The sequence below is a fragment of the Lacerta agilis genome, chromosome 1 (assembly GCF_009819535.1).
Source record: "Lacerta agilis isolate rLacAgi1 chromosome 1, rLacAgi1.pri, whole genome shotgun sequence".
Classification (NCBI taxonomy): Eukaryota; Metazoa; Chordata; class Lepidosauria; order Squamata; family Lacertidae; genus Lacerta; species Lacerta agilis.
Window position 1 is genome coordinate 114,863,636 of NC_046312.1, and position 144,179 is coordinate 115,007,814.

At 43.0% G+C, this 144,179-nt stretch overlaps 3 protein-coding genes and 1 non-coding gene across 10 annotated transcripts; 2 read left to right on the forward strand and 2 right to left on the reverse strand.

Moving 5' to 3' along the window:
* Positions 1–3,650: 3,650 nt before the first annotated feature.
* HAT1 (histone acetyltransferase 1) lies at positions 3,651–29,562 on the reverse strand. 2 transcript variants are annotated; one of them, XM_033168138.1, is made up of 11 exons: positions 29,480–29,562; positions 22,032–22,103; positions 21,114–21,189; positions 19,989–20,109; positions 12,889–13,068; positions 12,520–12,641; positions 11,912–12,016; positions 11,269–11,375; positions 7,945–8,096; positions 6,246–6,362; positions 3,651–4,040 (listed from the first exon to the last, which is right to left on the reverse strand). In XM_033168138.1, exons 1-11 carry the CDS (start codon positions 29,484–29,486, stop codon positions 3,873–3,875), a joined length of 1,227 nt encoding a protein of 408 aa, XP_033024029.1. In that variant the 5' UTR covers positions 29,487–29,562; the 3' UTR covers positions 3,651–3,872. The 2 variants fall into 2 exon arrangements, with proteins under 2 accessions (XP_033024029.1, XP_033024022.1); XM_033168131.1 differs by lacking the exon at positions 29,480–29,562 and adding an exon at positions 29,177–29,381.
* On the forward strand, positions 28,495–28,565 carry TRNAG-GCC. The gene has a single exon. It is a non-coding gene; the product is annotated as a tRNA-Gly (tRNA).
* Positions 29,563–39,215: 9,653 nt separating the features above from the next.
* SLC25A12 (solute carrier family 25 member 12) lies at positions 39,216–97,816 on the forward strand. 2 transcript variants are annotated; one of them, XM_033168149.1, is made up of 19 exons: positions 39,216–39,287; positions 41,601–41,654; positions 52,959–53,101; positions 57,178–57,293; positions 62,558–62,697; positions 64,931–65,077; positions 65,393–65,531; positions 67,142–67,235; positions 69,131–69,215; positions 73,948–74,032; positions 75,929–76,087; positions 79,787–79,839; positions 80,630–80,710; positions 91,599–91,739; positions 94,046–94,184; positions 95,530–95,688; positions 95,836–95,926; positions 97,224–97,400; positions 97,460–97,816. In XM_033168149.1, exons 1-19 carry the CDS (start codon positions 39,276–39,278, stop codon positions 97,485–97,487), a joined length of 2,043 nt encoding a protein of 680 aa, XP_033024040.1. In that variant the 5' UTR covers positions 39,216–39,275; the 3' UTR covers positions 97,488–97,816. The 2 variants fall into 2 exon arrangements, with proteins under 2 accessions (XP_033024040.1, XP_033024047.1); XM_033168156.1 differs by having other exon boundaries at positions 97,224–97,816.
* A 1,881-nt stretch (positions 97,817–99,697) lies between these two features.
* On the reverse strand, positions 99,698–136,344 carry DYNC1I2 (dynein cytoplasmic 1 intermediate chain 2). 5 transcript variants are annotated; one of them, XM_033168181.1, is made up of 17 exons: positions 136,256–136,344; positions 132,782–132,899; positions 129,706–129,820; positions 124,850–124,940; positions 121,289–121,348; positions 119,230–119,345; positions 109,653–109,742; positions 109,248–109,410; positions 109,057–109,156; positions 108,516–108,641; positions 107,755–107,901; positions 106,684–106,797; positions 105,989–106,122; positions 104,230–104,374; positions 103,220–103,360; positions 101,713–101,838; positions 99,698–100,475 (listed from the first exon to the last, which is right to left on the reverse strand). In XM_033168181.1, the coding sequence occupies exons 2-17, from the start codon at positions 132,887–132,889 to the stop codon at positions 100,362–100,364; spliced, it is 1,890 nt and encodes a 629-aa protein (XP_033024072.1). In that variant the 5' UTR covers positions 132,890–132,899; positions 136,256–136,344; the 3' UTR covers positions 99,698–100,361. The 5 variants fall into 5 exon arrangements, with proteins under 5 accessions (XP_033024072.1, XP_033024064.1, XP_033024057.1 ...); XM_033168173.1 differs by having other exon boundaries at positions 124,850–124,994; positions 132,782–132,898; positions 136,256–136,335; XM_033168166.1 differs by having other exon boundaries at positions 124,850–124,994; positions 136,226–136,330.
* Between the last annotated feature and the right edge of the window lie 7,835 nt (positions 136,345–144,179).

A 144,179-nucleotide genomic window follows, 5' to 3' on the forward strand; every position in this document is an offset into this window, starting at 1 on the left:
CCCTTCCCCCTGTTTTCTTCCTAACCTAACACTGTATGTAGCACTAATGTCTCACAACGAATGAAACTGATCTGTAGAAAACTTGAAAAAAGAGACAACGCGTGTATTTTTGTAAATCTTCAGTAAAAACATGTTTTTGGTGGGTTTTTTTAAAAAAAGAACATATGCATGCTTGGTCAGAGAACAAATCCCACCGAGTTCAAGAGAACTCCCAGGATGCAGAACCGGGAGAGCACCAGCGAATTTTCCACTGCAAACTGAAAAATTTCCAGAAAAAAATCACACCCATTTCACTGCTTGGGACCAGAATGTCTGGATGTCTGCTTTTCTCCATATGGGCCTTCTCTCACACTTCTTTGGGTGCACCTACTGTGAGGTGCAAAAAGATCAAACTTCTCCATCCTTAAAGAAATCAGCCCCGAGTGCTCAATGGAAGGACAGATTGTGAAGTTGAGGCTCCAGTACTTTGGCCACCTCATGAGAAGACTCCCTAGAAAAGACCCTGATGTTGGGAAAGATGGAGGGCACAAGGAGAAGGGGACGGCAGAGGATGAGATGGTTGGACAGTGTTCTCGAAGCAACTAGCATGAGTTTGGCCAAACTGCGGGAGGCAGTGAAAGATAGGCGTGCCTGGCGTGCTCTGGTCCATGGGGTCATGAAGAGTCGGACACAACTGAACAACAACTCCTCTGAGGTGCTTACAGGGGGGAAATTCAGCACTGGCCAGTTTGGGGTGGGTAGTTTCTGGTGGAGTGTAAGGCTAACGATTGTGATGCTCTCCCTCCACTTTCAGAAGTGGTGTGTGTCTGAATACAAGTGGTGTTTTGCTCAGGTCCTGCTTATGGGCTCCCCATAGGCAACTGATTGACCACTGCAAGAAGAGGATGTAGGAGTAGATGGGCCACTGGCCTGATCCATCAGCGTTCTTATAGTAGATCAAGCAGAGATGGAGAACCTGTGGGCTTTGAGATATTGTGGGATTCCAGCATGACCAGTGATCAGCGATTATGAGAACCACAATCCAGGAACACCCAGAGGACTACAGATAACCCACCCCACTTTGGTTACTGGAGTAATGTATGACATGAACCATGGTCTGCTCTTCCAGAGAATGTAACACAGATGTTATAACTATGGGAAAATGATTAATATGCCTTACGGAACTGTAAATATTTCAGGAGACCAATTATTCTTTCTCCCCCCTTTTAAGTAGCCCACACAAGACTGACTTTAGCTGACCCCTGTGAGGTGTTCCTCCATCATATACCATTGCCCAGTCCTATATAATCTAATCCTGAGCATTTATTATTATCCCTTTTCTTTGCATTCAGACGTCATGTGGCCTTCCTGTGTGTTTAATCTAACCTGCATTGCAACAGAACACTCTTGAACCATTTTGTCTATGTTGATTTTCCACAACTCAAGATGAGTTCCAATCTATTTAAAAAGGGGGGGGAATAACTTCATACTGAATGTAAACAAACTGTGGAAAAGAGTACACGAACTGAAAGTGGAGACACTGTATGTATTTTTCTTTGTTACACAAGAAAATCTTTAATAAAAACGATGGCTAAGCAATGATTTGTAGTATTACACTGAATAATTGCGGGAGAAAGGGGTGGGCTTGTTTTGCTCGTTTTCTCCCATATCCACCAATATTGCAGTTTAAAATAAATAGGAAGGGGTGGGTTTTCAAATACTTGCAATTTTGTTTTGTGTTAACCCCTTAATACATACCTGAAAGCAAGCAGTGAATTGCCCCTACCAAAGCGTTTACCGCAACCAGAATTATGCAATGTACACAACCATGCAGCAACATCTTCAATCATCAAATCGTAGAGTTGGAAGGGATCTCAGGGGTCATCTAGTCCAACCCTCTGCAGTGCAGGAACCTCATGTTCTACTATCAATGCAAACTTAGGTGGTCTCACATGAATTGACAACAGACAGAAGCCACATCTTCTTTGGGACCGTTCAAGACCTTTTCCTGCCACACCACATCACGTCCTGCTTTTGAAATTCCCCAGAGTGCAAAATGAGGTCTGCCATGCGGCATTTGGGTGAGTGGGTGGGTGGGTCTGTTAGAGAAACAGGCAACCAGGACTGCCTTGAGAATGCAGAGCTAGTTATATGGTACTCTGGATCCAAGCCAGTATCAATGCCAATTCTACGAACCATTTGTCTCATGTCATCACCATACGCATGAATAGCAATCTCAGTTTTGAGTGCTGCTGCTTATGTTGCCAAAACAGCACCGCCCATGCCAAGAGGGAGGATGTATCAGCAGACTTGGGAGAGCCCCAGGATTTGCAGATGGTTGCACGGGTCTTTAGGGGAGGCGGGAAAACAAAGGAGGGGGGGGAACTCAAAACAGCCCAATTTAAGACGGAGCATTCCACTCAGCTTCCACTCAGAGACGGAATCTGCACTGAATAGCACAAGGATTTAGAGAAAGTGGATCTACTCTAGTAAATCTTGGGAAAGAGGAAATACAGTGGTACCTCGGGTTAAGAACTTAATTCGTTCTGGAGGTCCGTTCTTAACCTGAAACTGTTCTTAACCTGAGGTACCATTTTAGCTAATGGGGCCTCCCACTGCTGCCGCACCGCCGCCGTGCGATTTCTGTTCTCATCCTGAAGCAAAGTTCTTAACCCGAGGTACTATTTCTGGGTTAGCAGTGTCTGTAACCTGAAGCGTCTGTAACCCGGGGTACCACTGTATGAAGAACACACACATTGCACCGAAAATGGAGTTGCAGCCCTGCTTATTAAGTCTACACCACTCACTCGTGACTCTCTTAGGATGTGAACTTGACTCTGTTTTGGAGACTTATTCGTAGGTAAAGAGGACACAGTCCAATCTGTGGCCTTGGAAGTGCCAGTACTACCGTCTGTCTTAAATGCAGCTCCTTGGGACTAAGGAAAAGAAGGTAGAATCAATGAAATCAATGAAAGGTCACACTTTTTTGCAGAGAAGCCCTTTAGTGGTGTTTTCGTCAAGGAGAAGTCAGCAAGGCAAAGTGTTGTAGCATAATTTCCATCTAGGCCCGAGCATTCCTGCTCCTCATAGAGGGCAGGAGAACTTAAATCTTGTGAGCAAGAGAAGAGGACAGCAAAACAAGCCATCATCTTTAAAGGTGTGCCAAACATACAGAATTTACTGTTTTAGTGATTTCTCATGGTTTTCATTGATCTTATATAAGCCTCTCTGGGAGACTTGTTGGCTGAAAGGCAGGATAAAAATCTTTTAAGTAAATGATAATTCATGGTGTATTGATAGCTGGAGTTGTTGCATTCTTAGTACTATAAAATGACATTTGTAAGTGAAAGATAAAGTCACTACCAGAATAAAGTTCAGAACTCTGCTTTGCAATGCTTGCTTATATATAGCAGATACAATGCTAGAGCTCAAAACAGATTTGGGATGTGTCAGACTTCCCGTCTAATTTGGGTTAGGAGTAAAACTTATTTTCATCATTTTGTATCCACAAAAATATATATTCAAGTTATGCTTTATTTTAACCAATTATCTTTATATTCTTTTTCAGTGTGCATTATGTTTATGCAATTGTACTTTGAGATGTTACTGCTTCACCTTAATTAGTAAGCTTAACATTTCAAGTACTATAGAAAATTCAGACCACACTGCTGTTAGTGCATCTCAATCTACTTTATTTCAGCAAAGTGCCCCAAAATCTAAGTACAGCTTTTTAAAATCTACAACACAAAAATAGAAAATATTCAAAACGCACAGAAAACCAGTCATCTTGGAAGTGATTAGGATGTCACAAGAAATTTTGCAGTGAAGCAGTGAACATGATGTATTTCACAACACAAATGTACGGAAATCTGCACGCTTCTTGTAGAGAATCCTCAGGCCTGAGCAAGCCGTTCTAGGACCCTTCGATAATCTGAAACAAGCTGCTGGAAGGTTTCTTCTAACTGTTTGTGTTGCAAATTTATGTCTATTTGGTTCAACTGGTTCGTCAACTCTTCTGGTCTCAAACATCTTCTCATCTTAGCAATCTCTCTCTGCTTTTTCTACAAAAGAACCACGCAAAAAGAAATTTACACACATGAGCAGCAATTGCTACACGCTGCTCCTTATAAGGCTAAATTGCTATTTAAAAGTAACTGGAAAAAACATTCTGGGTTAAACAAGGTCTCAGGAACAGATCCTTCAGAAAACCCTGTTGTGCTCTTTGAAATTAAGACTTGCCCAGAAATTCCAAATGACTGGTCAACTCCTTCCATTTTTATGTTTTTAACTGTACATTGACTATATAGGGCAGGGATGGCCAAACTTGCCCCCCCCCATATGTTTTGGGACTACAATTCCCATCATCCCTGACCACTGGTCCTGTTAGCTAGGGATGATGGGAGTTGTAGTCCCAAAAGAAGTTTGGCCATCACTGGTATAGGGTAAAAACCCCTGCTTTTCATCTGCAAAAGGCACAATCCAAAAACAGGCAGATATGAACACATCCAATTCCTTTGCTTTCAATGGGATTTAATCATGGCTATAGTTTGGTTCAGCTCCTACAAAAGATGTAACACAACTTTTCTGTGTTGAACCAGTGATGCATGAAATCTTAAGAGATCACAGATCAAAATGCTTAAAGAGCCGATTGGTGGCACAGGATGCTAACGGATTCCCCCCCCCTTTTGTCTTTCCCTATCAGTCTCCTTGAATGTTACATTTCATCGGGTGCTCTTTTCTAGTTGAATTATTTGATCATTTTAAACCACCATGCTGTGTCTTTTTTTAAAACGTTGAAGGTACTCTTTACTTACAGAGGCCCTACGTTGTATCCCTGTAATATAAAGGAACATTTGACAACGTGGAATCTCTCTCAAAATATCAGGAGTATAAAACTAGGGCCACACTTAGATGATATATAGAAAACTGACCAAGTGGTTGATGTGAGGCTTTTTAACACAACCTTGTAAATAAGCCTACAAAAGTTACTAGCCTGTTTACCACCTCTGGCAGCCATTTTAGTTTATGTGCGGGGGGGCACAAAGCACTCAACCTCTCCTTCACCACCCCACCCACCCACCTGCATGAAATTACTTGTCTCCATGGCTACAAGGCTATATTAACCCTTTCCCTTCCTGCTCTTTTTCCACACAAAAATCCACACCTCAAGCTGTTTTCTCATTCATGAAAGATGAAATAGTTCCATATCCTCCCACAAGGGGAGAAGAGGGTGGTCTGGAAGGATCTACTTTCATTCATCCACAAACTGGAAAGCTCTTTCAGATTTTTGGTTTAAAAGTGACAGTTTATATTATGTGGTTATTACTAATGGGTTAGTAACTGTTACATGAGATTTTTGGGAACAGAAGGTTGGAACTGATTTTTACCTGCATGGAAATAATAATAATAATTTATACCCTGATTTGTTCAGGAGCCAAGCTGTTTGACAACCAAGGTACCACTGTATTTAAATGTATTTGGTATATGCTACTGTTACCATTTTATGCCTAAATCCAGCACCGAGGGCCTTCTGGCGGTTCCCTCACCGCGAGAAGCAAAGCTACAGGGAACCAGACAGAGGGCCTTTTCGGTAGTGGCGCCCGCCCTGTGGATCGCCCTCCCATCAGGAGTTAGAGAGATAAACAACTACCTGTCATTTAGAAAATACCTGAAGGCAGCCCTGTTTAGGGAAGTTTTTAATTTGTGACTCTGTATTGTATTTTGGTATTTGTTGGAGGCCGCCCAGAGTGGCTGGGGAGACCCGGCCAGATGGGCGGGGTATAAATAATAAATTATTATTATTATTATTATTATTATTATTATTATTATTATTATTATGTTGCGAGAAGCAAGAGATCAGAAATCAGACTCATAGGGATGAATTTTTCTAACAAGCCCCACCAGTGCAAGAGTTTCCACTTGTGTACCCACCTATCCTCCTCAGTTTTCCTCCAGAAGGTTGGAAGGACCCTTAAATTTAGGGGGTGTGCAGGGGGAGAAGAGGGGGGGAGAACATCCCATTGTGCAAGCAGAAATCCTTGCACTGACAAAACAATTGCCTTAGCACTGTGTTTATTGAGACTACGTAAAGTACTCTGCGTCTTCGTATCTGTAGTAATATTGTTTGGCTGTCACTTTAACAAAAGTACTGAGACAAAGCTTTAAAGAGGTGCATTAAAGGAAAAAGATAATTATGCACGAAAGTTTTGGCATAAACAGTTTACAATGAAAACAACTTTAAAATATCCATGCAAGTTAAAAGCCACCTTGTAAGGGCCCATCAGTCTTCTTTTTACATCCAATCTGTAGCTTCTGGATTGTTCTGCGTTACCCATGTCTGTTGCATGCAGCCGGAGAATTTCATACACCCGTCTTGTATGTTGCTTAAAAACAAGGGGAATGGCATATGAATCAAGACCAAGAACTGTCACATTCCAAGGTTTAGAGAAACCATTTCAAGGTTGTGTAGCCTATCCTCTGTCTTTAAACCCCGACACATGTAACTTCTAATCACTCCTCTGAGTAATATGCTTTAGAACTGTACTTTAAAAACACTTATCCATTGTCTCACCTGGATACCTTCAAATGTTGTAGCTTTGAATCTTACTTCCGCTCTATGATATATGAGTGTTTGCTTCTGGGCTGGGGAGCAGAAGGCTCAGCTGGTCAAATGTCAAGTTCGATGGAGGTTGAGCAAAGAGGGTGCCTTCAATTCAATCCTGACACCCTACTCCTTTCCATTCGTTTATAAACAACCATTTATATAAACTTTGCTGACTTGCAGAAAAGCTATATATTCATCCTTGGTTTCTTCTTTATAAGGATCCAGTTCTTGTAAATGTTTCTCACTGGTCTGAAATTCTAATGACCTCTCAGTTCACACTTTGCTATCAACATCCTTTTGTGCTCAACCAAAAAAAACAAATAGTATCAAACATGTGGGAAATGCTTGCTTCATTCTTTGGCACATACCGCTATTGTATCTTGCTGTTATTTGTCCATAATATTACCCCAATCCTGTTTTGTAACTCCCACTGCTTTTACCAGATTTTTTTTATAAAAATAATCACGTTTAATAATACTTTTTCCTTTCAAGGCAAAAACTGAGATGTTCCAAAGGCAATCCATGAACACACCAAGGTTTTTATCTAACTAAGTCATTGCACACATGGAACGACTTCTGGAAGGGCAATGGAACTCTCCCTCTATGTGCCCCATGTACTACCCTCAAATAGTTCTAAGACTTTTATCCCTAGAAAATTGTCCTAAATTTCCCCAATATAGTACTGAACTTTACCACCAGTAGTGCCTTGTTGCAATGGCTCAAATACATCCAATGCTAGTTCTACTCAGTACAGAACCATTGGAATTAATGGACCTAAGTCACTCCTAGGAGTAGGGCACACATTGGATACAACTCACTGGCTGTACAAAACTTCATTTAGTCAACAGAAGCCAGAGCTCAATGACAGACTGAAGTTTGCTCCTGGCAGCCAAAATATGATGATGTGACTTATGCAAGCTACGCGGTATCTTCTAGAAACGGTGGATGGGATTCATAAACCAACCTAAGTCTACTGGTTCTTTGGGAACTCAGGCACTAAAAGGAGATTTGTTTCACTTACAATTGTTCTGAACATTAAGGCACTAGACATAGGATTGAACATTGAGTACAATGCTGCCCTTTCATTAAGGAGTCCACCAATGAAGAGGTGGGGAGCAGTTTTCAACAACTTTCTCCTCTTGTAGCCTCCCTCCCACCTGCTCTTCTACAGCAGATTTTTTTTGGGGGGGCACAGTGGACTGCCAGGGACGGGAGAATCAGGAAAAATGCCCTCTCCCATCAATGCAGACTCTATTAGGCCAAGAACCCGCCTTCGAACAGAAGGACTCATATTGTTTGTGGAAAGACAATACCCACAGGGATGATCATCACACCAACACAATATTTTAAGCATCACGTACCTTATTCACTTTCAGCTTTTGTTGAGCTTCTGTTACCATATCTTGACTGAAGCCTTGCTTGAGCTTCTCTGGAGAAAAGCAAGGTAAATCCTGACACAGTTTGACTAATACAAAATCTCGTAGTTTCACATAATTTTCAGACGGATCTTCAGCTAAAAGAACAAAGGAGAAGTGTTTTGTAATTTGCTTTTCCCGTCCATAAATCTCTGTCATTTTGGCATGGTAATACCACAAATTTTATGTTCTGTTTTTTAGTATAACTAAAATCCTTTGATTATTAGGGGCTGCCCCACATTTTCTTCAAAAAATTGCTTTGCACACATAACTACTGTAAAGTTACCAATTTTTTCAAAAGTAGGGGGTCCATGGTTTGGCTTTTGTAAAATAGGGGGTCCTCAGTAATTCGGTAATTGGGAGCCACTGGGCTAGGGAATTAGGAGAGGGAGCACTGAATGCCCCTGGCTCTAAACAATGTTTAAGATCTTTGCAAATTTATGTGAACTAGGATTACCAAATCAGCAAGTTTCTGTTATATGAAATCATTAAAAGGTCTAATTCACCAAGTAACAAATTCATGAAAAGCACACCAGCGGGCTAACTATTTCAATCTCACATTAAAGCAACTACTATTTTGTAAATCTGACTACCTTGTAAATCCACTCAGCTTGCTGCCCCCTTCATATAGCCGCCGTATAACTCTGAATGCCATCTCACTTTCATAATTTCCTGTCCCGCTCCTGACTGTCCAACCCAATTTCCCCTTAACAGCAGCAATGCTAAATGGATGAAAAAAGATAAATTCATCTCTCCATACCTTTCAAGCTCCCTGTCGAAAAGAGCATGCACCCTAGCAAATTATTCCACAGGGCAATTTAAAGTCTGCTTCAGAGCAGTTTTACTGGAGAAAAAATGCACACCATGTTCCATGCATTGATGCAGAAGCCTGCTATCTGCCATCGTATGGCCTACTTTCATTTCTATGCACTGTCAAGGGTGTGAAGCTGTAAATACATGTCTGGTTCAAAGATTCAGATAGAATATTCCATTTACGGACGTGCACAATTAAAATAACACTTTGTCCTTCGTCACCAATCGGTACTTTATAATGCTTTTATAGATGATGGGATGTATGTGGAATTTCCGTGGGGCTTTAATTATAAACAAAACTGAAATTCAAGATTTAGAGGTATATCTAGCATACAGGTACATGGCAAAACAAACTGCATTACTCGGCTCTACGCATGAATGGGGATTTTCTACTCCTGTCAAGAATCCGACTGCAAGGAGTTTTTGAAATTTGGAGGATTCTCAAAATCAGTTTGTGGCAAAACATAGGAAAGTTGCTGTTAAAAGAAAATAGTTCTATTCCCACGGAACATAAAAAGGATTTTTCAGTACATAAAGGTTCTCTAGGCCGTGGCCAAAGGGTTAATTTAGTATTAACTTAGTAGTGAGGTTTAAAAACAAACAAACATACACACACTGGTAGCATAGTACAGTGGTACCTCGGTTTTCGAACGTAATCCGTTCTGGAAGACCATTCGACTTCTGAAAAGTTCAAAAACCGAGGGGCAAAGGGCGGCCTGCAAATTCAATAGAGAATTTTTTTTAAAAAAAACTCAGCAGAAGCCGTTCGACTTCCGAGGTGCATTTGAAAACGGAAGCATTTACTTCTGGGTTTTCGCCATTCGAAAACTGAAATGTTCTGACTTCCGAGACGTTCGAAAACCGAGGTACCACTGTGCTGGAGTCTTCCTTTCTCCACTAGCTCAGGCTGTGTTTACACGAAATATGTTTCTGATGGTGTAATAAGAAAATTAGCTAGCGGATACATTCAAGAAAATGACCGAAACACTGCTGAATTGAACTATACCTCATATGGCTGTGACTCAGACAACTGCATAACTAGTTCCAGAAGCCCCACAGGCTTTCAAAGCACCAGCATTCAAAAGCAGTTTGTGATAGGGCATGTGGGTGATATACAAGGTCATGTTTATGTTTTAAAAGGCAAAATTCCTACTGTGCGATTAAAGTAGCTGGCTCATCCCCCACCCCCACTCCCAGTATATTCAAATCTGAGCAAAAATGGACTGATAAATATAATTCCTGAGAAGTTCAACAAAGGGTTAAGTCCAAGGTATCCTAACCAAGCAGAACAGGGCTTCTTCTTTTTTTTGCCTCCCCCTTCCTATCAGTCCACTGATAGTTGAAGGAGCTGCCAAAGAAACATGGAATACGACATAGAAGCTGCAGCAATAGAGGAGAATCAGGAAAAAAACCAACCACCACCCCATGGGGTGGGGGGAATCTTACTGCAAGCAGAAGTCACCTATCCAAGCCAATGAATTTTCTTTGCAGTGATATTCTTAACAGCCCACAATGAACTCCCGTAGGATTAACATCCAGAAGCTACCCCCTTTTCTTTAGTTAGTTATTGAGTCACTTTCCTTAACAGATCTCCAGGCAACGTAGAGCAAAAGATAAATAAAATATATCAACAGTTAACAACTTTTTGTGTGTGTAATTAAAATACAAATATACACATTGCTGTTTGGGGTGAAATGTTACCATATCAAACTGGAAAGATCTGGATACAAAGAAGTGTTTTGTCTAAACCCCAACAACGAGGAAGACAAATGTAGTTGCAGGAGAGATCATTTCAAAAATAAGAGGCCCCACTACAGAGAAGGGCCTTCTGTGCATTCCTAGTTGCATCAAGAAACAGAACCCTGCGCCATGTATTGTGGCATCTTGCAAAGTAGACTAGTCCATGGAAGCTTATGCTGTGATACGTCCAAGATGCCACAGGGCGGTTTCTCTTCCGCATTGCCTCAAAAGTTCATTCCAATATCCTTTTCTTTAATTTTCTCATTCTCCAAGTTCACGTCCGTACATTTTCTCTCTGGGGTCATAAGAATGGAGTGTGCAGTTGTAGTGATTAGTAAACCAGTGTCTCTCGCTGATTTAGTGTTTTGCCTGAAGGAAGAAAGCTCTGCAAGGAGTTCCAGAAACCTAAATCTCTTGTCAAGTCAGCTGCGTACTTTGCAATAAAAATGGCTAATTAACTGGTAATCCTTTCATGCTAGGGAATGGATTTCCATGGTGCACTGTTCCCAGGAAGGAAAGGATTTGAAGAATTACATTATACACAGTTCTTTCTGTAAGGAAGGGTAGCATTAACCTTGACCTCTGCTTAAGATAATCTTTGAAAGATCATTTAATTTTGACAGATGAATTCAGAAAGTTATGGCACCGACTGTCAGGGAAGCAGTGTTGAGCATTTCATATAAATTAATTCTTATCTCCAACGAAAGACTCACGTACCTGTTATATCAAGCACTGCAGGGGATGACATATAGTACCTATGAACTGTTTCTAAAAGCTGAGCCCCGTGACCTTCTCCTTGGAATGGAGGCAGTATCAGCATTTGGCTACACATAGAACAAGAAAAAAAAAACTTAGCAAAAAAATAAGAACTACAGTCATACCTTGGTTTTTGAACAGAATGCGTTCAAACCGTTTGGAAACCAAGGCGCGGCTTCCAATTGGCTGCAGGAAACCGCAAAAGCCGCGCTGGACTTTCAGCTTCCAAAAATCATTCAAAAACCAGAACACTCACTTCTGGGTTTTAGTCGTTCGGGAGCCAAGGCGTTTGAGATCCATTGTATACTCAACCCCCAGAAAATTTATTTACAGATTTATTCACAGCAAATTGCAATCTCTCTATACATAAGGCTTTACATACAAAAACCTTATAGACTCCGAACATAATTGCATTAAGAGTTTGAGATTCCACCCCATTTCAGATGAAGACAATGAAATAAATAAATGCAAAGCCAGACGAGAGTTTTAAAATTTCTTTTAAAAAAAGCCCACAAAATTAACACAATTATAAACAAGTATTGGGAACTTCAACAGTACTCTCTTCTGAAATAAAAGGCAAGGCACGTGCTATGCTGCCAATTACCTTACACGTGGCCGGGTTTTGTCTGGGTACACATAGTAATTATAGACTGTCATATAGCCTACGGTCGCAAAGAGCGTAGCTCCATCCTTATTATACTTCTCAAATCTGCAGATAAAACAGAAAGCCAAGCAGGTCAATTACAGTCGCGCTCCCATGCAGTGTCCATTTTCTTTTCCATTCTCTGACTGAATTTCCAGTGTCAGCAAGCTACTCTGTGAGGGCCCAATGGGTACACCTGCTATGTTCTGAATGTACAATTCACTTAATTGGTGTGCAGCAACTTGGATAAATCAGACCTCTTTACAGCACTTCAGCGCACTTGCCTATTATAAAGATGAATAGGTGGCAAGTAAAAGAAAACACAGGCAAAGCTCATTTTACTGTTTAAGCCCTACATTCAGGGCTCCAACGGACAACAGTATTTAATTTGGCTCTATTCTCAAGGTCTCGCAAAGCATAATGGACACAAACTCCAGCCTGATAAACAATAGTTTTCTCTTTCCTGGGAAAAATATCATTATACTGTCCCCAATAATTGGCCAGCCACAATTAAAATGCAGCCTTTGTGGAGGTAATAAGGTCCACTGTTGCTTTAGAACTGTACTTACACTAGAAAGTAGTTCCATCTTTCATCATCCACGTCAATAAAGCTAGCTGTTTCAATAAACCACATCAAGAAGGTCTGAAGCCTTTCATGATACTCTCGAAAGCCTGGGCATGTCATGTCAGCCTAGGGAAAAAGCCAGAAGAAGTCAGGTGAAACTCTTCACCAAAGGGAAGAGAGCACATCACAGAGCCTTATAAAGTGCCTCTGTGGGAAACTGTTTTATTAGCACACTGAAAGTGATCTTGGAGAACTAGCAACGTTTTACATATCACAAGCAATTATTTGAGGGTCACTTAAAAGTTGCCACGAAAGCTCTATCTGAAGGCTCTATTCTCCCCACCACCACCACCACCAAACACACACTTTTTACCTTGTATATTTGATACTTTACGTCCTCGCCAGCTTCTTCATTATGCACGGAATATGTATGTAACAATGTCCCAAATGGCTTGAAATTAACCTCTTTTTCCAGCAGAGATACAAAGTCATCTGTACTTGTGCTAAAGCCTGGTGGAACAATTTCTCTAATTTTACTTTCCACATCATCTGCCTGAAAACAAGAGGTGGGGAGATAGCGAGAGAGAGAGAGAGAGAGAGAGAGAGAGAGAGAGAGAGAGAGAGAGAGATGCACTGAGAATAAGGAATTGACTTTTTCTAGAATTCACATAGGGTGGTGTGCCCTGTGATTGTTGAAGTGCTATTTAAAGCACCCAATGTGGTTTTCTAAAATTTTGCACAGATCTTTGTCCCAGACACAACAAAATGGTACACATGGGACCTTGCCACTAGGTGCCCCCTTGTGGCCCTGTTTACAAAGCTCAGAGCATTCATACGCACCCCCTAGTCCATTATCACATTGTTCAAATCTACTCTTTCAAGGGATCCACCAGTAATATGTTATAATGATACTGCAGCATTCCCGGTTTAAGCTGTGCTCAGGGAAACTGCCTGTCCCCCTTACTGGAGGCAAAAAACCGGCCTGATCCCTCATACCGTTATTGATGCTCACAAGGGTGGACACAGATACACAATAGCTGATGTTGTGGCCTGCTCTTCAGTCGCCTTCCTTTTGAGGTAAGGCAGGGAAGGAGGTTAAAACATACAAGGTCAAGCAGAATGTTATCAGCACTGGAACAAGAAGTGTGCATGTTAAGTTAACTTAATTGCTGAGTCGGGAAGACAACATTCCTGATGAGTCATTGTGCTTTGGGTAATATACTAATGGTAAGATACTTCAGTTTAATAGCAGGTTAAACGGAAGCATCTTACTTCAGAAAACAGCTTTTCCACGAACACAAGATTCAGATTCTTCCTTTCTTTTTTTAAAAAAATGGAGCACTGGCATTTCATTACAGTAATAAAGAAGCCAGTAACCCTTTACCATAAGAGTCTAAGAAAAGGGAAATTCTAAGACAGTGTTATCTGAACCACTCCTCCACCCCAATAATGCTCAGTGCCACTAGCTCATTAAACTTGAGATAAGCTAAAAGGAAGAAAAAAACGGTGGAGAATCTAGTTTAGATTCTTGACTCTCAAGAGTTGCCCTAAACAACTTCCTTCCTTCTTGCTTGCTGCTAAATCCTGACTAGGCACCTCAGTGCACTTATTAAATGCAGTCAATGCAACTTTGGTCTGCTGATATGCTAGTTGGGCAGGCCCACGGTATCTGCTTCTTGTAGACGTCTACCATTCAATATGGAATTCTTAAGTGAACAGTCTTTGATCGCTCTTTCGGAGTAACACGTGTGCAATACAATCCCACACCCTCAAGGCTAAGCAAAAGCAACCCAAACAAATTAGGGTATTTAAGGAACTAACTGGCAGCAACAGGACAAACTCTTTTCCAGCCTGAATTCTGGTTTACACATACAAGGAAAAAACCCAAACACTCAAGTGTCAAGAAAATCCAGACTTGGGAGCATGGTGGCAAGCCAAAATTATTTATGCGCTAGAGACTCACTCAAGAAAAAAAAAAGAAAGAACTTCTTTTGCCCAAAGAATTTTTTTAATGCAATTTAACCAAAAGGGTGGGGAGGTTTTACAAGCAAAACTGAATTAAGATTAGCCTTGTTAAACAGCCAAATTGAATGTTACAGACTATCAGCTGAGCAGACATCATAATCCCTTTCAGGCCCCCAAAAGACCACTTGATTGAATACATTTACTACTTCTCCTTAACCATGAATATTTGATGAAGTTTCACAATAACGTATTGCCGCTTCTCACCAGGCAATAAAACTTAATGAATTGGTCTCAACTTAACAAAAAACCCTCAATACAACCCCTAAAAGCCTGACATTACATTCAACAAAATGAGCTTACATTCTATTCAAACCCGGCTCCCAACAATGAGTCCAGGTTTTTACTTAATGGAGTTTGCCGTGAGTTCAGCTGTAATGTTTGTATTGTATCTATTTCCATAAGGGCTGACACAAGAACACTTTGTGTTAACTTACTAAGCAGCTCTTTCACACCGTTTACATGCATGATAAGTATTAATTCTAAACCAAGACCCTTGCTACTTAGCATTCAAAACAGGGAAATTAAGACGCTTAGGACAAAATACACTACAAAAGGCTAATACAACACACTACTAATTCCTGTTCTTTCAACTGGAGTTCCCCCTAAGTAGAGGCAATGCACCTGCAAATGAATAATACTTTACTATCAGCTATATCTGGGGGATGTAGAATATGGGCAGAGTTCGCTCTACACACACTCCATTATTAATGCTTTGGTGCCACCAACTTTCATATTTAATCAGCCTTATATTCCTAAAGAGCCATTATGTGTGTCATGTACGGTAGCTCTACGGCACTTGATTTTGTCTTGTGCTACTGATTAGACACCTTCAAATGAAAATTAAGAGCATTTTCCCAAATTAAATTTATGTAGTAAAAGTGCAGCAAGAGCGTGCCTGCAGCTAAATTGGGAATACCAAATGAGTTTCTAAAGAGTACTTAAAAAAAAAACTATTCAGGAGTGCTAGAATGGCAAATTTTAAAATGTACGTTTTAACAGGGAAGAGGTGGTTGAAAGTCATAGCTAATTCCCTTTCCCCCATATAGAACCCCTTTGTTACTATTTCTCAATATTTTACTAATATAACACACTACAGTACATACTATGCTATGTATCATATCACGCACCTAATGTAAAGAAACAGCTCTGGGATCGACTTTACCTATTCTGAAGTCCTGCTAAGGACTTCTTATTGTGTTCCACTCCCTACTGCATGGGTGAGGTACCTGTGGCATTCAGGATGTTATTTTATTTATTGGTTCAATTGACTCCACCCTTCCTCAGTTCCTTTGATCCCAGACAGATTACCACCTAACATTAATGCTGCTCATATCATCCCAATCAGCATGACCAACTGTAGGTGATGATGGAGTTACCAGTTCGGCAAAACCTTGATGGCCACAGGTTCCCTATTCCTGATCTACTGAAAGGCAGTTTGTTCCATTCAGAGGTGTTAAATCTTTTGCGACAGTTAGAAGCAAGAGTACGCAAAGAGAAAGCTGGCAGGGAGATGGATATCTGAGTATTCAAGAGAAAAGAGGGTTCCCGTTCTTCCTGGCACATTCTGGTATGTTATTCTCCCACAAAACATCTCAGCCTTCCTTTTAGACAATAACCAGTGGTGGTGAAGTGCCAATTATGATAAAGGTTCAAGTTTACCAAGAAGTTATAGCCTCTGATTTACAAGGCCTTCCTTCAAATGACCACAGAAGTGGAGCATAAGCACTCTGCACATATATATATATATATATATATATATATATATATATATATATGAGAAATTATTCCCAAGTTGAGCTGTATCCACAGCAGAGGTTCTGAAGAGGCACTTCCTTTACTCAAATTTGGCCCTGCTTCTTGGAAAGGCATTTGGAGGAGGGGGGAGTGTGAATATACAGCAAGAAAGAGGGGGCCAAGAAGACTAAAATAGAGAGTGAGAGAGAAAAAACATGTAGGTAAGGGGAGAAAGAAAATAGAAGGAAGAAGTGTATACAAAAAAGGCTGCATTAAAAACAACAAAAATGTGTTGAAGAACAATTAAAGATGGTAAAGTGGTGGGGGGGGGGGAGAAAGATGATAGTCCACACCGCATTTCTTTACATTTGGCCTGTCCCTCCAATATGTGTAAGTTTCGGATTTCTAAAATTGCGGACTGGCTAGATTTAAAAACAAGAAATGCAGCACTAAATACACATGCAGCTATACGGCCTGCTCCTATTGGAAAGGAAGAGCAGTGGTCAGGATTAGGGTTATTCAGCAACGCATATGGCCTTGGTTGGTAAACAACTGTGTGGCATTATAACTTCTATCTAAGAAAATCTTAAATCGGAGATGTGCTGTATTACTGAACCTGCTGATATTAACAAATTCAGGCCGTAACCACAAGTGTGGAACATGGGGTCTTCCAGATGTTCTTGGGACTCCCAATTTCCACCACTCCAGATCACTGGACCACATCTGGAGGATCGCAGGTTCTCCATCGCTGCTAAAGACACTAATTTGGTAGGAAGTCCTAATGAACTCAATGGGATTTATGCTTGGAATAGGGATCGTTAAGAAAAACAACCAGTTTGAGTATACCCCGGAAAAGAAGCTGTAAGGGAAAAAAGCATAAGCCTCAAAAATATCTAGGGCTGGCATTTTTTTTATGCAGCAAACACTTTACTAATCTCTTGCTGAACGGTTCTTTGATTTTGAAACAGGATGGAAGTCTGACGAGGGAAGTATGCTGCTAAACCTGGTGAATACCCTTGTTTGTGTTTATTAATGTGGTGTGCAAGGCAGCTAGCTCCTAACACCTGCCCCTTAATGTGGCTTTGCTGCCCCTTCTCCCAATACACGTCCTCAATACTTGTGCCTTAATATCCCACACAATTGTGTTTGATTCAGTGAGGCCAAATGCAGAAGATGGGGAGGGCTAATCTGTATCAGATACATCATAGAATGTAAGAACGCCCCTTTCCCCATGACATTCCACTTGACATGTGCAAGTATTCATTCTGCCGAACAAGAAGCCTTACATTCAGGCAGACACTTGAGATGCTTTAGGGATCTAAAACTTACTTTAGAATTAGGACATTTAGCGTATCTAGAATGGTAAATGCGGGACATGGCTGCACAGAAGGAATTTCACTAAATAATTTAAACACAAGTAAAAATATACCAAATTTTGCAGATGCACTCATACAACTTCTATGCCTATGCCCCATGAAAACAGCCAGCTTCTCGATGGAGACCAGGGTGGCAGATGTTACTTCTCTTTGTGCAGTTTTGTGAAGAACTACACAATGCTTCAGATGTATATACTGAAGAGGTGCCTTTGCAAAGCAATTCCAGAAAGTATACATTAGGGATGAATGAATTAGTCGCTTTCTAATCAGTGTCAGTTTCACTTTTTTTTTTTACCTGTTAATGGTCACATTAATTACAGTAGTAACTTTTCCCAAAAAAATAAATAAATTTCAAAATGCATGTTAATGCTCACTTTGAATTTGCTAGATTTCACGCTTCTCCAAATATTGCCATGAAGTTCTCATCAGTTTAAATGTATTTAAACGGATGAGAACTTCACTGCAACATTTGGAGAAGCGTGAAATCTAGCAAATTCAAACTGAGCATTAGTCCACGATGTGTTGAGCAGGTCACCTTACGTAGGAATTCACAACAGTGATCTTATTTGAGCACCCCTGCTATACATTTAGTTAAGAACAGCTTTGAGTAACCAATCACAGAAATGCTAGTCCAGAAATCCAATCTCTGAAAAAGAGTTTTTTTAAAAAAAAACAGCAATGGAGGATCAAAAAGTCTGAGTTAAAAGTCAAGCTGAAAGCTAGTTGAGAGATGGTGTAGCGCAAGGGTTGCCAAACTTTTTTGAGCCTGTGGGCACACTTACAAACCAGAGAAGTTGCTGTGAGCACCACACACTGCAGTCCAGGCTATTGGTTACAACAGAATGCTTGCTTCAAACCTTATTTCAGTGGGGGGAGGAGGGAGGGAGGTGACTCGGTGGGTAGTAAGAAAGTATAATGTTAGTGACTGGTGATGGTCAGCATCAGACTGAGTTGTGAACGAGGAAGTCTCTGGTCTGAGCCTTGCCTCCGCTGACAACTTACTAGGCCTTCTGTGTGCTGCTTTCCAACAGACCCAGACCCTCCCTCCAGCCTGCAATATGAGGGATAATGATACCGACTTGACTTAGAGTTGTTACAACCATTTCATTCATAAATAATGAGATTCTGTATGAAGGGATATAATGATACTGGTGCCGCAGTTAATTAGTCACAACAACTTCTGTGATTTTCAGGTACCGGTACATTTCTCTTTCATTTTGAGGTACAATTCTCTGAAACAACTATCTGCTATAGGTAGAATCAATGGGTGACCAACTCCTTTGTGGCAATTTATGAATTGCGGCCTCTGGTGAGCTTGTCTTTAAAATATAAAAATAAAAGCTCTGCAGCATATATGCAAATTAAGACTCCTTCAGTTTTGAAATGAGTAAACAAATGCTTCTGTACTGCACAAGGCTTATGCTTTTTAACAGTTGTTGCTCCTAATCAATGCACCACTCACACTGAGAAATTTCTGTACAGATCACATCTTAAGGAGAAACAAACCTGTTTTATGCAGTGCTATTGTTTTCCCTCAGTGTGTACCAAACTGGATTTTCAACGCTATTCTTAAAAGCAGCAAAAATATACCCGAACTGGAAATTCATTCCAAATGTTTTAATATATGTTTTAAGGAATAGGGTGTTCATTCCAAGTACTTTAAAGATGTTTAGTCACTTGGGTGCTGCTATATCGCTCTTCCTGAAATTTCTTTAGGCTTTACACCAGGCATAGGCAAACTCAGCCCTCCAGATGTTTTGGAACTACAACTCCCATCATCCCTAGCTAACAGGACCAGTGGTCAGGGATGATGGGAGTTGTAGTCCCAAAACACCTGGAGGGCCGAGTTTGCCTATGCTTGCTTTACACAAAACACAGAAGTGACATACTGTTCCAATCTACCACCTGGAGTGCTTATGAACACAAGGAGACAGACAGAGTAGATGAATTTTTTAAGATGAGCTTTAAGCAATACAGCAAAAGCTTTGGCCAAGAAGCAGATCTTAAGAGCAGCAATTTGAAGGAAGAGCAGTTTTCCTTTTGGATAAGAAAACTACTGTTGGTTCTCTGAGAAAGGATTGCCATTTAACAAAGTTGTATACTGCTTTGAGTGTTGTTGAAATGGAAAAAATACAGTAGAATTATGTAAAAAAGGGGGGATCTGAATGATCAAAACTACCATCTGTATAATTTCCACTGATTTAAGTGATAAGTGCAATGGTGCAGGATTTTGGGAACAAGCATGAGGTCGTAAAAAGCTTGAGAAGAGTAAAATGAAGGGTTCAGCTAGAATGGCAAACTTATCTATCTAAGGTGACATCTGAACGTTTGACTTTACCTCCACACAGTCAAAGTTCTCATTAACTTTGGATGTATAATCAATGCGAAACAGTGTTGACAAGTTACCAGCAATGTAGTACAAAAGAATCTTCAGTCCCTTGTAACCAAAGGCAACCTCACTGCAGGAGAAAGAAAAAGTAGGTTATAGCTGAAAGCTAATCAACTCCACCAAGAAAATTAACTTCTCCTATACAGATATATGTCATTACTGTTAAAAATTATGAAGGATTTACCACACTTTTAAAAACAAAACCTTCAGTGTTGCCTTTACAATTTCCTTCAATTCAACCAAACATAACATTACTGTCTTGTCATTTCTCTAATTGCGTCTCATGAAACAAATTAGCCGAATTTACAAGTATGTCAGTGATAGGTACAGCAGGTATTTCACCTTACACATGTATGGCTACATTTATATACTTTGTAGAATAGGCAGAGTTTGTGTTATTTTTATCAGTGTCAGCTAGGGTTGGGCGATATATTGATATATCGTCCAAAACTAGTTTGAAGTCCATATTATGTTATCAGTTTCATGATTTTTGACCTGGCAATATATCATGAATCATGATGTTTCTGAGTATGTGCTATGCAGAAATCATTATGCGGTAAAAAAAAAACCACGAAGCCAGCCAATGCCTCTACATAGCTCCATCCTTATTTCAGACATCGTGATATATCAGTATATCGCAATGTTTAGCTGGTGATATATCATGATGTTGCAAGCGGGTAGGCCTTGCAACCTTGCAACCACAGAAAATTATACGGTAGGGCCATACAAGAATGCACACTAAAATAGCTGCACTAGTACAAATAGGTAATATTAATTTCAACTTCTTAACTTATTTCTGACACTTTCTTGCATCACTTAAAGGTAAAGGGACCCCTGACCGTTAGGTCCAGTTGTGGACAACTCTGGGGTTGCGGCGCTCATCTCGCTTTACTGGCCGAGGGAGCCAGCGTACAGCTTCTGGGTCATGTGGCCAGCATGACTAAGCTGCTTCTGGCGAACCAGAGCAGTGCACGGAAATGCCGTTTACCTTCCCGCCGGAGTGGTACCTATTTATCTACTTGCACTTTAATGTGCTTTCAAACTGCTAGGTTGGCAGGAGCTTGCATCACTTACTCATCCCCAAAAACTTGGTGGCTGAACTCTGGATGAAATGTTGTATTGTCATCTTCCAAATCCTCCTGAAAACGGACTGATGAGAAAAAACACTGATTATAAGCTTTGCCAACATTATTTACTTAATTCACAGAAGTCCAAACCAGTTAATACTTCTTTGCCATCTTCTGCTTCAAAGGTCTGCCAGAGTTAGGCTTTCTTCAGTTATAATATCCCATAGTTTTACTTTCTAATCATTAAATATAAATATTATCCCATTACAAAAAACTATCCTATGTTAATTTAGCTGGTTTCCAGAATTCCCTAGAGAAGGTGAATGCATGTTTCCTTAACACTTATTTCTTGATTTGTGAATTCCTAGATGTGGGAGACTGGTGTTAGCAAATAGTTGTCGTCTCCCCCCCAATGTAAACAATTTGACCGTAACCTGCAGGTTGCAATTTGGTGACAATTACGTTGTTGGTTTATGCTGTCCTCCACTCTGCAAGCAGCACACACTTAACATTTAACAGATGAGGAGCAGGAAAAGTACTTGCCCCAAGACCAACAAATTCGAAGTTGAACAGATATTTAAAGCTGGGTCTAACACACTATTTGGACCACACCAGCCTATCCCTTTCATGAGTTCAGTGCTGACAGAGGCAACGATAATTTCAATCAGACAACTTTCAGGCACATTCAGTACACAGCTAGTTGTGAGGATGCAAAGTGTGTGCTGCGAACTGCCATCAATGTTGTTTCTGTTCACTCCTTTCTGCAATAGTAATTAGTGATGCACCCATACACAGGAACAGAAGAGAGTGAACAAACTAAGTTCTCTGGTGCTCTGCTAACTCTTAACACTCCGAAGGGAGGCTCAAAGCAGCACCTAAAACATTGCCAAGTTTAAGTATCAAAGCTATAATTTCAAAACCTTACCTAATTTTAGGTGGATTGCTTCATTTGTATTACACTTATACTCGGCCAATTTCTTTTCCATAGCAGAAAGCCCTAGGAAAACACATTTCAATAAGCTCTCACCGCAGTTCAAACCATTTTCAAATAACGTTATAATTTTGGCTTATCCAACATAAAACTGTAAAGAAATAAACGGGAATTACCAGTAGGTAGTGTTTTTAAGCATGAGTTGTTGTGTTAATACAAAACAAGGAAACCTGTATGCCCGAGTTGCTATATAAGCACAGAGGCCCACAAGATCCTGCCGTAGGTTCTCAGTACTTTTAGAATTCAGGCAAATAGTTACTGGTACTTGCCTGACGCAAGTAAAAATTATTCCCAGGTGATCAAGCAAAGGTGCTTTACACATTGGCTCTCAATGTAAGCATGTGTGGGGCATGTGGGCTGGTGTCATAGAATTGTAGAGCTGAAAGGGACGAGAGCCATTTAGTTCATCCCCTGCAATCAAGGAATCTCACTGTCCAAAGTGGAGCTCGAACCCAAAACCCTGAGATTAAGAGTCTCGTGCTCTACTGACTGAGCTAGGCTAAAGCATACTGCCCTTCGCCAGAGGGCAATGCCACACTTGCCATGCCATGCAGAACCGTGGAATGCTGCTTATTTGCAAGAAAAAAATTGACCTCTTTCGTCCTGTGCCTCAGGCAGCAAGATTTCATTCACATCTCCTAGCCCTGCCATGACAGCCATTAACAGTCAAGATCATTCATGGCTGAGATTTATTTTGGTTTAGCCAAAACAGTTGCATATCTCCTGCACAACCCTGCAGTGTTATTTTCCTCGCACACAGGAAGAGGGCATTTTCAGTGGCAAATAAAACACTACTGCTAAATGGGGTTTCAAAATAAATAAATAAATCTAGCTGTCTGGGTTTTGTTTTTTTTCAACAGTTTTGCTAAAATTATTTCATTAATGCCACAGAAAAAAATAAGAGGAATTATAAATATGGTTTAAGTCAAAACTTGGCTGAGGAACCCATAATAAAAATGTTTGTTACTTTTAGCACTACTACAGTGTTAAGTAAGGAGCCAATAATAATGGAACCACATACAGCCTCTAACAGTGCATTACAACAGAGAGAGAAATCATAAAGTGGTCCTCCAAGACCCTCAGGAATTGTGAAGTGGTCTCGGGGGGGGGGGGATGCTTTGTCATTGGTTAAAGGAGAGTGTTCCTACCATTTTTGTTGTACAAAGGAGCCAGGTGGACTGTGAAGGCACCGGTACATAAGATACCACTACGTGATGAAGTTTCAGAAAGGGAATTATAAAATTAGCCATGATACCAATTCCAAGTGAAATAATTTTTTATTATTGTTTATTATTGTCCATGAAAACATTTGCTACATATAAAAATATGATCAGTAACCACACCGCAGAGCTCGGAAGTTTGAAGTTCAGTCCATTGATCTGTTAACCTCTGTGTGCTGCCTAGGGTTACATTTTCAGTTCATGGTAAACACCATGGGCCGGATCACTCCCACGGAGTTCCTCCGTGGGCTGGGCTGGCACAGCGCAACACTGGAAATCATGTCTGCGCATGTTTGCGGCGCCAGAAATTGCTTCTGTGCATGCCCAGATGCCGAAAACCGCACCTGTGCAGAAGCGATCTTCAGTGTCTGGGCATGCGCAGAAACGATTTCCAGCACCGTGGACATGCACTGACGCAATTTCTCGCATCTGGGCATGCACAGATGCCATTTCCAAAGCCGCGGAAGAGAGTCCCTGCACCGTGGTGGTTTAGCGCAGTGCGGGGGGCCGGATCACTCCCACGGAGTTCCTCCGTGGGCTGGGCTGGCACAGCGCAACACTGGAAATCATGTCTGCGCATGTTTGCGGCGCCAGAAATTGCTTCTGTGCATGCCCAGATGCCGAAAACCGCACCTGTGCAGAAGCGATCTTCAGTGTCTGGGCATGCGCAGAAACGATTTCCAGCACCGTGGACATGCACTGACGCAATTTCTCGCATCTGGGCATGCACAGATGCCATTTCCAAAGCCGCGGAAGAGAGTCCCTGCACCGTGGTGGTTTAGCGCAGTGCGGGGGGACTCGCCAAGCGGGCGGCTCGTTTCAGGGGCGGCTTGTGGGCCGGTTAAACGGCCTCCGTGGGCCACAGGTTGGGGACCCCTGGTAAACACCATTTTGTTGTTTTTACACTTGCACTGACATGTTGCACATCCTTTCTTCTATCCTCAAAAAAAACTTCTCTGTAGGATACAGAGATGCATCAACTGTAGTCAGCACACATTTCAGTTCTCCATTTTCAAGTGTCCATCCCAAGTCTTCAAAACTTGGAATGACAGAAATCTGTATATGCTGAATTACTATGCTCTGACAGCAAACTCTTTTCAGTTATTTCAGTAATGTTCCTCTAACTTCTTGTTGCTTGGTATTGTGGAGGAAGTTTAATACACTTGGGAGTCAGCTTCTTATCTCCACTCAAAATTTTGAGCAATACTTATCATTCTGCTCAGCTGACCAGCAGGTTCACTGTTGCCACTGTTGTCATTACTCTCCAAGATTTCTTCTGTTCCAAGCAAAATTCATAAATGCGGCAGCTAGACTGGTGGCTGGGAGTGGCCGCCGAGACTATATAACACCGGTCCTGAAAGACGTACACTGGCTCCCAGTACGTTTCCAAGCACAATTCAAACTGTTGGTGCTGATCTTTAAAGCCCTAAACGGCCTTGCCCCTTGAACCAGGCCGAGGGCCTACTGGTAGCGGCACCCACCCTGTGGAACGCCCTCCCATCAGATGTCAAGGAAATAAAGAATATCTGACTTTTAGAAGTCATCTGAAGGCAGCCCTGTATCAGGAAATTGTTAATGTCTGATGTTTTACATTTTTTATATGGGTGGGATATTATTATTATTATTATTATTATTATTATTATTATTATTATTATTATTACAATTACATAAACAGGCTATTAGTTACAATATTAAAGCAGTGACATAATCAATACCAAGCATTTTGAAGACCAGAATGAACCCTGACATCATTATGAATCATTCAGTATAGGGTATACTAGAGGAAGACACCAAGCATCTGTAAGTCTGTGTACAAGCATTCTAGAAAGATCAGAAGTTTAAGGTAGTCATCTAGAGCAGGCATGCCCAACCTGCGGCACTCCAGATGTTCTGGCCTACAACTCTCATGAGCCCTAGCTAACAGGACCAGTGGTCAGGGATGATGAGAATTGTAATCCAAAACATCTGGAGGGCTGAAGGCTGGGGATCCCTGATCTAGAGTTTTGGCTGTGGATAACTCTCTTAGCTTGAACAGTAAGTTATGAATTTGTATCAAAATCCTCTCTTCCATTTGCCACATATATTACTGTGTCTCCAAGTAGCAACCATATTTTTTTTTAAAGAAGGTTGAATTATCACTTATGTTACTGGCAGGGATAGCCAAAGATGAGCATTCTTCTAGCAATACTGTACATGCCATTCCCATACGTTATTTAGCTTGGAGCTTTCCAAACTGTGTGTCGTGACACTTTTGTGTGTTGACTGCACTGTGTAGGTGTATTGCATAAACACTCCCCATGCTCCTCCTGGAGCTGGAAAGCGGTTAGTATTAACATCTGGATACTTCTTTTAACTAACTGATTTTTCCCTTGTGTTTGTAGTCAGAGTAGGAAGTATCATATCACACCACATGTCCATACCAATTAAACTTTTGAATTATATATCAATGCACATTCTCTTCAAACTTGATTCTCTGGGATGCTGCCTTTTGCACCTTTGCAAGTCCTTGCTCAATTACATGTCTCACACAATCATGTGTCAACTCGACAAAATCTGCAGATCTTTGCATTGCAGGTATCTCCTCAAAGAACTGACAAGATCAATTGCTATTTACATGCACAGCAATGTAAAAAGAGGTTGACTGAGGCCTTATCAGTATGACCAGTGAAGCCAAGGCTAGAAAGTGAACAGGGATCTGGGATGCATGTCAAATGACCCAGACAAACGCTAGAATAAATGAACGTTCTTAATATCTGCCTTTTCCCAACACTCTCTCCTCCCTCCTAGCAACCATTGCCTAGCATCGGTTACCATGACACCCTCTCTAATGTTCCATCTTCCTGACCACTGTGACCTGTGGACTATATGCCACATGAACCTCTTTCTCAAGTCCTCCTTTCCCAAATTCCACCTCCGTGGACAAAAAAATTGCAGCCAACCTATGGCCTGTAGACCAGCACTTCTTTAATTTTCTGTGTCCTCCTACCTGGCATGCTCCCCAAGAACATAAAAGATAGGCAACAGTCCCATCTCTTCCCAACTCATTTTACCAAAAATGGCATTCACACTCTCATTTAACTTAGGACACAGCAATTTATTACATTACACAAATTCAACATGAAGATAAAACACCCTCAACTTCCAAGCTTTGAATTTTAAGAATCTGTAAAGTGGTGGCATGTAAAAATTGTCATACTTATGAACAGATGTTAAAAAAATAAACTTCACAATAAACCTTGTGAAGATGGTTAGGGGAAAAAATAAACTCGTTAAGTTTGATAAGATTGTACACAATAAACAAAAAAATGAATTTTTTTCGACCATTCTGCAAGATGGCAGCCAAGCTAATAAGAATATTTTTATGGCAACCTAGATTTTAAAATTTAGCATATTACTGTTTCAGAAAAACACTCACATGCTCTTAACCCCCACCCTTCAAAAAATATATGCCTGCATCCTTAATTTTAAGGAAGTGGTCTAGTTTACTGTGTGGAGACACCTTCAAATGATTAACACACTAAGGGCGGGTTAAGTGCTTTCAAAATCTGGATACACCAGCAGATCAAAAGTTACACTGTTTAGCGCAATAGCAGCCAAACATTTCAACAAATGTACCATGTCCAACATGTCAGAGCACCATTCCAATACAACTGCAATTACATATTGCAGTACACACATTTCTTCCCAACCTCCACCCATATGCCTTGATGTGGTTTTGACAGTAGCCTAAGAGAAGCCAGAACAGTACAAGAATCTATTATGCCATAGCCAAGCCTGGGGGACAAACTAAGTCCAGGACCTTCATGACTGCATGCATGCCCCAGGTTGGTTAGCTATGTTTTAGAGCAAGATTGGGAAATTCCTCATTCCCTCGGGAATAGTCTGTTGGAAGCTGCTGCTGGCAGTCCACAAAGTCAAAGACAAACATAGGCAGTGTCAGAACCAAAGTGTTCTGGATTAACTAATTCAGAAGAAATAGTGCCTTGCTTCAATTTTCACGATACCTCAGATTAGAATTCCCAATCCTAATTTACATAGAAGCAAGCCCCAATGGGTTTAATGGGGTTATTCATAAGTACACGCAGAAATAGCTTTTAGTACATCAGATCAGTACAACTACTGTTCTGAAAAGCAAGTACTGTAAAAGGAATTCCTTTATAACTTTCAGTGTGTCACATAAGGAAAAACAAACCAATTTATTCTCAGGCAGCTAGGGTGGGGGACTTATTTTAGCTATGCAACCCGGAAGTGTTTATTTAAAAACCAACAACAAAAACACTGCCCCCTCCAATTGTTCTGAAACTATAGATGGGGGAAAGACTTCAAAAATAAGGAGGAAATGAACAGGAAGGAAGGAACTCAGGTGGGATGGAAGGGGCAGCTTCAGAAGGTGATGGAGGGCACCTAAACTGAAGGTTGCCCACCTGCACTGCAATTTAGAGTATCTCACTGTAAAATATATACTTAATTTATAAGCAGACTAATCTTTTACATGTCTATTCAAAAGCAAGTCCCATCAACTTCAATATGACTCACTTCCAAGTAAACTAGGCAGCCAAACATGATACATGTTTACTTAAAAGTAAATCCTGCTGGGGGGAACGCAACCAACCGGTCCACCTGGGCAAGGATTGCAGCTTGCCAGATGGAACAACCTTCCCTCTCCTCCCCTATGCGCTGTTGGGGGGGGGCTCTCCAGATTCACCCCAAGCCAATTTTGGAGGGGGGGCTGGGGGGAAAGCTCCATTGGGCAAGCAGTAGTCTTGTGTGGGGCTTCCGCTGGGCTTCACCTAATTCACAGGTAAGGTGAATCCCACTCACTGTGTTCAGCTGGGTTTACTATGGCCAAACTGCGGGAGGCAGTGGAGAATAGGGGTGCCTGGCGTGCTCTGGTCCATGGGGTCACAAAGAGTCGGACACGACTGAACGACTGAACAACAATGCAAAGGATGTCCATCTCAGTAATTTCAGATGATCATGGCAACTTGCCCCAGAAATATTATATTCTGTGGGTGATACACAGTGTTAGTCATACTTATACTAGATAAGTGGACTTAACTAACCTAAGTCCACCAATTTAACTGACCTAATCAGAGTATGATTTAGTTGCATATTAACCTATGCACTTAACGCAATAATATTTTTGAGCTAGTGACAGATAAAACGGCACACCAAGGACATTGGTGGTTCAGTGGTAGAATTCTTGCCTGCCATGCAGGAGGCCCAGGTTCGATTCCTGGCCAATGCAACTTGCCTTTAATGCCTACCTCTGGGATAGCTCAGTCAGTAAAGCATGAGACTTAATCTTAGGGTCATGGGTTCAAGTCCATGGTGGTCAAAAGATTCCTGCATTGCAGGGGGTTGAACTTGTGGTCCTTTTCCAACTCTACAATTCTATGATTCTACCCTAAGGCTCCAAATATCAAGCAGTACATAGAAAGCCTCTGTCTTTAAATCAGCATGGGTACAACCACCTTGCCGATTCAGAAAGGGAAAAAAGACAGATGTGCCCAAAGTTAGAATAAAACTGCTAGCAGCACAAGAAAGCGCTTGGGCAGCTGCAGCACTTCAGAACAGAAGCAATCTCACAGCAATGCATGGGGCTGCGCATCTCCGCCCTTCAAGCATTTTATTTTTTTCCCAAGGGGAAGGAAGTGGCACTCAATTCTGGCACAGCGGCAGGGGACCCGTTTTAGGAACGGGTCAGACCCACCTGTCGAAACACAAGCGAACCGCAGTGCCCATGCTTCGTCCTTTACTTTCCTGACAGGTCGTCAGTGCCTGACAGGGTGGGAATGGGGGGCTGCTCTGCCCCCCACCCCACGTCGCAACCCATGGCAGTTCCCCCCACCCACCTACCCCGAGGTCCTATAAGTTGCCCGCCCACCAATGGCAACGGGTCCCGAGTGAACTTCGAGGCGGCCGCGAATTTCAGGGCCGGGTTCGGAGGCAGCCCAAAGGCGGAGGCGCTTTTCCCACTCAGAGAGGGAGAAACCAGCCCACCCGGGTAACCGGCAGCCGTTTTCCCGCGCAGCAGAGACCGCAGCATCCCGGGGCTACTTGGACGGGACGGATGTCACTTCCAGCTCATGCCTTGCCTCAGGGAGGCCTAACCCAAGCAGCCGGCCAGCCTCTCTTTCTCTCCCGCCATGACCCGCTTACCCGCCATTTTCGAAGCGGCGGCGGCAGCGGCAGCGGCGGCCTCGGGTGCCAAGCGAAGCCCTCCAAGCCAGCCCAACTGAGCGAATCAAGCCGCGCGCCCACACGCCGGAAACGGCGTCGCGAAGGAGGGACGCACACGCACGCACTTCCGTTCTCTCTAGGCTCCAGGCTGGAGAGGAGAGACGCTGGGCCAAACGTTAGGAGCGTCAGCGCATGCGCGGAGTTATGGGAAGCGCCCTTCCTCCACGGTCGGGCTCTGACCTTCGCGCAGAACTCCATTCCCAATGGCTTATTTGCATAGCTCCGCCCAGTTCCCTTCCAAGGCTCCGCCCTCTCGGGCTGTACGCCGGGCTCGCGGGGCTATGCAAGAGAGAGAGAGAGAGAGAGAGAGAGAGGTCTTCTAAAATGCGGTGGGCTTTGGAAATACAGTAGTTGCTCTTCTTCACGCCCGTAGGGATGGGAGAAATTCGTTTTAGTTCGCATTTAAACCGATTTTATCAAATGTATTTGCAAACCATTGTTCAGCAGCAACAAAATGCTGAATGAATGAACAAGAATGAATCCGTTGGCATCCGTCTGTCATAGGAGACAATGGACCAGAACCTGCAAGGGAAGCTGTTTTTTATTCTTAATACAGTATTGCTCTTCTGTGCGAATGAATGTCTGTGCAAAAGAGCGGTTCTAATTGTAAAAAAATAGAAATACTTATACCGTAAATGTGCCTTCAGCAGCTGGTTGTGAGTAAAGGCAGATTGCAGCCTTTCCTTTGGGATGATGGAAACAAAATGGAAATAGGGGGCACAGAGGGAGACAGTACCCTGCAAAACATCACCACAGGCAGGGGTTTTCTTCAGCCGGAACTCGCAGAAACTCAGTTCCCTCACCTCTCAGCTTATCCCAATCAAACAGTTCTCCTCATAGGAGCAGTGTGAGTGGGGGCTCGGCGCACCACATACCGTAGGAGACCCCAGGCATAGTAATAGGGGCAGTGTGGTGTAGTGGTTAAGAGCGATAGACTCATAATCTGGTGAACTGGGTTTGCTTCCCCGCTCCTCCACATGCAGCTGCTGGGTGACCTTGGGCTAGTCACACTTCTCTGAAGTCTCTCAGCCCCACTCACCTCACAGAGTGTTTGTTGTGGGGGAGAAAAGGAAAGGAGAATGTTAGCCGCTTTGAGACTCCTTCGGGTATTGATAAAGCGGGATATCAAATCCAAACTCTCTTTCTTCTTCTTCTTCTTCTTCTTCTTCTTCTTCTTCTTCATTTCCACACTGTGGCTCCAGTCCAAATCATCTTTCAGGAGGGCTATTCCCAGGACGCAGTCCTGGCCAGGACACCTGAGGCAGCTACTTCACACTACTTCATAGGTGGGCTGGCCTTGCTTTCTTATATCCAGTTCTGTTGCTATGAGGGATAACCAAAGATCACCTCTGTCCATTATGTTAAGGCAAGTCACCCTTGCATCCACCTTAATACCTCCTTTTGCAATAATACTTGCACGAAGAAACAGCACCCCGCACACTAACACTGCTGTAGCCACACACCTTGCCCGTGACAAACGAGATTCGGACAGCTTGGTGCACATAGCGACAGAGTGCAGAAGTGGAAGGGAGAAGGAAGCAGAAGTGACGTTGCTGCAGTGTGTGTGTGGCTCTCTATCCACTGAGAGGCACGGTAATTTCTCTGTTCACTCTACTTCTCTGTTTTCTATTTTCTTCACTTCTCTGTTTTCTTCACTTTTCACTTCCCTCTGTGGCCCCCTAGTCTTGTGTGACATGGACCCCCATTTATGCAATTTTCACATGTGGCCTTGGAATATACTGGGGGGCCATATGGCCCCCGGGTGGGAAACACTAGCCTACTATAAAGCACTTTGTATATTATGTTGCCAGAAAGGTGCTGTCCAACATACAAGGAGGCTGGAGGTTTGCAGAATTATAAAAGTCTCAACCTACTGCAAACCCCCAGGTCACAAACTGTAAGAGAAAGAGGTCACAAATGGACAGGGATTATCCATCAATAGGGATTTGCGGTTCCCTATAGCAATAATTTTGTTGTTGTTCAGTCGTTCAGTCGTGTCCGACTCTTCGTGACCCCATGGACCAGAGCACGCCAGGCAATAATACCCCTCCATATATAAAAACAGCACACTATACCAAAGCAAATCAGATTCAGGAGATCGCATATTTTACTGCTTGTCTAGTTTGCCTATTTTGGCTCTTTAAAGAGTTAATCACATGTCTGGAAGCAGTTTGATAAAGCTGAAGTTAGTGTTTAATGTGTATGCTAAACAGTCAAAGCTATTTTAAACATCAGTTCCATTCAGAACTACCAATCTAGTGTAATAACACACTTGATACTACAGGATAATATCCCAATCACAGGTAACAGAATTAAATAACAAGTAACAAATGAGGAAAATAATGAATGCTGAATATTTCAGTAACAAAACTGTTAACATGGAAGGCATAGCTTTTCAAAGCGAAAAATGAGCTGGGGACGATAACTCTGTAAATCAAGAAACACAGTTTCCAAGTGGGTTGGGTTTTTTTTTGTAACTAATGTTTTTATTATTTAAATTTTGTTAGTGTATAAAATCTCCCCTAAAGGTGACTAAAATCTAGAATGTGATGTTAATTGTGCATACAGGACAATGCTAAACACCATCACGCTTGCTATCCAGTCGGCAACAAAAGCAACAAAAATAAAATAAAAACCATGGGGCATTTGCCTTGCCCCAGATGCCACACAAAACCCAAGACCCAGCCACACCCAGACTGTCTGAAGAGTCCAAGACTAGACCTGTGGGGTGGGACAAGTTTCATAGGCATGCAAGTAGTCACAGGCTTAAACTCTGGATGTCATAGGTGCCAACTCCTAGGGGCTGTGGGAGCTTCGGCACCCACAATAACATATTTGAGGGGGCTGGACCCACACAAAATTGATGGGCATTCCCATTCAAATGGTGAGTGTGCACTGCATCATGTGATTGATTATGTGGGGCGGGCTTAACTGTGCTCCCACAACATTTTATGCAAGTTGGCACCCCGGCTGGATGTGGCAGCCCACTAAAAAAAGGCTGTGCCTACATCAGGGGTACCTCCAGATGGTGTTTGATTAGTTTAGCCTCAATCAGCATAGCTAGTGCAGAGGGGCGATGGGAGTTGTGGTACACAACATCTGGAGTAGCCTACATCATGTTGGTTATCCCTCCCTGACCTACAACATGAGGCCACTCACTTGGCCCTCACATTACCCATGTTGTTGTGTTTTGCATCGCCTAGTCCTCTGCCATCCTATCTACACACGCAACCCCACCATCGTTAACTTGACTGCCTGGCGTCTGCTTTTCATACCCTCCTCTATGCCTGACTTGCTGGTTCATCACAGCAACAGGTGACTGCTACTTCAGTTCTGCATAGCCAGGCTGTGATCCTGCATTGCAAAAGGAACTATGAGTGTTCAACCAGAAATAGCAGCAGTGGGCCTTATTTTCTACTCAATCTATATCATAGCCCACCCATCCTCCCAAAGGAGGTCTGGGCGGGATTCGGGTGAGATCTTTCTACACAGAGCATTCATGTACCTTTGTTTCCCTTGTGTGGAGACACCGCTACCATTTGCTGAGGGAGAGAGGAAGGAAGGTCTAGTTAGCCAATACACTTTGTATTGTTTATTGCAACATGGCGGAGACATGGGGGGGGGGGGTTATTGGTTTGTTTTTGTTCTTATGTATTTCGTTTTTTGTTTTTTTTTATCTTGTCTTTTAATATTGTGAACCACCCTGAGATGTACAAATGAAGGGCGGTATACAAATTATTAACAATAACAATAACAACAATAATAATGCACAGCCGTCTTACTTAAAAGATAAGATTCTCCCTTCTTTCATATTCCTGTCTGGGGTGCATTCCCCACATAGGGACCGACTCCTAGGAGCCAGTGTCCCTTCAGCCCCCCCAATAAAATATTTGAGGAGGCTGGGTGCCCCCAAACTTCATGGGCAATGCCATTCATGCATGTGCCACATCTTGTGGTTGATTATGCGGGATGGGACTCACCTGCCCCACCCAATATTTTATTCAAGTTGGCACCCCTGATTCCCCAGCTGGAAGAATTAAAGTTCAGGATCCTGTTGGGCCCTCTGTGAGTGGAGTATTGAGGCAGATTCTAAAGTAGAGAAATACCAGCAATCGGCTCTTCCAATATTTTTTTTTCAGAGGCCACACACTTTGTGCAATGTGCCCTTTAACCTTAGTTCCCCCTTGCACTGCTCTAAGTGTGCACAATGTAAGACCAAATACAATGGTACCTTGGTTCTCAAACGCCTTGGTACTCAAACGCCTTGGTTCCCATTATAGGTAGGAAGCTGTGTTGGTCCGTGTTGGTTCCCAAATGCTGAAAACCCGGAAGTTAGTGTTCCGGTTTTCGAACGTTTTTCGGAAACTGAATGTCCGATGCGGCTGTCGGCTATTGTTTCCGGGGCACCTGCACCAATCAGAAGTTGCGCATTGTTTTGCAAACATTTTGGAAGTGAATCAGACTTCCGGAATGGATTAAGTTTGGCGTTTTTGTTTTTGCTCTTTTTTGGCGTTTTTGTTTTTGAGGCTTTTTCGGTTAATTTGCTTTTGTGACTGTGTGGAACCCAGTTCAGCTACTGATTGATTGATTGTGGGCCTGTGGAAATGGATAAAAGCCCCCCCCCCCATCCAAAGAATGACTATAATCAGTGCAGGTAAGGAAAAAAATTAATTTTAATTTTTATCATCTACAATACTGTCTTCTTTATTTTATAATACAGCATATTGATTATTGCTTTCATTTTATGGATCAATGGTCTCGTTAAATTGTAAAATTCGTGTTAAATTGCTGTTTTAGGGGTTGCTTTTAAAGGTCTGGAATGGATAAATCCATTTTGCATTACTTTCTATGGGAAAGCGCACCTTGGTTTTGGAATGGACTTCTGGAACGGATTAAGTTTGAGAACCAAGGTACCACTGTATTTAGCCACATATCCAGCCATTGACCTGCTTCTGTGGGTGTGCTGCAACTGGATGGAGAGTTAGCTGGAATCCTACAGCATGTTGTAGCTGTGTGGGTAATGCAGGAGGGGATGCCAGTGTTTTCTCCCAGCACCATCACTCTACTGCAAAGAATTCCTCCTATATCTATGGGTTGGTATTATATTTCTCTCAAATTTCCTAATTTATCGGCTCAACTTTGAGCGAGGTCATCCTTACATACAGCCAGCAAATAAAAATAACATTGAAAGCATGTCTTTGATTAAAGCCAAAGGAATCTCTTCCCCACCCCCCACCCTGTTAGGTCACCAGAGACTGAAGACCTGGAAGTCACAAAGGATGGCTGCTCTTGTTTTTTACAGTTCAGAAGTTTCCATTCATCACCTACTTACCCTACCCAGTGATCTAGCAAAATTAATGAGCTGTGATAACAAAGGAGCTTTTCTACTGCAGAGAACTTGAGCTTTTGCCAGACACACACAAAAGACTTAGTAACCGGAGCATTTGTAATTGAAGAAACCAAGGTGTTTGTAGGAAATATTAGACTATGATTCACAAACTGCTTAAGCCATTTGGGTGGCTGGGATCCCAAACATATGACCAAAGAAGCTGCCTTACGACTCATACTATTGGTCCATTATCTAGCCCAGGCATAGGCAAACTCCGGCCGTCCAGATGCTTGGGACTACAATTCCCATCATCCCTGACCACTGGTCTGGTTAACTAGGGATGATGGAAATTGCAGTCACAAACATCTGGAGGCCCAGAGTTTGCCTATGCCTGATCTAGCCATATACTCTGTCTGTTCATGGCTCTGCAAGGTAGTGCAGACCGCCTTAGGGGGTGTTGGGCTCTCCTTCACTGGAGGTATTTGTTATCTGTTATAACATAACATATAATGTTACCTGTTATCTGTTAGAAATGCTGTGGAGAAGGGCCATTGCTCAATGGTACAGCATCTGCATTGCATTTTCAAGGTCCCATTTTCAAATCCCAGCATCTTCAACTACAACTGGGAGAGCTTTCAGTGTAGACAATATTGAACTGGATGGATTATTGGTCTGACTCCACATATAAGGCACCTTCCTATGCTCCAAGTTGCACCCTAAGTTGCAGATCCTGCACTGAGCAGGAGGTTAGACATGATGACCCAAAATATCCCAACTATAGGGGGCAGGCTACTACCCACAGTCCTTTGACCTGCATGCAACACATGTTCTGCCACTGAGCTCTGGCCCCTCTTAGCTTGGACAAGAAGCTTGGAAAAAATTCAATTGAAATGAATGAGTTTTGCAGTGAGCTCAATGCCATTTTCTTCCAGTAAGTGCTATTAGGGCAGGCTGCCATCCAATATACACTTTGTTGAGTGGAAGCCCCATTAAATGAAGTGGACCATAATTCTAAGTTCCCATGGTAAGCTTTCCAGAGGCATTAGGTTTTCAATTGTTGGGAACCAAAAACTGAACTAGATAAGCCAGTGTTGATCTGATCCATCAAGGCTATTAAGTTTATTCATCTTAAGCAGGGGTCAGCAAACTTTTTCAGCAGGGGGCCGTTCCACTGTCCTTCAGACCTTGTGAGGGGCTGGACTATATTTTTTTTTGGGGGGGGGAAATGAATGAATTCCTATGCCCCACAAATAACCCGGAGATGCATTTTAAATATAAGGACACATTCTACTCTTTACACTGATTCCCGGATTTTGAAGGTGATTGGGCCGAATCCGGACTCCGGGCCTTAGTTTGCCTACCCGTGATCTTCTTAAGCACGAACAAACATGCATATGGTGGCTCTGCACTGTGCCAGGAAATAGCAGTGGCATTGTAGAGATTGCAGTAAATGAAAGTGGCTTGTAGCTCTCGTGCCAAGGGATCAGACTTTGCTTTCAGCTGTGTAATACTGCTGATTTTCCATGGAGATAATTGGGCTAGCCACTGCAGGTGAGGACTGATGATGTCCCTCCTGTTAGAAATTAGCAAACTTGTTACAAATCTTAGAACATGTACATATTACTGCTTACACTGCACCTAGTGCAAGACCACTGTTAGGTTTTGAAGTTGCATTCGCACAACATCAGCCACAATCCATAATGATCCTGTAGTTTCTTGACAAGTACTTATATCTGATGCGTTTTTAATCAAACCAGCTTCAATCTGCCTAGAAAACTGGATAGGGAATAAATGTTAAAAGTGAACATTTGAAAAAGCCATTGTACATGAACAGAGGATAGCTTTATTAATCCCAAGGGGGTTTGCTGGAGGGGGCACACACACACAACAGTCATGTGTGTCAGGTGAACACAACCCTGTCCCCTGAAGAAAGGTGTTATTAGATGTGGACACTGTGCAAATGCTGGCGGGACGACGACAACGACCTTGTTGTGTTTTAAGCCAACATTGTGAACTTTGATTAGGGGCCAGGCAGAAAATGCTCATCCATCCTCATTCTATGTGAATACCCTGGATCTGGACTTTGAGCTAGATTTGTCCCGTTGGATCTTTTGGTATCAAATGGAGGAATAAAGACTCAGAGGCAGGCTGGAGTTATTCTTCGTTGAAGCAATTCAGATTAAGCTTTAAATTGTGGCCTTCCAATACTCTCACTTTTCAGCACAGTTTAAGATCATTTAAACAGTGATCCAATGAATCCAATGAACCCTGTGCCATCCTCAACAGATTATCTGCCCCACTCACCTCCCAGCCCCACATAAGCCTTTTTGGGCTTTTTCTTCACTGTCCCAGAAGAATTGCTCTCCTCAGACCATTTCATAGTCAAGAAAGGCCAAGGGGACAGAGGGTTAAAAGAGGACGTGTCCACCTGATACAATGTTTTGACCAATGTCCCTGATCTTGGTCATCAGTATTTATACACTACAGTAATAGCTAGGATTAATAATATCTCCAAAAACAAACAAGAACAAGAAGGGATGATAGCTGTACAATTTCTCAATGTGTTTCACCTATATCCTGTGTCCATATCTGGTTGGAGAATGGGGAATTATTACTTATTTCTGAGTTAAATTATTATTATTTATTGAATTTATATACTACCCTATATACGGAGGTCTCAATGAACAAGCAATACCCCATTGGCTCAAAGGCCGTGTGTGTGTGTGTGTGTGTGTGTGTATGCATACGTATCCAGCTTTGGGCTCATTTGACAAAGGGCAATATATAAGTTCAAATAAATAATAAATCCTCCCTCCCTCCTTCCTTGGATGTTGGATGGCCATCTGTCATGGATGCTTTAGCTGAGATTCTTGCATTGCAGGGGGCTGGACTAGATGACACTTGGGATCCATTTCAACTCTGCAATTCTATTACTGTGTAAAGAGATTTTGTGAGGTGGGACCTATTTCCCAAGGGAAAATGTAGTGGCAGCTTGGAAGGGTGAGGAAAATGCACCACCCCACTTTTCGGTCCAGACTAAAAACATCCAGCCACACCTGTAGCCAAACTGATGGCACAGCCTGCACATATTTGCCCCTGGCTCCTCTGTGGGCTTTTGGACTTGTGCTTGTTGGCATTATTGAGCGTTAAACACACATACGCAGGAGAAGTCCCAAGTCTTTATCCAGCCCCTCACCCGGGTCTCCCAGCGGCCACCCTATACTATAACATTTGGAATGAGTTTATACAAAACGTAGTAGCCTAAGCTATTAGCATTTACATAAGCACTAGGACAATAACACTATACCAATTTATACAAGAACATATGGGAATATCATATATTGATTTTGGGGGGTATATTTTTGTTGATATATGTATCGTTATTGATTGATTGAGTTTATATACTGCCCTATGCCCTGAGGTCTCAGGGTGGTTCACAGAAAAGATCACAACATATACAATCAGAACAAAAACAACAACCCAATAACACACACACCCCGAAAAGAGCCACATTTAAAAGGGTATACTGTAGGATGTTGTTTTTCTCTCACTTTTCCTTCTCCCCCCATCACTTAATTTTTTAAACTGAAACCACCTTAGTAAAAGACAAATATTAAAAACAGGATGGGAACAGGGAATAAAAAAACGAATAAAATATTTTTGGGAGTGAGTGTTTTTTTGGGGGGGGGTGGGGCAGCCCAGGTATAAGCCCCGTCCCGTCCCGCATAATCAATCACCTAATGCGCTGCAGTGCACACTATTTGAATGGCAACGCCCATCAACTTGGGGGGGGGCTGGTCCACTCAAATATCAATCTATCTATCTAATCTATCTTATCTATCTATCTATGGGGGTGGGGGTGGGGGTGGCAGAAGACTCCTCGGCCCCTAGGAATGGGCTCCTATGGATGGGAAGTCCCGAGAGAAAACAGCGCTTGCGGTTCCTCGCCTCCTGCCTCCGACAGGGACCGGCAGCACGGAGGTTCCTCCTCCCCACGGCAGCCACTACTGCTAAGGCTTCCCTTGGCGGGCCGGTGGGGAAGAGACAGAAAAGCAAAGGGGGGGGAAATAACAATTTCGGGTCTCTCTCCCACCCCGCCGCTGCCCAACTCCCTCCGCCTTTGCTCTTCTATGGCGCGGCTGCGCTCGTCAGAATGCGGAGCTTATCCTGCCGCGCCGGCGCGCCTTCCAGAACCGCGCAGGCCGCGGCCCTGGCAACAGGGTCACGGCGGGACAAGCTTCCGAGCTCGGCCGGGGATCCTCATTAACATAGGCCCCGGCTGAGGCCGCCGTCCCCAGGGCGGGGTGTCTCTCCCGGAGACTCCTCCTCCTCCTCCTCCTCTCCTCCTCCTCCTTTTCCACCACCATCCACTTCCCCGAGCTCAGCATGGCGGTCAAGGTGACTCTCCTCCTCTCGGCTTGCTGCAAATAAGCGCGGCAGCGGCAGCCGGTTTGCGCGGGCGGCTGTGCGAGGGAGAGGGGGTTGCGGCGCGCGCGGGTGGATGGATGTAGTGGGGGGCCCGTCCCCCTCCCGCCTCGAGGCCACGGTGGCGGCAAGGGCGGGGAAGGGGGTCCCCCCCAAATGTTGGCAAGGGCGGGGTGAGGGCGGCTGAAAGGCGCCCCTAGCGACAAGGGAGGCTACCCCAGGAGAGCATATAGATAGATAGATCAAGGGTGGATCTATCTATCTATCTAATTGCCAAGGGTGTCTTAAAAATCCCGATTAACAGCCGGTTTCCCATCGCCCTATCTTCCCCCTCAGTTTGCACGTCTGAAATGGGCTTCTGAGTAACTAGGCGCAGTGGGATGTTTGTTACCTCAGACTGGTCAAAAAGTGGGTGGGGTGGGGGTGCTTGGCAGGGTAGGTAGCCATGAGGGGAAAGATGGGTGTGGGTGTGTGTCACATAGTTCCCATGATTGTCTGGTCCATGGTCCTACGAAGCGTCTCCCCCATCAACAGCCCAGTTCTCCCCATCTAGACTAAGCCATGTATGATTTTAGGCGAGATCCCTGCATTGCAAGGGGTTGGACTAGAGGACCCTTAGGGGCCCCCTTTCCAACTCTGCAGTTCTGTGATTCAGTGACCCGGTGCTCTGCGGTCAAGCCCATTAGCGAAGCTGATTAAAGCAGGGCAAGTTAGGGATGCTTTTGTGCCCCCATCCCTTTAAAAAAAAAACCCCAATGATTTGCCCCCTAAATCCATTCACTCAGTTCGAATGATTCTGGGCTTGTTTTCCCTCTTTGGGAGCTCAGCATGGAGTTCACACTAAGGAGTGCTAAATTAGGCTGTAATCCAAATTGGGCCTAAGGCTTCAATGGGCCTTACCGCCAAGTAAGTGGGGTCAGGATTGCAGCCTATGCTGTTCCCATAATATTCTTCAATGGTCTGTGTGTAGACTTCTATTTGGTCTGCATCCAGCGCACTCGCCACAGCGCTCGTTTGGGAAGTAATGTACACACAATGGTAGCTGCAATCCATATCTTTCCGGTTGTTTCTTATGAAATACTGCATTTTGATGCATTCTCTCTGCACCCCCCCCCCCGGCTGCCAAACCAGTTTTGCTCTGAATTGAGAAAAAGAATAACCAGGCTGCATTTTGAGCTGGGAATATGTACACAGCCGTGGGCTATTAGTGTATGGATAAAGGAGGCCTTGAATCATCCATCCAGTGTTGGTGCGGTGCTTATTTTGGAATGATTAACTGCAGAGTGTGCAGATGAACTCTGAGGTATGTGTTAAAAAAAAAAAATAAGGCTTTGCTCTCGCTAAGCAACTTAGGCCTGAGGATAGCGGATGCCTTGTAAGGCCTGTGATATCATTGAAGGCAGGGAAGGAAGGAAGCCTTTTCCCTTCATCCATGTAAAATAGAGCTTGTTAGGTCACACTTCCTGGGACACGAGGCTGCATAGGCAAGTACTGTAAATGCTTTGCATTCCATCTTCCTGTAGGTGTGGGAGGCAAGGTGGAGCCCTCTCCTTGTCTAGCACTTACCCAGTTTCTTAGAAAGGCCTGTCTCTTTGCAGTATAGCCATACAGCAGTTAAACAGTGTTAAAAGGAAGAGGGTGACATGAGGAAAGGGACCATTAATCGGGATAAATAAGGTCATTGGTGTGTTTCCACCCAAGGTTTGCTGGAGGTCAGTCTGGGGATCAGAGGTCCTTTGTAGGTTTTAAGAGTGTTGTAATTCATCTCCAGGAACACACCACATGCAAAGCAATACATGATATTCTATTGCACATGCTAAATTGCAATGGCTACCGGATCTTGTTCCGGGGTTGGGAGAGGTTGGTTTATTTGCAGAGGGCTACTTGCGCTTCCTGGCATGCACAATATGTCTCCACTCTTGTTGTGTCTTAGTGTGACTTCTTGGTGGGAGAGCACAACTGTTTTCTGATTGGAACACTTCTGTTTCATCTTCTTAGCCTCATTATCTCTTGTTTTAGTTTTCTTCTTGAGTTGGTAGGCTCTGTTTCTCTTTCCCTGGCAGTTCTTCCCAAGTTTGACAGCTGTCATGAGACTTGCAATTGTTTTACTGTTCAGCAACATAAACATGTGTCTGAATGTCTGGCACTTGCTCTATCATTTAGATAAGAGATTTGATATTTATTACTCTTTATCTGCATGGATTGCAGTTCAGGTTTCCCTCTTTGGTAGATGAGTAACCCAACAAGCGGAGCATTAACCTTCCCCCTTCCTTCTTGGTTTTGTAGGTTCAAACAACCCGGAGAGCAGATCCTAATGAGCTTCGCAACATATTTTTGAAGGTAAGTGACTCCTTTGGTGTTGTCAGTGTCCTATATTTTTAGCTTTAGTCATTTCCCGTACTTTCTTGGTATGCTGAAAAATGGTGCATTCATTTCTGCAAAGGGCTCTCTCATTCTTTGCTATGCTCAGCTTGATCCTGGAAGTGACACGTCAGTGGCATTGGGATTAGGACCGCTTGAGAGCAGCTAATGAGGCCATGAGCCTGACTTTCCTGTTCACACGCTAGGCAGACAGAGTGACCACAGGGTGTTTCTGGAGATCTGGTTGGGGAGGGGAATCATTGGTCCTCAGCTTAATTTATTGGCCAAATTTCAGAAACGCTCCTCAGGTGATCAGTTCAGTTCTCTGGGAAGAGTGTTCTGTCTCCCCCAGCAGCCTGTTTAGGAGAGGGGAGGGGAGAAAGAATGGGGACCCCCACCCACTTTTGGCTCTGGCGCTGCCCAGCACCAGCCCAGAGAGATTACCCCCCCCCCAGAGGGAATGCGGCCTTGAACAGAAAAAAGCAACACCCTCCCACCCCCAGATCTAAGAGGCTTCAGAGGAAGATAGGCATTCTCCCTACTTGAGATTTACACAGTTTAAATGGCTCTGGGGTCTATATTTTTATTAACTCCGGTGGGTTGCACAGCTGCATAGGAAAGCATTTTTAAGACAGCGTGTCCTTTTACATGCAATATTTCCCATTTTATCTCTGCACCCCATAGCATATTCTTAAGGGCACTGCCAAATATGTAGATATGTATTTCATCGCTGTTCTGTATTGGTGTAAAGTAAATAACATGTAGTGACTTAAATGGAGAGATCTCTTGTGGAACTTGGGTTGTTCCTGCTTTCAGAACTGGGGTGCGGGGAAGAGAAGGAGGCAGCTTTTGATGATTTTTTATCCTTGAGCCCCCTGTACCCCTTCAAAATCTGCTCCAGAGTGTGTGGGGGAGGGGTCCAGAAGATGGTAGGCAGTGGTGGTGGGCTGCGGTGGGAAGGACGACCAGCCAAAATCGCCTCCCCCCCTTCTGTCTGCTAAAGTGAAAACTCTTCTACAGTACTTCCATTTTCAGATGAGCAAATCTGCATTTGAGGCAGTAGGTGTCAAAACAAGAATATAAGGCTGTGTATGCACCTTTGTAGAGGTTTGGAGCTTTTAGAGTTAACAAGCTCAACCAGATTGTCCCACCCACAGGAGGAAGAGCGTCACCGGATGCTCTGTGTACTGTTGTACTTTGTAATGTGATACTTTCTGTTTCTGTTGTTCCGGAGAACGGAGAGAAGGGAGAAGCCACCAACATGGCTTGCGACTCTCCCGGAATGTAATGATTTATGCCTTGTAAAATAAAGCTTCTAGATTAGAAAGAAGCCGGACTCTGTTGTCTGTAATATGCTGGCATGCACACAACCCCGCTGCGTGAGAGAAGATAAGAGAAGATAACTCTGCTGAATAGCACAGGAGACGGCAGCAAGGAGAACGTACAGGAGAGGTACGTGCGCTGAAGGAAGTGTGCCGGGCTCCAAGGTGTACTAAGGTTGGTTTGAAGTGTTTCCAACAATCAAAAACACTTCAGGTTATGGATCCAAGCTTTTCCCCATTCTGGATTGATTCTGGAGCAGTTCCAAGGATCCAGAACGTGTGTGCCAAGCTGAGAAGTGCCTCCCTGGTTTGGACTGTGATGGAGCACCCAGGGAAGTTTGCTTTGCCAGCAGGAGCATTCAGCAGTCTGCTGAATGGCTCAGAAGCCTAAAACCTGCTGCCAGAGGTTGGAAGGCAGCAGGGAAGCCCAGATCGAGGGCTGCAAAAGCAGTGTACCCTCTCTGGTGAAACCCCCATCTGTGGAGCCGGGTAAGAAGCTACAGATTCGTAAGTACACTACCCCTGGGCAAGATGGAGGGAGCCATAGCATTCCCAGCAAGGAGGAGGGAAGCTTTTGTTTGCAAGCACCTCCAGCCTCACAGCTTCAATGCAGAGGGCTGTTCCCTGAGAGTGTTGATGTTCTGGTCAACGCCTGTGAGGAGGAAGGTCTGGCCAGTGCTTGTGAAGCCTGGAAGAAGACCCTAGCCCAGTTTCACGGGGCTGAGGGACTGGCTGAAGTGGCTTTGGAAAGCTCGCCCCCAGCTCGGCTTATGGCTGTTGTGCAGCAACAGTGCCATGGAAAGCAGGAGGGGGGCCAGATCGCCGTGGGCTTTGCTCCCAGAAAGGGAGGGGCTGTTTCCAAGTCTGAAGCCAGCATAAAGGCCTAGACTGTGGATCTGTGTTTTGGCACGTAGCCTGCACCTGGTCTTTTGTTGACGTGCATGGCTGAAGATAAGGCCAAGGACATGACGTGTGGTACTGGCCATGAGAATCGCAACAGCTCTACCACAGCCCAGGCGGAAGAGGATGCCTACTGTTGTCGTGCAGTTACCGTGGCAACGAAAGCCAACCCTAGTGAGCTGCGTGTGGTGGTTGCCATCGTCATCGTCATCGTTCCTCCTGGTGGACTTGTGAGGAACTGCAGCTCTCCTTCTACAGAGCAGTTCAACATACTGACTGCTGCAGTCGAGAGGCAGTTTGTGACTGTTGGAGGCAAGAAAAGGCTTGACTTTTTGCTAACAGTCAAGGGACAGATCCAAGGGACAGAACTGGCGTTTTCTTTGGCTGTTGACATAACTCTGTATTGTTTGTTTATGTCACACCTTCTGTCCAATGTTTTTGCTGTTTGCTTTGTGATAATCACCTGTTCTGATTGCAGGGGCCAGAAGATGCTTCCAAGCGTGAAAGGCAGCCAGGACGGGCTGTTTGCTGTTAAGAAGTCTCAATCCAGAACAGGGGGAGGTGGCACTGATGGAATGTTTGCTCAGTGCACCAGTGTGCCCGTGCACCACTTATGTTTGTGTCAGTGGTACCAAAGGCTGGCAAATCGCCACTGGGACAGTGTGCTGAAGCAGCCTGAGTTCTCTGAAGGGTGCAAGTTAAGGGCATGTAACAGCTTTCTTGATTGCAGGGTTTGCAAGGTCGAGGAGTCGACATCCTGCTACCCCACGCGTCCCTTTTCCCTGGTTCATGTGGCTATTTCTGAAGGGATGCCAGAAGCTAACCTGGGGGGAGCGTGTTGTTCTGAGTGTTTGGCTGATGCTTTCTCTCGCCACATGTGGTCTGCGTTGCTCAAGGAGGCAACTGAGGCAGCACCACTGGTTGTAGTGGAACAGCAGGTTTCTACTGGAGTAGGCTGTTCACAGGTCCTCAATGAGAGGGGGAGTAAGCACAGTGTGACTAACCTGCTTTCTTCACAGGTATGTGGTCTTGCAGAGAGGCAGCAAAGGATGCTGCATGCTGCCACTGAAGACATACTCTTGGATGCAGAGCTTCCACAAGGGTTCTGGGTGGAACTGGGTGGTACCAAGGTTCCGAAAGTGTTTTTCTGTGGGTACGAACCCAGCTTGCATAGCTGGAGGTTAGTTAGCCCAGATAGTGACCAGACCCAGGTTCTAGTCAGCAGGAGTGCTGAATTCTTTGAGCAGAATGGATTGGAACACATCCCTAGAAGCCCTGATGTTCTGGATGGTCCTGTCAGTGATGGACAGGCAGATACGCCACCTGCTGGTGGCGGTGGTGGTCCAGGTGGATCAGCCCCAAGAGGGGGTATTGCTGTGGCTTTAGCACCTGCTAGTGGCTCGGGCCGAGTTCCCGGCCATCACCAGGGTGCAGCGCAGCTAGTGGTGATTCCAAGGCAGCAGCCTGGGAGTGCACCCGCATCTCCTATGTCAAGGACTAGGAGGCAGGCCACGCTTGGTGACTCTTTGTGTGGCAACTCTTCTCCAGGAGAGCCTGGCGCAGGTCTCGTCCCGGAGCAAGAGCAGGGTTCTTTGGCAGTGAAGCAGGAGCCCAAAGGCGCGCCAACGTCATCCTTGGGTGGTTCAGTTAGGATGCACGGGCGCAGCAAGTCTGTAGGTGAGACGCCTGACGTCACGGACGTGCAGGTGGAGTCCAGTGCAACTGGAGCAGAGGGAGAATCTGAAGTGGTATCACAGCAGTCTGCACGATCCACTGAAGGGATTCTGCCCGAAAGGTTCACGGCCACTAGCGTGAGTGCTTGTTTGGTTCCGTGTGAACCGGAAAGCCTTGTGAAAGTTCAATGGGTATCTCAAGGTGAGGCCCAGAAATGGCAGGATGCCATGGTAGAGCAGGTAAGCTCAATGAGGTCTTTGGGTGTGTGCACAACCACGACGCTGTCAGAAGGTCGTTGGGCGTGCAGACTCAAGACGGCAGCAACTGGCGAGTTGCAGTGCGAGGCTAGGTCAGTAGCCAGAGGTTTCACTCAGGAGGAGGGGGTCCATTGTTCCGAGGTACTGGACGCGCCCTCTCTCAGAAGCGAAACCACGCGCATGCTGTTAGCGGTCGTGACTCAAAGCTGCTTTGAGGCAAGCCACTTTGGTTTGGGTGCCTGTTTGGATTCCGACCTGGACGAGGAGAGGTACGAGGTACCTCCGCCAGAGGACAAGGACAACGGGCCAAATCAGGTGTGGAGTTTGCACGAGGCAATCACTGGCTTGAAGGAGTCAGCCAGAGATTGGTCCTCAGGCGTGCAAAAAGCTTTGAGAAAGCTAGGTGTCAGCCAGAGTTGTGCTGATAGCTGCCTGTTTCTGGCAGGAGTAAGTCCAGAGCAGGAGCTAGTTCTGCAGTCCGGTGCGGACATGCTTTACCTGGCGGAGTCCAGGGGACAGGTGCAACGGTTCGCAGAGGAGCTTGGTCAGTCTTTCCAGCTCAGGAACCTAAGCCCTGTTGGTGTTTACCTAGGTGTGCAGGTAGACAGAGCCGAAGACGGTAGTGTCTTGCTCAATCAGACTGGCAAGGTAGTGCAGTCGTTGAAGAAGTTCAGAGTGTCTGAATGTGCTAATGTCAGAACACCCATGGAGACGTGTCTAGGTGAGGACAGTCAGACCGGGGAACGCTCTGAGTTCGAGAGCCCCGAGGTGTTTAGGTCAGCTCCTGGGAGGCTGTTGTTTCCTTCATGGTTGAGCAAACCTGACATAGCAGTTGCTGTGGATCTGTTCAGCAAGGTGGCTGCAAATCCCAGCATGCATGCCTGGAATGGCATGGTGAGAGTGCTCCAGAGTTTGCAGGAGACTAAGGAGTTTTGCCTGCAGTTGTCGGCTACCGGTGAGCCCCAGCTCACGCGCTGGTGCGACGGCAGTTGGGCAAATTCCGAGGACAGGAAATCTGTGTCTGAAATGGTTGTACAGTGTGGAGGAGCTCTAGACGGGTTGAAGTCCCGGTGCCAGAGCCTCATTGCTCGTTCTCGTGCAGAAGCCAGGTACAGTGCGTTGTCAGTGCTTTGCAGGGAACTGGAGTCCTATAGGTGTTTGATCCAAGAGATCTGCGTTCAGAGTTGCCTGCCCGTGATGGTTTGGGAGGACAACCAACTCTGTTTGTTGGCGGCAGAGTCTGGACAAGTCAAGGCCAGACCCAAACACCTAGACGTTCTCTTTCGAGACGTGTGTGTTCAGACCGGCTTGGAGAAGCTGAAGTACTGTCCTGGTCAGGTGAACCAGAGGGTTGGGTTCACGAAGCCCCTGAGCTTCCAACGTCATGGGAGTTCTGTGAGGGTTTGTGTGAGGTAAGCTGCAAGCTTACAACGCCCCTGTGTGCGGGACAAGAGGGGGTGTAGAGGTTTGGAGCTTTTAGAGTTAACAAGCTCAACCAGATTGTCCCACCCACAGGAGGAAGAGCGTCACCGGATGCTCTGTGTACTGTTGTACTTTGTAATGTGATACTTTCTGTTTCTGTTGTTCCGGAGAACGGAGAGAAGGGAGAAGCCACCAACATGGCTTGCGACTCTCCCGGAATGTAATGATTTATGCCTTGTAAAATAAAGCTTCTAGATTAGAAAGAAGCCGGACTCTGTTGTCTGTAATATGCTGGCATGCACACAACCCCGCTGCGTGAGAGAAGATAAGAGAAGATAACTCTGCTGAATAGCACAGGAGACGGCAGCAAGGAGAACGTACAGGAGAGGTACGTGCGCTGAAGGAAGTGTGCCGGGCTCCAAGGTGTACTAAGGTTGGTTTGAAGTGTTTCCAACAATCAAAAACACTTCAACCTTAAATTCAACGCATTTAAAGAATCTTGGGAACTGTAGTTTGCTAAGGGTGCTGGGAATTGTAGCTCTTAGAGGAGTAAACACCAATTCCCAGGATTTTTTTTTGTGTGGGAAGTCATGTGCTTTAAATGTATGACTGTGCATTGCCAAAGTTTCAAATGATACTAATTTAGTTCCTTATTTCTGAAAGATCAGAACATTAGCAATGTGTTTTAATACAGCTAAAGTTATGCAATTCTAAACCTATTTATTGTAGTGTGCACATGCTTACCTCGTCCGTTGAAATCAAGGGGAGTTAGGATTTGTTTTTTGTTTGTTTGTTTTCATTTTGGCTGGGCCGTGCTTTTAATTGTGCTTATGCATGTATTTATCGACTTATTCATGACTTGGTGTGATGTGCAGGTTTGAATTTCTCAGTAGCGCAGTTGGGAGCAACCTTGTTTGTAATTCCTTGCAACTCGATCCATTGCGTCAAAATACAAAGCGCCTTGTGCTGAAACCACAGCAGGTTTCACGGGTCAGTTCTCCCTTGCTCTTTTGATTATGCAATGCTATGATCCCTAAAGGGTGTGCATTCCTGCCTAAATTTGGCTACCCTTGGAAATGGAGGCAAGCGAAGGTGAAGATCATTAAGTGAAACACAGTTCATGTGACCATTTCCAGAGGGGTAGCCGTCTTGGTCTGCCACAGCAACTTCAGCAAAGAACTTTGTGGCCCATTAAAGAGTAACAAGTTTCATTAGGGCAGAAACAGTCCACTTCATCAGAAGCATGAAGTATAATGCTCAGATGCAGATATATATACATCTGAAATGGGGGGGCGGGGAGTTTAAAGCAGCCAGGAGCAGACTTTGATGAATTTGTTGCTGCTGTTTGCTTTAAGGTAAAGGTAAAGGTACCCCTGACCATTAGGTCCAGTCACGGACGACTCTGGGGTTGTGTGCTCATCTCGCTCTATAGGCCGAGGGAGCCGGCATTTGTCCACAGACAGATTCCGGGTCATGTGGCCAGCATGATTAAGCCGCTTCTGGCGAACCAGAGCAGCGCATGGAAATGCCGTTTACCTTCCGCCGGAGTGGTACCTATTTATCTACTTGCACTTTGACGTGCTTTCCAACTGCTAGGTGGGCAGGAGCAGGGACCCAACAACAGGAGCTCATCCCGTTGCGGGGATTCGAACCGCCGACCTTCTGATCGGCAAGCCCAAGAGGCTCAGTGGTTTAGACCACAGCGCCACCTGCGTCCCTGCTGTTTGCTTTATTTATATGCTATTGTGTTTGATATTATAGTGATGGCAGTGTTTGTTTGCTTTTTAATGCTATTGTGATTATTATGAGTTGCTTTGGGCTCAACAATTGTTGCTTTAAAAGCAGAATACAAATATCAAATCAAATCAAACAAGAGCTCATGTGCTCACTTTTTTGCCTCGAATGTGATATTTATGTCAGTTTCTCTGTATATCCATGATGTGTCTTATAAAGTGCAATTTATTATGCCTAATACCTGTCGAGTTGGATCAAAAGTTGAAGTGAAGTGGGATGCATGCCTTTGTGATTGGGATTCCTGAAGCGAGGTCAGAAACATTTGAAAGGAAATTGGTACTTTTCATGTGATGATTATTAAATATTATGTTTTGTTAAGCCTTTGGAATATGTGTGTTAAAGTAAATGGCAGTACTGAGGAAAAGCTGCATTTTTTTTTTAAAAAAAATATTTATTAAAGAATTTTTAAACAAAACATAAAACAACCACAAAAACAATTCAAACAAACTACATTAACAAAGAAAAAAATACAAAACACTACAAAAAAAGCTATTATCTTAAACAACCTATATTTTCCTCACATCTTGATCGGACTTCCTCCTGTCTCCTCCTCCTGCGTCCCTTGCAAATATCTTAAGTAACTTCCCAATTAAACTATATCTATTCTACTCCTAATAACAACAATTTTCTTACCTTCTCTTATCACTTACTTAAAAATATAACGATATAACAATTTCTAGCTCGTATCTCTACATCTTACCTCACTCCTAAATCCAAATCATTTCGAAAAGCTGCATATAGGCACAATACAAAGTTGATCTGAATAAGGATAAAACAAATGGAAAATATCAATTTTTCAAACAAACAAACCTTGTCTTTATTTCTCTCTCTCTCACACACACACAAACACACACACACCTATTGCTCTGTGCTTTATAGCTGTCGCCTTCTTGTGACAAAGGCAACGTCTAGATCCCTTAGTCCAATAATACACTTTTGAGAATTTTCTTTAAAAGTCAGTTTAGAGAGTTCAGGCTTCCCTCACACCATAACAATTCGAAGCAACCTTTCCCAAGCTGGTGTCTTCCCATCAGCCCCAGCATGCATGTTGACTGGGGCTGATGGAAATTGTATTCCAAAACATCTGGAAGTCTGCTTTAAAGTGCCTCCTCAAAAGTGCCTCCTCCTTAGACTGGTGACTCTGGGTGTCCTCTCCCTTCTTGGGGTTGTGGCAAGTGCCCGGAGTCTTCAACCTGTGGTTACCCTAAGCCAGGCTTGGCAAACTCAGCCCTCCATATGTTTTGGGACTACAACTCCCATGATCCCTAGCTAACAGGACCAGTGGTCAGGGATGATGGGAATTGTAGTTCCAAAACATCTGGAGGGCCGAGTTTGCCTATGCCCTAAGAGTCAGGAGGCTTGCCAGTCTGTTGCTGCCTGTGAGGTTTGCCACCCTATGTACCTCCGTATCCAGCATACACACATTGCTGAGCATTTTCCTCCCCTCAAATCTGTCATTTTTTAAATTTACTTTTATTTCTATGTCATTTTTCATTCAAATGAATCCCAAAGTGGCTCACAAACAATAAATAACAGCAACAACATGATAGAACCCCCCCCCCACCCGATAAGCCATGCTTTTCTTGGCGCCTCAACCATTTGTGCCGTTAAGTGTCCTAATATTACATCTGTATGGGAACCCTGACTTCGGTTACATCTATAAATAAGTACCCGGTAGATGAATAAATGCCCACCATGCATTGCTAAAGTGCAACTTGCAATTCACTTCAGTAGAAGCTGCGCAACAGGGGAGGTTTGCCCTGGTTTGGTGACTTTAAAAGTCCCAAAATACTAAATAGTTACAGGGAAAGAAAGAGGAGAGGAATCAAATGTTAAAAATGTTAACTCCCCCTCCCTGATTTTTTTTTATTTTTTTTGGTAGGATTTCTGGAAGCCGATTTTTGACATTTGAAAACGTTGCAGAGTTATTGTTGTTTTTTTACGGTTAATTTTCCTATTTTGATTTGGCCCCCAAACCCTTTTAGTCAGAAGTCAGTCCCATTGACTTGAAGGAAATTTCAAAAACCAGTTTGAGTCTCATTCACATAAGAATCTTCTTATTTATGTTGTTGTGATGTGGGACAGCCTAAGATATAAAATGCTATTTTATTGTCAGATTGTATAATAAAATATATTTCATATATGAAAACTATATTTCAGGCTGTAAGCCTTCATTAGATAAATAATTTTCTACTATCAGTTTCTGATTGGCTCATTGTTAGCAAGGATTTGAGCGACACTGTGAATCTTGTTTCTTAGGAAGATGTACAAGGCCTCCTCTCTCCCCTTTGTGAATGCACTCTGAAAACATCTCTTCGAAGGATTGTTATGATCAGTTTTACTAACTTATATTTGTACTGTTTTATGGAGATTTAATTTTTTTTTGTTTGCCATTTTTAAACTTTGTCTTGTTTTTTGACTTGTGAGCTGCTTTGGAGCAATTATGCACACATATTAATTTTGAAAGCAGAATACAAACGGGTATATAAAAAGCACCAAATAAACAATTAATACCTCTTTTACCCTATAAAACAATTGATTTTTTAGACGGTGTGCTAATAAGATGATTAAAAGCTGGCTGACGCAAATCTGTACCAAATATGCTGTTCACAAATGGCTTAATTATTTTCTCAGGCTCCAGCAATTTGTATGGTTTCCAACACCATTCTAAATCTTATGACCTTTTCTCAGAGTGTTTTCATTAGTTAGCAGTACAGAATTTTACCTGTGGAAAATAGAGAATTGTTTTACTTTTCAGCTCAATTTCCAGGTAGAACTCAACGACATTTGAATTCAACGACACTTATTTCACGTCTTACCAGTGGCTAGAGAAGTCTGTCCCTTTTTGGTGGGAGATAGTTCAGCTTATGTGCACCAGGAAAGTGTTACTGAAAAACCCTGGTACAAATAAACATATTAGTCAGCTGAAATCCTGTTTTTAAGAACACAAAGAGAGCCCTCCTGGATCAGACCAAGGGCCCAAGCGTCCTGTTCTCAGAATGACCAACCCAATGTCTACAGCAAAGCCTGAGTGCAACAGCACACTCACCAGTGACTAGTATGGAGCCACGTCTTGACCAGCTGCCCATAGTACACTGCTGAGGTCTAATGCACTTGTTTGGCAAAACAATTCCACAGAGTGGGCTCCACAGCAGAGAAAAGCCCTAATCCTAGTTGATACCAGCCTCTCCTAACAAAGTCTGACCTGGAGCAGGGCCTTGGATGATGGTTGGAGCATACAGGGAGGAATGTATGGAAGAAGGTACCCAGGTTCCAAGCTGTTAAGGACTTTAAAGGTTAACACCACTACTACTGAAAGGGAACGTCTGTGAAACTCAGCTTGTGAGTGGAAGTACTTTGCACATGCACAAAAGTTTCTCTAGATGCCATCATTTTTTTATTAGTTATTGTAGTCTGTAATAATATTTATTTATACATACAAACATACATACCCCGCCCATCTGGCTGGGTTTCCCCAGCCACTCTGGATGGCTCCCAACAGAATATTAAAAACACAATAAAACATTAAAAACTTTCCTAAACAGGGCTGCCTTCAGATGTCTTCTAAAAGTCAGGTAGTTGTTTATTTTCTTGACATCTGATAGGGCGTTCCACAGGGCGGGCGCTACTACCGAGAAGGCCCTCTGACTGGTTCCCTGTAACCTCACTTCTCGCAGGGAGGGAACCGCCCAAAGGCCCTTGGAGCTGGACCTCAGTGTCTGGGCTGAACGATGGGGGTGGAGATGCTCCTTCAGGTATACAGGGCCGAGGCCGTTTAGGGCTTTTAAAGGTCAGCACCAACACTTTGAATTGTGCTCGGAAATGTACTGGGAGACGTATTTGGCTATTGTCTACTCTGAAACAAATACTAACAATTTAGACAATCACTATGTCCTTTTTTGTCTTTGCTGTAGTATGCCACTGTCGAACAAGATGGAGAGCGTTACATGACACCAGGTGACTTCGTGCAGAGCTACCTGGGACTTTATACAGACCCCCATTTCAATCCTCAAACGGTGCAGCTGTTAGCAGGAGTGGCAGATCAGACAAAGGATGGGTGAGGAACCAACCAGTACATTCCTAACAATTGCTTGGAAATTATGTTGTTTAGGCTACAATCCAAAGGTGAGAACTGCACGCAGGCATAGCTTTCTCTTGGAAGTTTCGGCCACAGCGCCTCCCAGAGCTGAAGAGGCTACCTTCTTTTTGTTTTTACAAGCCAATCGACTCTTCTGCTGCCCAAACTACAGTAGCAAAAATGACCAAGACAGTAGCATGCATAGCCTGGATAGCTCCGCTGGTTATCAGCGTGGTGCTGATAACACCAAGGTTGCAGGTCTGATCCCCGTATGGGACAGCTGCATATTCCTGTATTGCACGGGGTTGGACTAGATGATCCTCAGGGCTCCTTCCACTTCTATGATCTCTGTGTGGTTTTGATCCATGGACATGAAGCACCATCTTTGGATTGTTTCTGATTGATTTTAACATGTTGGGGTTTTCTCCAAGCCTGCTATGAAGAAGAAGAGTTTGGATTTGATATCCCGCTTTATCACTACCCGAAGGAGTCTCAAAGCGGCTAACATTCTCCTTTCCCTCCCCCCCCCACAACAAACACTCTGTGAGGTGAGTGGGGCTGAGAGACTTCAAAGAAGTGTGACTAGCCCAAGGTCACCCAGCAGCTGCATGTGGAGGAGTGGAGACACGAACCCGGTTCCCCAGATTATGAGTCTACCACTCTTAACCACTACATCACACTGGTTATGAGGAGACCAGGAGGAAAAATATAGGCAAGGGAAGAACACTTTGTGGCAGTCTTTTAGATATTGGCAGGATTCACCTAACTAGTCTCATCAGCAGAAGCCCTTCACAAGGACTTGTGTTTTCACAATGGGGCTTCCCCCCTCCTTCCTCCCCCGAAATTGACTCCGGGGAGGTCAGGAGAACCCCCAGAACAGCCCAGGGGGAAGCGAGGGGGGATCATTCCATCTGGCAAACTGCAGTGCTTACACCAATGGAACGACGGAAAGAGCATAAAGTTGAATTCTAGCCATAGAATGTGGGGATTGACCCTGAAGCCTGACTCACAAACCAGGAAATGATGCAATCAGTTCACTTGCTCATTTACAGCTGCCTTGGAGAAGTTCTGTTTCCCTTTTTATATCAGGTTCCTAGTCAGAGACTTTGATTCTGGGGTCCTCCGAATCCAGGCTTAGGAAAGGGAGGAAAAGTCTCGTGACCTTTGTAGCAGGAGGTCTCTCTAAATCCCGCACATCAAACCAAGGAGGGCTCCTCCAAAACGTGATGTATTAGGGGAGAGAGACACTAATCGCTATATGCGGCAAGAAACGATTTGCCTAATCAAGAGAAGGTCATGCCGTACAGCGCTTTTAAAACATTACTCACGGACAATATTCTTTGTTGCTTAAATTGCTTTCACAGAATGTCCACTCTTCTCAAACGTAGCCTTTTAACCCACTTGGTTTCAGAGCAGCCTTGCCCTGCCTCCACTTCTCTGGTCTCTTTCTGTGGGGTCTCCAAATTTATTTTAGCAGGGAAGTGCCAATGTGGTTGGACAATAGCCAGCAAGTAAACATACATGGGAGCAGAGGCCACTGGGGCCATTGGAGAGCAGTGATAGAGAGACAATTAAAGGTTGCTGTTAAAACAAAAAAAAAGCAATATTCCCTCCACCCCCTATTTTTTCTTTTTCTTTTTGCTAAATGTCCGATTTTCATTTATGTGAAATTAAAAGCCCCTTATATTCTTTAGGGTTATTTTGTTTGCACATATGACCTCTGATGTTATTCTGAATGCTGTTATTTCCCTTACTGCTCTGGTTTAGTATCTGCTATTTTTTATATATTATTAGCGGCAAGCCCTGTGCAGCTCTTGGTCTGCCAAAGTGTGCGTATACTGAATGACCTTTGTCTTACAATGGAAGTAAAAACGTGGCCTTTCTCCTCATCTGCTTTTGCCCCTGAAGCCATGGCTTTCCGAAGTTTGGAGTGACCATTTCAAAAGAGGCTCCAACTCAAGGTTGGGCAATGGTGGTGCCCTCCAGATGCTGTTGGACTGCAGTTCTTATCACCCTTGTCCCTTGGACTCTGCTGTCTGGGACTGATGGGAGTTGTATGTGGCAACATCTGTGGAGGCACTACATTGGCTACCCTCGCTGTCACGATTGCTGTAAGCGGTGCAAGAACCTTGTTGCCCCACCTTTGATTTTGACCATCGTTTGCTTTGAAGTGGAAGCCATGTGAGATGGGGCAACAAGGATCTTAATGCATCCTCAATGTGAGGATAATGTCGGAATCAACTCAGTGTGTGATTTAAAATGCTGTAGTTTAGAATTTATACCCAGGCTTCCAATTCCTGTTGCTGTGTGTCTTTTGATTAGTGGTTGTCATTGACCTGTTCATAACATAGAAAGCTGTTCATGTTACTTTCCAAAATGCAACTTTTCTTATAAAGAATAACTGACAGCATCAGTCCTGTGCTAACTCAGTATGATGAGACACACTGCTTTCCTTCACCTTTAACCAAATTACAGTGGTGCCCCGCTAGACGAATGCCTCGCAAGACGAAAAACTTGCTAGACGAACACATTCGTCTAGCGGAAGGCTGCCCCGCAAGACGAAAAAGTCTATGGGGCTGCCTCGCAAGACGAAAATTTTTTGTCTTTTTTCCGTCTAGTGAAAGCGCGGCTGTCATTGCCGCTTCGCTAGACGAAAAACCCGCTAGACGAAAATTTTCACAGAACGAATTATTTTCGTCTAGCGGGGCACCACTGTAGTGAAAATCTTCGTTCCTTTCTTATACTTAAATTTCTTCCCTTCTCCTTCCGTTGGATTTAATCATAGGAGTATTTTAAATGTAATACAAAATGACTCAGAAAAGTTTTAACCATTCATTCAATTAATCAATCAATCAATCAACATTATTTGCATAGAGAAAGTGCATCATATACATGGATCAGAAAACAACACAGAGAAAGAAACTTAGTAGGAGATACTTTAGGATAAAACTGTCCAGACAAAAATGGCTCTTAGGACCTATGGTGACGTAATTTCCTGGCATCACTCAAAAATCTTGCCACATTCTCCACAACGTCATTACATTACTACAGTTATTCAGAAAACAAGATACCCTGGAAGAGTCAGTGCGATAAATCCCCTCCTGCAATAAGGGGGCCAAATACTTATCATATATTTTTGCATAAAATAGGCGGTAAAATGAAATAAAACGTGTGTGATGGATTCGACCTGTTTTGTGCTACATTGGCAGTATCTGCAGTTCTGCAAGGCAGATTTTCAAAAATTGCATACTCTGAATGGAATTTTTTGAAAATCTTCCTTGCAAAACTGCAGACAGTAAGACATTAAATCTTGTGAGGGAAAGAGCTGTGTGGAGGTGGGGATCGCAAAGGTGATGTAAATATGGAGTGTCCTGGTCAAAACAAGGGTGGAATTCCCAACCCCAATGGGGAACAGGTTTTATTGGCTGCGCTGCTAAGGGTTTGGGATTCAATCTCTAGGATTCTGCTTTGCTCTCAATGCGAGTTAACCATTTGGAGTGGTGGGATTCTGCCAGCGTGTGGAGAGTTAAAGAAGATGAATCGGACATGAAATGTAGGCAGAGCCAGAATTTTATAGTTGTGAGCCATGCTTTGGTTTCCAGCAGCTCTTGTCCAGTTTCCAGACACATGACTGCATATGGCACACAATTGACAGCCCCAGGATTTTGCCCAGAAATTTGGATTGGCTGTGTTCCAGTGACTGGTTATCTACACCTTAACCATTCTAAACAAATAAAAAAATTCCTTTCAGTAGCACCTTAGAGACCAATTAAGTTTGTTATTGGTATGAGCTTTCGTGTGCATGCACACTTCTTAAGATACGAACCTAACCATTCTAGACCCAGGTGGTAGATCTGATACTGCTTATGGGCCTAGAATGCTCTCCAAGGAGCAATAGGATGGTAGAGCTGATCTTAATTGTGGCTTAATTTTTTACTTTCAGTGTTGTAACACGCAACAGTGTTGGAATTTTCACTAGATCTTATTTTGCTGGTCTCTTTTTCCTCTCTCCACCTACCCCCCATCTGAAATTTGTGGTTTTTTCTGATTTGCAGGTTGATCTCCTATCAAGAGTTTTTGGCATTTGAATCCGTCCTATGCACACCAGATTCAATGTTCATCGTTGCTTTTCAGTTGTTTGACAAGAGTGGCAATGGCGAAGTGACCTTTGGTAAGAGCACTAAAGATATTTCTTAAAGCAGTCCGGGAAGGTAGGAACGATAGTTCTGGTGTGTGTCCCAGAAATCTACCCCCAAATAAATACTTTGAGATGCTAGTAACTTACTCTTACTATTTTTTTCCATTTTCTTTGAAGATCCGGCTGCCGCACAAACATACAAACCTTATGCAACCACACAATGTGATTACTTTGGCTCATTGCATAATCGGTGGCTGAACATTCCTAAAATAGTTGCTGCAAAATTTGTTTCGTTCCAACCGCGCCTAGCTAGAATTCTTTGTGAGATAGACTTGATGCTGGCTGAGTGTTCACCTGAACACATTTTCAACCCATTGGGCTGTAATGGCTTTTTGTTGTACCCTATAGCTACAAAAAATACCTTTTTGTTGTAGCCTATAGCTAATTTAGGGACGCGGGTGGCGCTGTGGGCCTGCCGATCAGAAGGTCAGCGGTTCGAATCCCCGCAACAGGGTGAGCTCCTGTTTCTCGGTCCCAGCTCCTGCCAACCTAGCAATTCGAAAGCATGCCAAAAAGTGCAAGTAGATAAATAGGTACCACTCTGGCGGGAAGGTAAACAGTGTTTCCGTGCACTGCTCTGGTGTTGGTGTTCCGTTGCGCCACAAGTGGCTTAGTCATGCTGGCCACATGACCCGGAAAAACTGCGGAGCGGACAAACGCTAGCTCCCTCGGCCTGTGAAGCGAGATGAGCGCCGCAACCCCAGAGTTGTTCGCGACTGGACTTAACTGTCAAGGGTTCCTTTACCTTATAGCTATTTTGGAACTAATACTGAACTGAATTGAGTCCTGCAGGGGGCACTATTTCTTTTCCACTGTTCATATCCATTGCCTGTGCGCTGCCCTGCCCCGCCCCAGCTGCTGCTTTGATCCAACCAATCAGGGACCACATAGCAAGTATAGGTGACTTTTATGAGGACAAATGTAGCTGAGTGAAGAGTGAGAGGCATGTTTTCTTGGACTCTGGTGATCCTGACCAGTCTGGATTGCTTTGCTTTTCCATTAAGCAGGCAAAGCACTTGCACACTAATTAGGGGAGGGGTGGGACTCAGCTGCACATCATCTCATTGTTGATTACCTCCTTTAACCTGTCAGTTCGCAAGCACTTTGCCGGTTTAAAGGAGGCAATCTGCAGTACGATCCCTCCCTCCCTCAATCAATTTGCAAGCATTTTGCCCAAAGAGGAGGGCGAGGAATTGCAGTGTGTGTGTCGCCTCCTTTTATCTTGCAAAGAGCTTCCAGATTGACAGCTTAAAGGAGGCGCGGCGCAATGCTCTGCCGTAGCCAAGACCTGCAGGGCCGTGTGCCAAGCCCCTCTTGCATTGTGCACCTGGCTCCACAGCTGACAGCGCCCAGGAACTGTGTCACCTGGAGGTGTCAATGAGCTCGCCTGGAAGCAGTGAGCATTGGCGGTGGGGAGGAGACGGAGGGTGGCTTAGTGGGGTGGTATTGGCGCTGAATGGAAAGGTGTAGGGACGAGGGGAGCAGCCGGTCTGCCGGGAGATGGAAGGCTCCCTTCCAGGGCTGACTGACCCTGCACTAGTGGAAACAAGCCAATCTCCCAGGCAGGCTAAGGAGATGACTAGATAGGATTCTCTGATGCGAGAATCATCCTGCATTGATCTCAGTAGGGTGCTGTTCCTCTCCCCGTTTCTCTTTGGTTTACACGACCGCCAGAGCATTATGGGGAATAGGAGGAAGTACGTCTGGCCTTCCAGCTCCTCTTGTCTGCCTGCCGTAAGTTACTTTTGCCCTGGAGATGCAAGAAAATCCCTTAATGTTTCCTCACCCCCTTTCAACAACAACAATCTTTATTACGGTCCATAGACCCATCAATTTGTTACAAAGCAATACCCAATTTGAACAACCAGCCTTCAGGTTACACAAGCATTTTGTTCAGACTTAAAATAGGGATCGTTGGTTCTAGCAACCACCGATAAAAACTTCACCACTGCTAATGTTCTGGCATTTGTCCGGTCTTCCAGTAGGAACCTGACATTGTAATCCTCTGATTTTCCTGGGATCGGAACTAGCGGGGGAAATCAGTTCAGCCCTGGCTTGCTCGAATTTCACACAGTGCAGCAAAATATGTTTGATAGAGTCTGTGTCTTGGGCACTTGAACACAGTCTTTGCTGGTAGGGAACTCCTCTCATCCTGCTCTCCAGCACTGCAGAGGGGAAATGTTTAACCACCCCCTTTCAATTAAGTTTAAAAAAAAAACTTTAATGAAAACAAATACATTATCCTTTAGCATTGATAAAGATAAAGGTCTGTAGAGATGAGGGATAAATTCAATTCAGTTCACATTTACAGGTGAACATATTTAATTCGCACTTCCTTTTTAAAATATATATATATTTATTTGGTTTTTCAGATTAAAGTTCTACAATCACATACAACATACAACATAAAAACAAGATTCCAAAGAATCTCCTGGACTTCCCTCCTCCCCTTTGTGGGTCCTATTGTTTATCATTTCCTCCTGCATCTTTTTACGATAATCCAAATCTTTTACCTCTCCATTGTGTCCAAAATTCGCCATTAAACTACAAGTGTTATTCCAATCCTACTAGCTGCTGTTTACAATGGTTTTTAAGATAAATTATTATTTTCCCCATTCCTTATTAAAATGTTGGTCTTCCTGATTCTGATTCTTCTGGTCATTTTTGCAATTTCGGCATAATCCATCAACTTAATCTGCCATTCTTCTCTGGTGGGGACTTTATCTCTTTTCCATCCAGAGATCAATTAAGTTTTCTAAAGAGAAGATTTACCCTAATAATTTGCCTGGTTCACTTTGTAGTGGTTTTCCTGAAGTTCCTGTATTTACATGGGTTTTGGATTTCTCTTGCATATTGCCTGGCATTGAATTGCCTGCATTGTAACTGCCTAAAGCTTCAACTGTGTATAAGAAACTATGTCTCGTTATTTGGAATTGCCATAGTGGAATTGTCCTTATTCTCCTTCTGGGAATGGACATTGGTGGAAAGAAAGAAAGAAAAGTATAAACATATTTTTTAAAAAAATATTCCTAAAATAGTTGGACATTCTCTAAAATCCATTTTGCAGTATGAAAATGTTCTTTATTTCTACTGGTCTTGGTGTACTCAGATGTAAGTCCCATCGAGTTTAGTGGAGCTTACTCCCATGTAAAGGAGTGCAGGATTGCAGCCTTAATACCGTGGTGTATCTTGTAGCACAGGCACGTCCAACAGGTAGATCATGATCTACCGGTAGATCACTGGATGTCTGTGGTAGATCACTAGTAGATCATTGGCTTCCCCTCCAAAGAAGCCGAACAACTGTGGCTCCCCTAAAAAAAGCCCAATATTTTACCTCCTCCCTGAAAAAACTCAACAACTTTGACCCGAACCCCCCAAAACTCAAAACTGGGTCTTCCTCCTTCCTAAAAAAAGCTCAATAACTTTTGACCTGAACCCCCAAAAAGGGGGTAGATCACTGCCTGTCTTTAACTTTGTGAGTAGATCGCAGTCTCTTGGGAGTTGTCCACCCCTGTTGTAGCAGATACATTTTGCAAGCCGGTTACAGATAAATTGTTATTGTTGTGACTGGGATATGGTACTTACAGTAACATAAATGCTATATATAGCATGTTGGTAAAGGCACTCTGTTGTGATATATGTAATTTTGACTTAAAATTAAAGGTTTGCATCTTTCTTAGCAATAAGTTTCTGCATGATAGGAGCTGTAGCTAATCTCTCCACTCTTCTTCTCTGTAGGGATTTGGTTATTTAATGTATATTAATACCAATCAAATAATGTAATTTTTCTTCTTGCACAATATGGGTAATTAAATTAAGGAATTGGAATGTTAAAGCCAGACCTTTCAAAATCTATGATTAGAGGGCTGGCAGGGTCCAGAAGGTCATGGCAACAATTCCCTCCTTCAGTTAACATCAGCTCCCCACAGACTTAAATTATCTATTATTTGCCCTTTGAATGAAAAGTTTAAAAGGATAAAATATGGAGAGATGCAGTTTTAAAACTAATGTACAAATCCTACATATACCAAGGAAAATAGAAACATCGCCTCCCCATGTTCCTATTTGGAATAAGGGAATTTCCCTTGAAAAAAGGGAAAAGTTGACAGCTATGTCCCTCGGCCTAAAAGCAAGATGAGTGCCGCAACCCCATAGTTGCCTTTGACTGGACTTAACCGTCCAGGGGTCCTTTTTTTGCTAGCAAAATTGAGTTACCGTGTTGCAAAATGATGCCTGTCTAAAAAGTGTGTTGCCAACATGAAAAGTTTGGAAAGTTCTGAGTTAGGACTTCCTTCTGAGTAGGCTGGAAATGTCTGAACAATGCTGAAAGCATCTTAAATGTTGGCATGCTCTCTTTAAGTGTTCAGTATGAATCCATTCATGTTGGGTGATCTTATGTATGAGCGAACTAGCCCCAACCCATTGACCCTGAAATGCGCATTGGCCACACACCCGTTAAACACATTATTGGCGTTGGTCCAAAGGGGGTCCTATGCATGTATAGATGTGTGCACTTGGAACTCCCTCCACGGGGATGCAACAGAAATGAACCGCGAATTGGCAACAAGCATGACCTCCACATGCTTCACCTTCCAGAGATGTCTGCAATACCTTCACACTTTCATGCTGAATGCCCAAAAAGGGCTTCTCCCTGGTTAAGATATTCTCTGCCAGAGTCATAGTTGGGGCAATGATCTGAAATAGTTAACATATTTTCTGTAATGATAATGACCCTATTCTTATACCTGTCTTTAATAGTTGCATTCACACAAGTCTCAATCAAGTCTCAATCACGCCGTGCGTAGTCTGTGAAATATTATGGTGTATTTTGAGTACAGGTATTCATTGCCTTTCAATGAGGTCTTAATTTGACACGCAGAATCAAGGAACACAGCATTGATTTTATATCAGCATGCAAAGCACCAGGTATTTCTAATAAAGGAAATAAATTGCTTCTTAATTAAAACTGAATAAGGCAAAATCATGGATCCTGAAGATCTACATAGTATTAATACACAAGTAGTATTAAAATCTATTCTATACAAAGTGTGTTTTCACTCTAGAAAGATAAACAGCTCTCTAACTTGAAGTTGTAAAAAAAAAGTGTTTCCCTGTTTGATTGGCTCTTCTAGAAGTATGGTTTTCATTTTCTGTTCGAAGAATTTTAAGTAGGGTTTATCTTTCTCTCTTTTTCTAATTAATTTCCTCCCCCCCTTCCCCCCTCTTTGTTTTCAAAGAAAATGTAAAAGAAATATTTGGGCAGACCGTTATTCACCATCACATCCCATTCAATTGGGACTGCGAGTTCATTCGATTGCACTTTGGCCATAACAGGAAGAAACACCTGACATACTCGGAATTTACTCAGTTTTTGCAGGTCAGTTGCTTAGTTTCCTGTACTGTAGTGATGAGTTCCTTCTTTTGTGCTCAACAAATGTTTGCAAAATAGAGATACAGCCCAGCTTTATACTCACAAAGGATCCAATATTTTAAACCTTCATAGAAGCTGAAAGCTTTTATCTTGGCCAATAAACTATGACTGCCCCCCCCCCACAATATATGTGTCTCGCAGATGAAGATTGTGGGTTGTAAAACAGCCGCTGTGGAAGATGAAAGTCAAAATGCATTTGGCATTTTCCCATTGCATTAAGTGGACTTTCAGCACTCGAACTTGGGATTGCTTTCCATATTGTATCCAATTTGCATTGGATCAAGTTGATTTTGGAATACTATGTTTGAGACTGTTAGATCTGAAAAAAAGTATTAAAAAATATTTTTCCATTGACTTGTAGGCTTTATTTGTCCTCTATTTGTTTGTTTGCAAAAGGATGTTGTATTAAAGACTTGGTTAGATTTGATTTGTGTGCATCATCAGGCCAACCTTTTGTGAGTAAAAAGTATGTTGCTCTCTTGTGCTGCATTTGTTTATTATCCTGATCTTTTGCTGTCCTTACCCTAACCTTAAAGGACTTGCTAATATACAATTGTGGCTGCCGTTGCAGTGTCTATCTCTTTAAACAAAATGTGCTGCTGTGGGTATAATAACTTGGTCCACCTCACAATATCATGACAAGAATAAAGTAGTTTTCTGACACCCTGATCCTAAATGATTTTCAGTGGTTTGCCCAACATGATATGAAAAAAAGAACATGGTGGCATCCAGATTGCTGATGTTCTTGTGATGACTGATTTTCACAAGGTTGCTTTAGCATGTGCATATTCAGTTGGTCCAAGAACACAAGCCAGCATGGAATAAAGGGAGTAGGGGGAACCCCACTAAGTAATTCAGCAAACCATCTCCTAGCATTGGATACAACTCAGAAAAATATTGGGTTGTACTGCTGCTATGTTAATTGTTTTACATGTTTGGAGTGTTGTGTGCTTTCTCAACCTGTAAAACAGCCCCCGGATAACATTCTGTGCCAAAAAAAGTTGAGTTCTAAAACTGGTGTAAATTATGAAAGCTTGTATCTCTTGGATCATTTGTTCAGCAATCCGTTGACTTCAGGGAGGGGTGTGTGTGTCAGGGGCTGTTCCTCACCACCATAAATTTCTGCTAGATATGTGCTGTTTACTGGCTTCTGAGACTTCACTAAACACTGCCACAGCCACCCTAAAGACTAGAACCTTGTACAGTGGACGCTTGGGTTGCGAACGCGATCCGTGCGGGAGGCGCATTTGCAACCCGCAGCGTCCATAACCCGCAGCGCCGCATCTGTGTATGCGTGGGTTGCGATTTGGCACTTCTGCGCATGCTCAAAGCGCCGAACCCGGAAGTAACCCGTTCCGGTACTTCCGGGTTCAGCGCGTTCGTATCACGTGACAAACGCAACCCGCAGTGAACGCAACTCAAGATATGATTGTATTCAAAATTTTAAAAGATAAGCTTGCAAGTCTTATCTGTGAGAGTCCAGTTTTGAGTCAACCGGTTGTATCTAATGAAGTCATCCGATTAGCACAAGGACTTCTGCCTGCTCAATAGGACTTCCTCTCCTTGTACATCCCCTGAGCTCCTCCATCTGTTCTGGGGGTTCCTCCAACCCTCCAGTGCAGAATTGGAGGGATACAAGAAATGTAGAGGGAGTAATCCTGTTGCTCAGGAGGATATTCTTGAGCTATCAGTTGACTCCATTGGACACAATCCAGTTGGTATTAATGGATAGCCTTGTGTGCCATACGCAGTGATGGTCATGTCGGTATGGATTGATAACTCATTATGGACTGAACAAAATAAAAACATTAAAAAAATTCCTTCCAGTAGCACCTTAGAGACCAACTAAGTTTGTTCTTGGTATGAGCTTTTGTGTGCATGCACACTTAGTTGGTCTCTTAAGGTGCTACTGGAAGGAATTTTTTAATTTTTAATTTTGTTTTGACTATGGCAGACCAACACGGCTACCTACCTGTAACTCATTATGGACTGGGCTGTCTTCAGGCTACTTGCAGCGACAGCTTTTTCAAAAGTGCAGGACAGAGCACTGATCTGCACTGACTTCTGCTGGTTTTTCTTTCAGTATGCATCCATGGTCAATGCGTAGATTCCGGCCATCAGTATGGTGGGTATTTAGAACAAAGCTCTCGGTATATCATTTCTTATCATATTATTTCAGGAACTGCAGTCAGAACATGCCCGGCAAGCATTTGCACTGAAAGACAAGAACAAAACGGGCACGATTACTGGCCTGGATTTCGGCAGCATCATGGCTACAATTCGTCCACACATGCTCACTCCTTTTGTGGAGGAGAACTTGGTTTCAGTAAGTATCAGGAAGCATGGGATACAGGGAATGAGGGTTGAGACACAGCTTCTCAAAAATTGCAGATTTGGGACCATCCGCTGCCCAGGCAAGATTTTGTGACCTCCACAAGGATTTTCCTGGTGGGGCTTACTAGAAAGAAGGCAATAACATAAATGAGCAGGTAGAAGAAATAAGAATTCTTCCAGCAATTGGCGGAGGTCTAGCTATAACTAGTGAAGTCTTCTTCTCTTGCTCTCCCCCTGCAGTCCCCTGTGTGCAGGTTTTCCAGGAACTGAAACATACAAAAAAAAAGAATTCTTTCTTTCTACCCAGGCTGCAGGTGGATCCATTTCTCACCAAGTCAGCTTTTCGTATTTCAACGCTTTCAATGCCTTGCTGAACAACATGGAGCTTGTTCGAAAGATATACAGCCTCATTGCAGGTGCTAGAAAAGATGTCGAGGTTACAAAAGGTAAGCATTGTATGCCATAAACTCTTGAGATTACTGAAGCTGGAGCAATATTTGGCCCCTGTTACTCATTGATAGAGCATCTAGTTTGCCTGCTGAAGTTCTGTATTCAGTCCACAGTTAGGAGGACCGGGTAGCTGGCGATGGGCAACACCTCCACCTGAGACCTGGGGGAGCCCTGGCCAGTCAGTCTGACCTGATGTAAAGCAGCTGATCAAGTATCTATGACACATATCACCTAGGTGAGCAAGCTTCCCCATGCATGGAGCCCATGTAATATCCCCCATCCCTTGAAATAATATCCCCCATCCCTTGAAATGAACGGGCTGAAGAGCTTCATTACCACGTCAGAACTTCAGCAGCTGCAAAAGATTGTTGACTAAGGCAACAGTCCATGCTCTGTCAAGGTCATTTGTTCATTTGCAAACTTATACCCTACCTCTTAACTGCAAGAACCCCCAAGGCAGCAGCTTACAATACAAAATATGCATTAAACCAAATGGTAAAAATACAGAGAAATTTAGAGCAAGTCACAGTAAACTATTTTGGGGTTGTAAGATCTCAAAGGGGAGAAGAAAAGATGGAAGGTACCAATGTTAGAAATAAGGAAAGGAGACTTCTTAAGTGCACAAAGTATTAATTATCAGAATCATAACGTTTCAAATAAAATCTTCCATCATTGTGAAAGTTATGTGCTCTGCAAAGACTATATGAAATGCATTGGACCTAATAACATTCCATGCAGATATTTCCTCTTTTTGTTCATGTAAGACAGTGTTCTTCAACCCCAGATGCTGTTGGGACCATTGGCTAAGCCAGGGGTTCCCATACTTGGGTCTCCAGCTGTTTTTGGACTACAACTCCCATAATCCCTAACTAGCAGGACCAGTGGTCAGGGATGATGGGAATTGTAATCCAAACACAGAGACCCAAGTTTGGGAAACCCTAGGACTAAGGATGGGAGTTTTAGTCCTGGGACCTAAGATTGAAAACCACTGATGTAAGAAATTCTCAGCCAACTCTCATATGAACAAAAAAAAAGTTGCAAGACTCTGCACATGGCTACATTTAGTGTTGGACAGTTGCAGTCTTGGAATCAAGGGGAATTAAAACCTACATGAATCTGGACCTTTTCAATATGTGAGAAGACTGATCTGCAAAAGGTCCAGGTAGGCTGCCTGCTTTTTCTGTATTCTAGTACCTGGAAATATAATTAGATAAGGATTGTTGAGCACTCCTCTTGGGCATGTAGCCCCTTAAACTTAATTTGAGACGGTATTCAGTTCTTTCTTTTTCAATGGCGGGGTCTGTTCTTGGATATTTTAGAGCAGAGCTCTAGAAGAGTGTGCCTCTGACCATATGCAGAGTACTTTTCTCTCCCTACTAAAGAGCTGCAATCCATCTATGATTAGAAGTGTGTCCAGGGCAAAATTATGTGATTGGATCTCAAAAATCTTAACAAATTTTAGAGCAAACTGTGTTCATTTCACATTGGTCTTTGGACCTTGCTCCCTTAACATTAAGCCAAACTGTAGATTGTGTATTTAAAAGTTCCAATGCATTATGCATAATTAGTTTGTGTTTTTTTGTTTTAACCCGTTGCTTTAAAACAGAGGAGTTCTCTCAGTCTGCAATCAAATTTGGACAGGTTACACCTTTGGAGATTGATATCCTTTTTCAGCTCTCCGATTTGTATAATGCCTCAGGGTAATCTTAACTTTTTGTAATATTAATGTTTCTAGATTGTTGTCATTAGATGGAGGTTGTTGTTGTTGTTGTTGTTGTTGTTGTTGTGTGTGTGTGTTTTAATTGACAACTGTGGGATGAAAATTCTGTGCACACGGTGTGGTCTTGAGATGGTGTATGTGCCACTCAGTGTGACATGAGACTAGGGCAGCATATTCCTATATCTGTGAACTCATACACCTGGTTACCACAGTTCCCTCCCTTGCTTTTGAGGGTAAAAGTTTACAGTGTATGTTCAGTCTTTTATTACTTTATACACGTGGAGGACTGCACATGGGGAGATCTGGGTTCAGATTTCTACTCAGCTATCATGAAGCTCACTGGGTAACACTGGGTCAGTCTTACTTATCTCACAGGGTTGTTGTGAGGATAAAATGAAGGGCAGAACCAAGTGTGCTGCCATGAGCTCCTTGGAAGAAAGTCTGGATATAAACGCAGTCAAATAAAATATGCTTTGTGGATGTGTAATTTCGGATTGCAAGTGGGTGATTACATTTTTGAGTGCAGTGGTACCTTGGTTCTCAAACTTAATGCGTTCCGGGAGTCCATTTGACTCCCGAAACCATTCGAAAACCAAGGCGCAGCTTCCAATTGGCTGCAGGAGCTTCCTGCACTCAAGCAGAAGCTGTGTCAGATGTTCGGCTTCCAAAAAATGTTCACAAACCGGAACACTTACAGGTGAAACTCGAAAAATTAGAATATCGTGGAAAAGTCCATTTATGTAAGCAATTGTTTTCATTAGCTACTGGAGTATAATATACGAGATAGACTCATGACATGCAAAGCGAGATATGTCAAGCCTTTATTTGCTATAATTGTGATGTTTATGGCATACAGCTGATGAAAACCCCAAAGCTGAAATGGTTAATTTGGGGTTCTCATCAGCTGTATGCCATAATCATCACAATTATAACAAATAAAGGCTTGACGTATCTCGCTTTGCATGTCATGAGTCTATCTCATATATTAGTTTCACCTTTTAAGTTGAATTACTGAAAGAAATGAACCTTTCCACGATATTCTAATTTTTCGAGTTTCACCTGTACTTCCGGGTTTGTGGCATTCAGGAGCCGATTTGTTCAGCAACTAAGCTGTTTGGGAACCAAGCTTCCACTGCAATATATCTTTGCAAATAAAAACTGGTATATTGCAGAGAAGGTTGATTGTAATGTAGAATCTTGTAGAATATTGATGTAGAATCTTTCCCTGTGATGTGCTAGTTTTCTGTGTACCGGGATGAGTATTTGATGGGAGAGTTTGGGCAATAATAGCTCAGGTTAATAAATAAAGATATGAACGAACCTTTTGCTCATGCAAGGAGACTCTTTGCATGAACTTCAATTTTTTATTATTATTATTATTATTATTATTATTAATAATAATAATAATAATAAATAATAATTTATACCCCCGCCCATCTGGCTGGGTTTCCCCAGCCACTCTGGGCGGCTTCCAACAAAATATTAAAATACAATAGTCCTTCGGATATTAAAAGCTTCCCTAAACAGGGCTGCCTTCAGATGTCTCCTAAAAGTCTGGTAGTTGTTTTTTTCTTTGACATCTGGTGGGGGGGTGTTTCACAGGGTGGGTGCCACTACCGAGAAGGCCCTCTGCCTGGTTCCCTGTAACTTAAACCAGGAACCCTCAAACAACCATAGTTTCTTGTTTCATCAGAACTGGAGAAACTACGTTTTTGGAATAAGCCAGGGCATTAAGTCAACTTCAAACCATGATTTAATATCCTGGCAGGGTCCAAAGCTCTATAGGCCGAGGTACGGTAGTCTGAAATGTGCCTGATGGGTTTGGGCTTGCTGTTATGTTTAACAGGGATTTCTTTTCCCTGGTCTTGAATGCAGACGCTTGACGATGGCAGACATTGAGAGAATAGCGCCCTTGGCTGAAGGAGCGTTGCCTTACAACTTGGCAGAACTTCAGAGGCAGGTAGGTACCTTCAAGAAAATATGGAAGCCAGCCAATCCCAGTGAATGTGTAGCGGTTATGGCTTTAAGCTTGGACTTCTGAGATTATAATTTTGAAATCTTTCCCGTGACATCCATATTTATATTTACTCAGTCCATAGACACATCAGCGCACTGCAGTTTTGGGGGAAAGTTTTTCACCCTTATGAAAACAGCCCTTGTCAAACCATCAAAATGATTTTTTAAAGCTGTAATAGAAAGTGCTTGGCCTGAGAGGTGGTGATATAAGCAGGACTGCCTTTGGTCTGTGCTTGTCCCATCCTTTTCAACAGTTCTTGCAACACCTCTTCCACCACACTTTTGTGTTGTTGTTGTTGTTGTTGTTGTTGTTGTTGTTGTTGTTGTTGTTTTAAAATGGGCTTTAAAAAGGCAGTTTGAAGGCAACAGGCACAACCTTTTTGTGACGTGGGGACTTGTAGACTGCAGCACAGCATTCCCAAAGAAGTTGCTCATTATCCTAACAAAATAGCTGGCTGTTGCTCTGGGCTTTCAGAATATTGTTGCCTTCAGACGTTTGCATTTGTGTTTTAGGTTTGTGAAACTATGTTAAAAATAAATACTTTGTTGAAAAAAGTTAGAAATACACCCGAAACAAATCCTTTTAAAAAGTACAAAACTAGATGCTTGCACTGTATAATCAAGCTGCCATGTATTGATTTGTTTCTGGAGGAAAAGCACAGTCCAGTCAAATTATTTTATGAGGCCTTGTATGTGGATTTCGCTGTTTGCAAATTACTGCATTATCTGGATTGTTTTGTGTTAAAGCTCATTTTCGAAATTAACTTGTCTCTAATATTTCGGCATGTTTCCTTCTCTTGTCTGATAACGCCACTCTGTCTTTGCAATCAGCACATGAAAGATTTGTTGGACTAATTATCCCTCGTGGAGATTGACCAGGACTGTTTGGCTAGACTAATTTATTGAATTTTGCTTATGTGGTTTGATTGTTTTTAGGCCTTGTCTCCATAGCAACAGGATTTTATTTTTATTTTTATTTTAAATTAGCTCAAACTTTGGCTGCTGGAAAACGCTGCTTTAAAGTAGCCCTGCTTGAAATGAATGGGAATTCTCTGGAAAAGAGTGGTTTGCATATTTTGCAGTCTTAATGAATTGTCACCTGCTAAGAAATACAGGCCTTCCTGGAATCTTTTGTGTTTTGGGAACAATCAAAGATTCAACATTACTTGGGCCGGACTCAGTCTTTGGATGATCAAATTATATCAAGTAAAAAAAGACTTCTACAGCCTACATTTCAGTTAGAACCTCAATGGATGTTCAAGGAAAGAAGCATCCTTGGTAGAATTAAAGATTTGTGCTATGGCGGGTGCTCCTCCTCGTCCTCCTCCTCCTCCTCCTCCTCCTCCTCCCCCCTCCTCTCTGCACTCTCCATCCTTCTTCTCGTAACAGAAGTGGTGTCGCTGTCCTCCTCCTTCCCCCATTCTTACTCCCTTTCTTGCTGCCACACTAGCGGTGGCAAATTCTAACAAAGAGCCCCCAGCACTGTGGGTGGACGTGATGGTTAGAAAGGCACATTGAACGTAATTTGTTTTGTAAAGTTGTAAAGCTAAAGTGATCCCTCACCATTAGGTCTAGTCGCGGACGATTCTAGGATTGCGGCATTCATCTCGCTTTACTGGCAGAGGGAGCTGGCGTACAGCTTCCGGGTCATGTGGCCAGCATGAGTAAGTCGCTTCTGGCGAACCAGAGCAAGCGCATGGAAATGCCGTTTACCTTCCCGCCGGAGCGGTACCTATTTATCTACTTGCACTGCGTGCTTTCGAACTGCTAGGTTGGCAGGAGCAGGGACTGAGCAACGGGAGCTCACCCCGTCGCGGGGATTTGAACCACCAATCTTCTGATCAGCAAGCCCTAGGCTCTGTGGTTTAACCCACAGCGCCACCCGTGTCCCTTTACAAAGCTTTACAAAGTTCTGAAAGTCTTTCCAGCCACGGTGGCCATACCACTGGCCCACTCCTTTAAAAAATAAACAAAAATTATTTGTACTTATCAGATATATACATTTCCTTGATTTTACAGTCCTTTGTCATGTTAAAACTAGACTTCCTTCCCCCTCTTTCTGCGGTTCTTTAAATTTATTTTTAATATCTTCTGCATATCCAAATTAACTTAACTTACTCATTTATTTATCTTCTTTAAATATATACTCATGTAGCTGCAGGTTATTACAGTGGTACCTTGGTTCTCGAACGTAATCCATTACGGAAGTCCGTTCGACTCCTGAAACCGTTCAAAAACCAAGGCGCAGCTTTCGATTGGCTGCAGGAGCTTCCTGCACTCAAGTGGAAGCTGTGTCGGGCGTTCGGATTCCAGAAAATGTTTGCAAACCGGAACACTTCTTTCCGTGATTGTGGCGTTCAGGAGCTGCTTTGTTCGGCAACTAATCTGTTCGAGAACCAAGGTACCACTGTACAATAATCCTGCCCTTGTTTTTATCTGTTTACAATTTGTCAATATTCAATAAACCATTTCCCCTCTTTTATAAAAAGTTTGTTATTTAGCTTTCTTATTCTTCTGGTAAGTTTCGCCATTTCTGCATATTCCATAAGTTTTTGTATCCATTCTTCCTTTGCTGGGACTACTTCTTTCCATTTTGGGGCAAGTGACATTCTTGCTGCTGTAGTCTCGTACATGAATAAATTTCTATACAATTTAGGGACACAGATGGTGCTGTGGTCTAAACCACTGAGCCTAGGGCTTGCCGATCAGAAGTTTGGCAGTTCGAATCCCCGCGACGGGGTGAGCTCCCGTTGTTTGGTCCCAGCTCCTGCCCACCTAGCAGTTCGAAAGCACGTCAAAGTGCAAGTAGATAAATAGGTACCGCTCCAGTGGGAAGGTAAACGACGTTTCCGTGCGCTGCTCTGGTTCGCCAGAAGCGGCTTAGTCATGCTGGCCACATGACCCGGGAGCTGTCTGTGGACGCCGCAACCCCAGAGTCATCCGCGACTGGACCTAACAGTCAGGGGTACCTTTACCTTTACCTATCCCTATAATTCCCAATCTGCTGGCTTTCTCCCGGCCACCTCTCCCAGAGTGCCTTTCTCAGAAGTGAGATGACAGTGGAGAGCCTCATCGGGTGGCCAATAAGGAGGCGAGGCAGCACTGGTTGACTCCCTCCCCCAGTCTCATTCCAGGCAGGGCTGCTGATGTTCCCAGCCTGAAACACGAGATATACACTGCCAGTCAGAGTAAGCAATACTGAGCTAGATGGATGAGTGGTCTGACTCCGTATAAGGTAGCTTCCTATGTTCCTAAGGGGAGGACGAGGCAATGTCTAGTGTTGGGACCTCTGTGCCCTGCGCTGCCGTGTCAGCACAGCGGTGCATGAGAACAGGTCATTAGACTAATGAAGAGGGCGATCTGTGCAAGGGGAATTTGGCTGCGGAGAGCAATCTTAGATAACGGGAGTCGTAACTTTTTTAAACATATTTTTATTAACATACCCTTTCCGCCTAGTTGGCAAAGATAAAAGAAGGGGACGCTGCCAGTCTTTCAGTCATACTTGTGGCTGATATTCTCACGGAAAGATTTTCTTTTGTCTAGCTGCTGAATATCTGTGTACAGTGGCTTCACGGAGTGATGCCAGTGACAGTAATTTTCTATTTATAAATATTCATGCTCTGAAAGCCATAGCATTAATTATACTAATTTGCATACCCTATGTGAATACAGGCACGTGGCGGGCTATAGTAAGCGCCTTCATAAATAGGCTTAAAAGTTATATTTCCATTAGAAGGGAGGAGAAGACAGGCTCAGGGTGACATATGCTTAGGGCTCACCACAGTGCACAGTTTTGCTAGGATTTCATAGAAATGAAGAAACACAGGCTGAGTTCACACGTAATGGTAAACTATGGTTTGGCAGTATGAGGATGATTGGCAGTGAGCCATGGACTCCTTCCTAATCCTCCTTTGGCGTGGTAGGGAGGAAGAACTTAGAGGCATTCAATTCCCTTTTCATTTAATTTCGGCTTGTTGTCACGTCTGAACCTGAACGGTGGTTAATCTTTCCACCAACCATAGATTAACCACAGTTTAGTGTTCGGGCAAAATGCTAAACAGTGGTTATTCTAAAACAGAAGCTTCTGGTCTAAAGACTGTTTCAGAGGCGAAGGGGAGCAAACTTGAGTTTTGCTACAACTCAAGCATGGTTTAGTAGCCAGTGAAGCATAAATGAAAAACAGTCCATGGAATAGAGGAAGAACTTCAGCTGGAAATGCTTCAGCAGGCCTGCAGTTTTTAATTTATCCATATTTGGTTTAACCGCAAAACCCAATAGTGCCTTGGTTCCCACGTTCCATGACCACAGACTTTAAATCGCGTTGTAAAAGGGCATTGGGAGTGCTGAGCATTACCTAGCAGTATATCTTGTAAATGTGGAAACGAGAGAAAGTCATTGTTGTCCATGTGCATCTTCACAAATTAGTTTTTCAGTTACAGTATGCTGTCTCTGGGATGTGAGAGAGATGGAAGTGCAATCCTTAGAAGTAAACCCCTGGTTAATGTGTTTAAGGGAGCTGCCTGATAATTGTTATTCTTACTTAACTCTTCAGAAGCTCAGTGCATGGCTGCTTTCAGTTCTCATAACAGGGTTTGGGTTGTTGTTTTTGCCCAATTTCATGTCTTATTCTCTGTCCCTCCCTCCCCGCTCCACCGACCCCCGTTCTTCACTCACAGCAATCTTACGGTGATCTGGGCAGACCTGTCTGGCTCCAGGTAGCTGAGTCGGCTTACAGGTTCTCTCTGGGCTCAATTGCTGGAGGTGAGTGACATGTCTCTGTGTGCTGTTTTCAAGCTGGGATTGCTGTAATATTATCTAGCCGGGCTGGTTGCAGATCAGCTAAGTTGGAGTTCATTGTCCCTCCCACCCCCAGGGTAGGATGGTGGAGCTCTGAAGAGAGCTCTTTATTGTTACTTATAAAAAAAAAACCCCAGAAAAAACCCCAAGCCTATGATCAGAAGTCCTGACAGAACATGACCTTGGCACTGCGGGCTCCAGACAGTCTTTGGAGCAAAACTTGCAGAACGACAGACTTCTTAGATACAGCCTCGGACTCCCCTCTTAATTATATTTGATGGGATTGATACCAAACTCAGAAAGGGAAACGAGGGCCGGGGACAAATACAATGTCTTTAGTAAGGAGGCTGAAGACATCGCATTTGTCCTGGCCCCTTGTTTCACTTTTGGTATATAATTTGGTTGAGACTTACCGTATTTTTCCGTGTATAAGACTAGGGTTTTTTTAACCCAAAAATTAGGTTTAAAATTGGGGCTCGGCTTATACACAGGTAGTGCTGAGGGGTGTTTTCTTGATTTAGAGTCCCCCAAAATACGGGGCGTCTTATACATGGGAGCCACTTATTAACGGAAAAATATGGTGTATATAGACATTAGTCATCTTTGAACTACTGATTTATGATAATATTACAAAATAATATTATGAAATGGGGCATAGCAAGAGGCCATGAAACACACCTTTTCCACATGCTCCAGCTGATAGTCATATTCTGCTTATTGTAGATTTTCATACCCACCTGAGCAGTTGCTGTTTTAAGCTGAATTGTACTCCTTCCGCTGCAGAGAACAGCAGCTGTTTGGGGCTAGGGTGAAAGGGGAATTCAGGATGCTGCGATGAAGCGTATCTCCAGCTTAATGAGCCTCTGTAACGAGATGTTTTTTTGTTGTCGTTTGGAAGGCCTGAATCCATCCGTCTCCTAATCGTTTGAGACACTCTGACAGCTAGGCCACATTTTTCAGTATTGGTTTCTCTTCAGCAAGGAAAAGCAGTGCTTCCCTCTGCCCAAAGAACTTTCCTGCAAAAGGCAAACATTTCCAAAGAATTGTTTCCCCATCCCCAGTGTGCTGTTTAGCAGTGAGGTTGGAAGGAATGCTTTGCGATCTGAGCTTCATTTTTAGGCAAAGGCTTGAGTGGTTAAGCCGGTTTTCCCGCCTCAGAATTCAGCCCTGGAAAATGTGAAGTATGAATGGAGAACATATGCAGATTGCATGTCTCTTATTACCAGGCAATCCTAATTACCCCACCCTCCCACCCAGGATTGTGGGTAAGAGTTCCATGGGCATAAGCAGAGTGTCCTTCACAGGGGTGCCAAATCGAATAAAATATGGAGGGAGGCAGGTAAGCCGTGTCCCGCATAATCGATCACATGACGCGGTGCACGTACACCATTTGAATGGCAATGCCCATCAATTTGGGGCGGGTGCCCCCCTCAAATATTTTATTGGGGGGAGGCAAAGACCCCTTTGCCCCTAGGAGTTGGCTTCTATGGTCCTTCATATTTTTCCTGTCCTAAGTGCTACATTTCACTCTGTTCCCCATCAAACTCCTTTATGTCTCTGGGCTCCTGTAACACCGTTCATATGTCTCATCATTAGCATTTTGTTTATTAATTTATTTAGAAGATTTATAAACCGCTTGCTCAAAAAAAAAAACCCAAACGAACCCCCCCACCTCTCCGAGCAGTTTACAAATATAATTAGAGAGCAAACACAGCTAAAATCCACACTCCAGATAAAAGCAATTGCAACAAACCTAAAAACAAGAGCAGAAGGAGGCGGCACTTAATCCACACTAGCATGTTTTGTGTGGGCACAGTGAGAAACTGGAATATAAAACTTTTGTTGTCTTTTGGTTTGCAGCCGTAGGAGCTACCGCGGTCTACCCTATTGACCTGGTGAAGACGCGCATGCAGAACCAGCGCACAACTGGCTCCGTGGTGGGAGAGCTGATGTACAAGAACAGCTTTGATTGTTTCAAGAAAGTTCTGCGTTACGAAGGCGCTTTTGGCCTTTACAGAGGTGAGCAGATGAAACGCATCAGTCCCGTACACCCGCGGTTGACTTTTTAATGGCTTTTGTGCAGGCGCCTAAACAACGCAAGGAAACTCTTGAGGGATAGGGAGCTGTGTTTGTGTGTGTTGGGTACTTATTGGCTTATAAAACTGCAAAACTCTCAAACTGTGTACCTTGAAGGTGCTGTATGGATTAATATCTGTTAGGTGCTTTTCTGTGCTTTCATGTGCACACACATCTTAAGTTATTTATTTTATTTATTACATACATTTACATGCCACCTTCTCCTGCAAGAAGCTCAACATGGTGTGTGTTGTTCCCCTCCTCTCCATTCTCTCCTCACAATAACCCTGTGAGGTCAGTTAACATGAGAGGCAATGACTGGCGCAAGGTTGCCCGACAAATCTTATTTCCTTGGACTTCGACATCTTGGAACCAAACTCCAGAACCAAGTCTTACCTACAGTCTAAGCTTCCACGATGGTTCATTGCAGAATTTATTACTTTGTTCATACTTTAAAGCTCAGGCAGAAAAATTACCCGGGTTTGACATTCAAAAAAAGTGACTCTGTGCCTTTGCAGCCAGGACAGAAGCCGGGCCTGATTCCTTTTCCTCTGCACAGATGATAGCGCCACATGTGTATTTTGCCATGCAATTTTTGTGCATGTAAAGGGTGAACCTGCTCTAAGACTGCATGAAGTACAGTGTGTGTGTCTGTCTCTGTGTCTGTGTCTGCTTGTGCAAGTCAAGAGGACGAGAATGCGTAAGAAGAGCCCTGTGCTGCATCAGACCACAGGCCCACCTCGTCCTGGGTTTCCCAAACTTGGGTCTCCAAGCTGTTTTTGGACTACAGTTCCCATCATCACTGGCCCTGCTAGCTAGGGATGATGGGAGTTGTAGTCCAAAAACAGCTGGGAGACCCACCTTTGGGAAGGTAAAAGGGAGGGAAACCCCGATCCAGTCCCCTACCCTTGTTTTCTGCAGTTGCACCAACCAGTTGCTGATGGGAAGTCCGCCGGCAAGACAAGAGAGCGTTTGCCCTCTCCCACTGATCTTCCCCAGCAACTGGTATTCAGAGGCACGCTGCCGCCTCTGATCCTGAAGATTGTATGTAGGCATCATGACTCGTAGCCGTTGATCCTGCGCATGTGTGTTTGTGCGCACACACTTGCGCTGTATTTAGCTGTGTATTAATGGCGGTGGGAAGTGTGCCTCCAGGTGTTACTGTCTATTAGTTCCTTTAGCGGTAGGCACTACTGTGCTAAATATCCTTTTAATAGGGGATCAGAGACTCAGGCTGGGAGATCAGCATTTCTTTTTCTTGTTGTCAACCGCCCTTTGTGTGTTTAATAACTACCTTTCCCACAGCATAATAAGTCTGTTAAGCCTCAGACAAAAAGGACTACGTTGAAAGAAACTAAGCCACGGCATACATTAGCTGCTGATCTGCGCCCGTGCGTGTGTAGGTACTACACACACATTTGATTTGGGCTTCTTAGGAGAAGAGAGTTGCGTGTGGAAGGTAAATCCCACATGGCTTTTAAGCAGTGAGAGCTACTGCAGATAATGGCATGCTGTTGCCGCTGCTGACACAAGGGTGTGAACAACCCGTGGTTCTTCCTGCTAGCGGGGAAACGGCCTCATTGCACAGAATCGGCCTGCTCTTCCGGCAGTCAGCTCGCAGGCCGCTCGGCAGATTAGCTTCATTTCCCTTGAAACGGCAGTGGGGTGAATCAGCACTTTATTACAGTTCTGCCAGCTTTTGCGAAAGTTGGGCCAGGGCGACGGTAGGGAGACAGGTAACACATGCGCCTGCTGTCAAGGTTGGAAAGGGACTGGATTAAAAGTGGCCAGATGCTTCGTCTAAAAAGCCAAGCGAGCGAAGGCTGCCCTCTGCTGATCTGTTTTCTTAAACAGGTCTGGCTGCTGGAAAAGTATCCGCGAGTTACTGCAGGGCAGGAAAGGAGCTCATAGGTCGTCAAACCTGTTCCCATCACTCACCGTTCTGGGCAGAGAGTCCGGTGTCACAGGAACAAAAACAAAAAAAGCCCAAAACAAACATTCAAACACATGACACTTAAAATGTCCCCTCCCCATTTTATTTTATTAAAACAAATCCATTAAATAAAATACACAAGACAACACTTAATTCCCGTTTTTGCTGTTTCACATTGACTTCCAGTGTACCCTATGGCCTGGCCACCCCAAAATTCCTGGTTCTCAGCCTGCGACTATGTTATACCCAAAGAAACTTCACTTGACAAACAATCTATCTTTAAACAGGTGCAAGTATGTATGTGCTTTGGTGCTGATAGCCTCACATTGCACTTAACTGGGGGGGGGGGGAGCGGAAATCCAGCGACTTCATCTTCTTTTGTAACTTAACGCAAACTTTTCCTCCTAGTGCTTAAAACTTCTGTCTCTCCATTTTAATGATGTAAGTAACAAAGTAGACAGCTGCATTGGTCTTAGAAGTTATTTTCTTTTAGGTAGTGAAAAGAGAGCATTGTGTGTAGATGTAGGTAGCGTCGGCCTGGATACTGAGAACTGCACACAGGAGAAAACTCATGGGAGGGGAGCCAGTGTGGTGTAGTGGTTAAGAGAGGTGGACTCGTAATCTGGTGAACCGGGTTTGCTTCCCCGCTCCTCCACATGCAGCTGCTGGGTGACCTTGGGCTAGTCACACTTCCTTGAAGTCTCTCTGCCCCACTCACCTCACAGAGTGTTTGTTGTGGGGGAGGAAGGGAAAGGAGAAGGTTAGCCGCTTTGAGACTCCTTCGGGTAGTGATAAAGCGGGATATCAAATCCAAACTCTTCTTCTTCCTAGCCCCTTCACCTCCCATAAAAATTCCCCAGAGCGCCAGAATGGTATGGGACTGGAGGAAAGGGTGAGGCATTAGAATAGAGGAAGCTACCCAAAATGAAGTGGAAGCATCTTACGTGCCTGGAGCTCAGTCCAATTTTGGGTGATTTCCCATTATTTCCGTCCCACACCATTCAGGGAATGCAGAGTGAAGAATGGGGAAAGGGGTGGGTGTGAATAGAACTTTCTTCAAGTTTCCTCTCACTTGCACTTCTCTGGATCCAAGCCATTGTCTTTCTCTTATGAATTAGGTTAACTATAGGAAATGGTATTGCCTGACTGTGTATATAATGACGCTTGACTGGAGTGTCTACAGAGTTCGCTAGACGTCCCGGCATTTCAATTTTGTTTCCAAGCAGCAGTTTAAATAAGAAGTAAAAAGCGGCATGACTTGATTGGGAATGAATGAAACCACCTAGTGACTGATTGCCGATTGATCAAATCGACAAGGAGCAGCATCTTGCGGTTAAAAGAAAAGGCACACTGTGTGCTTTGAGCATCCCGCAAGAGGCGTTTGGGAATAACTCAGCAGCAATAAAGCTGATTTCAGTTCATAGCAGGCAGCTGATATCGGGCAATAGACTTAGGAAAATGCGGCGCCAGCAAGCCCTTTGCGCCAAGCAAGCTCGTCTTCACTGTCTGCGGTAGAAGCCTTGAAATGCTCAGTTGCAAAACGGCGCAATGGGCACATAGCGGAATGGCCAGCTCCATTTGTAGAAACATCATTGATGTCAAAGGAAAACCTCTGCGGGGAAATGGGCGTGTTAGGGCAAAGCACCCTAGACGTCGTGCCAGCAAACTTGAGCGTGTCTAATTGTGGTACATTTGCTCCATTTGTCTAGGGTTGCTTCCACAGCTCATTGGTGTTGCTCCAGAAAAGGCCATTAAGCTTACAGTGAGTATATTCATTTTAAAATAATTTTCTTTAAAGGGTTTTCGATCCAGTTTTTGGAGGAGACGCTCCTCAAAAGCCGTTCCCAACATACATACAAATCCAAATCCAAATGCAGTATTAAAAACATGAACATAAAGATATTTTAAAGTGAGGATAACTCGACACTTTTGCACTACTTTCTTCTTTTTGGGGGGAGGAAATATTTACTTTTGTAGAACACCAAAAATGTATTTCAAGTAATCTCTCTGCTCCAGGAACTGCCACACTCTGGCCTCTTGTTTTTAGATCTCCTTAAAAAAAAAAAATCTTTATTGAAAGTTCAAAAAGTACATAATTATATGTGCACTAAACATGGCGAGACGTAAATCAAAGAGAGAAAAAGAAAAAGAGAAACAGAACCTGTGTAGAAGGGAAAATAAAGTGGGGGGGGGACCAAAAAAACCATTTACTTTACAAGGTTCCAGTTACAGGTAGGTAGCCGTGTTGGTCTGCCATAGTCAAAACGAAATAAAATAAAAAATTCTTTCCAGTAGCACCTTAGAGACCAACTAAGTTTGTTCTAACTTAGTTGGTCTCTAAGGTGCTACTGGAAAGAATTCTTTATTTTATTTTGTCTTTACAAGGTTGTTATTGTTCTTCACCAGATCTTAACCTATTACAGAATTGGTAAGAATGGATTCCAAATATCAAATCCAAATATCCAAATATTGTTTTTAGATCTCCTGAATAAAACTGTAGACGAGGGAGGTGGAGAAGGGGCCTGGTGGTATTAATTATGTCTTTCTGTTAGGTCAATGACTTCGTCAGAGACAAATTCACGCAGAGAGACGGTTCCATTCCACTGCATGCAGAGATCCTTGCGGGAGGCTGCGTGAGTATCCCTGCCGTGCGAAGGAGCACACCTTTCCCACTTTGTGCCCATATTAAAATGACTGCCGGCACATAACAATTTTATCGCTGTGTCATGGGAAGAGCTGCCGCAATTTTGGTGCCGCTTGTCCCTTTCCATTGACACCTTTTCCACTGCCGGCTGCTACGTGGAGCAGGGTTACAGCAAAGCAGGGCATCTCTTTACATTACTACCATCAGCACAGACCTGTTGTTAGAAATGTCAGGTTGTTTTCCCCCCACAGAACAGCTCTGATTGTCAACACCGGCTGGAGAAAAAGAAAGCCATGGCTGTATATATATATATAGAGAGAGAGAGCTCTCTCGGTTTTTCGGCAGAAGCGTTCCTTTTGTCTGAAAGGTGGAGAGGAGCTGGATTTATCTCCTGCAGAACAAATCCGTTTTTTGCTTGCAACAGGATTTATCTGGCTCCAGCTTTTCTTAAAAAAAATAAATCAAGAGGACATTGATGAAAGTAACAATGTAAATGCAAGGCCAAAAGTGAAACACTTCTGAGCTCCGTCGATTTCCATGGGGGACAGTTAAGCAGGTGCCTAATTCTGCCCCAGTGAAATCGGTGGGAGTTTTAAGTGTTCCATTGTACATTGCATATAGGAAGCTGCCTTGTGCCGAGTCAGTCCATCAAGTTCATTGTTCTCTACACCGAATGCAAGGCTTCAGGCACGGGTCTCTCCCAACCCTACCTGCAGAAGCCAGGGATTGAACCTGAGACCTTTTGGGTGCAAAGCGAATGCCCCACCACCGACTCAGCTGCCACCCTTCTCAGAACAGTACATCACTGACATTTTCCAAGACGCATTGATTCCAGTGCAGCTTGAATCTTACTGAAATGCAAGGATTTCCACTCATGACACATTCCTTACTGGAGGGCAGCTGCTCTTTCTGCCCACCTCAGTTCTACTGTTCCCTTCATAATAATAATAATAATAATAATAATAATAATAATAATAATAATAATAATAATAATTTATTTATACCCCGCCCATCTGGCTGGGTCTCCCCAGCCACTCTGGGCGGCCTCCAACAAATACCAAAATACACTACAAAGTCACAAATTAAAAACTTCCCTAAACAGGGCTGCCTTCAGGTATTTTCTAAATGACAGGTAGTTGTTTATCTCTCTGACCCCTGGTGGGAGGGCGTTCCACAGAGAGTAACTGGTGCAAAGGCTGGAGGCAGCTAATAAGTTTCTCATAGAACCGACAGCTGTTTGAATGAATGCTAGCTGCTTTTGGTGAGCACACCTAGCCCAATTTCACCATGGGTTAATTTTTCAAATATACGCTCAGCCTTGGTTTGCTGTTCTTAAAGCGTTTGGGGGAAGGTCCCTGTTGAATTTTCAAGCCCAGATCCTGCAAAGGTATTGCATTTTTATTGTTTACTATTTATTTGTATATGGCCCTTCGTCCGTAAAAGTCAGGGTGGTTCGCAACATAAAGTGGCATCTTGTGCTTTTAGTACATTTTTAAAGAGTTGAGTAGAAAAGCATCTGTCTTCCTATGTAGCTTCTGTCCTCACTTTGGTGAACCAATAGACTCGGTTGTGCCTAATGTTATTATCCATTCCAAGCACATCTAAAAGGCCACACCTGAACCATATATGTAGAGCACTATTACGCCACTTTAAGCAACCCTTGTTGTTGTTCAGTTGTTCAGTCGTGTCCGACTCTTCGTGACCCCATGGACCAGAGCACGCCAGGCACGCCTATCCTTCACTGCCTCCCGCAGTTTGGCCAAACTCATGTTAGTAGCTTCGAGAACACTGTCCAACCATCTCATCCTCTGTCGTCCCCTTCTGCTTGTGCCCTCCATCTTTCCCAACATCAGGGTCTTTTCCAGGGAGTCTTCTCTTCTCATGAGGTGGCCAAAGTACTGGAGCCTCAACTTCAGGATCTGTCCTTCTAGTGAGCACTCAGGGCTGATTTCTTTGAGAATGGATAGGTTTGATCTTCTTGCAGTCCATGGGACTCTCAAGAGTCTCCTCCAGCACCATAATTCAAAAGCATCAATTCTACGGCGATCAGCCTTCTTGATGGTCCAGCTCTCACTTCCGTACATTACTACTGGGTCCTGGGCACCATAGTTTGAGAAGGGTGCTGAGAGTTACAGTCGTACCTTGGTTTTCGAACAGCTTAGTTTTGGCTCCTGAACGCCGCAAACCCGGAAGTGACTGTTCCGGTTTGTGAACTAATTTTGGAAGCCGACGTCCAACGGGGCTTCCGATTGGCTGCAGGAGCTTCCTGCTGCCAATCAAAAGCAGCACTTTGGTTTCCAAACGTTTTGGAAGTCAAACGGACTTCCGGAACCGATTCCAAGGTACGACCGTATTCGTCACAGAGCTGAGTGGTTTAAACATCAGTCCTTCTTCCCAGGGAACTCTGGGAACTGGACCTCCATGAGGGGAATAGGCCTCTCCTAACAACTTTCAGCACCCTTAACAAACTGCAGCGCCCAGGATTCTGCCAAAGTGCTGTAATAATGCTTTAGATGTGTGGTGCAGCTGTGGACAAAGAGGCAGAAGCCCTCCCCGGGTTTGGATCTGGGAACTCTTAATAACTTCCAGTTGAGCAGGCTGGATGGAAATCTCTTCAGCTTGTCACCAAAACCATGGGCAATGAGGCTGTTGACCTCTGCAAACTCTGAATTCAAAGAGGCAGCCCTGGAGTGATGCTGTTCTTACTTCTCCCTGATTAGAAATGGCAGCCCTGTAGATACCCCAGCCTTCGCTTGTCAGCGTACAAACCCACGTTTGGGAAAGGCAACAACCGAGCGAGTTATAGCCGTACCCCAGAGAGAACCTAATCTTGCTTTTGAAGGCCCATTAGAAGCAGCTACAGTTATATGTAAGAGACCCTTCAACCCCGCAAATAAATGTAGTTCAAAGGCCTGACACATCTGCTGACTTCTCTCCCCCCCCTTCCCACCGCCAGCCCCCCACAAGTCAGCTATAAACTGCTGGGGGCTGCCGTGGTTTCATGAGGAAGCCCACACAGCATAACGGCGGTATAATTTTTAAGAAAATGTATGCACATTTTAAATTAGACTTGAGTTCCTTAAAAAAAAAAATTGCTTGAGGATGTTTTCAGGTATGCATTCATTAGGCTATTTCCCCCCTGCTGCGACATGTGTTCAGTAAGGGATCTTAGCGATTTCTGTTTCGGTAATGAACTTTGATTATTAGGGTTACTAACTTAATATCGTTTTGTACCAAAACATCTTTCTTGCATGGGCAAGTCTTCATTAAGCACTACCTCTGTCCCTTTTTCGCTCAAGGCATTTTAAATTGGAGCCTAGTGTGACGTTCACACCGAGAACGTTTGAACATCAAAAGCTGAGCTCATCATTGCCTACTCTGACTGGCAGAGCATCTCAGGAAGATGTATTTCCCAGCTGTATGTGGAGATGTTGGGGATTGAACCCAGGAACTAAGCTATGGTGCTCCCCTTGGGTAGCAGACAAGGAATCCTCAGGATTTTCTGGCTCTGAGTTACACACCCTCTGCCCCAAGTACTAAAATAACAACACCACCTGAACAAATTTCTCTGAGCCAGCCCGTTGCAGAAAGGCAAATGTTTGAGCGCTTCCCCAGTAAAGCTGTTTTTTTAAAAAATAAAAAATCTATTTAAAAGGAAGTCTTCTCTTCTAGGTCCCAGGGCAATTTAGGGCTTCTTATAGGTAATAACCAGCACCCTAAATTGCACTCTGAAACAGCCAGTCCAATAAAAGTGGCCGCATGATCCCAGCACCATGACCCAGTCGAGATTTTAGCACCTCCATTCCTCATGTATCGAAGCTCCTAAGTGCTTTTCAAAGGCAGCCTCACGTTGTGTGTGATTCTAGTGCAGCCGAACGGTAAGTGATGCATGTAGGACCGTGGCCAGGTTTGATCCTACCAGGAATGGGCACCCCCATTGGAACTGGGGGGGAATTGCAATAGAGCTGCTGTAGGGATAGAAAGGGAGATCTTCCTTTTATCGGAACAGGGCTCTTGGTTTCTGTGGACGGCGTCTTCGAAGTGGCCGTATTTCCAGAAGGGGCAGGACGATGTAGCTGACCGACGTTGGCTGTACAGAAGTGGAATCACCTAGCTATCTCCCCTGTGTGCTTTTGTTTTTAAGAAACGGGGGAAAGGGAGGCAGGGACTTGATTTCTTTCGCAGCATCGTTCCATATATTAGCCAGATTTAACTTGCCCGCCAACCTTCTATACTTGTCAGGCTGCAGGGACACAAGGCACACAGTTGGCTGTGCATCCTTTTTTTCGTAAAAAGCCCCGTTGAAAGGATGGAGTGATGTGCTGGAAGAAAAATCCCCCAAGATCCCTAAAAGCAGAGAGCACACTTGCCTGAGAGAGTTAGCACAAATTGCTGGAGCTTAGCTGGGAGAAGGGAGTCTGAGTACCTAGAAATTGTCTCCTAGGAGCAATCTACGTCAAAAGGACAATGTTTTCAGTGTGGGGGAAAAGTTTTGGTCCGGGACGCTGCCTGTTTTCAGCAAGAGGAAGCGGGTGTTGGGGGCTGGGCTGAGGCGCCTTCCCCCCTCTTCCCCCTTTGTGGCTTGTGCCTCACGGGTGAAATTGGAAAGGGCAAGAGGTCTCCTCTTCCAGGGTCACTTGTGCATTTCCTTCCGCCTCTGGCATGTCAAAAGGTGTTTGCTGTGGGATCTCAGACGGCATCTCTTCTCTCATAACCTTTGCTGTCAGCTTGAGTTTTTTTGTATTTGTTCCTCGTGGAGACTTTATTTTACATGACGTTAAGGTTAAGCAAGGGAGCTTGAATTGTTCGTACTCCTGATCTGTATGAATAACCTCCATTCAGGATTGAATTTGTCATGTTGCTGCTCCAAAAGGTGTCTGTCATAATTTAGGAACCATTTTCTGTGTGCGCGAATAACTGGGCTTGCATCGGGATTATTATTTGGACATTGTATTTGAATGGGGCCGTTGTTTATAGAACAGCCATGCCAATGAGCTCTCAGAATGTCTGCATAAATTCTTTTTTTCAGGGTGTTCTGCCCCCCCCCTCCCCGCTGAGGATTTGGAACAAAGTTTCCTTGGTCTCCCCTCCTTAATAAATTTCAGTTTCTAAAGCAGTGATAACACCCATGCTGCTACCATAGCCATTACTACAGTAGGGCATATCTGTTGGGTGCCAGTATTACGCTACATGCTGCACAGAGCCTGAGTCAAGACATGTTTGTCCAGAGGGACATGGATCCGGGTGGTGCGGTGTCTAAACCACTGAGCCTCTTGGGCTTGCCGATCGGAAGGCTGGCGGTTCGAATCCCCGTGACGGGGTGAGCTCCCGTTGCTCTGTCCCAGCTCCTGCCAGCCTAGCAGTTCGAAAGCATGCCAGTGCAAGTAGATAGATAGGTACCGCTGTGGCGGGAAGGTAAACGGTGTTTCCATGTGCTCTGACTTCCGTCATGATGTCCCGTTGCGCCAGAAGCGGTTTAGTCCTGCTGGCCACATGACCTGGAAAGCTGTCTGTGGACAAACGCCGGCTCCCTTGGCCTGAAAACGAGATGAGTGCCGCAACCACATAGTCGCCTTGACTGGACTTAACCATCCAGGGGTCCTTTACCTTGTCCAGAGGGGTTCCAGTTCCACCATAACAAAATACCTTCTCTGATCATCAATTAATATAAGGAATGGAACTCTGGAACAAATTATTCCACAATTCAGCCACTGATCCAGGATGGAAAGTTTTGGGCTTCCGGATTTAATCCCGTCAAGTCATTGCACAATGAGAATGGCTTACTCTCATGCAATGGAACTTCCCTTCCCTTCCCTCTCCGTCGTCCCCCCCCCCACTTACCTAAATCTGCTCCTGAGTGTAGGGAGAACCCCCACAGCAGACTAGGGGGCAGTGCAGGGGGGGTGGAACGAAAAAAATCCATTTACACAGGAAGAAGTGTTTCCGCTAATGCAGTGGCTTTATTTGTTTCTTCAGAAAATCCATCAACATCTCGCTGAAAAATAAATTCCCCCAAGTGTCCGTATGTAACATGACTAAAACATGCAAGCCAGTTAAAAACAAGTATGCATAAAGCCATCTTTTTTAAAAAAATAAATAAATTTAAACATCTTTTTTTACAGTTCAGAAAGTACATAATTAAATGTGCACTAAACATGGTGAGATGTAAATAAAAGAGAAACAGAACCCTTGTAGAAAGGAAAATAAAGGGGATGGGGACCCAAAACTCTATACTTTACAATGTTGTTATTGTACTTCACCAGATCTTAACCTATTACAGTATTTGTAAGAATGGATTCCAAATATCCTTGAATTTGTCCATGGCAAGTCTGTGTTTATATGCAAGATGTTCATATGTTGCGAGTTTGTATAAATCTTCAATCATAGAAGGGAGCCACATTTTTATTTTACCAATTCACCAGTATCAAAGATGCATAAAACCATCTTTAAAAACAAAGGAAAAATTAGTGAAGCTTTTAAAATAAGCGTAACTAACTTGTGTGTCTGGATAAGCTTGCTGAAATTGAAACCTTTTCATCAGGCATGTAAAAATAAATAAACAGTGAAGGCAACCTGTCTAATGTCAAGTGGCAGGGAGTTCCAGAGCACAGATGCTGCCACACTGAAGGAATTACTCATCGGGCATTGTGTGGCACTTGTAAAAGTGCAAGTTCCACAGACCAAAGTGATCAAGTAGACACATTTAAGGCAATCCCTGAAGTAAACTGGTCTATAGCAGCAAAGCAGATAATCCTATACCAACTTTGAACTTGGCCTGGTAACATGACATTGGTCAATGCAGCCCTCTGTGTACTGCAGTTCTTGCGGCCGGATCCTTGCACCCAAGTACTCGGAGATGTTTGCATCTTCAGTCCCCGGGACTTAAGTGTTGACACCACCAGTCACCTCTTGGAAATAGGTAGGAAAATGAGCCCAAGTCCTTGTAGTCCCTCAAGCAGCTGACGGTTGCTGTCAGAGCAGGCAGTCCTGCCAACTTTTGGGGTGTGTATTTTGGGACACACAGAATAGTGTTGCGTGCAGGACTCGTGGCTGCACACTTAGTCATGTGCACAGGCAGGAAAGAAGCGCACACATTTCCGGAGGTGCTTTGAAAGTTCACTGTGAGGGTCTCTGCGGTGGGACAATTGGCTGAAGTCGGAATTTGCAATATCTTCTGTGCATTTCCCCTCTGACCTCACATGACAGCCTAGGACTGCGGCCTCGTCACAGAGCCTTAGACAAGATTGTGCATTTAATGAAAAGAAATAAGCTACATTGTGCTTGTCAGGCCATCAACACGGTTCCGAAGCCCAAAAACCCTTCTTCACCCTGAAGCTACCGATACAGGTTCCATCAGTCAAAGCTGCATTTTTCTGAAATCCTGTCCCTTTAAAGAGCTTGCTGCTGTTTTGTGTACATGCAAAAAAAATATTCAACTGCTTTCCATGAAAGGAACTGGGGAGGTTAATTGGGCCGTGATTGGCTTCTCCCTCCCTCTCCTTCGAAAATAAAAATGTTTATGAATTGATCCATTTGACTTTCTTTACAGGGTTATTTTGCCAGCCCTGCAGGAACTCTAATTTCTAAAAGATTAAAAATAAAAACAAAACAACGCCTTGCAAAACAGAATTTCCTGTTTCTACAGGCACCACAGTAAACTCCCGTGAACCAATCTCAAATGACTAGTGTGGCCAAATTCAATTTCTATTCCTTTTTAAAAGTGTGTGTATGTGACAGAGACAGAGACAGAGAGAGATTTCTACAAGAAAAATTTTACTGGCTCAATGGACAGATCTACACCTTCCAAATCAGTTTTGCCTTGTTTTTTTTCTAATGGGAGGGGAAGAGAAAATATTTTGCAAAATGCTTATGCTGTCAGTGTGTGTTATCGGTTACACAGCTCAAACAAACTGCTGACTACAATACACACACTAGGGCTGGGCGATACATTGTCCAAAACCAAAATTATGATATTGGTTTCGTAATTTTTGACCTAGCTATCTATTGCAAATCATGATGGGTGTGTGTGTGCTTGGCCTGAAAGTGAGACGAGCGCCACACCCCATAGTCACCTTTGACTGGACTTAACCATCCAGGGGTCCTTTACCTTTTAAGGCACTGAGACTACCTTGGTTGCCCTCAGGATGACCTATGTCAAGGGAGAGATCGCAGCGGTATATGACACTGCCGTTTTGCGGAGAGATCATGCTTGTGGAGGAAAGGGTTTTAAATTTCTTCTTTCGTGGTGCTGTACTGGTGAAACCCCCCCCCCCTCTTTTCCCTGAGCCTATTATTATAATTTTAAAACGAAGTGCCGCAGCCAGCATCACATCTAGGTTTAATTTTCGTAAAGGCAGACAAGCCCTTCCGAGTAGGCGGATTGGTCCAACCGCCTGTCCCACGATGACCCCTGCACTTTTTCCAGAAGTGAAGGGTGGCTAGACCTATAGCAGGCTAAGGGAAAGTCTAAACATGTCACTTCCCAGTACGTTTACATGCTTCTGGAGCGAAACTGTCACGTTGAATCGCCCTGTGAAATTTTGAAATGCAGCTTGGTGAATGTCTGAGGTTAAAACGCACAACTTGGGAGAGAGCAGCTCATGCAGCAGCCTCCTGCGAGGGATGGGGCTTGCGCTCTTGCTAATGAAATATAAAACAACTTGACAGCTGTTAAATTTGTGTCACACCCAGGCTGGGGAAACGGGTAATATCAATCTGTTTCTGTCTGTATCTCCCCCCCCCCCGGCACCTTTAAAAAATAATAATAATAATAATATAATTTTTTCAGTAACAGATGTGGTAATGGAGGTGTGCCCATTATTCACTCTTAAACAATGAATTTCAAGTTTAAATGGTAAAAAGCTCTCCTATTCAATCCTAAGAGCCCTGCCAATTATTTACAGTAGCAAAAGCCAATTTTCATTCAGCTCACCTTTTGCCATCACTCAAAATCATTAAACACTGACAGGCACAACAGCAATTAATGCTCCCTTCCAGCAGCGATGGTGCCTAATTTATATTTCTTAGTCACTTTGCTCGCAGAAATGACCCAAAGCGACTTACAATGCAGTATAAACGCTGAAACAGCAAACTCCCCCCATAAAAACCTAAAACGCACATTTATACAAATCAAAGCCTGCTGTTGTGTCGCCACCCTACGGACCTCTTGCGGAGCAGAGAAGGGCCTCAGGTGACGATTGCAGAGTTTGGACGGTTGGTTCTTGTTGGGAGAGGCTGGCGGCGAAGTATCGGGGGCAAAACCTGCCCTTTGAACCGAGCCCAGAAACTAATCGGTAGCCAGTGTGGTCGTGCCAGAATTGGTGGCCAGCCCCACATATTGCAGTGATTCAGACTAGAGGTTGCCAGAACATAGGCAACAGAAGTTAGGTTTTCCCTGTCCAGAGAAGGCCACAGTGGGGCCACCGGTCAAAGCTGACGGAAGGCGTAGTGATAGCTGGGCCTTTTCACCCTTGTCTTTTATTCCGCCTTAGTCTTTTGTTCCACGTTAGTGGAGGTAGTCCATTGATGAGCAAGAGTCCAGTGGCTGAGTGGAGTGTCATCCTTGATGACATTGGTAGTCTGCCCCTCTGTTCAGCAGCCGTGTACTTGCACAGTGCTGGTTGCCATAGGGGCCCCCCCACCTCCTGGTGAAATGTTCTTCCTTCCTTTATCTGTCGTTTTGCCACGGCTGCTGGTGGTTTGGGCTGGTGAACGCACTTCAGCTGCCGCTGTGACATCAGCAGCAGCTTGCCAGGCACGTGCCTCAGGTTGTCTGCTCTTTCAGAATGCACTTTCCTGTGTTAGGCTGCGTGCAAAATTGCAGCAGTGCCCTGCAAACCCCACTACGAAGCTGGGCAAGCTGCTCTCCGGCTTTTCACCTGCCAGCTTAAAAACCTGCTTATTTGTTCCATACCAAGAAGAAGGAAAGCACGGCGTAATAGACATTAATATTGTTGTTGTCGCTGTTATTAATATTTGCGCGTTGCTCCCCTTGCACGCAGGGGTGGAGGAAGGGGGGTGCAGTGGGGGCAGGCCGCCCCGGGTGTCACCACTGAGGGGGGTGACGAAATGCCGGGCGGCACTCACCACGGGGCCTGCACTCCCTCCTGGGAGTGACGCGTTGGCTTGGGCCCCCACAGGCTCTGCGTAGCCTCAAACAGTCTTCCCGCCGCCTCCCCCTCAGCTGTAGGGCAGCTGAGGGGGAGGAGGCAGGCAGACTCCTCAGAGGCCCCACGGAGCGTCCTGCCCCGGCTCGCCCCGCCCCATGGGCATCTGGCCCCGCCCCCGGGCGCAGGGCACGCACGCCGCCCCAGGCACCCAATCGGCACGCTCCGCCGCTGCTTGCACGTGACACAATGTACAAACACCATAGAAACACTCAAGCCATTTACAACAAACAACCAATAAAGACCTAAAAAGAATGCATTTGTACAAATAAAAAAGGCAGGTCAATGTATTCAACTGTCTGTACATTTTGTGATGGTTGACACCGATTTTACACTGCTTTTCAACTTATTCAAGTTACAGGATTGGCTTAGGGGCTGGGGAATATTTGTCTTCTGAACTAAAACACGCCATACAGAACCAGCTAGGCGGAGGATCATCAGAATAAAAGCAGGAGGCTGAGAGTGGATGTCTGTGGTTCCCCCCCCCTTGTGATGCCCCACTTTTGAATGCCTTCTCAATATCAATTGCAAAAACTGTAGCAGCTCCGATCCCTAGAATATTAGCTAGCGAAGCAAACCTTAAGTTGCCTAAAGCTGTTTCCCGATACTCAGTGTGGATGGGAGTTCTTAAGTGTTGGAAAGATCACGTGTGGATTTTGGGTTTCTTTGAGGGGGAATCGCTTAACACTGTGTTGTGTTCTGCTCTTGCAGGCAGGAGGTTCTCAGGTCATCTTCACAAATCCCCTGGAGATTGTCAAGATTCGGCTGCAGGTGGCAGGAGAAATCACCACAGGGCCGAAAGTTAGAGCCCTCACCGTTCTGAAGGACTTGGGGATTTTCGGTCTTTACAAGGTGTATATTTTCTCTCTTTCTGCATTACACTCGCTCAGATTTGTGGGTTTTTAGTGTGTGTGTGTGTGTGTGTGTGTGTGTGTGTGTGAATCTTTTCAAATTTGAAAACAATCTCTGCCTGCAGGGCAGCCCCATGGTTGAAAATGGAGAGAAACCCACATTTATATTAGTGGCAGTGGGATGTACAAAAACACTCCTTCGCTTTCTTCCACGGGCTTTTATACCGAGCCGTAGGGAGTCATGGTTCCGGGGACCCGCTGGCTTCTGGCACAGATCGTTTCAGTGGGAAGAGGTGGAGGGGTGTGTTGTAGAGGGAGAAAAAGTTTCCTCTCCTTTCCCTTTGTGTTTATTATGGCAGCCCACATAGCCTTAGCATTTATTTCGTGTCTCCGCTATCTCTATTGTTACATTCTCAGCGGGCTGCTCTCTTTGTCTTAATCACACGACGGCGGCGCAACAGTAGTGTAGTTTAGCAGAATTCAGATCTTTAAGAAGTTAAGTGATGGGATTTGTCAATAATGAATTCGTTTTGTGAAGGGAGGTGGGGAAATAAAACCCGCAACCAGCCCAGCGAGACCCATACCGTACTGTACCTTTAGCAGAATGCCAGTAAACAGATCCTTTCCCTGCAGGTCTACTTACTTCCATCATTACAGATCAGAGGTAATGGAGCAGAAGCTATTAGTTTTCTTAAACTCGGAAGACTATTTCTTCCAACACCCTTTGCGACGGCAAGGGACTAATACGTAAATTCGGCAGATGCAGGCAGCTGGGCTCCCGAGAAACAGTGTTAACGCGTTTCTTTGTGGCCTGTGCACAGAATTTGGTTCTGGAGTGGCAGCTTACATTCGGAAGTTAGGACATCAGGAACTGCATAACTATAGCGTTTTCCTAAAGGTGTTTTAATTCGTGGAGCATGATGGTTGGTATTTCTCCTTTCCTTGTAAACCACACTTGTATCTTAAAAGGGAGTGTGAGTGGGTTGCTAAAAATGGAGCCTGGATTAATTTGAATTGAGCAAATGGGTTTAGGAGGCAGATTATAATTTTGGGATTTAAAGGGGGTTGGGGGCACAAAGACAACGTGCACGGCTTTGATTCCACCACTGCAAGCTGTGCTAATGGACTTGACCACAGAGCACTGGGTCATAGAATTGTACTGTTGGAAGGGACCACGAGGGTCATCTAGTCCAACCCCCTTGCAGTGCAGGAATCTTTTGCCCCACGCGGGACTCAAACCCATGACCCTGAGATTAAGAGTCTCATGCTCTACCGATTTTGCTATTGGTGCTGAGCCTGTTCCAGGGGTGGCAGTAGAGAGGTTGCTATATACTGATGATAGGAGGTATCGATTGGATCATCACAAGTAGACTCTCCTGCCTATAGAATTCAGAAGGAACAGTGGCTATAAACCAAACCCAGAGATGCCTTCTTCCACTGCACACCCAGCCACACAACAAAGCATTCTGGCTTTGGACCAAAGTGGTGGTTCTCCTTTTACAGTCGTAACAGACGGCTGTGGGTGATTGGTACTTAAAAGCATTTGAGCATCTCCAATAGATCTTGCAGCCAAGGACTGAGCATCGAGTCTTGACTCTGATGTTTCTCATCCACGTTCAGCTTTCTTCACTTGCCCCCATTGTAAAGAGCCCTGCACCCTCAGTTGTAATATTTGTTCACGGAGCCGCAACAGCATTTTCTCAGTCAGGACGCTCCTGTTCAGACATGGCAGGTGGAGTGGGAGAGAATGCAAGCATGTCGTTTATCCATTGCATATCCCCTGCCCTCACTTTCACGAACCCAGGTTGGGTCACCCAAGAAAATAAATATATTGAGATAGGCAAAAATGCAGCCAGTACTTAAAATGTTGCAAACGTTTTGTTAAAAGGGGACATCCTTGGCGAAGCGTCTGTGATTTGGCATCAAATACATCCCCAGCTATACTGCAGCGAAAGCGCAATCGCCAGTAAAAGCCTAGCAAAAGAAACACATTTTTAAATTGGCATTGGGACATAGGCAATTGAGTGCCAATTGAATCTCAGGAGGAAAGGAATTCCCCAGCCAGGGTGCCACCACCGAAAAGGCCAGATCCCAGGGCATAGCATAATGTACCTACGCTATAGACAGAACCACAAGGCGGCTTCAAACTGGTGTTGCCCACATCTCAGGGCTGAGGCTGGGGAGTCATCTAGATCCCCTCTTTGTGCCTGGATAGTCCCCGAGCCTTGTGTGTAGAGGCAGTTTGAATTTATCCTGTGTGTCTATAACTTGTTTGCACTCCCCCCCCCCCCCTTATTCACGTGACAGGGTGCCAAAGCATGTTTCCTCCGAGACATTCCCTTTTCTGCAATCTACTTTCCTGTGTACGCTCATTGTAAACTGATGCTTGCAGATGAAAATGGCCGCGTGGGAGGATTTAATCTGCTTGCAGCTGGCGCTATCGCAGGTAACATTTTACGGCGCAATTTGCAGGCAGCTCTCCTTCTCTTACATACCTCCTTCCCCCCCCCCCCCACTTGCCAAACCTGTCCCCTTTCCTAGCAATAGTTAATATTCATCAGAGCCATGGATAGGAAGCTAATACACTATTGTATGTAGCTTAATCTAAATTTGATCACTTTTATCCTTGGTGGGAGGTAGTGTGATTTTGATGAGAGCTAATTACATTTGCATAATGTGGATAAACAGCTTAATGCCGCTCAGCAACTTGTAGTCAAATTTGTACTGTTGGCCTCAATAGGGGAGTTGCAATTGTTTCAAAGCTCTCAATGTGGGAGGCTTGGTGTTTAAAATCTCAAGGAAACATACAGAGGCGAGTTTTTTTTAAAAAAAATCTAGTCTGGTTTTCCTACATTTGGGAAGGAGCTGACATCATATATAGAACAAGAGTGTGTTTTAGGAGGTTGGAATTCAATATTATTATTTTTGGAGAGCCAAAATTCACTTCATCTGCAACTTGTTTGAGGGAAAAGCCATTAAAATAGTTCACATAAGCATTTATTTGAAGCAGAAAGCAATTTTATGGCGCAGTCCTTCTTTCCTGTGTCAGCAAAGCCCATGGGTGGGAAGGTTCATAGATTTCTCCTAAAGCCTCTGCTCCCCATCCCACTGCTGGATCGGTCAGGCCTGTTGCCATTCAGACAGGCACAATGCATGGTGTCCGGTCATTGCTGATTATGTGATTTTGTGTATGGGTTATTTACCAGCTTCACGCTTTATGCCAGAGTACATTTCACCACATGGGTATTTGAAGCCCTAAACAGCTCCACCCCCATCGTTGAGCCTGGACACTGAGGTCCAGCTCTGAGGGCCTTCTGGCAGTTCCCTCCATGCAAGAAGTGAGGTTACAGGGAACCAGGCAAAGGGCCTTCTCGGTAGTGGCGCCTGCCCTGTGGAATGCCCTTCCACCAGATGTCAAGGAAATAAACAACTATCTGACTTTGAGAAGATCTGAAGGCAACCATGTAGCAGAAAGTTTTTGATGTTTGATGTTTTACTGTGTTTCATTTTTTTAACTTGTTGAAAGATGCCCAGAGTGGCTGAGGCAACCCAGTCAGATGGGCGGCATGTGAATAATAAACTATTATTATATTAAATGTACTCCGGCATAAAGTGCAAAGCTGCAAAGGGGAAAGGAGAAGCTGCTGTTGGCTTTGTTACAAATGCGACTTCAGCTGTTCTTCGAAAACTTAAAGAGAGTTTGTATTCATATTCATATTCTTTGGTGTTAGAAATGTTTCTGCCCGTCTCTGATGTTTGTGTTATACTAAACACTCATTTCTCCTGAAAAGGTGTGCCTGCTGCTTCCTTGGTGACCCCTGCTGATGTCATCAAGACGAGACTGCAAGTGGCGGCTCGCGCTGGTCAAACAACGTACAATGGAGTCATTGACTGCTTTGGAAAGATACTTCGAGAAGAAGGCCCTGCAGCTTTCTGGAAAGGAGCCGCAGGTAAGGAAAAGAGGTGGGGTGTGTGGGTACGTTTGTAACTTCTGTTTTAATTTAAAGAAGACACTTAGAGTCCCAAGGCTCACAACCATTCAGTTTAATAAAATTAAATACCTGCTCAATAAAGATTGTGCTTATTCTGTTCAACAGCTCGAGTGTTCAGATCTTCACCCCAGTTTGGCGTCACTCTAGTGACCTATGAACTTTTGCAGCGCTGGCTCTATGTTGATTTTGGAGGCCTGTAAGTACAGTTTACCATCCTCTAAACCAAGCGCAGGGAACCTGTGGCCCTTGATACAATGTTCAACTCACAACTCACATGCCTCAGCCAGCATGGGCAGGGAGGATGGAAGTTGGAGTCCAACAAGATCTGGAGAACCACAGGTTCCCGCATTCCTTCTTGGTTGGTGAAAAATGGCCTGGTACATTTAGATTACCGGTAAATTGCGTTTCTAAATATAAACAGGAGAGCACAGCAACCTAGATTATCATCTTTACTCTTCAACACTCCGGTTTTCATTACCGGTCCTAGTGTAAGGTTGAGACACTGTCACACAGGACAGGCAGGTGATGCGCTACAAGAAATATAGGGAATCTGTGGCCATCCTTATGTTGTTATTGTTGGACTCTAACTCAGCCCCAGCCAGCACAGTCAATGATCAGGGATGGAGAGGTGTCTGCACCATCCAGCAGTTCCTCAGCTTTTCTCCCTTCAAGCTTAGAATTTCTGCATTTTTAAACTAAGAGTCAGAATCCAAGTCAAAGCTTATGACCAATTTACTGCCCTTGGCTGGTGGCATTCAAGGTATATACGATGAATCTTAGAAGAACCCTGTGGTGTCGGCTGTTAAAAAGATTCAGGCCTTGGTTGATGTAAGTCACCATGCAAAAAGGTGTTTCATGGGGAGAGAAAAAGCCCAGTGAACAACACCTGACCAAGTCCTAGCTATTTCAGATCTGCATATGCATTCCCTAATGAGTGATCTGTTGGATCAGCTCTGAGTACCTGGTCTAGATTCATGCCCAACCATGCTCAACACTGTTAAAGACTGACAAAAAGATGCATGGGTGGGCTGAGATCATGAGTGTAATGATTCAAGTATGGGCAGGGAACCCGTATGGGCTGGTGGTCCAAATCTTTATTCGCCAGTGGGCTAACTTTGACAAGTGGATGGAGCCATCTGTCATGGATTCTTTGGCTGAGATTCCTGCATTGCAGGGGGGTTGGACTAGATGACCCTTGGTGTCCCCTTCCAACTCTACGATTCTGTCAGCTGACTGGGGTGTGGGTGGTTTCACCTGTCAAATTTGATTTGCAATAGTTCCCACAGGGAACATGCTAGCAAAGCAGTACCCAGAGCAGAACTGAAACACCCCCTCCACAGTGGGTGTAGTTATGGGGAAATTGCCTTACAGGCTATTTTGGACTCCCAGGTAGGTCAAGATTGCCCCGCAGGTTTTCCACCCCGGCCTTAAAGAAATAGTGTTATGCCGATGAAACCTGAACTCTGCTAATTTTCTCTTTGCCTCCTTACCAGCAAACCCTCCGGCTCAGAACCTACACCCAAGTCTCGAATCTCCGGCCTTCCTCCTGCCAATCCCGACCACATAGGTGGATATCGACTTGCAACAGCTACTTTTGCTGGGATAGAGAACAAATTTGGCCTCTCTCTTCCAAAGTTTAAATCAGGTGCCGTTTCAGCGCAGCCCAAAGCAGCCGCTCCCTCCTGAGCTGTCCTCTCGAGCCAGATAAATAGTAGTGCCATGGACAGAGAGCTACAGCCGTGGCTCTGCTCCTCTAGTCAGCTGCATGATGCTCTAGCTGAATGGAGCACTGACATCGAATCACTCCTTTCTATCCAAAACACAGCTAATCATTTGCACACGGGAGACCGATTCAAGCTTTAAGTTCTATGCGTAGAGTAAGTAACTAGGGCTTGGCTTAGCACAGCTTGCACTCCATGTTACTGTACATATTGTACAACTTTGTACAGAGACATCATCATGGCATTGAAATGCAAAACTGCATTTGTAGAAACAGGTGTTGCGGTTCTAAATAGTTTGAAATGTACAGAATGTTTTGGAAAGTGTTTTATTAAAAATCATGTGACAATAAAATTTATTAAAACCAGAATGACAGGATTCTTTTTGTATTCTAAGCTAAATCACTCAGATTTAAGATATCCCTTTGGACAACCTTGCTATAGTCTGCAAGGCAGCAAGAGGTGAAGAAATGCAAAAAGATGAAAAGGTTTGCTGGTAAGAAATGGTGCAAACTCCCTCCCCCAGCAACTAGTATTCAGGATACAAGCTTTGGAGGAGGCAGAGCATAGCCATCATGGCTAGGAGTTAGGATAGTCCTCTCCTGCATGAATTTGCCTAATCCTCTTTTAAAACTATTTAATTTGGTGGCCATCACTGCCTCATGTGGGAGTGAGTTCCACAGTTTAAACTAATGTCATTTCTTGCCCACCTTTTCTCCAAAAAGTCCCAACTGCTATACCCTTTCTGCATAGGGGAATCATTCCATCCCCTCAAACATGTTGGTTACCCTTTTTTGAACCTTTTCCCAACTGTACGATATCTGGTGAGGCGACCAAAGCCATACACATTACTCTAATGCATATGCACCATAATGTGTTATGATATGAGCAGTTCCGCCCCCCCCCCCCCCCAGTCTCTTTCCTAGCATGGGATTTGCCTTTCACAGCTGCTGCACACTGAGTTGATGGCTTCATCCAGCTATCTGCTATCACTCCCAAGGTCTCTTTCTGGCCTAACCTCACCAGTTCAGACTCCATGTGACCTTAAGATTTTTTTTTTGCCCCAACACATCGCTTTCCACCTGTTTACACTGAATTGCATTTCCCATTTTACCACCCATTCACTCAGTTTGGAGAGGCCATTTGCAGCTCTTCACACACCCTTTTTTGTTTTAATGACCCTGAACAATTAAGTACCATCAGCAAACCTGGCCCCCTCACTGCTCTAGATCATTTATGTATAAGTTTAAAGGCACAGGTCCCAATATCAATCCTTGAGGAACGCCACTTTCTATATATCTCTGTTCGAAGAAGTCAGTTTACTAATATCTGCTTCCTGCTACTTAATCAACTCATCCACAAAAGGACCTCTCCTTTTATTACATGACTGCTAAGCTGACTTAGGAAGTACCTTGGTCAAAAGCTTTTTTTAAAGTCCAAGTACACTGTGTCAATCAGATCCCCTCCACCCATGCTTGTTGACAGTCAAAGCACTCTCAATAGGTTAGAGAGACAGGATTTATCCTAGCAGAAGTCATGCTGGCTCTGCCGAAGCAAGGCTTGTTCTTCTATAAGATAGGAGGAAAAAATAGTGATCATTATTCTACAATAATCATACAGCCTTTAATGTAATGTCACAATAGAAAGATGACCCCTTTGGTAGAATAACCAAGAAATTAATATAATATTAGAATTGGTAATTGGATTTTCTGAGTAGTATTCATCAGTAGAAACAGAATGCTTTTTTTACCTATGGGAGTAAAAAACCAACTAAAAATAATAATCCGGAATCCTTAAAAAATAGCTTCGAGCCCATAGGCAGATATTTCAGAAACAAATTAAAAATGTATATATTATTATTGCATAGGAGAGAAACTGATGTGCAAGAAATAAATCAAATAATGTGGAAATTTACACTGATCTTATGTGATAGTAAGATAATACTGTACCTACTACTGTACAGTCCTAGAGAAAAAATGGACAAAGTTTATTTTGAAAGTATGAATTGCCTCATGTGCACATTCTTTTTGCTTTAGTTTAAAGAACTGTTACATGAGCAATATCAAGTAAACTGAAGAATTACAAAATAAATCCCAAGTCCATTTTTATTATAGTCACAAGATACTTTTTTAAAAAAGAAATGGAGTTTGTAAGTTACTGCTAATTATTTTCCTGCAGCCCCTCACCCCTGCCCCTGCATAAACCCCTGAAAATGCCAACTCTTGAAAAACAAGTCTTTAAACAGATGCTTGTGAGAAAAGAGGCCATGTAATGTTTATTTATAAAGAATTCTTACTCTACTGCAGAAATGTAACAAACAAAAAAATCCAAAGTACTTAGCAGGTATTTTAGAAAGTTTCCATTACAAAAAAGGGTTTACAGATTTTTTAGTCATATACATGACCTACCACTGTAGCCTGCAGCCTATTATATAATAATTAGGATAAAGGTTACTGTGAACAGATGCATGCACAAATCTAAGCCATTAAGAGTACTACAGCCATAACACTTTCCCACTGCCCCAGAGATTGGTGTCCACAGCATAGCCTGTCAGTTTGATTGGGGAAAGGTCTTGTTCAGAAACTTACAGAACTTAAATTGCTCTGAAATACGTTATATGCCATTGAAAGTTGAACTTTAAATATTCAACGTGGTTAGTGTTTCAGTAGAACATACACCTTGCCAGGTCAGGGTAAATAATAAATTATTATCTATCGGATTAAGGGTGGTGATTCAGGGATTAAAAAGCAACTTTGCAAGATCAATTTCACTGATCTTTATACACTTGTCGACTCCACAGTTTACTCCACATTTTAAATTTCAAGTTCAGCCGCATACTCAACACATGCTACTATTCTGAAGCCCTCTACAACCAATCCCCAAATTCACAGCGAGACCCCCCACTTCAACAACCTAGGAAGGAATTCGGGTTGCTGCCTCCTCTTCTGCATCAGCTCTGTTGGCATTAATTTCTGCTAAAGTTCGACCAAAACGTGTCCATTCATCATTTCGGGGAACCGCAATTTGCTGTGGAGAAATAGTTATATGGGAACATCAGTGGGCGTATGAAAATTAAACTCATCAGCTTGAATCCAAAGGACTGTGAGCAGGAGAAGATTCCCTTGCACTAGACTTTTCATAGTGCAGCACCTGAATGCAACAGGGGTTCTATTGAAGTGTGAGAAACATGGTGAAAAAGGAAAATAAAGGCTGTAGCCTATTAACTGCAGTGGGCTGCAAAATGGTCTTAAGAAATTGTACAAATGAAGGAATTTCTCTGGAACTGGGGTCACACTTCTAATGCAACACTCTTCTGCTAGGTCAGAAATAACCTGTGTAGCAGCACTAAGAACTATCTGCTAATACCAGGATTGGGGAACTGGGTGCGGAAACTGGGCCAAATCTTTATACGCCCCACTTCTTGCAGGCCAATTTGACAAAGCCACCCACCAATCACTTGTCACAATGACATCAAGTGGCCTTTTGCCTTCATGGTTTGAAATCAATGCATGCGGGCAAATGCACAACCACAAAAACTCTCTGCAAAGCCCAAACATCAGCTGACAGTCAGGTCTTGTGAGAAACTTTAAAAGGGCTTCACAAAACCCATCAATCATCCAATAATTGGGTATTCTAATGCCCTTTGGAAAGGGCAGTGCTTGCAAATGCCTTCTGGCTGAGCCAGGTCTTTGCCTGCCCTACACTTGATGTCAGATGTAAGGGGGGGGGTATGGCTTGGCCAAAATAGCTGTGGGGCCCCAATGGGAAACCCTGCAGGGCAAGTCAGAGGTTGTCCACACCTGTGCTAGTGGAAGGACATCTTTGGATCCAAGCCATTGTGCTACTCTGATTCACGAGAGCACCAGCTTGTCCAAACCTTTGCCCTACTGAATATTGCCATCTGGCCCTCCACCAAACAACTGCCTAACCCCAAAGGGAAGTATGGGTGAGCAGCCCTCCCTGGCAATATGGACTGGTGAAAGACGGTTGGGGTGAGGGGTTGAAGTCCCCCCACCCCATAACAAAACTAGACACACCCGGAATTCTTACTACTACATAAAGACTGCATCCATTTAAATAAAAAATATTTGAATTGCTGAAATCTTAACGTCGTATCTTTGTATGCGCAAACTTAAACACACACTGTCATCTGCAGTGAAAGAACTATGGAAACCCGACCCAAATAAGTGCCTTTTATTATTGGACTGAAGTAAAATAATATAAGACATCGTTTTTACTTTGGAAGCACTTGAAAGTTACCTACCTCTCCCACATCGTAAATTATTATTTGTCCTTCTGAATCTCCAACAGCAATCTCACGTCCTGAATTTGTCCATCGCACACGGTTTAGGGCAGGATTACCTTCCACAGTAATGCTTGCTGTTGGCACCTATACCAGTTTTAAAAACATACCATGTTTCAACTGGACTTACAGTATCTTCCGAACTTTCCTAACCTTTATCACAAATATTAATACAGACACTGAAGTGTGCCGGCTGTTCCTTATGCCGAAGGAACAAAATATGAAGGAACATATTCTACCTTTCAAAAGTTTAAAATTTACGTGATGCAGATGTGAGCCCAATAGAAGAGGAATGTTGGTAATGATAGGAATTAGAGCTCCAAGCCTTTAAAGATGACAGCCCCAACCCACTGTGTCCCTCCTTTGGATAAAACCTTGTCTATGTGTGTTGAATATGAAGTACATGGGCAAAAATTACTTTAGTACAGCCAATTGTCACCTATCACATCATACATCAGTTAAATGTGGTGGGTTCCCTGCACAAAACTAATATTTAGCAGTACTTAAAGCACTCAGTGGTAGCATCATGTTTGGGTTTTGTACTGTGCCCAACATAGTTTTGGTGCTACATTATTATGCTGTTGTAAGAGCACTAACAAATCAGTGGGTAGATTCATGAAGTGAGAGGTTTTTCAACCGTCTTATGGTGTCATGATGAGCAATGCACAAAGAACCTGTCTTCACTCAGGAGATAAGATACCTAGGAGTACAATAAATGCAAGAAGCTGATCTTAGCCAGCGTCCTGGTAAGTACAAATAAGAGATGGCACATCGATTTAAGTGCATTCCTTTTCTTGTCATTTACAATGATCTCTGACCTCACAGAATATGGGCCTGCTGTACTCCAAGTGTGGTGGCCAAGGGAAAGGAATCTGCATACACTGGACAGGATTCGCCTAACCCAGTGTTTTTCAACCACTGTTCCGCGGCACACTAGTGTGCCGCGAGATGTTGCCTGGTGTGCCGTGGGAAAAATTGTTTATTTGATTCCTATTCAAGAGAATTATTTTATATTATAATCAATATAGGCACAGACTTAAATTTTTTAACATTTTCTAATGGTGGTGTGCCTCGTGATTTTTTTCATGAAACAAGTGTGCCTTTGCCCCAAAAAGGTTGAAAAACACTGGCCTAACCAGTCTTGTAAAAGGAAGCCATGTGCAAGGATTTCCACTTGCGCAATGGGGCTTCCCCCCTCTTCCTCCCCAAATTGGCTCTTTTGGGGTCAGAGAACCCCAAGAACATCATATTGCTGGTGGGGAGAGAGGGCATTGTTCTGTTTGTGCAAATGGAGCCGTTGTAATTCTACCCACTGTTTTGTTATTTGGGGTAAATAGGATGGGAGGACAAATAACTTAAAAATGTATGTACAAAAGGATGGGCTGCAGTTACTAAAAGATCACAAGTTTGTTTTAAGGCTGGTAAAGTTATTTTCAGCTTTGGAATACCCAATATAATCTTAGCCTACCTCAGTATCATTGTTGAGATTCCACAGGTCAAGCCTTCCCATTCCATCCACGCATGCAAAGAGGGCAGGGTGGGTGGGTGACCACATCACATCGTAAACATAGTCTGAGTTGTCTTCAAATGAGTACAGAGGCTTGTTGTTCTGAAGGGAAAGAAAAACACACAAATTGATGTATTTCATGATTCAGGAAACAAAAGCTCGCAAGGTAAACTAGACAAAAGTATATAAACATCTCTCATCCACATTGCTGGCAACTAATGTAGCAGTGTGATTAATTTTGAACAAAGCAATGAAAAGGTTCGCCAGAGAACCATTTCCCACCAAAAAAAAAAAAAAATGTGGCCAAGTAAAATGAAAACCACCTCAGTTTCACCTCTGCAAATATTGCCCTCAGGTAGAAAGAACGTAGTCTAACATAGGACTTTAAAACCTTCAATTGTATTTTATTTGGCGATACCATTTGATAGAGATAAAGCAGACTGGATCCACTTCTAAGCAACCTCAGATTTCCGTGAAGCTAGCATCTATCAGTGTTACAAAGATTGTAATTCTCAAATGCTAGGGCCTAACTGCAACTTAGGGCTGATGATAGGATTATATGAACTGTGTGCTTCTGAAACCGCAATGTAATATAATTTAGTATTTCTTTGCTTTGCACATTTTCATCTATGGCAAGAAATATATATATATATATATATATATATATATATATATATATATATATATATATATATATATATATAGCACAGTATTTGATGATCAGAAATATGACATGCCGAAGTTCAGTAGAGCCAAGCTCTTTTTTAAAAAAAGGATGAATGAATTTATGTCTACATGCATTACAGGAGAGATACTGAAAACAGGTATTCCTATCATCATTGTCAACAGAACTAATGTGGTCCCACATTGCTATTTACAAGATGTTTGCCTATATAGGCCAACAGATGGGACTGTGGCTTACATTGTTTCCTCAATAAATTGAGACAATTAGATATCTCAAGTTCAGATACCTTAGTAGTCCAAAGCTTTACAGTCCAGTCAAAAGAAGAAGTGACGAAAAGATGGGAAAAGTCTACAGGTCCAACCGCTGCATGGCAATTGATCCCTGTGATAGGTCCTTGGTGACCTTCAAACATCTCACTGATTCCAGCTTTGCTGTTGCAAGAGACACACACACAGAAATGAATTTTCTTACGAACAAGAACAACAAAATCGTAAGTAATTTGAGATACATTTTTAAAATAATAGGGCTAGGAACTTAATAAACATATGCTTGCTCAATAGATGTTTGCCTCTTCAAAATCAATATAGTGGAACCTCGGCTTTCAAGCGTCTTGGAAGTTGAACATTTTGGCTTTTGAACACCAAAAACCCAGAAGTAACTGCTTTGTTTTTCGAACAATTTTCGGAAGCTGAATGTGCCACGCGGCTTCCATTTTGAGTTTCCCTATTGTGTTGAGGCTTCTGCTTTCAGTTTTCGAACATTTCAGAAGCCGAATGGTCTTCCGGAACGGATTGCGTTCGAAAACCGAGGTTCCACTGTACACTGCTAATAGTCATAAGAACACAGGAAGAGCACAAGAGCATTCTCCCTTCATGTGGCTTCCAGCAACTGGCCTTCAGAAGGACGCTGCCTTCAACTGTGAAGGCAGCGCGCAGCCATCATGCTCAGTAGTCACTGACAGCCTTCTCCATGAATATGCCTAATTCCCTTTTAAAGCCATTCTAGTTGGTGGCCATCACTGCCCTCTGCGGGAGAGAGATCTAAAGCTTAACTACGCACGGTGTGAAGAACTTTCTTTTATCTATCCCAAATCTTCCAACGTTCAGCTTCATTGAATGCCCACATGGTCTAATGCTATGACAGAGGCAGAAAAACCATTGTCTCTGTGCCCTGCACTTTCTCTGTGCCCTGCAGAATTTCAAAAACTTCTTTCATGTCAGCTCTGGCTGCCTTTTCTCTAAATAAAAAAACCCCAAAGGCTGCAATTTTTCCTCGTAGCCGAGTTGCAGAAGTGCCCCTGAATATAGCTACGCACCTCAGATTTTAAAAATCACATATTGAATAAACCTTGGCGAAATATCCCACCTCAAGATACAAAATAGTGCTTAAGAAGTGCTATTCCATCTGATTAATTCTCTCACAGAAAGTAAATATTTGGGCCACAAAAATGAAGATGTTGTGCACAAAACTTTCAGAAATATGCACATGTTCCTGGGTCAATTTTCAGTCTGAAACCAGGGCATTCCCAATAGTATCAATATTGATTAAATGGAAGAACCACCAATTTTGGTTAGCTTTAACCCAAAGTGCTATAAAGGAAGGGCTGGTGTGTGTCTGAGCTGAGACTGGGGCCTCAATTTCATTTAAGAAAGCAATTGATAAGATACAGCCAGACAATTTCAAAACAGATTGAACAGCAGGAGACATGCTACCCAATTTAAGATTGGTGCGTGATACTACTGTACAATTATCTACAGAAGTGAGGGTCTGGGATGTTGCGCCATGATTCAAATGACCAGAATGATGGCTAAACTTCATCTCCCATTACATAATTCTAAAGCCATTTAATCCAGAATAAGGGAAATATTTATGCCAATAAGAGGCTTTCTGGAACGTGAAAGAATACTCTGCATTGTTTATACATTTCATTTTAAAGCACAGTTGCCCATATAACTGTTTGAGGAACTCCCTCAAACCTGCTTTATCTTACAGAACATAATAAGGGTCGTCCTCCTTTAAAAACAGGGGTCCCAGTTTCTATTCACCTGCCATGGCGACATGCTGTGTACACAGAGCCTTCCTCACTTCCAACGACAAAGTTGTTGACATCACCAACAGGGAAAGACATACAAGTGACAGCTACAGCCTTGGATTGCTTATGAACTAGCTCCATGCTATCCTGGGGAGAAAAATATCACATACAAATCTTTCCAGTTTGCTGAGAACTTTCTGCCAAGAATCAAGTAGGATTACTGATACTAGTTTCCAAAGAAACATTCTTTGAATCTTGTTGCATTCTTATTCTCACGTTTAAAGCATTTGATACAATAAAAATGCATGAACTGCATAAAAACAGGGCATGGTCCTGTTTTCTCAGAATGTCCTGGAGGACCTAAGATCTACACTTAGAATCATGGAGTTGGAAGGGATCCTGAGGGTCATCTATTCTAGTCCAACCCCCTGCAATGCAGGAATCCTGCCCATCCCTGGCTTAACATGTGAATTATGTAAATTGTGCCCTTTCCACATGGCTACCTATGCTATAAATTTTATCCCACTTTCCCAAGGAGTCCAGTGCAGCATGCATGGATCTGATCCTCATAGCTGACCTGTAAGATACCATGAAATTATTGTTTGCAATTGAGAAGTCAAGCATTTGACTCAGCAAAACAGGCCGGAGGGGTGTCATGAGGCATGCGAGGCACATGGATCACATAGAAGCAGCGTTTGATTATTTTACCTGTGGCTGTGAAAGCATATCCAGACTCCACGAGCAGATTTTTCCATCAGTCGAGATGCTGATAAGGTTATGGGCATTCTGAGTCCCCACCACATTCACACAATACACAGGATGCTAAAGCAGAAGTGTGAAACGTAGGTTAGCAATGCTTGTCGGGGTAATTTACAGACAACTTAGTGCAAGTGCAAAATTTAGCTTTTAAAATGACATTTATGTTGAGAAGATAGGCAAGACTAACCGGGTACCTAAGCTGACTGTTTTCCACAGATGCTCCCCAACAGGGGTTTGAGTTTTGTGTGCAAGGTGCCTAGCCCTTTTGTAGCATTACAAATTTAGCTGAAAGCACAAACGGTGCTGTCAAGAGTTTATTTCTGAACTATGCCATTTATTGGGGCAGCGGGACGGAGGGAAGAGTAGCAAACAAAAGCTGTGATGAAGAAGGGACTGAGCATTGGTTAAAATGCAACTAAAGGAGATGGGGACATTGAGATGAGTTGCTACAAGTCCTTTAAAAGTATTATATACTTTATCAATGGTCACAAAGCACAGAGCATAGCTAAGTGAGCTGCTTGGTCAGATAGGCTGTGTTGAAAGCATAATTAGTAACTTTCATAGCTTGATGTTTTGCTAGTAGAACTAATATGCCTCTGAATATGGATGTGGGTACGAATGGACAGTTACAGATACGTCATGTCTAATACTGATAAATGTAGAGAGCATTTGGAAGCTGGAGAAAGCAAACGTGGATAAGATGGGAATACTTTAGGGCTGAGCAATATTAAGTGGTGGGTTGCCTCTGGGGGAGAAAGGGTAGCTGAATTTGTATCTGATTATCTGAAGAATTTAATAAAAACAAGCACATGAAGACCTAACTTTTTTTTTAAAAAAAGGTTTCTAATATAAGAGCATGCTGTAGAATTTTTTTTAACGTAGAATGCTGTAAAAAATGAATGCCTATTGTTTGCAGCATTCAAAGCATAGTAACAGATTATCACTACTCATCCTACATTAATGGGTTAATTTGAGAATAAGGAAGTAATTGGGGGGGGGGGATGATATTCCACTCCCTACCGTGTGAGCGGCAGCTGAAAGGGGAGTTCTCTGAACTGGTGTTCGCTTATTGCTGCGATTATCCCATAGCACAATTTGTCCTGAGTATGTGCCACCAACCACCAAATTTGGATGAAATTTTGCAAATGTAGCCGACATCACAGCTGACTGTAAGGGCAAAAAAGAAAAAAAGTAAAAGTAAATGCTTTTTCTATATTTCAATTGTTGCTGAAACCTTTAGACTGTTACAGTATCACATTATATTTTAGCAATGGTTTGTGAAGTTTCAGCATTGTGAGATTCTGAAAAACACAATAGCAAATTAGACTAGTACATTTTAAACTTTCCACCAACCCATTTTATAAGTGGATCTCAGTTTTTCCGCATGAAAACATGTGTTTTAACTTATCTTGCTTTAAATCTTCAGGGTACGAACATTTTTATTCACATGTCTCGTCACACATTTTAACACCACAATTCTTAAAACATCTCCTTGTATTTGACACACAAAAGAAGCTTCCTTTTATGCAATCAGAATAAGAAATACAGAACTGCAACACACTTAAATAATCCAAATGGTGTTAGAAAGGCTGCTTGCTATAGACGAACCTTTAAAAAGGATTAATGGATCCCTCAGATGTTGACATGTATTTGCAAACACAAGCGGTTTAAAGTTCATGCCTGCCCAATGAAATCATTATGCTGACAAGTAGAAGAAGGCTCATGTCCACATTCATTAACATAAAATTCTTAGTCTGGCAAGACAGGAACTCACATCATACCTGGCAATGAAAGACATACTCTGGAGTTGTTTTTTTGTATTTCATGTTCCACACAAGGGCCACCCCATCAGGTTCATGAGGGGCATCTTCATTGTTGTTGTAAGAGGCTACCAGCAACTCTGGATACTGGATTCAAAAAGTAATTGAGAACAAAAGGGAAGATTGTTGCTTACAGAGGTAAGATCAGCCAACTTAAATTATCATATGATTTAAAATTAAGCTACTAAGGTCAACCTTGTTAATTAGACAGCTACAGCTAGAATAACAATTTCAAAATTAAACCAACAATTCAGAACCAGTAGACACAGAAGATTTGTCTTCCATTTTGATATATGCAGACTGCTCAGTTTTGCAACTCACACACTTCTATGTTGTTCCTTTGCAATGCCTTCTGCACATTATACTTTCCTTTCTTTTTGCGCAATGAATTAAGCAACTGTGCATTAAATTAATACGATGACACTGCAACTGCAGGTAAATGAGAATAATGTCTGCTAAAGGGTTTCTAGAAGAAAGGTTTTTAATGAAGTGTTATTGTTACCTGAGATGACCAGTCCAAACAACTAACAACACGATGCTTTGACCAACGCTCATCAAAAAACTGTCTGTTTAGGGACAGTTTAGCACCTGCCTGAATTTCTCTGCAAGAACAATTGAAGAGGGCGGACTTAGGATCACTTTCAGTAAGATTAAAACAAACCTAGCAACACGTTTGTAAGATTCCCATATTACCCTTCTTTCTCTTCCAGGTCTCGCCCACTGTAGTCAAAGAAAATGTTAATTTGCTCAGAAAGAGCTCTTTCCACAATTCTTGTTGATTGGTCGAAGAAGCTCAAAAATTCTTCAGAATGCAGAATTTGTTGCTTTTCCTCTTCTGTCAGTTCATGAGGGGCAACTGGGGGAAACAGATTTGGAGCTTTATTTTTAGATAGCAGACTACAAATAAAATCATTCTTATCTTTAAAATAAGAGTGTATGTTCATATTTTAAAAACAATTATTTAAGTCCTGTACATTTAAAAAAAATCTTCACACATTGTATTTATATTATTATATAAACCTTCTTTATAATTCTGCACCTATTAAAGAGACACACAAAGTTGAACAGTAGTTTAAATGTGTTATGATACATTTGTACCTTCCTCCTCCTCCTCTTTTTTCAATGTTTTTTCTTCTTCAGGCTCAACTGGTGGTTTTTGTACCACTGCATCATCTTCATCTTCTTCATCTGAAAAGAGCAAGGTTGTCACATTCTGACCACTGTGCGATGCTATGTCAGGCAAAACAGTTTTGTGTATATATTATATATTCTACCTAAAGCAGCTTTTTTGCTAGAATGCAATAGTTTAAGTCAGGAATTGCACTTGTTAAAGGAGGTGACAGTAAGCTGGACATACCACAATTTTCACAACAAATTCACAAAACGTAAGCCTGTGCAATCTACAGTAAAACCTCCAAGAAACTATTCAGAGATTCCAATTTTGAATTCCTAACCTCTACCCAGCATTTGTCATTCGAGACAGCATATGCAACCACAGTTTTATGTAACGTGCTGACATATTAATGCTGCTGAATAAAGAAATCAAGTGTCTTAAATAGCCCACAGAGTCGCTGCTTCCTTATGATATGGAACCATCAGTGTCTCATGGTTTTTTCATACAGGAAAGATGGCTTGCATTAGTTTTCAGGATGCTAGTCAGAGAAGCAAATTTTCCTAAAGATAATAGCACAGACAGATTACATTTTCTTTTCTGTCATTCCAAATGCAAGCCTCATTATCCTTATCATGTTTGCCAATGAAAATTTAAAAAAGCAAAATGTGTTGTTCCTTAATTGCAACAAATAACGTGCTGCTGATGTTCTGGAATACTGAGAAGGCTTCTTTTCTTTTTTTGCATTACTAGGTTTTCACCTTTGAATTAGGACACCCTAAAACACAACTTTTTAAAAATTGCAAGTGTTACAGCATATACATTGCCTGCCTTTTCTTTCTCTGTTTTCAGGGGTAAGTTTCTCAAAAGACTCCCCACCCCCCTTTTTTGGGTTAAACAACTATGTCATCTGTCTGCAAGAGAAAGGCAGCAGGAGCCTGCAGCACGCCTCGTCACAAGTAATGAGGCAGGATTCAACAGGGACGTGTTTGTTGCAGCCATCCCTGTGACCCATGTTCAAAGTCACCTATGGGGGATAAAAAAAAACTAAGACTGGTCAAGAGATGGGAACCAGCTGCCAAGCTCTGGTCCCAGCAGCCAGGCCAGCTGACTAGACAGCAGCAACCAGATGGTACTGCTGGGATTGTCTCTCCCTGCTCTGAGGTGGCAATGGGATGGCACAGCATTTTTCTGCCTGACTGCTCCCAATCATGTTTTTTCTCCAATGGCAAGCCTGTGCAATTACTAGCTCTCCAGGAGGTCTACAGACAAGCCTTTACCCTGCAAACAAAAATACAGCTTGTAGGGCCTACCAGCTGCCAAACCACACACATAGTGATAGGCTGAAGCAAGATCTAGGAGGGGGGGGGGAAATCTTCCCAACTCCATAGTTTAGGCAATAAAAATATATCCATACCTGAAGGAACAAATACTTTAAATGACACTATATAATACACAATAATACAAACTCCAACTTAATCAAAATGATAATGACGTATGCCAATCCCACATTATATGAAATTGAGCGATTTTTACGTTCTGACAAGTTTACAGAACTAGGATAAATGGCATGAATGATTTCAATATATGCTCATACTTCTGAACCAAATGGTGAAGGTTAAAATCTTTCCTTTCAAGGGCCTCAATCAGCCACAAAGGAAAACAGTAATCACTGTCTTTTCAGCCAGCCCAACCGCATTTGTCAGCCCTTTCTCCGTCAATGCAGCCAGAGCAATCAACCTGCCAAACATTCAGAATGGAAAAACAATCTGAAAATACAGGGTATAATGCACCTGCCAGTGAAAATGGCCATTTCAAGAAAAGCTAGTGATCTCAGTGACCCTGCTGAGGAGGCGGTGGTGCAAAGGGGAAAGAACGCGTAAAAGAATTCTTAGTGATCTCCACTCTCTTGCACATTGACATTTCCTTACAAAGCATGCCAATTACAGCTTTTGTGCTACTTAAAAAAAATGAAAGCTTTTCTGGGCAAAATAATCACACAGAGAAACAGAAAGACACTGCTCCTTTTAAGATGAATTTGTACATACAATGGACTATTAATCAGAAAACTGGATAACTGAGCGATTCTATGCTGTGTGCCTCAAACAAGATTTCTCCCCAAGCATTGGTGTAGGGAAAATTGATAAATGCTTAATTTTCATTTAATAGATGAAGCACTGCAAATAGCAAATTACAAGACAATGATTGGATTAAATAATTTGGTTGAATTAAGCGGGGATTTTTTCCTTTGCATGCAGACTTGCTGCAGCAAACAATGCCACTGAGACTACAAAGCATGCATTCCCCCCCACCCTTTCTAAGTTGTTTCAAGCTTTAATGCCATAAAACTAAAAATTAAACTCCAGCCTCCCAGCTTTGTCATAGCACTCTGATTCTAAGTACCATTTTCAGTGACAGAAGTCAAATCCTTGTTAAATGCAAATGGTCAGCCCTTTAGTGCCTAAATGACCTCATCCTTTACAAATATTACAGAGAAGAGATCTTGTCGCCAGTTGCCCCTCCCTTTTCACATTTTCAGCGTAGATGGCACATATTATGCAAACAAGATCCAAATTCATTCTCACGTAATACTCCACATTTGCTGTCAGTCTCTAGGAATTACTATTGCTGCATTCCAGCGCTAGATATGTTATAACAGCAATTACTTAAATATACATTAGATGCACTGGAGCAGTTTCTCATCTCCAGTTAAGACACCGTATTTTTAGATGTACGTATGTGCCACCATATAGATGACAGGGAACTTTCACCCTATTATGGTCACATTAGATTACTTAATAGCATACTGGCAGTGGAATCAAACCAACCACAGTGTAGCCAGAAGACAGTTTTCCCTTAACCTAGTTTTTATTAACAATCATACCAAACAAAATAGAAACAGAAATATTACTTCACTTCAATCTGCTATCTACATACAACTCATTCCGTAATTCCACCATTGCAGCGTAAAAGGTTTGATTTTAATTATTCCTTCTGCTGGTCTACAATTTTTAGCTGACTTTAACATCTAGTAACGAATTTCTGGTTGCCATGAATGCCCTCCCCAACTTGGGGATAAAACTCTCCCTGTCATTGTACTAAGCCTCAGGCCCTTGGAAGCAGTACCCGCTGTTTTCCAAGTGCCTCTGAAGCTGAACATGATGTCAGAGATGATCCCCCGGTCTATTCTTCACCACGGTGAAAGATATCTAACAACAGGTCCCTCATACTTGATACATACTTGATACACCTGAGCATAGCTCAGTTGGTGGAGCAGGAACTTCTTAATCTCAGCGGTGTGGGTTCGAGCCCCACACTGAGCAAAATATTCCTGCATTGAAGGGGTTGGACTAGATGACCATTGTGGTCCCTTCCAGCTCTACAGATCTATGATTCTATGAATTCATCAAAATTCTTTCCCCTTTGATGAAAAGTCTAGTTCACACCCCAGGTTTCTCTTGCCTTGACTACTGCAACCTTGTCCTCTCTGGCTTTCCATTATTCCGCTTCAGCCCTCTCAACACTATCCAGGAGTCTACTGCCAAAGTAATTCACCTCTTCCATTACCTCCTCAAATTCCCACATCAGCTTCCTGCCATCTTCCGCATCCAACACAAATTACTTACTTTCAAAGCAAACAGGCCCGCCAACAAAATAGTAAAGGGCAAAATGCAAGCAATGATAAAACAGCCACACATATCCTGTAATTCTCTGACTCCTGTGAGTTGGGTCACTATTATTTTCCATTTGGGCTGATGGCAAAATGAGTCTGACAGCATACTTCAAGGATCACCTGCTCTTGCATGAACCTGCTCCATATCCCACTGATATGTGAAGTTAGGTAGGTAGCAATGGGAGATGAGGCCTTTTCAACTGGGGAACCTTTCCCAGGCAGGCTCAGGTGCTGTCTTTACAACCCTTTCTGCACCTGCTGAAAAGTTATTTGCCGAAGAATTTTATGTTGTCTGCCTTTCTTTTCCACTGGACTTTTAACTCCTACAACTTGTGACTGTTATTTTCTTATATTTATTGCATTTTATGTCCAATGCTGTATCCCACTTTACAAGCTGAGACTGAAGAGTGGCTAATAAATGTTTTAGAAAATAGTAATAAACAGTGTTTTTAAACAAAAAACAGGCAATCCATAGTCTTATCTCTCTTCTGCTGATCTGCCCGCAACTTACAAAATATCTCTGCCTACTGCTTTTGCTTCTCTATCTTTGCTACGCATGGTCATCCAAAAGTCACTGGTCCTTTAAGCAAGCTTGCCTTCTCTCTTGGTACAGTACTCTTTCTGTCTATAACATCTGTGTAACAGCACATTGTCCCCCTTCCTTCAACTTTTGCCTCAAAATACAACTCTTTGTTGAAGGTTTTTGATCAACCTTTAGCTTTAAATTCCTGCTAAAACTAAGCCTAAATACATGTACATGAGCACATGTCCTCCCGCCTTCATTCTTACTTACATCTCCTCCCCTGTTGTTGAATTTTAGATTGTAGGCACCTCAGGTATAAGAACTGCTTTTCTGTTTGTTACTCCATAAAGCAGTGAACACACTGATTGCAAAAATAAAACCACCATATTGTTAACAGGTTATGAAAACAGACCCAAAGCTGTACAACCAAACTATTTCTTCTCACTAGCATACATTCCCCCAAAAGCATATTATCTGGGAAGGCAATCTCGTAATGACCAAGGCTTGCCACCCCTCTTTAGCATCCAATGTATTATCTGCTGCACATATAGTAGTACAATATGATAGCCAGTTTGCATGACACATTAGCAAGGGGTAGCTAAAGTTGTGCCCTCCAGAAGTTGTGGACTATAACTCCCATTCACCCTTGCCAGCATGACAAATAGTCAGGCACCTTGGGAACTGCAGTCCAAAATACCTGGATGTTACCATGTTGGCTATTCCACATTCTTTTCTGGTTGGCATCCAACTATCTCAAGAGACAATGGAGTACACTTCTGGAGGTGAAGTCAAACTGCTGGAGAATCACGGCGCCTGCTGTGGCTGCAGAGACCAGCAACTTGTAACTGCTGCATCCCACATTATTTTTTGCTGTGCTAGCAGCACCGTAGTCACCTCTCTGGGGTGCAAGCCTGGACAGCGTAAATTGAGGTCTTGGGCTGCCCAGAAAACAAGATCTCTCGGCATCACTGATGTGGTCCAAAGGAAAGCAGAGCAGTATGTTCGGCACCAGCTTGGCTGCAGGAGTTGCCGGAAGGTGGCATACAAGATGCCAGCGGTAAACAATCATTTAAAACAGGGGTGGCTATCCTGTGTGCCCCCCACATGCTGCTGGGCTACATACAACTCCACCATACCTGACCATTAGTCATGCTGCCTGGAACTGATAAGGAGTTTTAGTCCACAACATCTGAAGGGCCACAGGTTAGCTAGTGCAGGCTGCTTAGAAGCTCTTAATGCACCAGAGTCTAGAATGTCATGTTATCTGAACCTGGGCTCATGATTCTTCCAAGCAAACCATGAACAGTAGGCCAAGAAAAAAGCCTAGTTACAGTTTAGGGTTAGTTTGAGGAGAAAAAACAGAACCCAATTTCAGAAGACATGGATGCCAGACTTTGACTTGTTTCATTTAGAGACACAAGAGGTAGGGTGGGGAACTTCTGAGGAGGGTGCACTGGGATGTTGCTCATTTATATGAATTATTGTTCATTTTAAACTATGGTTTAATGTGACATGCAAACTAGGTCAATGTACGAACTAAAGTATGACTGCACTAAATAGAGTAGACCATTCTTCATCTATTAGATGACAAGGGCAGCTGTACCCGTTCTGGATTTTGTTCAAGTTGAATTCTTGGGGAGTTCCTATTTCCAGTCTCACTTCTTTTGTTATTTTAGCCTATTTATTATTCCCTATCTAGGATTATTTCACATTCTTTTAAACCTTTCACTAAAAACTTTTAATAGCCACATAAGAACATAACAATGAGAAGTGGAGCTGTATGTCAAATCATTTTATTGATGAATATTCATTACACTATGCTAAGTGGTTAATTCTGTGTTTTTCCCTTGACAGAGGATCTAAGGTTATAAGGCAAGCATTAAATATGTGTAAAAGTAGTAGTTACTTCTTAAAATGCCAAATCCCTTGTCAATGAATGGTAAATTCAAGTTTAATGAACCAGTGAATTCTTACTTTGCGTTAACATCAAAATTGTGATGTATTTTGGCGAGATGGAAAGAAAAGCAGGGCTGTAAATTAGACAGCACCCAGCAATAACACTCAAGAGTGAAGTTCCAGTTGCCTGTGTAATCTGTTGCTGCAGAGTAGGTTAATCAAAGTTAAATCATCTGTGAAATGGGTGGCTTTTGTTAAGCTGAAGGTGTCTTCAGATCACATTTGCCATCTGTATTTCATTTTATATTTTAGGCAGGTATGAAGTCAAAAATATCTCTTAAAAACAGTACCACTTGGGAAGTGTTGTGCTGTTCAGACATTATTTTTTATTACACAAGCATCTGGGAACTCACATATTGAATTCTTATAGCTAAGACATACAAAGTTTGACAATACCGAAACATGATTTTATTTTTTAAATCAGAAATAGCAGTGGGGAACCTGCAGCCTTCCAGGCAGTGATACAGAGACAGAGACAGAGAGTGCATTATGGAATCCTGCAATGAAACAAACTCTATCCATTTCTGGCTCTGGTCCCTGCTACCAGATTAAGCAGCCCTTAACAGAAAAACATTCTCTGCCTTTTGAAGTCTCAGTGATGGTGATAAAAGTTGTTGAATCTGAACTGTATTGCTTAATATGGATGTAAAGAACAACACAACTTGTCTTATTTTCTTTCTTCTCTCATTATTTTAGAAGTTCTGAACATCAAAGTACTGACAGTGACACCCATCAGTAACACTGTAAGGAAACTACAGGTTTTCATTCAACAGTATCTGACTCTTACTGATATAAGTGAATAACTGGCAGGCCATCTGAAGTCACTCTGTATTCCCCAAAGATAAGCATCAACAAATCTCTAGTGACTATCGTAACCTGGACATGTATCCCCTATGTACTTTTTAGTTCAAAGCAAACAGCAGAAAGATGGATTGGGAGATCAACATAATACTATACTGTATCTTGAGCTCACTTGACACTATTCTACAACAGAACTTGGCACTGGCAATTAAGATAAACAAGTACCCGCGCCACCTTTTATTCTCTCATTGCTTTGGAATTGTTTGCTCATATTCTGGGATTATTGAATCCTATTTCAAAAGCATATAGCTGGAAGAAGATACGCAAGTTTTGGTTAACACACAGTATTCTATCCAGAAATGTTATTTTACTGTGGGAGCACTCTAAGAAAAATTAGATGGACAGGCTGTGGTTAAGAACATAAGTATTGTCATACTGGGCTAGACCAATAGCCCATCTGCCCAACGTTCTGTCTCCAACGGTGTCTAGAAATGGATGCTTGAGGATGTCTACAGAATAGAGCAATTATGGAGTGATTTCTCTCCAGTTGTTCATTTCTGGCATCCAACAGTCACAGATATATGAACACTGAGCATGAGATGATCACTAATGAACCTATCCTCCATGACTTTTCTAATCATTTTCAGATTCCAAAAAGAGATGGATCTTTACTTCTGTACCCAATTCTACGAGTTCCCCATGTGCTGGGCACGATGAGCATCTTAATGCACCGATGCTGCTTCCTAGGTTTTCTATGGAAGATAAAGAGAGATAGTACCATGTCCCATCTGTAACCTCTAAGGGTTGACATTTGCACAATTTGTTTGTTTTTGCATGAAATTCCAGCATGGCCAAGGTTCAATTTCATTTGTAATTCTGACTGAAAACTAGTTCAGCCAACTCAACTTAATGAAAAAGAAAACGAACCATCACTCTTGGTATTCATATACTCAAGTTAGATCTGCTCACATGGGACAAGCAGAAGAAAACTATCATCATGGAATTAAACTGCACCCAATTAAGCAAATGTCTCAATGATGGAGACAGCACATGACCGTATGCCTCTAAATGAAAACTCTAGCCACAGAACCAAATCAAGTCAAAACTGTAGAAGTGTCTTCATTAATCAACATTTTCTACAGATGCAGTTTGAACTAGCCTGTCTTCTTTTAAAGCTGAAATCATAAGCATGTTTCCTTTCATTAAAATTCACTTTGTAAATTCTTTGAACTAAAAGACAGGGCATCAAATACTGTAGACATACAGCAGAAACTTTTATTCCCTGAATTATATAGCCAAACAGACTAGCAAATACACTTTTGTCTGTTCCTCCGTTCCTCATGTTGTCACAGCCATACAAAGCTTGAGCCAAAGTCTTGTGCATGCACAGGCAAGGAACATATGAAGGTAAAGAGTTTTGATACATTCTAGTTTTGCTGCAGTATTCCATTGCCAAAGAAAGCCACTGTTCAATTTAGCATATGGCTTGCCCATTAGGCTCCCAGAGGCACTATAACACTGTTAGAAAGTGAGATATGAAAGCTAGGAGCTAAATGGCACCCTAAACCTAGGTTACGGGCACAACAACGGAACATCTAGGTGTGGTTTTTTATAACAAGAATACAAAGCTGAAAAGGAATGAACTGCAGCTAAAATATTATGTTCATTTTTTACATGGTCTAGTCCTTCCCATGGCCACCCCCCAATATTATTAAGAGGGTCTCTTCTCCAGAGAGTAGCTGGAAGTAGTGAGACAGAAAAAGGTCATCCTTTTAATCTGAAATCTTAGGCACAGTACTGCACCCAGAGCTCAGAAACAGCTTGCACTAATGAAATTCTCTGTCACAAAATGCGCCTAGAACAACGGGAGTTTTGAACACTGCACTGTAACAAGAGCTTCAGAAAAGTCACAGAGCCTGGCTCTCACTGTGATGTGTAAATGCCTTCTTTGCATTGTGATCATAATTAGTTCCACTGTTTACACCTTATGTAAAAGAAACAAAAAATATTATTCATCTTTGAAGGATATATTTTAATTTGATAAAAGAGAACATCATTAAAATAGTTAGGGTTGGATCCAGATGTGCCCTCCACAATTGGAAAGGCTCATTCTGCTCATAGGAAACCAGGATCTGGTGGAGACTCCTTGCTGGAGGAAGATGGTGGATCAGTGATTTTCACCAAGTGCTCCTCACACTGTTCTTGAAAGATTCTCCTCCTTCAACTCTTTGGATCAGGTTTTCACAGTCCTAACTTCAGAACTTCAAATGGCTGGATCACCCAACAACAGTGTGATACCAGCCCTGCACACCTGTCAATTCTGGCCCATGAGAATAAATCTTGATTAGGGTTTAGTCCATGGAGCCAAAAAAAATCTCAAATCTGGATGCAACTTGTAGAGTTAAGGAACAGACCATCTAATGAATAAGTCAGTATTCTATCAAACCCCAAAGTCAAATGCAAAAATAGTAATTTCTTGTCCTGCAAACATTTCTATTCCTGTATTTTCACAAAATAAGTTTTGGAATTTCCCCCCTGTGGTACAACTCATTTCACCCTCTTCATGCGGGCTTTTTAAAACAAAGGAATAGGAATAGTAAGTCATATTCACCTTCTTTTGGCTGAGTCATAACTGGTGTTTGGGTCTCCTTTGTGTATGTGACCATTTCTCGAGGAGGAAAGTCAACTTGTGTAATTTTGGACATTGCAAGTTTAATAGGTCCACGTCTAAAAAAAATGGAGAAAGTTATAATGAAACTACAATTCGTGCAACTTACATAGAACAAATTTGTGGAAAGTCAGACAATCCATCATCTCTATATAACAAATATTAAATTTAACTATTTAATTATACATCTTTTTCTTTTAAAATAAAAAGCCAGCACAGAAGGGGAAACAAAGGAAAGTAAACAAAATGTCAAAAAACTGATTTGTTTGTTATGCTGCTTTTTCAGATGGCAGAAACGCTAGCCCATATAACTAGTATGCACTGAGTTTTAAACAAATTTCCTTCATAAACAACAGTAGGAACCTCCTCAGATTCCCATGCTGCAGTCCACTCCATTCAGTAGTGTACTCCAGCCCCCATGAGAAGTTTTTTAGGGGTGGCAAAGCCACATTCTGCCCACTTCATTTGAACAGCATGTCTTTGGACCAAGCCAATGTAAAATGTGTGAATTCTGTGCCAATGCAACACAACTGAAATTTAACTTGCAAAAAACTGTGTTACCATCTTGAAATAATATAATGCAATTAAGAAAACAATATGTTGCAATACCTCTGCAATCACCAATTAACAAAATTCCCAGGGAACTATTTGACCGAGATCAAGAGTGGCTAACGTTTCTTGGCTAAGGGTCATATTCACCCTTGACTAACCTTCCAGGGGCTGCATGCCAGTGGTGTGTATGGCCAAGAGAGTACAGCCACCCCACACTTGCAAGCACCTCTCACATGCACACCAGCACACAGTCCCTCCTTCTCATCTGATCTGTGCAGACCAGTTGAGGAAGGTTACTGCTCCCTCCCAGGTCATCAAATGACCAATCTGATTGTGGGGAGGGAACAATTTGCATCTCTCCTCAAGGAGCTCTCTATCCAAGGCCCAGCACTGAGTCTACTTTAAAACTTACTTTCACTGCCAAAAATTTAGGAGCACTTGATCTAACCTATGGGCTAGCCACTCCTGATCTAGATATATGTACATTAATGTCTATGTTTTCACTCAATGTGTAAGGCAAACCCCCAAAATTACTGGCCCTCTTTCCTGTTTTATAAGACTACAACATCATATTCCCCCCCCCCAAGTGCCCAAACAAGCCACATAAAGGTAAAGGTAAAGGGACCCCTGACCATCAGGTCCAGTCGTGTCCGACTCTGGGGTTGCGGCGCTCATCTCGCTTTATAGGCCGAGGGAGCCGGCGTTTGTCCGCAGACAGCTTCCGGGTCATGTGGCCAGCATGACTAAGCCGCTTCTGGTGAACCAGAGCAGCGTACGGAAATGCCGTTTACCTTCCCGCTGGAGCGGTCCCTATTTATCTACTTGCACTTTGGCGTGCTTTCAAACTGCTAGGTGGGCAGGAGCTGGGACCGAGCAACGGGAGCTCACCCCGTGGCAGGGATTCAAACTGCTGACCTTCTGATCAGCAAGCCCTAGACTCTGTGGTTTAACCCACAGCGCCACCATTATCTCAATAATCCTGTAAGACCAGTATCATTGCTTTATCAAAGGTATGTGGACTTAAGACAAGGAATTCATGACTAACGACTTGACATGGATGTCATAAATTCAATTTTTAAAAATTTTACGAGAATATTTAGTATATTAGTAAATTTAAAGTCTTTAGAAAATTAGTTGCATTACGATGCTGAATATAAATTCAGAGGTTGCAATCCAGAAATGTACATGTGCCAGATCAAATTTGTTCAGTCATATAACGAACAGCTCTCCCCAAGCACAAAACCTTTCTCCGGTTTAACATACAGTTTGTGGAAGCTGATGATCCATAAACTGCACACCATACATCACTATCACTTAACGATGTGGATACAACCTTAACACATAGCTAAAATTGTTTTACATATTATATTTTAAGACGTGAACTAATTTGGCTTATATAAAAGACAATCATTACAACAAAGATGGAAGATAAAAAAAATCTCTGCTATACCCCAGATCGGAATCAGAGTGAAGCTGTAGAACTGATGGATCAGTATCCCAATGCAGCGTCCTGACAACACAGGTTGAAGAACAACCATGCAGCATTAGCAAAAAAGGCCAGAGATTAGTGAAGCAAATACATTCTATTAAATGTTAAAGCTATTAGCAGCTACAATAATATCATGGCTTCAGATATTTAAAAAGTGCCAGAAATATCAGTTAGTGGAAATTGAGTGGACATTCAGCGCTTCTACAACAATACATGCACCATACCAATTAAAATAGAAACATAGAGTTCAGAACAATTAGTAGAGCGACAGCATTCAGTTGATCAATCAGTAAAACCGATTAGAACCTTTTTGCTCGGCTAAAACTGGGGTTTTAAAAAGTGTAATTGTTTTTAATTTAAATATAATATTTTAATGCAACACCTGTGGAAGGTAGGTATTGCCTTAGAAGACACTCCCCCTTATTTCCCACCCGGAGGAAAGGGCTTGTCTTAGATAGATGTGCATGTGTTGCACCAGGTCCTAACAAAGAGCAGGGTTCTTTACCCTCAGATCTTTTATACACATGCAAATGTATGCCAATTTAAAAGTTATACAATGAACCAACTAACATTTCTTTAAATAGGTCACAGCCCCTGCATTTAGAGATGCATTCGGTCAAGGATAAGCTTTGATTTATCTTAGAGTTTATTAACACTATACAGCTACATAGATTTAGTGGTGTCACCCGAGATCCAGTTTGTTAACATACTATGATCTTGCCCGAAGCATTAAATATGTTCAGGAAATTGTCATATTGGTAAAGGAAATGAGTCAACACATAAACCTTTGGGTGCAGGAAAAAGCACTTTTCCACTGGGATATACTGCTGCTAGTGTTTCCAAGATGTGACATTGCTATAATTATGGGTTAAGCACTGCCTTGGGCTTATGTCATTTAATTTAAAGCCAACTCAAGACAGTCAATGTTGCAGCATTCAGCAAGTTAAGCAGTGCAGTCCTAACTATGTTTACTCAGAAGTAAGTCTGCTGAATTTGAGATTTACTTTCTTGTAAGTAGGTTTAAGACAACAACCATTTATTTAGGAAATATTTCAAGTTGCAACTATATAGTATATAGAGCAACATACCAAGAATTAGCTTTAACCTACATGGATAAAACTGTATACATTTTAGTCTTATTGCCTACTAGAATGCTAGAAAAACAAAGCAAATATAAATAAACATACATATCAGACGTTCTAATGACAGGTGTACTTTATCACCACATTCAAAATCCTGAATAAAGAAGTTTGTCTTCTAAGTAATTACCATATTTTTCTGTGTATAAGACTAGGGTTGTTGTTTTTTAACCAAAAAAGTAGGTTTAAAATTGGGGCTCGTCTTATACACGGGTTGTGCTGAGGGGTGTTTTCTTAATTTGGAGTCCCCAAAAATAGGGGGCGTTTTATACATGGGGGCGTCTTATATACTGAAAAAATACAGTAAGTTGCTTTTATGAAACTCGAAAATCATTTCAGATAGATTTTGCATTAAAATAACTGGTCTACTGTTCACTATAAATTTATTACTCCAATTATTTATTAAATTTCATTCATACCCCTCTTTATTACAATAGGATGCTCCAAAGCAGCACACAAAAATAAAATCACCAGCAATACATCAAAATATTATTAATGTAAAGTGCAACAAAAGCATAACAAGTTTACAAAATAGCAGAGCACTAACATTAAAAATTCACCTGAATGAATAGTTCTTCAAAACTTGCCTAAAGCAGACAAAAGGGAACCTAATGGTTTTCCCAGGGAATAAATTCTAGTTTTGGTACTACAGCCAAAAAGGTCCTGTCCTGCTGCTGGAAGGATGGAGAACAGGGCAACTGAAGGCAATCTTAGGATTCAGGCAGCTTTGTATGGAAGAACATACATCCTGAGATAACTCTTAACCCCCTAGGACCAGGCTAACTCCAGTGGTCCAACCAACATACTGGATATAACTCACAGAACAGAACACCCCCTTCCTCTCCTGCCCCCTGCACCCCCCCTGCAGGGGGCTCCAGGGGTGAGGGGAAAGCGGAATTCACACTGTGTGAATGAAACAGTGTTCCACCCATCCATAGACACAGTTGGCTAGAACCCTTAATCAACACAATTTATTGGGTGAAGCCCATGATGTAAGACTTGGTATTCATATAATTCTCATGGGAGGGAAGTCACAGAAGCACAGCTGCTCTTTTATGCCCCACCAAATGTAATACAAGAATCCCCAAACTATGTAGGAGAAGCCACCAGATGGGCTTCTCCTATATGATCCAGAAATTCTCATGCAATCCTTCTGGCACATGAAGGACTGGTGCTACTGTGGCTCCCTCATTGCCAGGTGACTGTGGAATTTACGAAGTACCGGTATATGTTCTGTCCCCTAGGTGCTTAACCTAAATATACTCCTCCTTATTTTCCAATAAAAAGTGGAACTCTACCCCATTTTGCGGACTCCAGTCAGATATACCATCATTTTTCCAAAACAAAGAAAGTGTCTTAAATGGCAGAAGCGAAGTCCACAGTCACAACTGAAGTACTACACTACAAGTTATATCCATCTGCACATGACTGCACCCAACCACATGCCAATGGCAAACTAAGGCTATCTATGACTATATGAATTATACAGAATGACAGTTTCTCTTACTGGTGACCCACCAGGAGGAAATATCTAGTAGTGAAATGATACTTCCACTTCAGCTTAAGATTGTATGCTCCATGTACATGGATGCAGCCAAGAAAGCCAATCATATGACTCAATCCTAAATTCTCACAATACCAATTTTTAGGAAGGGACTGGGCTCCTCAGGGAGATAATTTACATCCAAATGTGGGCCAGTTTAACCTGACTCATGGCACTGATGATCTTGACATCTGCTCAAAATACCAATGCTCAGCGCATAAGCATGTCTGTATGTGTGTGCACCCCCCCCACCAGTGATGATAGACCAATCCCAGGGTAAAATGAATGACTATCAGAACATTCCTGATATTTGAGCATACAGAGGAATAAGTTGAATTTAAAAACAAGAAACAAGAAACAATGAACTGGGGTGCAGCATTGGATAAACACTGGCTAAGTGAACTATGTGATTTATTAAGGTATTTTAGAATAAAAATATGGTATAATCCCTCCCTCCTTACTATATGAAAATTGCTCATTACTTAGAACCAGATGCTGGCACACTGCCCACTTCCTCATCTAACCCTTCCTCTGTAACCAAAGATTTCATCTAAGAGTTTTGGTAAACTTTAAAGTACGTTCTTCGGTAGAGCCCTGGAATAGAAAGAGAAGGTTAGATGGGGAAACAGGAAATCACACCAACCTCTCATTCTGGTTAATGACCAAGGCATGCTGAGGAGAGGGTTCTGCTGGGTCCTATGACATGTTTGGAGAGATTGTGCTATACTTTTAAAGCAGAAAATTATTTTTTCAGTGACGTTAACACTTCTCAATTTTAATACTGTACTGCACTTTTGAGACCCCAACATATTTAATCCGGAAATCTTTAAGAAAACATACCTAGAACCAACAGCACCATCACCAGAATCTTGGCTTCCAGCCTCACTTGGTGTGCTCACAGATTTCGAAGATGGAGACATAGGAGGAGGGACTAAATAGTGAAACAGACAGGTATCCGCTGTTACTAGTCGTAGAGGTTGCACAGCTTAGGATGTTTCCAAATTAATTTAACATGGAAGCATTAAAAAAGTGATGGTAAACAAAAAATAAAATAAAATGGATGAAAATGAATAATAGAAAAAAAGGGGAAAAGACAATGTTAACATATCATGCTGGAGACTCATGCAGTTTTTAGCATTTAATGCATTTTGGGGTTATGTAGCAAGTATACTTTATACAAAATGCTGGGAAAATAAGGAATCTACAATTTAATACTTTGCTAAGAAAATGTTATTCAGAAACTGAAATATGTTATTAAAATTTACACAATGAATTTGGGGTTGCTATATCTTATACTGCCAATTATTATTGGAGTGGGGGGGTGAGGAGTCATAAAACAAGCTCTTCTCCAAAACAGTGTTTTAAACTTGTAATTATTTACTGAAAACAGTTTGTTCTATTCAGCTAAACCTTGATTTATAAATTCTTAACATTATATTTTTTTAAAGCCTCACCTCAAAGGGAAGTTTGTTTATAACATTTTGTGATACAAATTTAGTACAACTGGAATGGTAAATGATAAGCAGCAGCATGCAACCTAAAACATGTGCCTTTCAATTAATTATGCTTGTGCAACATTCAATAAAGATGTACAAGTTTTAATGTCTCTACATTGGTTTTTATCCAAAAACTGCATTTTTCAGAGCCAAATATCCCCACAATAAGTAATTTTGTTTTCACTGAGGATAAATGGGAGTATGTATTGAGCTGGATTCAGAGTTTCCATGAGTTACAGGATGCTTCTGCTGGAGGAAGGAGAGGCAATTTTCAGATTCATTCTTTGTTCTGTAGACCCCAGAAAAGCTGCTCTGGAGGATTTGGGGATCCTCCAAAATAGAAAAGGAAGGTGGCATTGACAAATAAAGTTTTCCCCCCATCTCCCATCTTCCACATGGAAAATCTCAGGCAGTTCTGATTGGGAAAGGGAAACTCCAGAACCAGTCCATCAATAACTATTATGCTGATGCAGTTGAACTGATATTCAGATTTCTTATTTGAATTATACAAAGGAATGAAAAGTGTTCCAATCTCAGATATAATTGCTAATTATAAGAAATATTTTCAGAAAGGGGAAGGACAGAATGTCTTATTCTACAGCGATATATTAAAAATCATATACCTTGCTATTCACCACTGCTCAGTGTCTTCAAAATATGAAAATATAAGCTTTGGAAATGGGAAAGTATTTTTAATAAAACACATTAATCCTTCTATAGGACTAGTAAAATCAAAACATTGTTTTTTTTTTAATGTACTGCTATTTTCATGTTGTTTTCAAAGAATATGCACTAACACTTAGTCCTGGAGACAGACACAACTCATTATTTGATTATTCTAAGAGGGACATGCTGAATCAAGTTCTTTGTTATGTTTTTAACTAGTTGCTACTGCCATCTATTGGTTGTTAAACAGTATGATGGTTTAGAACAGAGCTTTCCAAACTGTATGTTGCAACAGTGTGTGTAGGTGTGTCGCACAAACGCTCCCTGCGCTCCTTCCAGGGCAGCTGCAAAGTGGTTAGTTTAACCTCCTGTTTGCTAGTAAAACTGAATTACAGTGGTGCCTCACAAGACGAAATTAATTCGTTCCGTGAGTCTTTTCATATTGTGAAAATTTCGTCTTGCGAAGTGCAGTTTCCCATACGAATGCATTGTGCGGGGGGGGGGGGAATCGCAAAACGTTTTCGTCTTGCAAAGCACGACCATAGAAAAATTCGTCCTGCAAGTCACCTAAAAAACCGTAAAACCCTTTCGTCTAGCGAGTTTTTCGTTGCACGAGGCATTCGTCTTGCGAGGTACCACTGTACTGTGTCATGAAATGATGCATGTCTAAAAAGTGTGTCATCAACATGAAAGGTTTCGAAAGCTCTGGTTTAGAACCTTCAAATATTGTAGGTGCCTTTTTCTATTAGAGGAAACTATAGTATTTCCTCCAATAAAGTAGTTTACATGTAATATTGATTAGGAAGCAAATACCTTCCAATTCAGTGAGACCTGAGCCAGAGTAGAGAGTGGTAGAACAGATTTTAAACCACTGCAGACAGCAGATCAGAAACATGGAGTTGTGCCCAAAAATGTTATCACATTCACACAACACATTCCACTTGTACAACAAAAATTCTCTTCCAACTCCTCTCCCCACAAGCACCTCACGCTCCCAAGTCTGCTCCAGAAAGTTGGACCCCCAAAGTAGATTATTTTGTGGAGGGAGTCTTCTACTGCACAAGTGAAATTCCTTGCATGAACAGAACAACCTGGATACAACTCATGAATGTTAAATGCTCCCCTATGCAAAAAATTTCCTGTTGTTCAGACCACTCCACAGTGTGGATGCTTTCCATCTGCATGTCTTTCCCTTTAACGATCGGTAAGTATTTTAAAAATGTGATCACTCTCCTATAGTCTGAAGTGGTTTAATCTGTTCTACCTCCTCAGAAGCCTATTACTATTTACCTCATAAATACACTTAGAACTGGCCTGTTAATGAAGTAAAATTGAACATACTCTACTTAAGATGAATTAGTAGCCGATTAATAAAAATAATAAATAAATAATAATAAAATTAGCTCATAGTTTTTTGAACAACAAGGAGAGTTTGTCAATTCAAACGTTAAATCAAAATGATCAAAGCATAACAAAACTGGTGACTAAGCCCAACTGAACAAAATAGGACTTACTCCTGTGCATAAAATGGTATGGTCAGTTACGATCCAGTGCCAAACATGATAATCTTCACAGGAGCACCAAAGATTAAGGCCCTTCCTGTACCACCAGCCCTGAAATTTTGGAAGCAGTTTCCAACAAAAGGGCCAATGAAGTTATATTTGATAAAAGTGTGACTACCAAGTTCTACTAGTGTCTTTCCCTTTTCAAAATATTCCCATCAGCAGTGTTAAAAGGCTGTTTAGTATTTGGAAAGACATTAGCTTGAAAACTAGACACAAACAAAAGGAGGTTGCCTCAGTTATACTACTGCACTAAAAATGTTTGTGTCGCAGCCAGATTGCCCTCACATCCAAGGAGTCAAGGAATCACATCCAAGGAATCACATTGTCAAGAGGACAGCGCCGAGGTCCTCAAGAAATTTGCTGCAGACTTTGCTATGGAAGCCACTTCTAAAGCCGATGTTCACATGGAACCCCACAAGAAGCAGCTCCACGTCACACTGGCCTATCACTTCCAAGCCAGCCCCTTGCCAATGCTCGAGAAGTTAGCTCAGAGCATAGATGTCAAGCTGGATGGCCGCAATTTCTCCTGGGATCTTAGATTTGCCAATCACGAGACCCTCCAGGTGATCTACCCATATATTCTGTAGAACGATGATGAGCTGGAGCTTGTCCCAGGGGACTTCATCTTCATGTCTCCCGTGGAGCAGGTCACCACCAGCACAGTCTGGATTTATGGCACTTCACTTGTGACAGGGTGCTATGGACTGCTGCCCAAGAATTACATCACCAAAGCAGATGATTTTGGCACGTGGGTGTTCCATGGGTCATATTCCATTCTGAATGCCAATTCATCCCCCTCCCTCCTGATGTTCACTGACGGAGTGGTGGATCGAAAACTGCAGGAGGATCAAGGACCAGGGGATACTGGGCCCCTCACAATCTTCTGCCAGAATTTGCAGCCCTTAAGGATCACCAATCCACCTGGGCCACAGAAGAGGAGCCTTTTCGTTTGCCGACAAGGCGAAAGGATGGATGTTGTGTTTGGGAAATACTGGCTCTCAGTGTTTGATGCCAAAGGAAGGTACATGCGGACAAAATGTTTATTTTGTACTGGTTAGGAAGCTGCCCTATTCCAAGAAAAAAACTGAAAAAGTAACATGTCTATGCAGGGTAGGCTTTTATCTAATCTCTTGCAATGTTGCAATGCCCCCTTGTGGCAGAGTTATCATCTCCTTTTTATATGCCTACAGATATCTTACAAGAAACCATTAAAAGTTTTAGCAATTTAAAAGGAAAATTACTAGAAGTACTTTGAAAATACTGTCCTTTAAGCATTATGGCATCTGTAGTATTAACTACAAATATATGTTCAGTTTAGGAAGATATTCCTGTTTCTACTTGCTAAATCCTCAGATAGTTTTAAGATATTCTACCTGAACACTTTTTTAAAGGGTACTTTAAGAAATAACAGAAACGTTGGCTTGAATCTTGAATTTCCACAAGCAGAACTCCACTCATGGGATACTCCCATAAGAGGAAGGAAATAGGCAATTTCCACCAATTTCACCCAGCAAAGCTGGTCTGCCAGGCCAGGAGACCCTCCGGAACATCATGGGAAGTGTCATGGGAGGGTACAGGGCAAAGAGTGAAATGGACAAAAAAAAGCTGGCGTCACCATTCTTCCAGAAGAAGCCTCTCTGGGAAACCCTGCACCCAATTCATACATTACATTTTTATATTTTAGAAATATAGTGTGAATAAATACTTTAGCATTTAGTTTTATAGGACAATTTTAAAGCTCTGGGATTATGCTCCAAATATTGTAACAATAAATGATCAAATTATACTTATCTGGACATGGCCATATTTAAAATCCGATATGAGCAGTAAGTTACAAGAAGAAAAGCTGTGGCAATAATGAACATACAACAGATACATGCATATGTGAGTAACAACTTTCATGCTAATACAAGTACCACAAAGGTGGTGGTGAGAGATATTCATGATAAATTTTCTTTATAATTCGTACCCATAGGAGCATCTGGCGTTAAACCCATGCTCTGAAGCAAGGCTTCAGCTTCCCGTCTCTTCTTTTCAAGGTCAGACTCATCTTGTACAGGAAGAGCTTCTTTCTTCTGATCAGTCTATATTTTTTTTTTAAAAAAAAATAACAAGTTAGGTGACAGCGCATACTTTCACATACCACTTGTTTTATGTGCAAGGAAAAGTTTTTAAAAGAAAAATTACTTCATTTCATAGAAATGGGATACAGGTAAGAATACCGGCATCTGTATTTCACTGATAAAGTCAGTGAGGAAGAATTGTGCCAATTCTAGCCATTTCTTGGTCACAACACAGAGCAAGGCAAATGTGGATAGGGGTAGGAACTTAAGCTTATTACTGTAGCAAGTTGCCCAAGACCAACAAATGGCCTAAGGGTCTACCCTAAAATCAGTCAATGGCAGGAGGATATAGCTCAATGTAAATATCAACCAAGTCTGTGGCAGGTGTGAAAAAAGATGATTTCCATGTTAATGAGTAAATATAAAATTGCCAATATTTTAACACTTTATACAAGATTTGAAAAAGGTGAGTAAGGGTAAGACATGACCGAAGTGTATAAAATGTATAGTGTGGAGAAAATGCATAGAAAGAAGCTTTTCACACACTCTCTCTTAATACTAGAAGCCAGAAGCAATGGTCAGAGATTCAGAACAGAGACTACCTCATACAATACATAGACCGGGATTAGATAAATTTATGGAGACTAAAGCTAGCAAAGGCTATTAGTCATGACAGATACATGCTACCTCTGGGATCCAAAGTAGTTTACCTTTGAATATCAGTTGCTGGGGGAACAACAGGAGAGTACAATTGCTCTCCTTTCCTGCTTGTTGAGTTTCCACAGGCATTTGGTTAGCTACTGTGGGAAACAAGAGTGCTGGTCTAGATAGGAATTTGGTCTGATCCAGCAGGGATCTTATGTTCTTAATTCCCACAGAAGCCAAAAAGCACACACCCAAAGCCCACTGAATTTGACTGGGATCCAGGGACATGCATCCCATGACAAAAATTGTTTGGGCTACATGAATTATAGAGGTTATAACATTATGACAGTATGAAAGGGCAAAGATAGTTGTGGAGTGAAACAGCTAGCAATAGGCTATTGTTGATATCAGCAACAGTCTATTAGCAATAGACGATTTTATATTTTTAAAAAATCCACCCCCACTCTGTGATTTCTGGATGTTGTTTGTGTCTTTTTTAATGCCCAATCTACAAGAAAAAGCCCATCTAAATGGGCTCAATCCTAATTAGTGAATACTTTAAAGATATCAATGTCAGCCTTTGCATTCCAGAGATTTATGCAAATTCAAAGATCCATGATATTTATCAAAAAGCAAGTTGTATCAAACTGAGCCATTAGAAAACAGCCAGCTACTTTTCTGTAACCATAGTCTTGCAATGTACTGAGAATTTTTTTTTAGCTTCTAACTGACATATCTGGATTGTTCAGTCACATAGTGCTCTGAGATACCTGACTACTGTACAGTTCAACTACACAGAAGTTACATTCAAAAAAAGTAGTTGGTTCATCAAAGCTTAACTTCAGCAGGTCTTAAATGCTTTGCTGAAATAGAGCCCAGATTCATACCAGCTGCTTGTCAAAAACCTACACATCACCGCTGCCAATTGTGCACTTAAGGCAGTGTTTGTACCAACTTCCAATTTACCAGCATATGAAGACTGCAAAGTAACTGGCTATAGATCAGGAAAGTACTAAAATGTCACTGTATTCTTATTTTTATTTATTACATGTATAAGGCATCTTTTCTCCCAGGGCCTCAAAGTGGCATATGTCACTCTCCTTCCTTTTTAAAGAACCATGTGAGGCAAGTTCGACTGAGAAATAGTAAATGGTTCAAGGTCAGCCAGGTGAAATTTATGGCTGTTCAGAAGTTTAAATCTTAGTCTTCTTGGTTCTAATCCAAAATTCTAACCATAAATACACTAATTTTATTTACAACTTTTTGCTAAACATAAAAAGTCAATTTAAGATTAAACCAGGATGATTCAAGGTGATTTTAGATACTGACCTCGTCTTAGGGTCTTAAAAAAATATTTCCAGTTTGAACTGTTCTCCTGTGCTTGTACACCAAAATTCCAAAAATAGTACAACACTAATTAGAAAGGTTTAAATATGCATTTTCCCCCCAGTATTGCTAAATCATTACCATAGGGTCCAATAATTCTACACACACCCAATATTGGCATGCCAGAGGAATACCAAAAATAAGAGTACAGTATCATAGAATTGTAGAGTTGGCAGGTACTGCATGGCTCATCTAGTCTAACCCACTGCAATGCAAGAATCTTTTACCCAACATGGGCCTCAAACCCACAACGCTGATATTAAGTGTCTCAGGCTCTACTGACTGAGCCATCCCAGAGCAGAATGCTGGACAGCTTTTGGTTTCTTTTTACAATCTTAATACTTCAGAATGCATATGCCCTTGCACAAGCATACCGCAGCATTAAAATGCCTCAGAGTAAATGAACTGCCTTTGGTAATGCCGCTACAGAAAAACCTTCCCTTACAGTAAGATGAGCCCTGCCAGGAAATCACTTCCTAGCTGAGCCGATGGAAGAGTAGTGTTCTCATAACCTGAAGGCTACTAAACTATGCTGCTACTGGAGCAGTCTACGAACAGGACAGAAGTAAGACTTGGAGTACAAAGCCAAGCTTCATGATGACAGTACAGATGCAGAAAGCTTCTACCTCACCCAACGTGCCACATAGCTGTCATCTTTCATCCACCACAGATATAGTCATCAGACAGCATACATTTTAATGAATATCCAGTTAAAAGAGCGAAGCCATTTCTAATGATTTTTTTAGCATGCAACACACATGCTTGGATCACACAAATGCTAAACCACAATTTAGCATTATATGTATGTGCTTCTGTGAGCTTAAACAAAACCTTGGCCTCCTCACATGTAGGGAGGAGTGAAGCAGGTGCATAAAGCTCCTTTGTTTATTGATCTCAATTTATTAAGCTGAGATACAATCATCTCACATATGTAATTTTAAAAGTTCTTACTTCCTTTTTCTTTCGCTCTTCCTCTTTTCTCTTCTTCTCCTCTCTGATTTGGGCCAAGCGTTGTTTTTTACGCTCCAATTCAGCCTTCAGCTCACTTTTATCAGACATGATTAGAATCTGTCAACAAAATAAAGATTACATGAAGAATTATATATACATAAATGAAAGGCCCTTATGCAAATCTATTATAAATTCCTTAGAATAAATGTATGCTCATATGAAAAACTTTAACATTCCTTAGAAGACATATATTTTATTCCAAAATTGGACTCAATTTTTGCATTATTGCATTCCAAAGTCTGGAACAGGGGATGGGAAACATATGGCCCTCAATACATTGCTGGACTCAAATTTCAGTAATCCTCAGCTAGCGTTGCCAATGGTCAGAGATGGTGGGAATCGCTGACCAACAATAACTGGGTCACAGGTTAGCCACCCCTAGTCTAAGCGAAATAGAGCCAGTTAAAATGCAGTGCATCCTTTTCAAACAAGTTGTATTTGTTTGTTTGCAACTGAGAAATGCAAACCCAACTCCTATATCCAAAACAATCAAAGGCACCATAGGAGAGGAAAATTCCAACTGCATAAGTACAGTTGGCATAAGTACATAAATACAGGGGGGAGGAAGACAGCTAATACCTGCTGGGCAGAATTTTTCCAAATAACAATTTTGAGAGAGATACAGTCCCTGTTCAGTTAAGAAATTCCTAAACTGGATTAAATAAAAGTTGTATGCTACAAGTTAGTGCATGTAAATCAGAATTTAATTCTGAAGGGGCAGCCAGTAAAATTAATGTACATTCATTGAATATATCAAACCTCCTGTTTCAAGATGTTTCAGAGGTACATCTAGCATCTTCATTTCCTGGCCTTTACCCTGGCCTTTGACAGTTAGTTTGTTTTGTTGATTCTATATTATTCTGGTTTTGGTTGGAACACATTTACTCATTTTTTATAACTGTATACAGTACTGTATTGCTGTGACCTGCCTTGGAAACTTGTGATTTAAAAATATATATAAAGTAAAATAAAATAAAGTTGTTAAGAGCTTCTTAGAGGATTACAGAGTACAGTATTAGCAGGAATTGAACGAATGGATGCAAAAGTCACTCTTGTACTCCTGCAAAGTTCTATTATGAGTGTTAATACTTTAAACAGTTTTTAGGTTAAACTACGTTTCCGTGCGCTGCTCTGGTTCGCCAGAAGCGGCTTAGTCATGCTGGCCACATGACCCGGAAGCTGTACGCCAGCTCCCCCGGCCAATAAAGAGAGATGAGCACTGCAACCCCAGAGTCATCCACGACTGAACCTAATGGTCAGGGGTCCCTTTACCTTTACCTTTTTACTCCAGTTAAGTAACCTTTCTTTTTTCAATGGCAGAGACAAACAATACAGTAATGCCACTAGGACTGCCTCTGGCGTGTTTCCATTATTTCATAAAAAGTACACCAACCCGCCACACACTGACTATTCCAGTGCAAGTTTACTCAGAAGCAAATTCTGCTTCCTTTCAAGAAAGGGACCACTCCTACCATAACTCTGCACAGGACCTTGCAAACTAATCCTATGCTGAATTAAGACATGCACAAACCCACTGACAATGACACTCAGGCAAGCAATACCTGAATCATGTTAAAGCAGGGGTGGGAAGCCAGTGTCCCCCCCCCCCGAAACATACAACTGTAGAGTTGGAAGGGACCCCAAGAGTCATCTAGACGAACCCCTTGCAACGCAGGAACTTCAACTCCCATCAGCCCCAGTCTGCCTGGTCAGCAGTTAAGAGATTATAGGAGCTACAGTCTAACAATGTCTGGATGGCCACAGGTTCCCCAGACACAGGTGCTTCCACGGAGCATTAGTCAGGGCTGGCCTACCTATTAGGCAAGGTGAGGCAACCACTCACCCGGGTAGCAGATCCTATTGCCAATCTTTCTTCCTGTTTTAAATCACCCTTGATGCCTTCTTCTCTGGCAGGGAAGGAGGCACCATTCTAGGGTCCTCCTCAGGTGCCGAAATGTCTTGCCCCAGCCCTAATTATAGCCCATTTCCATTGCAAAGCTGTAACTTTGCAACCTAAAATGTGTTGTCAGCTTTTCAGAGTGGCAGCCCTGTTAAGTGGGCAAAAACCTATGAAGAGTAATGGGTGGGGGCACCTTAAGAGGATTTTATGGCAGAAGCTGAGGCAGGTTCTGGCCTACAGAAGGCTTATGCAGTACAAAGCTGCACCGTCACCCCAAAGTCAGGGACAACTTTGAGACTGCTGTGAACATTAAATGGGCAGCGGGCAGCAATAGCAACAAAGTACCTCTTGGATGCTACCGGTTCTATTTCTGCAAAAGTGAACAACTCTAGTCTAGTTGGAGTTGGGTATCTGCCCTAATTGATGGAAAGACCATTCATGATGGTGGGCATAAACTTGGCCTTGGCCTACAACTGGAGGCTTAAAAGGTGTGGAAAAAGCTGCCGCAGGAAATGGGGGCATCAGAAGATTATTATTATTATTATTATTATTATCAACTTCTATATACTGCCCTATACCCGCAGGTCTTGGGGCAGTTCACAGGATAAAAATCACAATACAAAAATACAAAATACGTAATAAAAAATAAATGCAACAACCACCCAATAACACCCCCCAACACATTTTCAAAGGGCATTGAATGTCAATCAACCAAAGGTCTGGTTAAAAAGGAACGTTTTTGCCTGGCGCCTAAAGGTTTATAATGAAGGTGCCAGGCGAACCTATTTGGGGAGAGCCACTATGGAAAAGACTCGTTCTCGTGTTGCAACCCTTAGGAGCTCCTGTGGATGAGGCACACAAATAAAACCCTCAGAAGATGATCTCAGGATCCAGGTAGGTTCATATGGGAAGAAGAGGTCCTTGAGTTAATTGCAGTACTGAGCCGTTTAAGGCTCTACAGGTCAAAACTAGCACTTTGAATTGGGCCCGGAAACTAACTGGTAGCCAGCGCAGTCGGACCAAGACCAGTGTGATATGCTCGAACCGCCTTGCCTCGGTGAGCAACCCGGTCTTACAAAAGTACCGGTAATTCCGATGTGACACCCCCCCCCCCCACACACACACACAAACATCACGGTAAGACACTTTCGCTGCTGCCAACACGGCTGCTTGCCGGGAAGCAAAAGCGCACGGAGATAGAAGGAAGCAGACCGAAGGCCAAGGAAGCGCCCGCCGCTCTGAGAGGAAAGCGGCGACAAGGCGCGGGCGGGGTAGGGGGAGAGGCGCGGCTCCGGGGCGTCGCCCACCCCGCGGCTCCACCCCTCCTCTCCGCGCGCCCGCGCGCCCGCTCGCGCCCCCTTCCCTCGCGCCCTCAGCGGTCACAGGCTGACCGTTACTCCAGATGCCACACGGCTCCGAAGCCGTTCAGGATCTCTCCCCACCCTCCCAGCCCCCGCCGCTTGGAGGAAGCGGGTGGGGCTCACCCCGCCGGCGGTCTCGAAGGCCGCGCTGACCTGTCACCGGGGCTTTTCTCCGCTCAAATTGCCGCCGCCGACTTTGTTCCGAGATGCTCCTTCACAAAGGGCGGCAGGGGTGTGGGGGGGGGGGGAAGGGGCGAGACGGCAGCGGCTTCCAATAAGGCGGTTGAGACCCAAAGCAAGCCCCGCCGGAGACAGCTCAGCATCACCTGACGAGACGCGCATGCGCCGAAATGAGCCGAGGAGACTGGATGGATCAGCAGCAGCCGTCCCTTGCGTAGCTGGGCGTTGGGGAGCGTGGAAGGAGGCGCATGCGCACGGCTAGAAACTGGTGGGTGACGTATGTACGTACGCCCTCAAACGGTCGACGGGCGGAAGCGCGGGATCTTTGAGGCCAAGGACTAAGTTGCTCCACTATTTTTCTGTGTGGGGTTGTTTTTTGTTTTTAATGGAGCGAAGGAATCAGAATCAGCCCCTTGCTGACATCTCTCAGATACAGTAGTATACAGTTCGTTAAGGGGAGGGTAAGGACTACAATTCCCAGCATGCCATGCGGCAAAGTATCGTTACCGCCCGCCCGCCGGCTGTCAAGAAAGCCTTCAAGAAACCTCTTGTAAAAGGAGGAAGAGCGGTGCATTCTGGGAACTGCCATGCGTTGTCCCGGCTCGAACGGGGCGAATTGGGAATTGCAGTCCGCTTTCCGTACTTGGGTTGCGTCGTGAAGGAAGCAGAAAGTGAACCCGTTGCTTGCTCTTCATCTGGTCTGCCGGCTGAAAGTGCGCATCCTTACATTGTGTAGCGCTTGCCAAATGCAATTTACTCAGAGGATGTTGGTCCTGATAGGGCTTCCTACTACTCTTGTTTTTCATACCGTAGCACAGGTTGCCCGAAATCTGATCCGGACGACGTGACCCACCCACCCACTCGGAAGTAAATCGCACTGAATTCAAGCTGTAATGGGCAACAAAAGAACACAGGGGTGTGGTCGGTTGCGCTTGCTTTTCGCCCCGACATCTTATGCGTGTGCATTAATCTGATGCGTGTGCACTTACTGTAATGTTGTTGCAGTAGCACGTGCTTTCTCCTCGCGCGACACCCATTCTAAGAAAACAAAACCACAAACAAACAACAACAACAACCACCAGCAGGGTGAGTCGCTGCTGTTCATTTCTGGGAGCCCTTTCTCGATAAGGACCGAAACAGCACTTCGACATTGTCTGCTGTCTGCCTTTGGCTGGACGTTTTACAGAAGGTACAAAGGCACTGCCATAGCTGCCTGTGGTGCAAACTCTCCAATCTTCGGACCCATTTCCAAAGAACACAAGACAGTTCTTTGAAGCTGAACGTAGAGCTGGTCTTCCTTCACTCTTGAGATGGGGAACTTGTGGCCCCTCAGAAATTGTTCAGACGCCCAACATCTGCAGTCATCATGGCCAGTGGTCAGGGAATGATGGGAGTTTGTGTCTAGCAACACCTAGAGGGCCAAATATTGTCCAACCCTAATCACCTTTTCCAATATGCTTAGTATGAATTATTAGGAATTTGAGCAGTTCTACCTCCATTTTCCTTTCTTTTCTTTTAGCTTCGTTACATTGATTACAGCTTCGTCTTAGGAAAATAATCAGACTTTTGAATTTCTCTCTTATGTCTCAAGAGTTTGTACGGTGCATCTGTGTAAACAATAGACACTGTTATTTATTTTGTACAATTTATATACCACGTGACTGTTAAAGAATATCTCAAACCTTAAAGAGGCTGCTCCTTCTCATATTACATTGCCAGTATTCATCAGGGGAACATGAGTGAATGGCTAACTATCATTTGTAATGTTCGGAGGCAACTCACATTGCTTAAAAGCAGGTTGACAGCAGTATATATGAATACATTTTCAGGGCCATTTTATATTTCTGCTGGTTGGGGTTGTGCAACCTGACACCATAATCTCTGTGTCAGTTGTATAGATATCCTCAACTACTGTCACTCTTTCTGACAGCTTTCATAGCTTTACTGACAATGCTCATCCAAGGAATACAATCACTGCCAGATCTACAAATTTTGCCATAAGGGGCAAAAGTATGCACTGTCACCCTGTTTTGTGATGCTCACTGCCCTCCCTCAGGAAGAAAAACTCTCTGCATTTCTGTCTATTGCTCCATAAATCTGTATATACAGATTTGTTTTAAGACCATTAAAAGCAAGCTGCAGCAGAACTGAAAGAGCAGCAAGACTCCTGGATTCATTTTATTTTTACTACCGTATTTGAGGGTTTTTTAAACAAGCAAACAGTGTATAATTTTTATGAAATAAATAATTAACATCCATATACTGAGGGAATAGAAATGTAGTAAATGAATATATCTTCTAGTTGGGGTAAATATGTGCATATATATTCCAACTAGAAGAACTAAGGTCAAAAGCAGCAGCAGCCAAAAGCCCTGGAATGGGGCATTCCAAGAAAGGTGTTGGGCAAGTCCAGGATCTGCTGAATCCTGTACTAGTCCCACTGCCAGGGGTAAAACTAGGCTTTATTTCATCTGGGTCAAAGACCCAGTTTGGCGCACACACCCCAATGCACATTTGTGTACACACACAGGCTGGGAGTCTCAATGGCGCCCCTCTGGAGGCTTCACCCAGGGCAAAAGACTTGTCTAGCTCCCCCCTCCCCAGTAGCTACGACTCTACCCCCTGCCATCACATGACAGCATCAGGCCTGATCTGTTGTCAGGGACTGGGCAGAAGAGGAGTGGTGGAGACTACCTCCCCAGCCTGACCCTTCCAGAGAAGAAGGAGACAGTTCAGAATTACAACAGGGGTTTGAGGGAGGTCACAGTTCAGAGGCAGATGAGGGGGAAAGCTGGGAAATAATGGGAGAGGAGGAGGAGGAGGAAGAAGAAGAAGAAGAAGAAGAAGAAGAAGAAGAAGAAGGGGAGCGACAGCTGATGGTGTCTTTAGAAAACATTCCAGAGTTCCCCTTTCCCAGAACCCAGCGGGCCTTGAAAGTAGGAGAGCAAAGAGCTCAAAGGCAGAGGGCACGTAGCAGCACCCATAGTGATGACTCATGAGGAAGTGGAAGAGATGGAGCGGGTGGAGATTCAACCGGGACAACCCCATTATTTTTTTAAGTACAGAAATACCTACATGTATGCCCAGAACAGAAAAGAGTAGTGGAAGGTAGGGAGGAGCGCGACTGAGGGGAGAGACAAAAAAATTCAACAGCCAACCGCTAGATACACCGCATCAAGCTCTGCCTGGTGTTGTGGATGGGAAGCAGCAGAAAAAGCAATGAATGTCCATGACTGAGGAAACCCAGCAATGTGTGGAAGCGAGCGTGTCAAATGTGCACATAGAAAAAATAGATTTGAACAACCTACAGTATTTGCAATATAAGGCCCCTGTCTGGAAGAAGTCTTCACACCTACTCACACCTTTCTGAATAGTGCAGAACTGATGTTTTGCTGTCTTTGCAAAGCCAGTGAACAATCTACAGTTCACTTGTAGGGACAGGCTTCAGTTGTGTATGTTTTCAAGCATGTCTTCTGAGTGCACCACTGCGCATTGCTCCAAATTCTGCTAGTCTTGAGTACCAGTCGTCATATTTCAGGGATCCACCGACAAACATTAACTGATAGCCAGCCTCCTCTTACAAGGTAAAAGTTCTTACTTTCCTATTATTGTTATTATTATTCTAGTCTCTCCTTTTCCTTTTATATTTGTTACACCGTTAATACGTTTCCCCTATTATTCCCTTTGCTTGATACACATTTCCTTCTTTAGTGTCAAAATAAGGTGATGGTGAATCGCGAGTCCCTCCTGAGATGAGTACTCCTGCAATCTAGCAACCTTTGCCACGAAAAACATACACTCGTGAATGGGCAGGCACTTAAGAGCGATTCACTGCCGAACATTATAGAAAATAGACCCACACGGGTTCAAAGAATACAAGGCCAAGTTCCCCTTTCCTCGGTTTTGGTCTAGCAAGTACGGTTGCTCTAATTCTATTCCTATTATGTGGTTAAGAGGCGAGAAAATGAAAGCTTCCTAAAAGGCCCCCAAACCTCCGCTGTTGCAGTGGTTTCTAAAAGCAAGAATGGAAACGCCAAAAAAGATCGGCAGAAAAGGAACCATTTAAAGAAGCATTGTAGGCTACTGTATATTCTGCCCTTATTCCCTGCCCTTCCCATTAGTTTGCATTTGACAGGGAGAAAGGCAAGGGAACATGCCTGATAGTTCAAAATATAATACAGCCCTGTTTTTAAAGGAAGCGTTGCATTGCTGCTGCTTCATCCGCAATGCATGGGTTGCTGCTCACTTTTAATGAAGAAAATCAAGTTCTTTGCAAGGGATGAGCTTGTTTAGTTTAGAATTTACAGTTTCCCCTTTCACGAACCGGAAATCAGTTTGAGATCTTGTTTCAAGCTCTTGTCTACTAATCTGCAGAGTACTGGGAATGTGGATTCGAATGGAAAATTAAGGAGGTTCCCCCCCACCCTACCCCCCCCCCCCAGTCTATTAAGGTGAATGGTTTTAAACCTAGAGATTTCAAGACATAATATTTTCCCTTTGTCATATTGGTCTTTCCTTCCCAACCTCGAGGGGGTAAAGTAAGCAACGGAAGGCGAAAAGCTGCTGTGTTTTCCAGCATGCAGCACACATTTTGCTGGTACGTATGCTCAGAACAGTTAGCATTCTCTTCTTGCTGGCAAATTTTTATCCAGTAAATGCTTCTAACCATAGGTGCCATCTCCACAGGTCACAGTAACTCTCGGTGTTCAATTTCCTGTGGAGTCAATCGGTCCTGTCTGTCAGTCTGCCTTAATATGTGCAGCCTTTATGCTTAGAAGAAGAGCAGTTTGTATTGGTTTTCGCAGGAAAATAACTTTGGCTCAAGTGCTGGCATGAAAGCACAGGTGGCAACAGAGGCAAAGGTCCTTCTTGCACAATGCTTTTGGTTACAGGAAACAGCACCTCTACATGCACAAAAGGATGTGGTTCATACTAGTATAGCACAGGAAAATTTTCCTCCAATAATTGGTTGGCATCTGTCTGTCTTGAGAGACAGTGGAGTGCAGTTCCAGGGGTGAAGTCAAACTGATGAGTTAGCAGCACCAAAGTGACTCCCTGGGGTGCAAGACTGGGCACTGTGTATGGAGGTCCTGGGCTGCCCATACGAAAAGACTCTCAGCCTCACTGATGTGGTCCAAAGGAAAGCACAGCAATACGTTTGGCACCAGCTTAGCTGCAGGAGTTGCCAGAAGGAGGTGTACAAGGCGCCAATCAACCATCTTAGGGACTCGACTCTGGCTTTTTGTAGTTTTTTCTTCTCCCAAATATATCCTGCAAGTTGGCAGAGGTTTAGGATCAGAGTTTTCCTTCTCCTAGATGGGCTACCTTCCCAAGTTGACAAGCCCCACCTGCCCCTCACTTCCCTCCACAGCATGTGTAGAAACTGCCTTCTTGATCGTTGGGCCCACCATTGGTTTCGTCCGCTCAATCTGCAGGAGCCTGTCACCTATATTGCTGTGACTCTCACTTTGCAGTCTGCCAATCTAAATTGCGTATACAGTACAGAAAATGCTGTGCGGTACAATCCTAAACATGTCTACTTGGATGCAGGCTCTGTTGAGTTCAATGGGATTTGCTTCCATGATGCTTCCATGATGCTTCCATGTGAATATCCATTATTTCTTCTAGCTTTCAAAGATTCAAATGTGGGGATAGCCGATGCCTTTTGGGCACCAGCTATGGGGCCAGCCTGCGGATGGGACGGCTGATAATTCTGGAGCCCTGCTCCCACTGCGCCATGAAAAAGGGTCCGCTGGCTGGAACCTGAAGGTTGAGCTTGTGAGTTCGGATGATGAATGCCTCGTGAGTCTTCTGCGAGCGTCTGTGAGTTCTAGGATGATCCGCAAAATAAAAGAACTAAACTAAAAGGTGGCCAAAAACTAACGGCCAAATAAAAGGTTTTAAAGTGCAAAATGAAAACGAAATAAAAACAACGGAGACTGCAGTCTGATGAAGAAGGCTTTAGCTACCCTGCGTGGTTGGTTTCAGTTTCTCTTTCTACCTAGGCTTGCCACGCAACGATGTTCTAGCTGGGTTTGCCTTGCACTTTCTCCACACCCAAACAGGGAGCGGCAGCTGTTTATTAGAAGAACAACCAACGTCATAACAAGCATAACAACCAATTACAGACTTGTTACCGGGCTAAGTTTAGGCGGGAAGAAGACTACCGACCGTTACCATATTCAAAGTTGGAGCCTTTTCCCCCGCGGAGGGATCCAGGCAGTGATTTGCCTGTCGGATCCCCTTTTCACTCTTCCTTCCAAAGTGGAAGGATATCGTTAAGTAAACATAAACAAACATAGATAACCATAAATAACCATAAATAGACCTGGTTAATTAAAGCATTTACAAAACATATTCCCACATTCAAAGTAAACTGCCACAGGCACACACACGTTTGTTACTGAGCTGAGAATGGACTAGTCTAATGTCGTTTACATAGATCTGCCCCGCTATGGAATCTGATGCTTAAAGCGGCTACATGGGATGACTGGTCCTTCCTCTACATAAGGATTTATTCCTATATACATAAAAATGTAGGGCTGTCACCACCCAACCACCATTGGAGAATTGGTAGTGCCATGTCGCAATACTGAATTTGCATGAAGTTAGAATGAGGTGATCCAACCATGGGATGCAACTGCTATTTGCTCCCCAATCTCTAACATGGCAGGGCAGGGCCATACATTGCAAGCCTGTGTAGTGGACAACCATTCATTTTCCTTCTGCTAAGACAATACAGCGTGATGAAAATCCTATCTTTTCCAGATACTAAGTGATAATATATTATTTGATTGTGAAAATACAGGCTGTTCTTATAGCATAGAATCTTTGGCCAGAAGGCATCTGTCAGTCTTTCAAGTGACCCTCTCTTTTTCGTCACTGCCAAGCGACATCGCAAAACAAAACCTCCTTTTATTAAAAATGCTCAAATTGTGCACGTCTCACAAAATGGGCATTTATGAAACGTTCGAAGGGACCTTTCATTCAAACCCGTAAAATCTGTTAAAGCAAATTTCATATATTTCCATTAAGGAGACAAATGACTTCTCGTAGGCAAGGATCAAATGCATCAGGGAGCCGGAATGCTGTCGTAATAATGGGAAGTGGGCTGTAGAGGGTGGAAGGAATGATGGAACACTTCCAGTTCAAAGAATTCAGCGCTTTTCATTTATGCTGGAAATAATGTGAATGATGTAACCTTCACCTTCCAGTTGCAAAGTTATCTGGCAAGGCAGACATCACTAGATACATCACATTTCTGACGTGAAAATGACTAGAAGGCTATTTCCTTCTATTTCTTTCCTCCTGGAAATTGTTCGAGATCTTATTGTAATATATTGGGGCGGGGAGCCTGCATAATGTTGCAGGCGACAAAGAACTCTGTAGAACCTCTCTGAGAGATTATTGCTATTCTGTCTTTTGTGCTGATTTAAATCCAGGATGTTTATATCCAAGCCATTACGAGACACTGGCAAATACCTTTCTGCCCCACTGGAAACGTAATCTTTCTATTGAACATTTTACCCTGGTGAATTTCATCTGCAATAGGAATGGGCAGTTTTGCATTTGAATCAAATAAGGTCACTGCTTTGCATAAATTGATGTGGAATATACTCTGCTTGCCTTTAGATGAAATTGATCTGCTGTTGGGTTGAACAGAATACATGGCAGTAAATATTTGGACATAATTAGGTTCTTTTTATGTCTTGGTGAATGCAGAGTGACAGTGAGATGCCCAGCGTGTCTAGGTTGGTTTAGGTATAAAACCCAGATAGTTTCAGTATAATAATGCTTTCAGAAATGGTCCTGTTATCACTTAATATTAAATCCACATTGTTGAATATACAGTTACAATGGTGTCATCCTTTGTATCTGAAATAAAATCCGAGTTTTT

Coding starts and splice junctions, on each gene's coding strand:
- HAT1 (XM_033168131.1), bottom strand. CDS start 29,366: ATGCTGCGGTCTCTGCTGCGCGGGAAAACGGCTGCCGGTTACCCGGGT. Junction 12,017..12,519: donor AGATGGAACTACTTTCTAGT/GTAAGTACAGTT, acceptor TTTTATCTGCAG/ATTTGAGAAGTATAATAAGG. Junction 4,041..6,245: donor GACTGATGGGCCCTTACAAG/GTGGCTTTTAAC, acceptor GTTCTTTTGTAG/AAAAAGCAGAGAGAGATTGC.
- SLC25A12 (XM_033168149.1), top strand. Junction 65,078..65,392: donor TGGAGGAGAACTTGGTTTCA/GTAAGTATCAGG, acceptor CTTTCTACCCAG/GCTGCAGGTGGATCCATTTC. Junction 95,927..97,223: donor TATGTTGATTTTGGAGGCCT/GTAAGTACAGTT, acceptor CCTCCTTACCAG/CAAACCCTCCGGCTCAGAAC.
- DYNC1I2 (XM_033168173.1), bottom strand. CDS start 132,889: ATGTCTGATAAAAGTGAGCTGAAGGCTGAATTGGAGCGTAAAAAACAA. Junction 109,157..109,247: donor GACCTGGAAGAGAAAGAAGG/GTAATATGGGAA, acceptor TTGTTCTTGCAG/AGAAATTCAGGCAGGTGCTA. Junction 104,375..105,988: donor ACAGCATGTCGCCATGGCAG/GTGAATAGAAAC, acceptor CTCTTGCAACAG/CAAAGCTGGAATCAGTGAGA.